The sequence below is a fragment of the Uloborus diversus genome, chromosome 2 (assembly GCF_026930045.1).
Source record: "Uloborus diversus isolate 005 chromosome 2, Udiv.v.3.1, whole genome shotgun sequence".
Lineage (NCBI taxonomy): Eukaryota > Metazoa > Arthropoda > Arachnida > Araneae > Uloboridae > Uloborus > Uloborus diversus.
Genome location: NC_072732.1, coordinates 111,033,204 through 111,155,099, shown reverse-complemented (window position 1 = coordinate 111,155,099; position 121,896 = coordinate 111,033,204). Strand labels below are relative to the sequence as shown.

Sequence of the window (121,896 nt, the reverse complement as noted above, 5' to 3'; positions counted from 1 at the left end):
CTATCACAAAAATTTCAATCCGCTAACCTTAATTCTTGGATTGACATTTGAAACTCTTAGTAATTTTCACACTAATGCATTCTTGAGCCCTTGAACAAAGTGTAAAACTTTGTGACAGAACTTTCCATAACAGTTTTTACACTGTATGCCGATGTAGAAGAGGTGGCAAAACCAAATGAAGTTTTAGTCAAAATATTAAATCACTATTTTGAATAAAATGATCAATTCAGTTTCTCAAGAAATTGAGACAGGAACTTGATGAGATATATTTATCATTGGTCTGTTCAATATTATGTAGATCGGCTATAGAAAGCGAAAAAGAAAATATTACACTTATAAGAAAAATTTATAGCATGAGGGAAGAGGAATTGTTTTGTGAATTGCGAATATACTTTTTAATGTCGCTAAATAAATACTAGCCCAATTTAAAAAGTTTTCTTGGTTACTTTAAAGAGCGGAATTTGAAGGAAATGTGTTTTTTAATATAACTTTCTTGCTTCCATTGTTTTTTGGCTATTTCAATCAGATCAGTCATTTTATAGTAGATAACTTTTGTGTCTCAATTTCTATATTGCTTTATTGTTCTTAACATTAAAACCATTTTATTATCACTTCCTGTTAACCAATATACCGTACTGTGGAAATTCATGTTCAAAATACTCGACCCCCCCCAAACGAAATGCTGAAATGCCGCCCCTGTTCTACGGTATGTACTAATGTTATATACAGTGGACGCCGGTTAATCGAACCAACCGATTTAATGAATCAAAGTGTTATATACAGAATAAAATCCAGCTTCATTGAATTAGCCGCTTTATTGAATCAGCCACTTTATGGAAGAAAAACTGTTTGGAACAAATGTGATTCATATAAGCGGCAGCCACTGTAGTCATTAAATGTTTTTAAAACTTATTATTGTGTTGTTTGTTTTTAATTTTTCCCCATATATTTTAATGTGTACTTACAGTGTATTTACAGTAATAACTGTGCCACCCTATTCTGAAGATAATCAGAAGTTTCTTGTTTTTCTAAATACAAAATACCAAATTGTATATTTAGAGCATCCTTAGTTAGTTAAACTAACATCTAGTTGCTTAAAAAAATAAGAATTTATTAACAAAATGTACAATTTAAGTGCCAATCATTATTACATTTCACCACACTGAGATATAATAACTGGTATTTTAGGCTTGTTATTGGGACCAGTAGGAACATTTTCAATTTTCCTCATTACAAGTAGACCGTCCAAAATTCGACCTAGAAATGACACAATGAATTTATAAAGAATGTGTTAAAGTTAAATTCAAAAATAAATATTACAAAGGTTAAAAAAGAAAAGAAAAATCGTTTTCCTTTTTCTTTATCTGTGTAGTAGTATAAAAAAAAGTTTTATTCAATTTATGATTCAAAACGTTCGTTACTTTCATAGCCAAAGCACATGGGAATGTGAGAAAATGAGCCCCAACTAGATGCTTGATGAAGTTATCATTGTCATTTAATTTGATGCTTCATCATATAAAGAAATAATTTTCAAGTGTGCTACAATCGTTTGAATCCTTCAGATTGTGGGTTTAGTGGGGATATAAAAAGTTTACTTTTTTTGCAAATGGAGGTTAACAAATTTTAATTTTGAAAGACAATCAGGTCTGTGAAATCAATAGTTTTAAATTTGATAGTAATAAAACATCTTTGAGCAATGTTACATTCATATCATATTCCGTTTCTCATCAACGTATGTAATCAAAACTGACATAACAACGTTTGAGTACATGTTTTTGAACCCTAGTTAATGCCTTTATTTATATTAAAATGAAACTAAACCAGACAAAATACAGAATAACAATGACATTATCTTAATATCTAAGGGAAAGAATTACTCACCAAAGACAACATGTTTACCATCAAGAAAATCACATTTTGCACAGGTAATGAAAAATTGGCAGCCATTTGTGTCTTTCCCACTGTTTGCCTAGAAAAAGAATAAAAACTACTGCACTCGCTCAATATTCTAAAAAGCACTTCCCTCAAAAAAAGTTACACCCATTTCTTTGGGTAGAAATGTAAAGAAAAAGCAACTGAACTGCAAACTAGTATTCTCCTTAATAAAGAATAAGTGACTTAGATTCTGTGATTCTGACTTGAGTAAATACAGCACATTTTACAAACCATAAGACAGAAAGCAAAAACACTTCTGACGGGAGAAAAAAAAAAAAAACTAAAACAGCATTAACAAAGTGAGTTAATGACACTGCAAATGTCCTTGCCCTGCTTGTAGAAATATGCTGTTTTGCTATTAATAACCCCATTTTTTGAATCAGGATGTGCTGTGCATTGCAAAACAACACCTTTTGCACAAGTTCAACCAATTTGGCACAAAAAAGTACATTTAGAAATCTAAACTTCATGGAACAAAGAGTATTCTAAGATATTTCTACAATGTAGTCCGGATTACAGCAAAGAACTTACTTATGGGTGAATCATATAGTAGGTGGCTTCAGACTGACTCTCAGAGACAGGCCAAAGTTCTCAACCACTGATTTCTCTGGTTTAGATCCTGGGAGCCGCTCAGTTTACTTTAGAGTAGGAAAGAGATTAAAAAGTCCATTGGCTTACTAACTGGACATTGCTCTCTAAATAGGCATCATAATCTGATGGGTGTTCCTGACAATCCATCATGCAGAGGATGCCATATGGCAGGAGAAAGCTCAATTCATGTACTGTGTGAATGTGACTATTATTCTGCAAAAAAATTTGAAAATCTAGGACATCGGTTCCCAACTGGTGGTTTGCTAACCCCTGGGGTTCAGAAGAGTTATAAAGGGGGTTCGCAAAATAATATTGTTATGGTGGAATTTTAACATGTTCACTGTTTGAGATTAAGTCTTAAGTTCAAGAGTTTTTATTTATTATTTATTCCTTACTTCATTCAGCCTTTGATGAAAGGTCAAAGATCACCAGAAGTGAAAAAGTTGTAATAGCTCATATTGTTCGTACCAGATTTACTGGTAGACATTTGTTTTCAACATCTCCTGTGTCTGTCTTAGTCATCTTTCTTTGCTTGTTCTTATTATTTACTTTACAAAGGGTTCGCTAACTTCTTTCGGATTTTCGGAGAATTTCGCAAGGGAAAAAAGGTTGGGAACTGTTGATCTAGGATACCACTATGTGAATCCTTGGGAACTGCCTAACATATTGGTTAAACAACGGCTGAAATTCGTTTCTGTTATTGGGCTATACTAGTGGTCCTAGTGCGGATAGTACAATAGACCAGTGGTCTCAGTGCTCGCGCTCATTTCAAGCGCCCCCTTTTTCGCTTCATACTGCATACTTCATTCTAAGACGTTTTATAAAAAGACACTACTGACATGAACATCTGATGGTAAACTGGGTATGTGATCCTTAATGGTGGTATGTGAAAAACTAGATGCCATGTCTAGGGATTACACTAGGTCTGCAAAAAGAGAGCCTCTAACCCAGTCCCATTAGGAAGAAACATGAGAACAAGTGAAACAACATAATTACCATTGATAACAAACCAGGTCCATCATGCTTGAGTTTAAAATTTTCATCCACAAATGTTGTAGCACCATAGATGCTCATGACCCCAGTACCATCACCCTAAAAATAAACAATGTCATTTTAAATGACAAAACAATATTAATAACATGATTAGAGCTGCAATAGAATAGCACAGTTTGCAAATGGCAATGAATATACACAAAAAATTGTTAAAAAAATTAATATGCTATGCCAATCAATTAATACTAATAAATATTTATCAAAATAATATTTATGAGAAAAAGTATTCAGTATTCAGCAGTGAATTTACACGAAATTTATTAGTTACAAAAAAACCACACAATTGAAGGTTGACATGTATCTAATGGATAATTTGAACACTTAATTGATTAAAATATATTATTATGGAAACTTATACTATTATTTTTTCATTATAAAATGATTTAAAAAATAAGAAGAGCAATATTTACAACTCTCATGATCTCCGTGATTCCATAGTAACTTCAGAAAAGTTTCATTTCTGTTATCCAGAAGTTCTTAATTTTCCATTGGTTGCAAATGAATTGTGCAAGACATTTTGGAAATAAAACCTTAGTAAAAAATTGTCACACATTGGAACCAGAGATTCTGTCTTTTACAGATTTCTGCTTTATGTATAGATCAATGCTGATGAATTAAATAATATTTAAGACATATTACTATATTTTTCATCATAATTATTGAAAAACATAATTTAAAAAACTCAACATTTGTTTTCATTCCAAAAAAAAAAAAAAGTATTTAATCCAAAGTAATTTCATTACAAGTTTTGTCAGCTGTATTTGATTTACGAAGGCTATTATCATTCTTTATTCTAGTAAATGTATTTTTCGGTTAAAGCTGTGAACTAAGGAGAGAAACTGAAAAAATGTTTTAAAACTGAACTGAATAAAGATTTAAATTAAGAGCATAGAAATTTTTTAAACTGCACAACTGAGTGTTTTGAAGAATTGCATTTTACTGAATGGATATTTACTCTTTTAAACTAAGAGTATGATTGTAAATAATTATTTTTGTAGACATTATTATTCACAATAATTCAAGTAGGGGAATGTGAGGCAAAGTGAAACACTCAAGGATGACTGAGCTTTTTCAAAATGGACACAATGGAAATTTGTTTTCTAAAATACCTAAAGTACTTAAAGAAAGAACCTTGAATTTTTTAATAATATTTGCATTGAAACAGTATTTTTTTTTTCTGGCAGTAAATTTGCACCTTCAAAAGAAAAAACAAAGTGGAAAATTTTCACTTTTTTCTCCATGGGGCATAGTGAAAAATAGAATATTTTCCCTATGAAATATTTTCTATTAAAATAAGCAAATGAATAAACAAGTAAATTACTTTTTAAAGAATACAAAAATTAATTAATAAATGAATGCATAAGTGATTTAGAAAACGATGGAAGGAGTAAACAAAACAAACTATTTCACTTTGCCCCATCCACTTTGCCCTGCATGCAGTGGCGGATCCAGCCGATTGTTTTGGGAGGGGCCATCCGAAATTTTTGAACAAAATCCCCAAGGTCGAATTTAGCTCCATGCCACCCCTAGGCAAATTTGAAATCTGCCGCCCCCTTCCCCCTAAAAGAAGCAAAGTATCCTTGACTCAAATAAAACGTAAAAAAGTGTTTCCCAGATTCAAACTGTCAAACTTATGAAGAAATGATGGCGTTTCACATTCTGAGGCGCCCCGTTGAAATGATAACAGTGATCTCCAACAAAAAAATTTTTATTCGGCAAATTTTTCTGACGATTCTGCAAATACCGTGATTGAAAAACATTTGACTTTCATAAGATGTGGGAAAGTAATCGTTATTAAATTACAAGAAAAAATTGTCTCTGTGGAAAATGAAAGAATGCTAATATTTTACTTTCAAGAATAACAATTCAAATGTGTATTATAATAGCAAATTTACCGCCCCTGAAAAGTTTGCCGCCCTAGGCAACTGCCTACTCTGCCTATTGGGAAATTGGGCCATGATAACTCCCCAGAAATTTTATAAAAATGAAGTCTTGAAAACTCAATTTTCGGGGTATCGAGACATTAGGTGAGAGGGTGGATTTAGGAATCTCCCTCGAAAATGTTTCAAAATTTAAATTTTCGAGTAATTTTTGAAAATTAGGAAACTAAAAACGCATTTTGTCTATTTTTGATGATGTACGGAGAAAGGTCAGGTTTCGGGCGCTGGCCCCAAAATACTTTTTGAAAATAAAGCTTAGAAACCAAAATATTCTGTCATTATACATTGAGAAGTTAGAAAAGGAGGGGTGCTCTTCTAGCTCTTCAGCTGTCCAGCCTGAAAATGCACCTTAGGTAATGTGTGCTTACATTAAAGGAAATGTAAAGGTGCTTAAAATCCTTCCTTACTGGAAATATTTTGCCTTTAAGGCTCTAAAAATTCGATTTTTAACTATATTTATACATATTTTAGAAAGGGATGGAAGATTTGTGAGCTCCTCCAAAAATCCTCCTTTTAAAGCTACCATCACGATATAAACTAGGGAGGGAGAGGGTCCTATCAAAACTCTTTTGTAATTGAAGTCCCAAAAAAATTCAGTTAAGTTGCTTTTAAGCAAGTTAAGTGATAACGGCTGGATAAGCTAGTTTCCTTTGACATTTTTTCCAAATAAAAGACTTAAAATGCAAGTTTTTGCTACCTATCAAGGCATTTGTGAAAGGGCATGGGAAAAGGGGGTTCTCCTCCTAGTTTCGAAATTAAAGCCATAAGAACGAACATTTAGGCTCTCTTTGGTATTGTGAACAATAGATATACTCTGAGAACCGCAGCATTTAGAGATTGTTCAAGTGTCTGTAGTTGGAATCAAGAAATGACGTAAAAAGTGGAGAAAAATTTTGGAAAAAAAAGTTTTGTTTTGAGGATAGGGATATAATTTATCTCCCAATTAAGGTCTATACTTCTTTTTCAGTAAAATACATGTATTAAATTTTGTTATCTTCTCATAATATATATATATATATATATATATATATATATATATATATATATATATATATATATATATATATATTCTATTCTTTTTTTCCTTAAAAAAAAATCCTACAACCACAAGGCTTTGGGAGGGGCCATGGCCCCCATGGCCCCCCTCTAGATCCGCCCCTGCCTGCATGTACTTGACTAATTGTACAATATTTAAAATAGAAATAAGCTTAATATTAACTAAATAAATTCTTCATCGAATGTTAGAAGGTATCAATTAATATCTAAAATGTTAATAACAAAAAGTTTATCATTTTATTATAACAAAAGTTATATGCTTTAATCCTTGGTGGTATTTTTTCCATGACCGGAATAGACATGTGCTGCAATATAGTTAAAATATTACTAGATAGGTGGGTAAATATTTCACCATTTCACTTTGCCTTGCTATTTCACTTTGCTCCACATTCCCCTACCTGCTAAATTCGTATTATTTCAACAAAAACTTAATCAAAATTCTCATTTTAATATCTACATTTATACAGGAAAAAAACTTTCATTTGTTAATAAATGCTGAATAATTTTTAACAAAAGTGTTGGATGGTTTGATAAATGTAGATTGTTTAAATTTGATTTAAGAAGGAAAAATATTTTGCAAGATTCTAATGTATTATATACTACAATTTAAATAAAGGAAGACAATTCTTACATTTACAAAGTCTCCACCTTGAATCATAAAATCTTTTATGACCCTGAAATGAAACAGATTTAAGTATTTAAGAATAGCTATGAGTTTTAACTTCTGAGACTCAACATAAGAAAATATATATAATATAACAGAGAAATATAAGGATAAAATAGTATATATGTAAAGCTGCATTTGGAATAGTCAAAAAATATTTAACATGTACAAGAGAAAAATTTATCTTAAATTTAATTCAAAACTTTATATGTGAGAACAGCTGATCCCCAACAAACAGTGGAAGTTTAAAAAATGCTCCTCTCCCAATAAAAATATTCCAAAAAATTGTCTTTTTAAAAACTTTTCCCATTGAATGACATAGAATCAATGGCAAATGTTTTGGGAGAAGGGAATACTACATGTTACACCTTTTTTTTTCTCACTATTTATGCTTTTTTAGCATTTATAATATCTATTTTCTATGAATAAAAATCACAAAACGGGGGACAGGAGAACAGTGTGACATTTTCGCGTCCAGGCGAGATCAGGGTTGGCTTTCTGCTGGCAGAAACTGGTTATAACCAGTAAAAACCGGCAGAAACTGGCAAAAACTTAAAAATGTCTTTAATGCCTCATGTAATTAGTAAATGATATTTGTTTCAGTAAACTAAAAAATTAAACATCATTTCATCATTTAAAAAAACAAAATCCCATGCTAGTGTCTTTCATTTAGTTCAGGAAGGGAACTTTCCAATTGCAGAGGCTCGTAGTATTTGGATTAATTTAACAAATGATAAAAAAAATCATACAAGGATGCTTAGGAAAGAGAAATGACATGCAGAATTAAACAGGCATTACTAATTGTAAATTGCTCACTTATATGCTTCCTCTAAATTTTTTGTGATTGTTGATTGAAATTATCATGTCATGTAATTCGAGAAGAAAGTGCCAGAATTTTACTTGCCTAAATTTTGTACCTTTGCAAAACAAATTGGCCCTATTCCTCAAAACTTATTTTTCCAGTCAAATTTTTACCACAACCCCAGTTACTACATGGTGGACCAGTTATACAATAGATGAAAAGTTTCACGAACATTGCTTGCTCCTTGATGCATTGTCTGCTAGCTCTTCTGTTTTAAGAATATTCTAAAACTTCTCATTTGTGGGTAGTAAATTGAGAACCTGTTTAGATTTTTGAAATCACCTTTTCTAAGAGGCAATTGCAGGGTCCAAACAATGTAACATTTGAATTGTAATAATTTTGTAATAAGATTAGAGCACTTTGGTTAACAATTATTTTTTCCATGCATTTTCTGTTGTATATCAAGAATTAATTTTTCATTTTGTGAGTTTTTGCCAGTTTCTGCCGCAAAGTGGCAGAAAGTGGTTTTTGCCATGCCGGTTTTAACCGGTTTCTACCAGTGGTTTTAACCGCTTTGGCAGAAACTTGCCAACCTTGGGCGAGATTGAAAAAGGCACCTCTAACTATTTTAGAAAAATAAAACCATGCGTTAATTAATCTTACAAAATGAATAATGCTAAAAATAAAACCAGGCTTGTTAAGTTCTAGAAGAAATTCTTTTTACCTATGAAATATGCAGCCTTTGTAACCAATAGGTACACCATCTTTTTTGTATTCGCCAGTACAGAATTGTCTACAAGAAATAAAACTAGAAGCATTAGTTTTACATTAAAGTTTAATTAATAGTTACTTTCAAACTTTTAGCATTCAAAGATCTTATTACCTAAAATTTTCAGCAGTCTCTGGCACAACATCAGCAAATAATTCCATTTTCATCCTGCCAACTTCCTGAAAAAGGTAAGCGATATAAATTTATTAAAACACAACAAAAATGATAATATGTTATCAAAATTAGCCAAACTTCAAAAATTTTTTCAAGAAAATATTTTTTTTTAAAGTAAAACTAATAATAGTAATAAATATATTAGTACTATACATATACACTAATATGGGATAACATAAAAGAAATAAACACTACAAAGCATCAATTTGGAAGAGAAAGCTAAAAAAACGTGATATTCAGAGTAAAGAAAAAAAAAAGGAAAAAATCCTACATTTTAGAACTATTTGTTGATACGATCTTTAGACACTTTCCTACATTTATAAATGCATGGTAATTAATAAGTGTAGAGAAAAACTTTCAAATTTAAACATCCTTTCTTTGTTTCATGAGTTTCCAGAATGAATGTGTTGACTGTAAAGGTAATGCCAGTTTTTGCTGTTTCTGACTGTACAATGAACAAAAAATTTCTGTTAAAAAAAAAAAAGTTGCACTTCTCAAACTTGTTGATCTGTCTTTTTTTTTTCTGGAAATGTTTAACATTTTTAGTTTAATACTGTATTATCTAGTTTTGCTAATCTTAAAAGCATTTTTTTTAGCTTTATATTTTTGAAATAATGGTCTACTAAACTTTTTATGGATTTACAATTAGACCCACAAATGTTTTTATGGCGTTTTATGGTTTTTTAAATAAAATATGAAAAATTCTCTTAAAACCATTGTTTTCTTACTTAAAACTTTTTAAAAACATTCCTATTTTGGTTTTATTCCTAATTCATACAAAACTTTGAGAACTATAATTGTAAGCACAGGAAACAGAGAATTCTTTTAAAACATAAAATGGTGGTACTTGTGTAGCGATTAAAAGAGTTTTGATATTTTTGAGCAAACACATTGCTTATTGTTCTCACTTGACTGTTTTGATGTCCTATTATTTTATTTCCCCCCCCCCCCCCCGCCTTCCTCTGCACCACCACCGTCGACCGGCCCCTCCCGATGCTGCTCCTCTAGCGAAAACCGTCTCCAGGTTGCGTCCATATCCTACACACATGCATACATACATACATGCATGCCTACACACACACACACGCCTACATACAAACACACACACACGCGTGATTGCGAAAAACATAATTTGAATTCGAGATGCCAAAATTCAAATTATTATTTTTTTCCCTTGAGCTTTTGATTTAGTGTTGCTCACGATTTTTTTTTAACAGAAAATAATATTTATGAATGATAGTCTGTCCCAGATTTAATTTTTAACACGTTGTAGGAGATTTGAAAAAACGTTATTTAAAGTAGTGTTTTTCCAGCAACTATTTTTGAATCATCAAGTTTTTTGTAAAGAAATGAACATCAATGAATATGACTTGTTACGTTAAGAAAGACAAACACGAACCGTAGATCCGATAGTAATATCGAAGAAAACTACTGGATTATTTAGATGACGCAACTGTTGTTGTATCTGATTCCATGTAGCCATAACTATATAGGAGAGCCAAAATTTATCTTAAAAGAAAATCACGAATAGTATAAACGAAAATTTATTGTTGTTTACGCCGGTTTCCACGCTGACGATGGTCCCAGTTTACTCCTGTTTCAGTTAAATTTTGCGGCTGCGACCAACAAAACTCTCACAGCAAACGCCACTGAGGCTGCGTTCGGAAACGATCCACCGGTTACACCGCATGGTTAGTCCGGTGTGGTTATGACGTATTTGGAATTTCTCCAGGAATTCCGGTAGAACAGCTGTGTTTCCGAACGCTCGTGGTTAAACCGCGGTAATTCTAGTTCAGCAGCAAACGACACTCCAATCAACGCGTAACTTTCATAATAGGCAAGTCACGTGCATTACGATCAGAACATGAAACACGATCGGATTGGCCAACACAGACTTTGTGACGTTTGTGATCTAGCTAACCGCTTCCAGACAGCGGTGCCACAGGTTGCTGCCAAGTCGACCGCCAGAAAACAACCGCAGTGTTTCCGAACGCGGTTAAGTGACGTCACCGGTTCCACCGCAAGCGTTTCCGAACGCTTGCGGTTGCACCGAGGCGACCGATCCGCGTTTCCGAATGCACCCTGAGCACATAGAATATTTCAGGACAAAATATCAGACAATTTTTAATTTAAATTTTTTTCAAAACTTTTATTTTTTTATACCAAAAATGCAGGAGCATTAGCTGACGTCATTATCTGTCACGTGACAATTAACCGGTAAGTACCGGCTGAGCTTGTCGAACGTAACCCTTACATATAAAATGAAACTCGGAAACTTCGGCTACTGTTTTGGCAACACAACATTTTATTACATGTTGTCTGCTATGTCAATATGCAGTTATTGAACTGAATTATATAATTAAAGCCTATTATTTAATGGTTGTACACAATGTCAGATAAATCTAAAGACTCTATTTATGATGGTTTACTGAAGAAAATTTCTGAAACTGAAAATTTAATAAAGCAGTGTAAAAGTTTACCTGACATATCTGGAAAAGCCAAGCTGCAGAGAAAAATAGAGGCTGAACTTCGCTTCTTACAACGAGTAATGACAACTTATTCAAAATAATAATTCAAATGCCTATTTTATCAAAATTTATATTAGTTTATTTAAGCAACATTTTATATTTAGATTGTTGAATTTTTGTTTGTGTTCAGAACATATCATGAAATGTTCCTGAACTCTGAATTGTCTTTAATTTCATGTAACAAAGTTTATCTAAGTTACTTCATTATCAATGAATGTGGAAACCATTTTTCAGTTTATTTAAACTGACAGCTCAACATTTGAATATTTTTTTCCGCATATTTTAATTTAAATAATAAGTTTAGGAAGCTGCATTAATGCTCAGGATACAGACAGTAGCGTATACAAAGAAACTAAAACACGGGACTGAGTGCACTTAGTCATCTGTTTCATGGTAAATCACTTTTTTGCAAACGCTCCCCTGCGTTCCCAAATTGAAAAATAATATTTTACTCAGTGATGGTCAATAATAGTTATTCCACTCCAAAACCATCGATTTTACTATTTAGATAAGGGAAGTTCATTAGATTAAAATTCCTTTTTGTAATTTTGGATGTAGTCCCCCCTCCCCCCATATGTCTTTTCTTAAGAGTTACATCTTCTGTTTAGATTTCTGTATTGAATATTATTAATTATTTTTTTTCCTATTCTGTAGCTTTCTAAAAATCCAGATAAATTAAAAGAAGAACATATACGAAGCTCAAACATCTATCATTTGTCTGCAATTATTAGATGTTGCAGTGAAATGCAAGGTGTAGTAAAGGTACTGGAAACATTTTCATATGAATTTTATGGTGACGAGGAGAGTGATGAAGGTGAAGAAAGATCTCTTGTTGTAGATATTGTTGCAGATTTTGGCAGAACATGGATTAAAGTTGCTACCAGAAATCCTGTTCATTTGTATCAAGCTTCAATTGGTAAGTTGCATTAATAGGGGTAAAAAGTCTTTAAAAAATAATACATAGAGTTGATTGCTTTCCTCTAAGGTAGAAAAAGTTATGAAAAATTTTGACTGAAAGAAATGGAGAAAAACTTTTAACCTTCCTGGCGGGGAGCTCAAATACATTCAAAATTATTTTTATATTAAAAGCGGCAGACTATGAATAATGTTCGAAAGCTTTTTCGTACTGAAAATGGCAAGCTACAAATATATTCGTGGCGATTCTTTTGCTTTCCCTGCAGCCACTCCAGCGTGTTAATCGGAGGTGTGGCGGAGTTCCTATTAACTTGAATGGGAGGCGTGTAGCTGTTTGACATTGACGATAGCCAACGTAGTTTGTAGAACCTTGGAATTTTAAAGACAAAACAGAGAGCCAAAAAATGAACTTGAAATTGTTTCCAATAAAGTAAAGTTTTTCCCATCAAGATGGCAAAGAGGAGTTTATTATGTGTTTCAAATTCAATCTTTCTTTTTCAGCTTTCTTTTATTCTAAGAATTTGGCAAAAAGATCACCAATGAATAATAAAATATTATGCCACAATGCACGAAATTAGTAGTATCAAGAAATACATTATTTATGCAGTAAGAAATACACGAATTTAATTATAAATAAAGGTGCTACACGGAAATCCCAATTTTACGTTTCTTAAGGGACTAGATAAAAAAATTTAAAATACAGGAAAGTGTAAAATACGAGAAATGCATGAAAAGCAAAAATCAAATAGAGAAAAGTAGAAGTAGTGAAGATGACTCTTTAAAAAAGATATATCTATATTTTACGAAAATTATTGTACACACCATTTCAGATCAATTTAACACACTTAGTTGCGAATCCGGGTATTTAGGGCGAAAATAGTCCATAATAGTGGATAGTAAAGATCTTATCATAATAGTGGATGTTTTCACAGATTTACTTTTCACAGGGTAGATTAGCTTTACAAAAGCAGAAAAGGAAACATTTTGCTTATTTTAGAACATTTTTTTTTCTTTTTTCTCTCCTTCCATAGAACACATACAATGCAGGAAATTCATGAATAAAAAAACTTTCTTTCGGGGTTAAATTAACATTATTAAAGTACGGAAAAAAACGTGAAATGCGGGGGAAACATAGACTCTGGAGACGTAAGTTCAAGGTTTACTGTGTAAAAAATTGTAACTTAAAATGAAAAAAAAAAAAAAATTCAGGAACATTTTTTAAAAAGATGAAACGAAAGTTTAAAAAATAAAGTAACTAAAGGAGTTCAATTTAATATCATTGGCAGCAGCGTACAGAGACTTCAATGCGCCTCCCCAGCAAAACTAATAAGTGTGCCCCCCTCCCACAAGAACAATTGTTTTTTAATTTGAACATAGTGTTCTTTCAGAGAGTGGGCCCTCATAACTCTTGCAACCCTCCCCCCCCCCCTCTTCAGTACAAAGGTCCCGAGAGTGCTCTGTACACCATTGGTTATTGGTGTTCAAAGTAAAATCGATTCTATGGTTTAACACCGAAGAATTAGTGAAGAAATTGTTTAAAAAATCCAGAAAGAAGGATCGTTTTTGATGATTGTTTAAATATTTTAGAGAGCGAAACCCCAATAAGTCTCCCTAATTGCTACAGGTGCTCATGTCTTTTAACTTTTCACCTCCTAGCTCCTCAGAAAATGTTAACAGTTAAGAAATGCTACATTCCATTCAGAATAAAAGTAATGACTTTCCATTCTTTGCAAATATATTTAAGAACTTTTAAGTGCACTACTGGCTACAGATACTATTTAAGTGCACTGATGGCTATAGAACAGTATGTGAGTACTGCTTTCGTTTCAGATCATTCTGTTTCTCCAAAATCTGATTTAACTTTTCTTTTCAACTTAATTAACTGTAATATTCACTCAAATCATTCAGCGGAAAATGTGTTAGAAGAAAACAACATGATACAAACAGCAAGAATTTTTAACATCTGGTAGAAAATATATAACGTCATTAAATCTGATCAAAAATGAATGACATTACATCATATTTGCTCTGTTATTCTTCTACTTTATTATATATACAATATGTTAGCTTTATCACCATTGTGACACGACAGCTGTCTTTTCAACCATAATTTAATTTTTAAATTCGCTTAATTAAAAAAAAGGCTCCTTAAAATGCCGAAACATGTGCTACAACTAGTGATGTAAAATACCCGGGTATTTATTTTTAGGGGTAAATACCCAAAATGGGTAAATACCCGGGTATTTATTTCAAAAATTTATATTCAACTAAAATACTTTTCTGTATATATTCCATTATGTATATATACAACCAACCATATACAAAACAATAAATTTTTGCCCAAAAATTGTATTTTGATCACATATTTAAAGAATTATTGTGTGAAACAGCTTAGCAATCTAATATGATATTCACATTAAATGTGTTGGATACACCTAATCAATGTTGATAGCCAAATTTCAGATATAAAAAGCCATTCTACAAAAAGAAAAAAGCTTAACTGGTTACAAAAAACGCAAACATCAATTTTTTAAGGTCCTAGTCTTTTATAACCCAGTAATATGTCCCTGCATGACACCAAAATGTAACGAAATGTCGCTCAATTCATTATTACTATTTATTTACCTATATCTTATGCAGAAATTTCCTCCAAACTTAGTTCAATTGTTCAGGTGTATTCTGTATCACACACATATATATGTATATATATACACACACATAATATACATAAACATTTAAAATTCATTTAAATTTTTAATCTTTTATTTTAGGGTTTATGTTTAAAAAAGAAAATAGTCACCTTTTAATACTATCTAAAAAAATTTTGAAAAATGAGCAATTACTAGGGGATTTACCCTGCCTTCGGATAAATACCCAAAAAAATATTTACCTTCCCACCCTACAGGGGAGCAAATGCAAATGAGCAAGGCAACAGAAATAAAATTTTTGCTTTTTTTTTTGCTTATTAATGTGAAAATTGTTTCTATATTTTCCATGTTATCACTTAAATATCAATAAAATAAATAACACCACAGTGTCTTAATAACTTCTCAGTTTATTCTTCCAAACATCCCTCATGCTTCCTTTTTTTTCTTTTTGGATATGACTAACCTAGATTGTGATTTTGCATTTTTTATAAAATACCCAGTTTTTGGGTATTTACCCAGGCCTTGGGTAAATACCCGGGTAAATACCCAAAAAATATTTACCTACCCGCTGGGTATTTACCTGATCCACATCACTAGCTACAACTCTTATTGCTATTTTTGCATTTTTAATGTTATTATTGTGTTTCCCATTTATCGCACAAGTGTAAGCATTTTATTTAGAATTCAATGATTTTTGTTTTTCCTTATTCAGTTTCATTAGGAGTAAAAGCTTAAGTGAATATTTTCCAAAAACTTCTAGTTACCCAAAAAACATGAATTCTCGCCATAACGTTTAAATTAAGGTTTATTTTGAATCAATAACTCCTATGCATTTTTCTTTTTATTATATTTTTAAATATATTTTTTTAGTGTTTTGGGGTCAAAATTGAATTTATTGGCGTACTTACTGTATTGGCAGAGTATTGATTAATAGTATTAATAATTCCATGTAACCTAATTTTGTCACATTTAAGTATCTATATAATTTTAAAAAATGAAATTAAAAAAGGTATGGCATAAATAGGGTTTTGAAGGCCTGGAAACTAAAATGCGCATCAAAGCATTCTTGATGATTGCAGATTTTTTAGATATTATGTGAATGGTTACTCACACAACAATTTAGACAGTTTTTCTGATTATTTTGCAGATACTAGCAAAGTTTAAGGAGTAAAATTATAAGAAAACCAATATCAGAGGACAAGTATGATGTTTATATAAAGAAATTTCTGGAATTTTCAAGGAGGGGGGACTATGAGGAGAAAAATCACTGGAAGTCAAACACTAGGAAGGTTTCCGAGTGCAACAAAAAACCTTTTATTTGGTTTTTCAAACATAACTCTTGCAGATTGGCTTTTTGTCAACTGTTAAAGGTTTCTCAGAGAAGTTAGTCTTTTTTTTTTTAATTTTAATAATTTAAGCCATACTTTAAGTCTTATTAAACATATTAAAGAAAAAACGCCACAGTTATATCGTAAAAACAAGATCTAATAGACAAAATTAAAGTAATAGTTGCTCTCAAAACATAAGTATACAGATCATTAAAATATTGCACCAAAATATTTGTTTCCTTGTCTTATTATTTAGGAGTTCGGCATTCTAATTTAGAAGGAAAGCAAAACATCCTTATGCTTTCAAATCCGGTTAGTACTTCCTCTATTTTGAAATCTAGTTGAAATAGCACGTGGTAAGTTGCAACTAGGTTGAAAATTGCATTCCAAAGACATTCTTTTGTACTCGCGTTGATGCCCAGGTGCACTGTCGTTCAATGTCAGGGGTCACTAATGAAGCAGAAGGAACTCCACGCCCTCTGCCGATTAGAAGGGGGTAAAATCCGTTTGAGAAAAGACTGACTCTTTATGGGGTATACGTGGTATTTCAATGATGACTTCTAGCAGAAATTCTAGAAAAACATGGCCGCCGCCTAGGAGGTTAAAAAGTAGTTCAATGAGCATGTGATTAATCTATCTGAAATATATTTAAAGAACTAGCTGTACCCGACGCGCGTTGCTACGCCAACAAAAAAATACATCATTATGCGGATTTTCATGACAATCGGTTGAACGGGGCAGAAGTTGCTACTCTGCAGTGCCACCTGGTGGCAAGTGGCTTCAATGAGCATATTATGCATCTTCTCCGTGGAAAAATACATATATATATAGCAATTTTCATAGTAATCGGTCCAGGTATCAAGTGAAGCCGTGACTATACTCAAATTTTGTACTCACGCAGTTTGCAAGATCAATCAATCGCTAAAAATATCAAATAGAAAAAGTTTTAAATCCCCCCATTGCATGAAAAGCCATCAAACAATAAAGAAAGAATTTATTTGTTCAAACTCAAGAAAAATGGCAACAGCTAACTTCTTATCAATGAGATCTTTCCCGCAAATAAATTTCTGCAGCCGATAATTTTATTCGTATTTATCCAATGGATTGTGACTTAAATTGGAATAAAAAAGGAACTATCGATCGGATTTTTTTCAAACTGGTCTATAAACATTCCCAGTACCAAAAATAACAAACGATGAAAGTTTCAGCCAAATCTGCCGGGTAGTTTTTGAGTTCATGGATGACATACAGACAAACATTCATTTTTATATATATAGAAGATTTTGACAGTCAAACTAACATTATTCAGCAAATTTTTAAAAGTTGTCGATAGTTAGAAATATATTATAAGATATAGTTAGTTACAATGGCATAATGACAGGAGAGCCCATTCCTCCCAAGAACTTGGTCGCCCCCTAAATACCACAAAGACCTCTTTCCCCCAAAAAAAGAAAAACACTCCCTAAAACTTTCAATGCTGCAGTCTGCACCATGATCCGCCCTCGCCAGGTATTGTTGCTTCATGGAGGGGGGGGGGGGCATGACCATCCCCTTGGCTACTTCTTTAGCCTGAAGGGGTTATAACCAATTAAGAAAAAATCCAATTTTCAAGTCTAGGGTCCACCTAGAAATGGGGGGAGAATGAAATTTTTGGAAAAAAAAGTTATTTTACTGTTTATTTCCACTTGGGAAAATTTGAAAACTTTTATGTTTCAGGCTCAAAAAAATGCGTTGAAAAATTTATAATATTTAATTCCAATGCTTTTTCTTTTGCTTAAAATGTTTTTTATGCTCAGTATCCTGCCTGAAAACAGTAACTTTGATAATGCAAGCTGTGTGAGATAATTTAATTTTTCTGTTCCTCAAAGTATTATTTTCTACTTTTCACTCTAAAACAGTTGCACATAGGGACATAACTAGTACGTCAGTGGCCTACATACCCCCCCCCCTGCGGAAAAAGGGGCGTAAGGCGCAAAAAGTGAGGGTGCATGCTCTTAAAAATAATACTGTGTTAAAATTAGGGGAGGCTGGGGCTGGAGGGGACGAATTCAGGTTTTCTTTTATTTTCTATAAAACTTTCACAATTGAAATTCTTGTTTCTAAAACAGTTTATAAAGCATTTCATTGTCTATTATAAGAATATAGTAACAAAGATGTATTGCCAATAATTTGTTCAGTACAATGAATTACGGTAGGGTAATCCGCTGTCCCTTTCTGCCCCATCATCGGGGTTAAAAGGGACATATGATGGGGATGAAAGGGACACAACAAATAACAGTACTTAATGTTGCAGCACAATTTTATTTGTGTGAAAATACTTTCCCAAACAACAGCATATTCAATGTCATATAAAAGAACAAATATGAAAATTATTTAATGAACAAATTTCTAATTTCTAATGAACAAATATGAAAATTATTTAACACTAAATGAACTAATATCGATTGGAAATTGAAATTGTGCATTCATCCTTGCTGTGCCACCCAATTTCAAAGGCGGCGGCAACTTTGAAACAACATCATTCATATCTACAATGCTAGTGTCTTCATTGTCAGGAAAACCGAATTTCCAACATATATGACTTTTCCTAAGGAAAGTTACTTTCAGTTGGTCTGTGTCGGGATTATCAACAACCTTTCCTACATAATGATGCACACAGGATTTTCCTAAAAATTTCACTAATACAAAGTCATTTGTCTGGATATTTGTTTTGTTCACAATAAATTCATCATAATCACTTGTTGAATCCAATGCTTGAAAGCTGTCGTCATCATCACTGTCACTAGATGAGATTGTGAGAAGCTTCCGTTTTATTCGTTTCGGACGGTCTTTCTGAATATTGTAAGAAGCACATTTACTTTTGACTTTATTAGCAACTTTTGCTAAACGTTCTTGTTCCACTCTTTTTTTTTCAGGTGTGTCTGTCAAAATTCGGGACGAACCCTTTTTTCGACCTCTACATGCCTTTCTTGGTGCAGCCTTATGATAAGGTCGGATCACTTCTATAGAGAGATGCTTTGTATCATTAGAAGACGGGACTGGCACTGCTAAATCCAATAATGGTTTCTCGACTTCTTTTGATGTACCAGGTTGCGATACATCATTTTGGCTGGGAGAAGTTTCTGGGGCTATTATTGGGTTTGGTCTGTCTGTAGCGTAGGCACTCAAAAAATCCTCCTCAGTAAAAATTTCTTTATTAAAAGGATAAATGCCACTTTTATGAAAACCGGACTGAATGTTCGATCTTGTGAAGGCCAAAGAAAACGCAATGCCTGCAAGTTCGGCCACATTATAAATGGTTATGGTTTTGCCAGGGTTTGTTATCATCCAGTTATTGGCAGCAGCATTGTATCTACCCTTAAATGGGTCAAAGACAGAAACATGGAGTGGCTGCATTCTGTGGCTATAATGAGGAGTAAATGTCAAAATTACTATGCCATTTTCCTTGGAAAACTTTATGATTTTGACACTTATATTATTAGCAAAGTGATATATTCACAGTGGAAACAATAATATGCGCCGTTAGCGAACACACAACATTTATTACGACATAGTAACACACAAAAGTGAAGTAGAACTACAGGAAGAGAAAAAGGTAAACAACCGAAGTCACATGAGTTGAGTAGTTCGTATACTGAGTCATACTAGAATGATATTTTAACACCCCCACTTCATTCTAGCCCCATTTTGATTGAACATGAATGAAGTTGGCCAGCAGACACACTTTTGGTCAACATATCAGCTGCATTGTTTTTAGAGTCAATAAAGTTTATTGTAGTCAGTCCTTCCTCAATTTTCTCACGCAAGAAGTGATGTCAAATGTCTATATGCTTTACTCAGGGGGATAACACTCGATTCGAACTGAGATTTATTGATCCACGGTTGTCACAATATAATGGTACTGGGCGACATTGTTTCTTGAGTAGCTCCTGTTGCAGTTGCACCAACCACAACAGTTTTTGAGTAGCTGAACTTAAGGCCATATATTCAGCTTCTGTCGTCGATAGGGCGACTGTTTGCTTTTTAGAGCAACAACTTATGGCTCCTCCTGCATGACTAAAGATGTAACCAGACGTGGTGCGACGGTCATCTTTACGCCTACCCAATCTAAATCGGAGAATCCCTCTAGCTCGGGGGAGGGAGAACTTTCGAAGAAATGTAGCTTTTTGTTTATAGTACCTTTGAGGTATCAAAATATTCTTTTCACACCGGACCAATGAGCTTGCCCTGTGTCGTTTGAAAAACGGCTTAGGACGCCAACAGCATGACAAATGTCAGGTCTTGTCCCCTGAGACGCATATAGCAGACTACCAATTGCTTCTCGGTAGGGAACCTTTTCCATTGACTTCCTCTCTTCATCCGTCTGTGGCGACATCTCTTTCGTTATGATCTGGTTTGGAGCAATGGGAGTGCTTGCTTCCTTACAGTCTTCCATTCCAAATCTTTTGAGCATGTTTTTGATGTAGCTTGACTGATCCAGGGTGATTGTTCCATTCGTTTGGTCTTTACTAATTCTCAATCCAAGAATGTAGTGTGCTTCTCCAAGATCTTTCATATTGAACTCTTTCTTAAGTTCATTTTGAACATGTTTTTTCTCTTTCTGGTTATTGGAAAGTATCAACAGGTCATCAACATATACGGCAATCATGAGCATTGCAACCTGAATCAAGATACCAATCACTAGGTTCAGGTGGGGTCGAAAAAGTGCCTGTGAAAAAGTTAGTTGGCTTACCTGCAGTTTCATTTTTGGACTTTCGTGCACGTCTAGGCTTCCTACATTGAGAGCTAAAATGGCCTATTCCATTGCAATTGTAGCAACTTGGTTTGCGATTTTCATTTTGTTTTGGTGGAAATCTGTTTTGATTTAATTTTCCATGAAATGCACTGTCATTTGATTTTGATGATCAAAAACAAATGTCTCTAACGTTATCTTGTAAGAGTAAATTTTTAACGAAGTCTTCAGAAGTACTTTGATTGGAACCCTGTATTCCTAGTATCAGAGGGCGAAATTTTTCAGGTAGTCCCTCTAGGATAATTCCTCCGACAGTTTCATCATCTAAGGGTTTTCCTATGCTGTCTAGCTGCTCGGCGATCGATGTAATATGATCGATGTAGGTGGACATGGAATTAAAATCATTATACTTTGTTCTAAACAGTGAAGAATAAAGTCCGATGCGGCGAACAACACCTTTGTCTTCATAAGTTTTACGTAAAGATTCCCAAGCTTTAGCGGTAGTCGCTTTCTTCGTTTCTGCTGATGCACAAGGTTTAATGGATAAATTGATTTTTGCCAAAGCTCTTTGATCAGTTTCGGAATAGGTTTCATCTGACAAATCAATGCACTGCCACAAACCTGCATCAATTAAGAAATTTTTCATGAGGAATTTCCATTCCGAATAATTATTGCCATCAATGTGTTTAGAATCTGGCAAACCCCCACTGGATGTGCTGACGGTTGTTTTCTTCGTGTTTAACTGAATTTGGATTCTTTTCAATTCTTCTTGTAATTCGGCGATTGTGGCTGCTTCCGTCATTGTGTCATGAAATTTATCGCAAAATGTTCAAAATACAACCTCTAATGCGTAAAAATCGACTTATATACACTTGTTCTATGAGATCGGAGAACATATATGGATGGCAGAAAAAAGAGTTTCTTTTTAGAACAGTCACCTTTTTGATAGTACAGATTGATGAAAACGTTATACTTTGAAAACGAAAAGTTCAGTTACGTACCTTTTTCTTAGATTTGACGGCAAATAGTTTTTAACGGCATCAAGAAAAATTCCGGTTTCTGATGAAGAACGTGTTCGATAGTTTCGAAAACAAAAATCTTAACTTTGCTGTTGTTCGATATTAATCGGTTGTTATGAACTTAAAATAACAAATATCATGGCCCATAACCTATTAGCAAAGTGATATATTCACAGTGGAAACAATAATATGCACCATTAGCGAACACACAACATTTATTACGACATAGTAACACACAAAAGTGAAGTAGAACTACAGGGAGAGAAAAAGGTAAACAACCAAAGTCACATGAGTTGAGTAGTTCGTATACTGAGTCATACTAGAATGATATTTTAACATATATGTGTTTCACTATTGTCTATTAGTAACAATATTGGATTATCTAGGGTACAGAAAGAATATTTGGCAAGGTGTTTAAGAGCTGCAAGAAAGTTATCACATGTCATCCATCCAGTCTTATATGCAAATCGAAGGATCTGTGGAGGTGCACCATGAAGCATAAATTCCTTGTAATCGGTTCTTGGAAAAATAAATACAGGTGGCAAAGTATTTCCTATGGCATTTACAGTACATAACATAGTAACGAGTTGACCCCTTTCGCCTGATGTTATTTGTGAAACCAGCTTTTGACCACATTTTGCAATAATTTTGGGTGGTTTATGTACAGTTGTAATCCCGGTTTCGTCAGCATTATAAATCCTGTCTGCTGTAAATTTGTAGCGATTCATTACTTCTTCAAGTTTCTCATAGAATTTTCTGACATTTGAAGCATTGAAACTTGTTGCTCGGGACAGACTAGTTGGCTCAGGAGTACGGAGAGAGAGATCCCCACTTCGTTTCATAAATCCCTTCCGCCAGTTATAGCCAGCTTGCTTTGTGCTTTTCCAAACATCCGGAATCAGTGGCGATTCTATAAGCAAAGCATATTCATAAGCAAGTGTCCTGGTTTGCACAGCAGTTAATCCATGACTAATTTTTGCAGCTTTAACTAAATAAGAAGCTAATTCAGTTTCTTGTTCAGAAGTAAACACTCTTCTATTGCCAATGTTTGGCTTGTGACTAAATTTTTTAACTTCTCCCATCTCTTTATACATTTTGATTTTTCGTGCTAAATATGATTTAGCAATCCCATATTGTTTAGAAACTGATCTAACTGATTGTCCATGAACTAGAACTTCATTTACAGCTGCTTCCATCTCAGATCCAGTCTTTCTGACTCTGTCTTCCTTTTGTAGTTACGTACCATATTTGCAACTGAAAAAAAAAGTTGTAAAATTTGTATGTCTTAATTTGATTTTATTAAATTAATAAAATATACCTGCAGTTTAAAGTTATTTAAATTATACATTAACAAAGCATTTTTTCATAATTTATTATTAAAATTTTAATGCAATATATTAATTATTGAAATAATTTAAAAAGAAAGAAAATTTTAAACATAAGCATAATTTTTCTGGGGCTGAAAGGGACCCCGATGATAGTGTCCCTTTCAGCCCCAGATTCATACATTACATACACCACATGGCTGCTAAGCCTAACTTTCTGTCCTGTGAAAATCGCTTATCACAGACTTTTAGGTATTTAATGTACTTTTAATTAACACACAAAGATTATTTCTATAACTAAATACACTTTAGTTCTGAAACAAAATATGAATAGAAGTATAACTTACTTTTTGATGATGAAAATTAACTTCAGAATTTTCAGATAAAAATAATTGTTACGTTGACAAATTGACATCTGGCTCCCTCTGTTGGCAGTCAATGAAAACATCAGGTTTTAAGAAATATATAATGTCCCTTTCAGCCCAACTTTCCACTATATTTAAAAATTTCCTATGTGGGGAGGGCACACCTATAAATCTTGCGAGGGTAAGCACCAAAGTCTACGTACGCTACTGTTCAATATTGTTAAGTAGTGGAATTGTTTAAGTGAAAGTTTTAATATTTTTTCCATTTAACACACACATATGCATGTAACTCTAAAATAAAAATCTGCTTTCTGCTTAAAATTTCAATTTATAAACGAAGAAAAAAAGACAATTTCTGTGAAAAATATTCATTGGACTTTTCTCAAAAATCACATCTTGCATTTTTTTTGAATAAGTTTAAAATGTTGCATATTTCTGTAAAAAAGAAAACACTATACAGATTGCATATGTATTTCAAAATAGTTAAGAAGCTTTATGTTTTCTGAGAAAATGTAACTTGTGTATTACATTTTAATTTGTAAAAAAAATAATTTTTTTTACATTTTTCCAATTTTTTCAGAAATCAACTTTTTTTTTTACTTCCTCAAAATTTCCGGAAATTTTGTATCTCTAACTTCACTATTTCACACTCGGATTGAGAAGACAAATCCATCAAAGTTGTATCATACCACTAGTGATGTGGATCGGGTAAATACCCAGGGGGTAGGTAAATATTTTTTGGGTATTTACCCAAGGCCTGGGTAAATACCCAAAAACTGGGTATTTTACAAAAAAATGCAAAAAGTGAATGAGAATTTTTTTTAAAATCTAAATATGAAATAATTGGTAAAACTGATACATACATATGTATAACACAGTTTATAATCATTTTTATTGAAAGACTTGATGAAATTATGAAAGAAACTTATCGTGTGAACCAAAGAATCTTTCTTTTCAATGTCATAATTGGAGAAGTATAAGCAATTCAGCAATGAACTTCAGGATTTCAAAATCACAATCTAGGTTACTCATATCCAAAATGGGGGGCGGGGGGGGGGAGGAAGCATGAGGGATGTTTGGAAGAATAAACGGAGAAGTTATTAAGACTATGATGTTATTTATTTATTTTATTGCTGTTTAAGTGATAACCAGGCAAATATAGAAACAGTTTTCACATTAATAAGTAAAAAAAAAAAAAAAAAAAAATCAAAATATTGTTTTCTGTTGCTTTGCTCATTTGCATTTTCTCCTCGGTACTTCATGATGAAAATTTATTCAAACTATTTTTAATACACCCTAATAGTAATGTAGGGTGGGAAGGTTAATATTTTTTAAAGTATTTATCCAAAGACAGGGTGAATTCCCTAGTAACTGGACATTTTGCAAAAAAAAATTAGGTGATATCAAAAGGTGATGATTTTCATTTTAAAAAACATAAACTGTAAAACATCTTTAAACACATTTTACTGAAAAAGGAACAATCAAGTATTTTTATGCTAACATTTATGTTGTACTGCATTTAATTTTTAAATTATTTTGCTCTTTAAATTACAGCATATTAGCTGTAACGTCTCTATTTTTTCTCACTCAATACATATGCTTGAAATACAATATGAAGTGAAATTCAAAATATCAAAATGAATTAAGCGAACTAAGGAGTGATACATTATCTGCAGAATACACCTAAACACTTGAACTAGGTTTAGAGGAAATTTCTGCTTATAGGATATAGGTAAATAAAGAAAAATAAAAAGTTGAGCAGCATCTCGTTACATTTTGATGTCATGCAGGGACATATTACTGGGTTATAAAAGACTAGGACCTTAAAAAATTGATGTTTGCTTTTTTGTAACCAGTTAAGCTTTTTACTTTTTGTAGAATGGCTTTTTATATCTGAAATTTGGCTATCAACATTGATTAGGCATATCCAACACATTTAATGCGAATATCATATTAGATTGCTAAGTTGTTTCACATTCTTTGAATATGTGATCAAAAAACAATTTTTGGGCAAAAATTTATTGTTTTGTATATGGTTGGTCATATATAGAATACATACAGAAAAGTATTTTCCTTTAATATAAATTTTTGAAATAAATACCCGGGTATATACCCAATTTGGGTATTTACCCGGGTATATACCCTGGGTGTTTACCCCTAAAAATAAATACCCAGGTATTTTACATCACTACATACCACACAGTGATGTTCCTATCAATTTTTCTGAGGATATACTCCCAGTAATCAGCTATGCACAATATGTGTATGCGATCATATACATACAGGTAATATGTCACTATGTGAAAATTTTTGAAGCTTGATGGTATACGCTAAAAAAAATGATGGAAAAAGGCTTGAGAGTATATGCCGTATATGGAGTATACCCAGTGGGAACACCACTGATACCACATGCAGATCTTCACTGACAAATTATTTCTAGCACATACAAGTGTGTGCACACTTCAATAGGAATTGTAGTATGTAAACAATAAAAAAAATATTTAAAAAAAGACTAGTAAAAAAGTTAAATTATATTTCAGTGGAACTTTCTTTCCTGCAAAAATTTGGGGTAAAAAATGAACATTTTGGGGTATTTAGGATTAAGTTCAAAAAATTAAAATATTTAGGAAAATGAGGACAACTCCGACTCCTGCCACAGGCCTCCCCAAACTTGTAAATCCACCACTATTTCATCTACTTTTTGTTAAAAATTAAGCATGAGTTTACTTTTTACTGAAGCTATATTAAGTTAACTACATTTCTGAAAAAACTAATTTTTTCCCCCTCTTACTGTTTCATTTGTCCAGTGTGAAAACAAATGGTGCCAATGAACTTTTTTGTTTCCTATTATGCTTACTATTTAAAAGATATTTTTATCAATGCATTAATTTTCTCAATATTCATTTCTGTTTTTACTTGTAACTTAGGTCTTGGAAAATATGGAAGGAAGTCAATAGTGGAACAAGTAGAAGACATGGTTGAATGTGCTAATCAGAACTTACACATGTTTTCCCCTCCTAAAATCATTGTACGTTTAGCAGCTGGTGTCACCAAAGAGTTAAAAGAACTTCTAGAAAATTTAAAGGTACAAGTCATTGGCGATGTCGTGAATTCTGATGACGAAGAATTGCCCAGTAGAAGTAGTTCTCCAACAGAGAACCTAGAAAGAAATGTTGATAACTTATTGACTCCATTAGAATCTTTACATCTTAACTTTGCTCACTCTTTGCAAAGTCCTAGAGATACTGTTCAAGTTGAACATTGTGAAAGTGACTATTTTAGCTTAAATACAGTTCCAACTGACGCAATACTGAATCTGGATGTTTCCACATTTCTTGCATATGTATCAAACATGACTAACGGACACTGTAATGCAAAATATAATGAAAAATTACTCATGGATTTAGCTGAGATGGAAAGAGCACACCCAGTGAAAACTATTTTAGACCAATTGTTTGAAAGTATGTGAAAAAATTTACAATTTCTCCCACACTATTTTGCTTTCTCTAAGTTTCTTAAAGTGCAGAGATTTTTTTTAAATTAAACTACTAACAATTATGGAATCTCTTCGGGAGAATAATTTTTTGTTAAAGAAAAGTAAGGCAGTTTTTAATACAAGTGCATTGCAATTTTTAGTATATGTAAAATTAAAAACTAAAAGAAATATAAAAAGCAAACATTACTGACAAGTTAAAGTTGAAAGATAATGTAATTAATGCAAGTTTTAAACCTCTCTCTTTTGCTGTGATTTTTTATGCATTGCACTATTCTATACATAAGTTACTATTTATTATTGCCCCTAACCCTTAAATGTTCTTACTGAAAATTGTTGACTACCGCTTGGCAAATTTTGTAGAATCTTCCAGGGGTAGAAGTGACCGACTTGTCACATATAGGACATTTTCCACAAAAAATATAGGACAAATATAGGACACATTATATGAATAGTTTTGCTATGAAAAAAAGAAATAATACATATCATATATTATTTATTTATTCTTATCAATGATTTTGTTTTTAAAAAAACCTCAAATAAAATTATTCCTTACATCTGAAATGACTTTCCTGTAGTTGAAAGAATAATTTTTGAAAAAAAAAAAAAAAACAGTACTTTATAGACGAAACAATTAAATAAAATTCGAACAAAGAAAATTTTTATTTTTTCTTCCTCACTCATGACCCAAGTACTAATTCTACTGTTCTTTGATTTTATATCTAAACTGAACCCTTTAACACTGGTATTAAGAACAAACAGAGGTTGAGAAGGATCCTCTTGACGTTTTTCAGAGTCTTCTTTATGCTTGAATGTTTTAGCATGCTTCCTCAATTGCGAAAATCCACTATTGCTTATGGGCACTGAACAGTTGCAAAAATGGCAAAAAGCGGTAAAATCATCTTTTCCTTTAGAGCACCATGCACTAAAATTTGTAGAATTAATGTCCTCCTGGTTCAACAACAACAAAAAAACGGGAATATAGGAAATATAAGACATTTTTCAAAAATATAGGAAATATAGGACGATTTTGATGCTTTTCTTAAAAATATAGGATATATAGGACGATTTTGATGCTTTTCTTGGAAATATAGGATATATAGGACGATTTTGATGCTTTTCTTGAAAATATAGGAAATATAGGATATATAGGACTACTTCGACCCCTGATCTTCTGTCTTTTACACTATTTTTAAATGGCAATATTTGTCTTTTCAAATAATTTTACTTGCTAGACAATGTACATTAAAATATGATGATTCAATACATTTTAGTGAATTTAACTCTTGCTTTAACACTTTCTTTTTCTCTCTTTTGTATCTAATTAAATGTAAAAGAAATTTACTCAAGTTTTTGAAGTTCAATATTAACAAAACATTTTTGTTCCATTAGACAAAAAGTTAATTTGTTGCCAGACTGCTCACAAGGATTTTATGGAAATTTTATCTACTGTTGGTGGAGACGAAGAAAAAAAAAGAGCTTCAGAATTCTTAAAGAGAGTTACTGTAATCTCAGACAATGTATCACCAAATGCCCTTTGTTTAGAGAAAACTAGTAAAATTAAAGATCGTTCAAAGGTAAGGAATTTTAGTTTTGAGTATAATTTTACTTCTTCTAAAAACCTTCGATTATTGCAATCATAGTTGTCGAAAAAAACAAACAGAATACCTTCCCAAACATAATAGGTTTGAAATTATCAATGTTTTACTATCAAATATTTGGAAATGCACATACTTTAAGAAAAGTACTAAAGGGAAAAAGTTTCTAGATTCTAAATATAGTAACTGAGAAATTAACCTTTTTATAACTTATCATGTATGAACTTTAAAAGGAAAAAAATACATTGTATAAAGTCGAGCCCATTCAAGGCTTGTTCAATCTGTTACATAATGTACAGAACATTGAAAGGTTATCATAAGATTTTATTATCCCTTTTTTACACATATTGTAAAGATTGATCAAGGATAGATGGCGGATGACCGTGAAGTGTAAACATCATTTGTAATAAGTATAGAATCAGCCAGAAATCACCGAGAAGTAAGAGCAGTAGCGTAACTAGGGATTGGCAGGAGTGGCTCTCGCCAGGGGTGCAGCAGCCAGGGGGAGGGGGGCAGCGTTTTGACTGATTAAAAAAAAGGGGGGGGGGGGGTATTATTATTTTCATCATAAAATTTGAAAGATGCTTAAATTTTTTTTACAAAATTACAAGAAAAAGAGCTAAAGAGAATAATATATATTTTAAAGGTGAAAAAATCTGTAGTTAATGTATAAGGCATTGGTTTTTGAACACTGATATAATCTTATACAAAAACTTTTGTTTTGGACACAAAAGTTTTTTTTCCTCACAAAAGGAACCGACAGAAGAATGAAAAATTGATAAAACTTCCCTAGACAGCATGAACTGCGTCCCACTCTACACTCAGTAGCGTATCAAAGGGTTGGCAAGAGTGGCTCTCGCCTGGGGTGCAGCAGCCAGGCAGCGGTATTTCAACTGATAAAAAAAAAAGAATTTGGGTTTTTTTTAATTTATTTTTTACTTTTTAAAAAATTGATCATATAAGTAGAAAAATGCTTTTATAAATAAAGTTTAAAAAAAATAATAAAATTTGCGAGAAAAAAAAAAAAAATTGTGGGGAAGGGATTTTACCTTTGGCGTGAAATTCTAGTCCGATTCAATGAGTTTGCTTAAGTTTTTAACTAAGCACACAATTTGGTTTAAAAGTACATAATTTGTGTACCAGGGAGCAGTAGTGGAGGGCATTCTATGCCGGATGAATTCATTTTTTTGCCGGAAAGGGGGCAACATTTTGTCGTGTTATAGCTTGAAGTGTATAGTTTTTCCTAAGTTAAGTATTTTTACTCTCATTATAATAAATAATCTAAGCATAAAAAGCCTTACTTGAACGAAATATTGGAAGGCCTTAATTAGCAAATATATAGTGCTTTTTTTGTCTGTATGTAAATCGTCATGTTTTTTAGTAAATTTCAGATTAGCAATGCTTCTTGTATTTGCGTTGCTTTCATAATTATAATAGAATTTTTTAAATGCTTTGATTTTTATTTGGAAAAAATAATAATTTTTCTTTCTTTCTTTTAGTAAATGTGTTAATTATGTTTATATTATACATTCTCCTATTGGTTTGAAACAAGTTCTATTAAAAGTTAAAGCTGTTTTGAAAAAAATAAATAAATAAAATAAATACACTAGAGATACTATAAACAGAACTGAAAAATGTTGATTCTCATTTAATTCAAGAACGTACATTATTTATATTTATTAACGAATTGCAAATACTGTTGGTTTTATTGAATTTATGTGAAACGGTGGGAGGAGAACTAAAATTTTTGGGAAGGGGAAAATTCTCAACTTGCCGAATGAAATCTCAATTTTACCGAATGATAAAATTCAAGCATGCATACATATACGTACATTACATCTGCTGTGAAGGAACATTGGGCATCATTGAAAACTATTCAAAAATATATATAATATTTAAGTTGCAATACTGTCTCCTAATTTGGCGAATCAATTAGTCAATGTCTACCCCCTTCAAAAAAACAATTTTTCAGCAGGTCATGGTGACCTCCGGTGACTTCCCATTAAGGCGAACCTGCGGGGCGGGGGGGGGGGGGAGCAATTTTTTAAGTTCGCAATTAGCACCAGACCGTAAGAGGGGCATTTTGCATTCTCGCAAAGCCTATTTTTTTTACAAAATAATAATAAACAAGCTATTACAAATGATGTTTCCGCTTCAAGGTCATCCGCTATCTTTCGGTGGTCAAACTTAAGTTTAAGGCCATGACAAATACAGCATAAAATGTGGCAGCTCTATTAGGTGCGTTGTTCGTTTTTCTTCCTTTGCTCTTACCCATGTTAAAACTAATATCTTTCCATGGCATTAATATATATATGCCAAATCATTATATCTTTAAAAATGGTTTGCTTTCATCTTTCATGGCTGAAGATTCAAATGAGCTACACTGCAAGCATAACTTCTTTTAAAACCCAGAAACATTATCTAGGTTGTGAAGTATAATTATCAAAAAATAGTACAAATTGGCAAAATATTTCAGATACATGTTTTGTGGTTTCAAGGAGCTCCTTTATTTATGCAAAAAGTTATGAAGACATCCATAAACTCGCATCGTTTTGCATGAAAGGAAAGAGGTTCCTTGCAATCCTGAAGCATGTGTCTGTAATTCTTTTTTAAATAGTTTATTTTACTAAAATTTTATTTTTTATCCCAAGGGTAAATATTTATGTCTTATTACAAGTGTTGATGTTATTGAGAGAATGTTTTTTTTTTTTTTTAAACTTTTCAGAGAAAACTGGAATCAAATGAATTCAATTTGTTTTTTCTTCTGAATTATACTTTGAAGATTTCTTTTGCTCCTGCAACATTTTTTTTTTGCAAAGTATTTCCAGCAGTGTGTAATAATAAAGCTGTATATAGTTTTACAAACATAATTTTTATTCCAAAGAATATACATTTTCTAAACTTTGGCCTTGAGTGTATCATAAAATATTTGGTAGAAAAAAATAAAAATATTTTAAGGAGTAAACATTAAATTTGAATCTTAGTTGAAAAAATGTTTGATGCATTACAAAAATAATATATTTCAGATTGTTTTCGGTACTGGTGATTCAATGAAAGCTATTACTGTAAGTGCAAATTTAGGATTTTTACGAGCAGCGCGTTCTCAGGTAATGCAATCATTTGTTTAAAATACAACTATATTTTGACAAACATGTATAAATACTTGCTTTTAATAGTACTTTTTTTTACAGGGAATTAAATTTGTTGCCTTCGTTCATGAATCAAGAGCTTTGACAGAGTGTAAAGAACTGAAAGATGAATAATAATGATACTCAATAGAAAATGAAAATATTTAAATAAATCATTAAAATTTCCAAAGTGTCCTTCACTATCATTTCATAATTGTTGAATGTTTAAAAGATGGATTTCAAGCTATACGAAAATTCATAGAAGAACAAACCATAGCTGGTGAACAAAAATGGGCTTATCTGCATACATTTTGGATAGTATTTACTTAGTATTTGTAAGAATTTAATAGGAAGTTATACTTTAGTAATTATATTACATTGACTGTCGTGCACGGGAAAGAATATTTATGTGCAGTCTTTCACTATTTAATGAGTGCTCTCAACTGTTATAAGTGTTTGAGTGGAGATTTAAAAAAAATTAGGACAATCTTAATAAAATTTTAGGACAATAAATATTTCTCTCTCCCCCCCCCCCCCCACGAAAAAGAAAAGTTGCCTAAAGAAAATCAAACTATTCTCAAGTTTTTTTAATCGCAAAATGTTATATTGCAAAGCTTCCATATTTCCTCTTTTCACAAGATCATTAGAAATGTGTCACTCATGACGATAATAATCTTGCTTTGTCAAACTGAAAACTAGGGTATAAATCACCACTAGCTTAGAACCCTAGCTTCTGCACTCCCCCACCCCCTAAATTCAAATTTAATGGAATACTTCATCATAGGGGTAAAAGATAAAAACTTGAAATTGAACAATTGTTCCTGTTTTTAGCCACCAAACTGTAGGTCTCTTGTAAAAAAAATAAATCAAAATCAATAAAACAAGTTATTTTAACAAAAATTCTAAAACTAAGAAATTTTTCAGCAGGTGGTTATGAAATGGGGAAATGTGCTTGGTAACCCCCCCCCCCCCCCCCCAAAAAAAAAAACTTTTAAGGCAGTACTTTGAATAGAACAAAACATTTTTGTTATTCATATATATTCACTGCTTATTTATATAACTACAGTATACACTTCCAAAAACTTTTCCCTTTATGTGCACACGTTTTAACTTCTTTTTAAAAGAATTGATGTTTGAAATAACATTAATTTTTAAATAGAAAATTTCTATTTTATAGTATGCATACAAGTTTACAGGGTGGCCACAGGAAGAACAATATCATTTTCCTTGATATTTCACTTTCAACTAAAATGTTCCCTAATTTCTTCCCCTCAATTTTTCATCCTCTTTAGTCTATATTTTTACTTTTCTTTGACACTTGGATGCACATAGCGTTTTACACTATTTGAGACATTCATTATCTATGTACCAAAATGAGCAACGTGACATGAACTGCTATGAGACTGCCACTTTGTAAGGAAAAGATACATAGGTTGCGTTCGACGAGCACGACCAAGAGCGACCGGTTAATCACGTGACAACTAATGATCACGTGCTCCAATCAACAGCTTAAAATGGTAACCGATAGATGATAGAACGCTGCGATTTGTAAACGGTTACTTACCGGTCGACCGGTGAGGTATGCAACCTTAATGGTTTAATTTATTTAATAACACTGAAAAAATAACATTAACAAAAACAATGTTTTTACCATTTTCTCCTGCAGCTCCCAAGAGAGCCTAAAAATATGTAGAAACTTTTGAGAAATATTCCCGATTGCTAATAAATAGCTATAACTTAATGAAGTTTTATGATCAAAAATTTATTTGGAAAAAAATGAATTTAAACAATTGGTTTCATTTATTTAATGAAACAGAAAAAAAAAAGTCATTAACAATAGGAACTAAAAAATAGCTTAGAATTTGGCTTTTAAGACTTCAATTCTGTAAAAATTAGAGAAAATAGAGCCCTTGAATCTCCTCTAATCCCTCAGTCACCCAAAGATAACCCAAAATTGTGTTTTTACTACTTCAACTTTGAAAAATTCTTGGGAGCTAGCCCTGCCCCACTTTTCCAAGGTTCAGCAAAGTTGGCCTTAAAATATCTTTTTAATACTTAAGCTTCAAACAAATTCTGGGGAAAAATCCCTGAATGCCTTGCTTTAGCTTCACCAAAGATTGAAGGTTGAGTGAATGAACTAAAACAAAGTAAAAATACCAATGCTAACTGAAAATTCTTAAATTTATTATACATTATGATACATTTTGTTTCTGACAAGAACAAATATATATGTATGTATGTATGTATGAAAATCAAGTCATAAGCTTATTAATTAAAATTAGTAAAGCATAAAATATAATTAAGCTTAATTCCATTACACTTAATTTATTTTCCTTACTATAATTATAGCTTTTATTCACACAATCTATTTTTTTTCATGTGTATGAATCATTTTGATTAAAAAAAAATAAATTAAGAGTTTCCATAATTTTTATGTACAGGTTCAAAACACAAAACTTGCAATCAATATTGTGACTAAAGAGCTTACTTAAATGTACAAAAATGCACAAGGATATTTCATGATCATTATATACTTCTCATTCATTAATTTGATTCACCAGGAACAACATGTTTGTAAATAAAAGTTGCAACTTTCATTTCCAAACTTTAATAACACCATCTTTAGATGCAGATAAAATCAAAGGTTGTGATGTTTGCATAGTGCTAATAGAACTTATGATATCGTGATGACCCACAGGAGGCATTTCAGGATACCGTTTTGGCTGATCTTCAGTCGAGGAAGATTTTTCATCTTTAAAACGTAATAAGTTTTCACATATTACTTCAGTCCCATCAATTAATCTGCACCTAAAATATATGAAAAATAGGCTAAATACATGTAAGAAAAAAAAAGCCATTAAATTTTGAGTGTCGAGTGAAAATAAAATCTATTGATAATTATTAAAATGTTGAGAACATTTAATGTATGTTTTAGTCAAAGTAATACATCAAATAGGTATCAATTTTTGAAAAAACTCAGTTTTTTTTGGGAGGGGTATGTTTTTTTATTAAACTTTAGAAATAGCAAAATTGTAGCTGGTTCAGCAATTTCTATGGCAGGGGAAATTAAGTTCCGATCTCCATAACTTAACTTTTTGCAGTGGATATTTTAAAATTTCTTTCGTATTTTTATGCTTATTTAGTATTGAAAATGTTTTCTAGTTACAGAAGAGATCAAAACAGTAAGATGGAATTAAAAAATTAAACTACTTTTAAAGCTTAAACGTTTGAAAAACTTTCTTGATTGTTTTCGAATGCTTTTACACATATTTTTAAAGCTTTTAAAATTAAGTTTTTTCCAAATTAAAAACTTCAGTAGACTCCGAGTTGAATTAAATGAATTAAAGTTTGCACACATTGTAAAACAAACCCATTTTAAAGGGCACCAAATAAGGGAACGAATATTGAATTGAAAAAAAAAAAAATGCTAATAATACCTGATATTACTTACGTGTAACTGATATTTGAATTTGGTGGAAGAGGATCATTAGCTGCATTTACCACTATATGTGAATTAGAAGGGTTTCTCAAATCCCAATGTCGAATTCGCCGATCTGAACCAGCAGTCAATAGCGCAGACGAGTGCTCCATTTGTGACCAGCACATGGAATATACTGAATCATCTGAAGCCTAAGTAAATTAAAATTGATGTTTTTTTTTTAAATGCAAGGAAAAAGTTTAAGATATCAATATGAAGCAATAATTTTGATCAGAACTTTGAAACACACATTTCAGTATTTATTACTCTACTAGCTAGGTCGCCCATCTTTGCACTGTCCACTTCTTTACTAATAATAAAGCTGAAAGTCTCTCTCTGTCCAGAAGATGTGACTACATAGATACATAGGTACATACGCTCAGTTTTTAATTGTATAAGATGCTCAATCAATGTAAAATGTTCAAGGCAAGAAGTGATGATTTAACTTTCAAAGCATGTATTTAATTTTGGCTTACCTCAGTTTGTGATAAAGGGGGAGCATTATTAATTGTCCATAATGTCAACAGGCGTCCTTGGGATTCCAAATCCCATAAAGAAACTTCATTATTCCCTTGTACAGAAGCAAATATAGCAGATTTTTTCCGAGGATGAACCAATAAATTGCGAATACATGCGCCTGTAAAGTTAGGAAGAGTATTTCAAAATAGTGCAAGATATATAAATTCATACTCACATACACCAGCAATGTTAAACTTAAAATAAAATAATCAGTTATTAAATAAATAAACTAAAAAAACTGCATGTTTATTATTCATACAACTGAAAAGTTATTTCAATAGAAAAGCTAAGTTAAGTCAGTGTTGTTGTTGTTGTGTGCCAGTTAGACTGGTAATTTGGGGTGCGCTGCTTCACTTTTCCAACTGTACTGTAATTTGGTGCGAAGTCCGACTTCTACAGTACACACATGCCATAGGGACCCATTTATAGGGTAGGCAACCATTTACAGCGCAACAACTCATTCACACAAAGAAAGGACAAGGACAGGAGAGAGAAAGTATGTCCATGCCGAGCCGGGATTCAAGCTTGGGACCTTCCTGTCGCAGTCAGACTTCTCTGACAGGGCAGGCGTCTAAGTTTAATCAATAAACAAATGAATAAACTTACCAGCTGGATGAGTAACTGTTGTGATAGGTAGTTGAAATCTTAAATCCCAGCACACCATGTTACCACTAGCAGTTCCAACAACTAACCAACAGTGATGGGGATCAGTACAAAATGATGTAACCAAACCTATAAATATGGAATTAAAAAAATTATGAGTAAAAATAAATGCCAAAAACTGAAAACATCACATGATGACAGAATAGTAAATTCCTGATTATCCGCTAGTCAATTAACAATCAGGAACATGTATTTTCCCAGCAAAAGCAAAAACCAAAGGCAGTGTTTTTTACAAAAAATTGTGAAGTTAAAAACTTATAGTTGTTTCAGTTTTATCAATTAATTTATTATTTATGCTTTTTTATCATACATGCAATTGTCTTTTATTAATGCTAAGTTCTGTTGTGAGAAAAAATACTATTTTTACCTTACTGCATATATTTCACTGTGCCACCATATTCTGCGGAAAATCGTGAAGTTTACTGTACTAATATTTAGACGGCATTAAAAATAATTTTAAAAAGAAACTTTAAGCTCAGTGGCCCAACAGCACATAGGGGACCAAGGCCTACTGTGCCCATCTCAGCTTATGAGACTGCAGGTTCTGGGGTACAAGGAAGATGTTCCGGTTGAACGGTCAACCAAAAGTGGAACTCTCAGGGTTTAGTTCCCAAGCTTGCTTAGTAAGGAGAAATTGCTGTCACAAAATCAGTATTATGCTTTTATATTTGAATTCAAAAAGATTATAAATGGTGTTTTAATGCAGCATTGCTTTTGAAATATAGACTATTTAAATTAAGAACAACTTTGTTTCTCAAAGAATTTGGCTTATCTATGCAAGTTAGAAGTAAAAATAAAGTTATGCAACTTTAGATAAGTAGTTTTAAAATAAAACCTACACGATTGAGGATGATAGACTCCTTTATCAATATGCTAAAACCTTTTGTAAGGGGAGATATAAGAAGGTATACCTCTCTTTTTTAAGAGAAGCATATTTTATGCAGGTATTCGACTATTTCATTTCTCCACTTTACCCCAAATGGTACACAGACACTTTTTATGTCCAAGCTTTTACGAGACGCTACATATAACTTTTGCATTGTAAACCAATTAATTAACTGTGACAGGATTTTTTTAGTTAACTACTTCATTTATAATTTTTAGAAAATTATTACCTTGACATGGACTATTTTCCAATTTCCATGCTGTTCCAGGTGATCGTAAATCCCAACCAACAATAGATCCAGTAACAGTTGCATAAGCAAGCACAGATTGACTTCCTTTGTAAACATAAAGAATATTTTCAGAAAGCTGACAATAATGATGTATTTTTATATAATTATAAAAAGACTTCAACCATGTAATACAATTTTTAAAAGTTGTGTTCCTCAAACATGGGTGATGCCAAAATTTAATGAAGTTCAAAATAATACACTGTTTAATGCCAAATACCAATCGCTCTCTTTTTTACAAAAAAAAAAAAAATAATAATAATAATAAGTTAGCAAGTTGGAGTGTAGTCTTAGTTGAGGACATTGGGGAATTTTCAAAAATTCCAGATGTGGGGCAAAAATCTGAAATAGTCGCCCATACCTGTCTTCCTTCAAGTTTTATGTCCAGCTTCAACAAAACCCAACACAGAAATAGGGTCAATTTGCTGCCATTGGGCAAGGGCCCCAGCTTGCTAGACACTAATTGAGGATGTATGAAAGTCATGATTATTTTCTCACTTAACAAAATACAGTGTTTGTGTACCTCCCACTTGTCTCCGCATAGTTAATGCATTTATTGCTTTTGCCGTATTCGACTTTTGCAGACTGAGGTTTCATCACAGATCAAGTCTCATTCTGTGTTTTTCAGAAAGATAATGGCAGTAATGGAGGTTTCCATGATAGCTTTTTTGAAAAGGATAATTTTTGTTTAATTGTACTATTAAATTCAAACAAGTTTCTTAAGATATTTCATGTATCAGTTGGACAGAAATGGAGTACATTTTTTAAAAATTAAAATACCTCTCCATCCTGCCGAAAAAAATAGTACTCACAGTAAAAAAGGGTGTGGGTGGTATTCAAACTTATGAAGCCAATTCATCTTTGTATCACATACTGTTTTACATTTGACAAAAAAACATATTAATGTACAATAATAACAGTTCAGGTTGTTAACATTTTTTCTATTACAAGTGTTCTACATGATTTAAGGGTAAAGCTGCTGGCTTTAATCACTGGCATGGGTTATGGGAAGAACCTAACACTCCTCCCCTGCTCTGTTAACAATCCTGAGGCTATAAGCTAAGAGAATCATTGGAGAAAAGTATATCCAAATAACCAGTAAAATTAATTATATTTTTTTCTTATATACAAGTGCACTTTAAGTTTTAAAAATCTTTCATTCTGAAGCATTTATATTTCTTCTTGTAAGATGCTTTTTTTCGCTAATTCTTCAATGCATTTATACTTAATATTAAAAAATACATAAACAAAATAATAAAAACAATAATTTATTTCAATTTTTAAAGTGGTTGAAAGTTTATAAGTAAATTATTATTAGGGAATAGAAGGCAGGCCGGGATCGTGTACCCGCAGCACGTGGGGACTCCACAGCCCAAGAAATTGAAGAAAAAATTGAAAAAAAAACTAAGACTTATTAACGTTACAAATATACACTGCTGGCCTCTGGAGAGGGGCCTACAGATTTTCTTTCTTTTTTTTTTTTGTATTGAGAATTTCAGCAAATATAATAAATTATTGTGCTTGAACAAGACTCAAACTATGAATTTCATTGCAATAGATTTACAACCAGTTTTTCATACAATAAAGAAAACTACCAAAAGGTACAGCTTATAAATTACATCACTTTATTAATATAAATAATTCATGAAAGAAACATAAATGAGATTTGCGTGCACTTCAAATTTGAAAGTGATACCATTAGTTTAACTCAGGAAAAAAGTTTCTGATTTTTGAAGATGCAAAGTAATTAAATCCTACTTACAGTAGAGCACTGGATATCTGAACTCCAATTGTTGTTCAATTATTCAAAAAAAAAAAAAAAAAACCAGCCCACTCGCCATTTTTATAAACCAGCATGAAAAGTTGAAAACATTCATCTTTTAATATATAAAAGAAGCAGGATTTGATAGAATGGGGAAAATCAGAGTCAAGAATACAATTCTAACAGCAAATCCCGCCCTGGATAAAAAAAAAAAAAAAAAAATGCAGACACAACATTTTTTAAATTTAGCTATTTGCTAATTAATTTGTTTGAAACATTTAGAAGCGTGCATAAGTTGCTAGAAGTTGTAAACTTCTGCCCATCCAATCTAGGGCATTTCCCTACAAGTTTGAATAATCTGTGCTCTACTGTATTGTTCAATCACTGTATGCATAATTACTATATGAGCTGTAAATCAATATGGAAATTCATAAATTATTCCGTTATTCTTTGCTTGAAAATGTATACTAAAAAGAATTTTTTATATCGTTGTCTGAAAATATTATGAAACCTAACAATAAAAACAAACCTGTGTCAAAGTAATCAATATCCACAGCACATCCTTCTTCAATAGGATCAAGACTTCTTGTATACAGCAGAGTGGATTTTGTGTTTTCATACCTACAATAAATGTTAGCTGTATTTTTAAAGCAGAACAAATCGAGTATGGTAAGGCATTCATTTGCACACAATGAAAATTACACATATGTGTTTCAAACTTACAGAGAACCAGGATGCAGATGAAAAGATAAGTGGGATTATTATTATTACTTTCTTATTGCTGCAAAACAAAAATATCCTTTATAGTTCAACTCGCATGACTGTTGGCACTTGGCAAACTACAAAACATAATTATTTTATAAATAGGGCGGCTGCCATGTTCACAAAATAATTTGTTCCATGTTAAATTGTAAACAAATAACGATGCTTCATGAAGAAAACTTGTTGAGACAATCCTTGAATTTAGCAACTCTGGTTTCTCGTTTTAAATTGGGTTTGAGATTAATTTGTCCGATGTTGGATGATAACAATCATGAGATGGACTGTACCACATTCAGTTTGTTTACTTTCTAGACAAACAAAATTTTGAAATTTACAATTAAATGCAAAACAGACAGGCAGAGGGGTTTTTTTCCCCCAAAGAGCACAAGTAGAAGAATATTAAGTTATAACAGAAAATAAAATTTAAAAAAACTACACTTTGTTTTTAAAAGTTGTGATGGAATTATTGACATTAAAATAAAACAGTGGAAAAAATTACTGGCCTAAAGTTTGAGATTGTAGATTTTTTTTCCTCCGTCATTTGGACATGAGAGGTTAAAACATTCATCTCCACTTGGATATTTTTGTATTGCACTTTAGTACCTTTTTACATAACCCATTGAGCTATTATTAAGAACAGTTCAGATTTCAGATGCAAACAAAAATAATACATTTCTTTGAGTGCGAAAGAGATACCCTCCATATTTACTATGCTTCATAGGTGAAAGAAACTCAAAGAATTTATTAAATATATATATAGAGTATAACTTCATTTAAAACTATTCCATTAAGAGCGGAAACTATTTTAGATGGGTCAAAAAATCCTTTTTTTTCCTGATGTCATAAAATGTTAGTAGAACTATTTAAGAATATGTTGCCAAATTTTCAATTCAAAATTCCTATTAGTTCTGATGCTACAAGAACTTAAAAAACTGGAAATTTGAAAATGTTCACGGCAGTTTTTTTCAATTGCATTTTTCTCAAAACGACTTTTTCTCAACTGGTGTGATTTCTAGCCAGTGGCGTAGCTACAGTTTATGCCGCCCAGGACGGGGCCTCTATTTGCCGCCCCTTCATTAAAGACACATCTAATGCATTAAACCATTGAAAATATTAAAATTTAAAATTGGAAACTCTGTTAAGGAAGAAAAGACACTAATTTAATCCGTATTCTTTTTACCAAAAAAAAAGGAGGAGAGGTGGGGTGTCAGGCGCCTATCCCAGAGAAATATTCTAAATTGACATTAAAAATCAGTTAGAAGAAACGTTTGGGGGAGAGGGCTTGGGGTTCTCTCACTAGTCCGAAGGCGAAAATATGTCTATTGATTTTCTTAAAGAAGTGCATGCCAAATTAATAAACAAAGAAAAACTACTTAAAGAATTGGATCAAGAAATTGTGAAATTATGGGAAGCAGACGACCTCGAAAAAGAATTGGAATATCGAGATTTAATAATTACATGCAAGGTACAAAATTCTACAGAGAAAAGAACTTGTGACGAGAAATTCGACGAATGAAGCTGTCAGAAATGATCAACAATGTAGCATAAAAATTCCTCAGTGGCAGACTTTTTAATTTGATAGGAATATTTTAAAATTTAATGATTTCTTTTCCAAATTCGAAACCAGGATTCACAATAATGGAAATTTGAGTGATGTAGAAAAATTTAATTACACAAAATCTTATTTAACTCACAAAGCCGAAATAGCTATAAGAGGTTTAACTTTGAACTCTGACAATTATAAAATAGCCAGCATTTGATACATTTTGACAATCCATATTTGGCAAATTGTCTGGTTTTAATGAAAGATTCTAAAATATTAAGGAATTGGTTAAGTTGCAGTTCAGATGACCCTGGATTTCCTATTTTAAGTGAAGAAATTTTTGATTATGTCAAAGGAATATTTATCAATGCTAAAAGCAAAGAAGACAACAACAAACAAAAGAAGGGAAAAAATAGCCTAAAGCTTTTGAGTGTTTTGAAAGAAAATTTAATACAGAGTGGCGAAACAAGTAATATTGAGGAGTTTATACTAGTAAAATAACCGTGTGATAGAGGTGCAAAATTAATACTAGATTTAAAACTGCGAAAAACCAAGCTTGACTTCAAACCTCTGTGAAATTAAGTATTACAATATTAAAATTTAAGAAACTAGGTTTATTTCTAGTGGTTTTAAGCGTTCTCCTTATTTTGATGTAGCACTTTTATTCATACATAAGAAGAAAGAGAATATGTGATTCATAAAATTTGAAATTTTATGCCGTCTTGATTATCCAAAAATTTTTGTTTGTCCGAAGTCTGGTAACCCAAATTACTCTGAATAATCAGGGTTCTTCTGTACTTTATTATTGCCTTAAAAGTATTTACGATTTAGTTTTCTTCAGATCCTTAAAATTTTCATTCTGAGCACACTAGTACAACATTTATTTTTTTGGTGATTTTTCAATTATTAGATAAATTTCAAAACGTAATATTGTTAAATTTAATATCTTTCACAAAGCTGTGAATCATTTATAAAAGATTTAACAAATACCTGAACACATGGATGTTTCCATTTTCTGAAGCTGCAGCAACAGATTGCATATTTTGACACATAGTCATGCATGACACAGGGCCATCTAAAACATAGATAAAGCACTCTTAATGTTATGTTTTGAAACCAACAACAATGTTTCAATGTTTTATAAAAATGAAATTAAACATTTTTATCAAACATTTTTTCAGTTTGAAAAGAGTAGCTAAGTTTGCAGAGCAAAACTTTTGAATAAATTATTTGTTTGTATCCTAAATAATGCATACACATTCAAATTGAACTTTTTCAACACAAAAGAGGAGGAAATTAAAATTAATTTCTCCATGCAGCAATGGAAACCAAGAAATTCTAAAATCTTGGCTTCTTTTTTTCTATACTGAAAAACCTGAAGAATAGTTAATATCAAAATATAAAACAGTTGACACTCGTTATAGCAACCCCCCTTGTCTAAACAAAATTCATTGATGTAACAAGAAGTCGTTACAATGTACATACACAAGATATTGCATGTTATCGAGTCATTTTTAAAAAAGTTCAAAATAATTACAATTTTAAAAAACTTCATGTTGTAATACTATCCATAAATTATACATAACTTTCCCCGAGTAAAATGCCACAAGTTTTCTTGTGACGTCTGCATGTGTGCATGTATATATCTCGCATAACTAAAAAACAGTGTGTCGTAGAAACTTGAAATTTGGTATGTAGATTCCAAGTGGGGTCTAGTAATGCTTTTGGTTGTATTCGGATGTTCCAAAAGGGTTCTTTTTCATTCTTATGGGAAAAAATCAGTGTCAATATCAATGCAAACTCAAGTGATGTTATAATTTGGTGAACACTTGGTGATACATCAACAAGTTGGCAAAAAAAGTAACTTTTTTCATATTTGGCATTATTTGATCATAGTAAAATTGTCGATAATGGGAAAATTAATCTCTGTAAAGCACTATATTTTGCATTGGTTTGTGACGAACTAGGAGTGAAAATGTATAAAATTTTATTACTTTGCTTACTCCAAGGTACTATTATCACTAAATTGGTGTAAAAGGAAGTTATGTGATGCACACATTAGCTCGTTAAATTAGGGATCATAGTTTGCTTTGTGTTGTCTGCAATTTTTTTTCAAAACACACTTTCTCCTTTCATACCCTCTAAGTATTTGACAACATTGGTTGATAAAGGAGTTTGGTAATTCTAAACTTCAAATTAAGTGCCTGTAATGTTGTTGAGGGTGCATTTAAAACATTGATTTTTTCCCACTCATTTACACCTTAATATGCAGTAAAGATTTTTACAGAAGTCAGTTTTTTTACTTAATATTAGTAATATTCGGGCTGAAATCAGTAGTAGTTTGCTTTTTCAAAGTAACAATCATTGTCTGCTAATGTTACTGTTTTACTTTAAAGGAATAAAAGTAGGAGAAAAAAGAAGTATAGTTATAATGCTTAGAAATTTTTACTTCAGCATCCTGAAATTGATCATTGAATAAACATTTATAAACATTCATAAATAACGAAGCAAAAAGATTGAAACTCTTGCAGACAATAAATATTTCTTATAAAGAAACATGAAAATACAAAATCTGAACCTGTCAAAATAGCAAAAAACACTCAAATGATAAAAAAAATAAGTATTTTTATACTAACCTAACCTATTGTAGGTTAATTTTGACCGATTGGCAACATTTTTCCCTTCCATTTTTTCACAATCCCATATTTTTACAGTTCCATCATTCGAGCAAGAGGCAAAAAGAGGGGTATTTGGTATAATCTGCAGTCTAAAATGTAAATTCAAAAACAACACTAAGCTGTAAAAAAATATTTTAAAGACAGAAGAAATTTTATAGTTTTATAACATAGAAAGAGATAAAGAGAGTAAAAAAAACATCTGCACTTTTTACAAACTGATGTGTCAAAATACGTGAACAGAATAAGATCAAGTATTTTATTTAAGCAAAGGAAAAACATTTTTATAAACTAACCTTCAATAGCTAAGTGTAAAACAAAGAATATAATTTCAACTAAACAGCTAATGAATTAAATATGTTGCATTCATTAAAAAATACATATAAAAATCAATATGTAACAAAATCCTCATTCTTCTTTGTCCCCTTAAATTGAAATAATAAAAACAATTGAAAATATCTTTTTGCAGTCATCATCACCCCCCCCCCCTTTTAGGAAACTGAATAACTTCCAGAGTTCCAGAGGAAAACTTATGTACTGCTAAATAAACATTTGGTAATACAAATAAATATACCAATTTTAATCTAATGTAAAATAAGTATTTACGATACACATAAGCTTCAAAATGTACAACAAAATAATAATCTGATATACACTGGTAGGAACTGTGGGTTATAAGTGCTGGGGTAAAATACTTTTGGAAGCTGAAGATTCATTCAAGGGAGGCTATTTTTGGGTGACTTAAGGTAAATGCTTTGGAATGTAGTTTTAGTACAGTTTTGTGAACATTTAGGAAACATGGAGGAGGTTCATGATCCCTTCCCTTAAATCCTTCAAAATGTTTGACTTGACTTGATTCTGTTAACACCTAATGGCGCATGAGGCCGCTAGCATAACATTTTATCCCGACTGGTGTAACGCCACCTCCCTGATTTTTTTTTACCTGGTTACTAAATTTATACCAACTTAGCAAATTTAGGTCACTAGGTCACAGGTTTTGGGGGCTCTCTCCTGAAAACTTTACTCAGTTGAAGTATTTCTGGCTGCCTTTGAGTGATTTAAGGAGGGAGGAAGGGGTTTGGAGGTTTTCCTCCATGACTTTTTTGAACTGATGATGTCTTAAAAACTCAATTTTAGACTTTCTTTCGTGACTTTGGAGGAAAATTCGTGAGACTACTCCCTCAGTTTTTTTTTCTAACTTCAAGTCTAAAATACACAACTTAATGATATCTTTACTAATGTAAAGAAGTTTCCCTTCCTTGAAAAAATAAAAAACTGGAGTCTTAATAACGTTAATTTAGGCCATCTTGAAAGTTGCCAGAATTTTCTTCAAAATTTAAGCCTTGAAATTGCAATTTTAAGGTATTTATAAGGTGATATTAAGGTTTGGGTGATTGTCCTGGATATTTTTTTAATTCGAGTTTTAAAAACATTTAGGCGGTTTCAAATCACAAAAAAAGCAACCTTTCCCCTCCTTCCCAGTCACTGCCACTGCTTATAAAAAAAAAATTTGGTAGGACTTATTTAAAAAAAAAAAAAAAAAACCCTGCTTAGCACTTGGAATTAGATGTTTACATCATGCAATAATGTATATTTGTCAAAATCTTATAATGCAAAAATGTGGACAATTAATTGCATATGTAGTTTTAGAATTGTTATTGCTATGTTAACAAACTGTTTCTATCTCCTCTAAATAATAATGAATAACATTAAGACACTTGAAGGAAAATCTTACTTTGGTAATAAACAAATGCTGCAATCAATCCTTATAAAAAGTAGAAACCGAACAAATCACAGCAACAAGTAAAAAAAAAAAAAAACTAACTTGTTAACAGCTTTTCGATGTTCATGCAGATGAGCAATTAAATATCCAGATGGAGTTTTTGCATTCTTCTTATTTACAGTAGGTTTTTCTTCCCTCAAGTCAAGTTCGCTAGCTTTTCTAATAATGTCATCACTAATCCATTCTTCCTGCTTTTTATGAATTAAAGCAAACAGCTCTTCTTGGCAAGGAGCACAATGGTCTGTTAAAGATAAAAAAGAACAGAAGTAAGAAAGAATCAAGTTTTCATTAAAAATAATATTTCAAAGACAAAGATATGTAAAAATTCATTTTTGTATAATATGCATTTTAAACTGTCAATCTGATTTTGAAGACAGTTAAACATTCTCATATATAATGTGAAGAAAGCTTTCATTACCATTACAAACCATAATGCTGAAAGAAAAAAAAACTTTATCAAATAAATCATTTCTTTCAATACTAAGTACCTCCAACAGAGAAAAAAGCAGACAGTGTTTTAAAATATCTTTTGAATTTGATATATTTTGCACTTACTGTACATACTTGTGTATGAGTCGAGAAATTTATTGCAAAAAATGAGGTTTAAAGTTACAGAGTCAACTTAGAGGTGGGGCCAGTGGCGGATCCAGAGGCCTGTTTTGGGCGGGGGGGGGGGCGATTTTATCCATGGGCGATTGGTCCACAAAAAATTTGGGGGGGGGGGGGGTTCAGAGAAGTCACGGGAGGGGGGATGTGGGCAGCGCCCTTATTTATTTATTTATTATTTTATTTTAAATTTTATAAAATTGGGCTATGGTATTTTTGTTGTTGGTTAAATGATCGTCTCAAAAAAAAAAAAAAACCTAGGGACATGACCTGAAATCTCGAGACAAATATAAACAGTAGACTTCCTTCTTTCGATTCAAAGCTCCAATTTAATCTGCATCAAAAAACGTGACAAACATTTAACTTACCTTATAACCCTTATTAAGTCCATTCTTCTTTCTTTAAACACGTGAATCGATCAGCACCAGCATTTTCCAGTCGATCTATAACTTTGAAGTTAGAAAAACGGAGGGGCAGTGCCCCTTTGTTTTTGAAAAGGAGGGGCAGTTGCCCCCCCCCCCCCCCCCCCCCCCCCCCCCCCCCCCCGAGCTGCCTATGATTCCATCCCATCCGTTCTCACATGCGCTCAAAAGTATCGGACGCACAAAAGCTATTTCGTTGCGAAGATCATTCATGAGCTTTTAAATTGAGTCTTACAAATAAAGGAAATACATTCCCTTATATCGCAATTTTTTATATATTTTCTCTCATCCTATTATGGAATGAAAAAAAATACCATTCTAATGTAACGTGGGATTTTCAGAGATCGATATGACATGGATTTATGAGGCATTTCTATGAATCTCCTCGGTAATACATTTTTGAAAAAAAATAATGTCTAATGATTGCAGAAAAAATGAAAACAAGCAACTACCAAAGTTCACTAATAGAATGTGTTTTATTCAATATTTATTCAGAAATTTTTATGTTTTAAAGATTGAAAAAAATATTTACTTTAATTTCAAATATCAAATTCTGCAAAGAGAGTTTTCTGTTGAAAAGGAAATATTTTAATGAAAATTCAATTTATGACTGAATATAGAAAATAATTTAAATGTTAGAAAATGCAAATTTCTTAATCTATACAATATGAGTTGATTCTGAGATTTCACGTACTTATAAACACAGACTTGAAAAGTAAAAATAATATGTATATATTTAAAAAATTAAAACAGTTTTGAAAAAAAAATTAAAATAGTAATACAGCATTTAACTTCTATCATTTGAGCCTAGAATTTCGTTCAAAATATTTCAATTCATGATTTAAACAAAAATAAAAATAATGTTTGCTTTTGTTTACCTTTTATAACATACGAAATAGAAAGCTGAGAAAAGTTCGATTGCATAGCGCATTCGAAGATATTTCAGTTTTGAAAATAAAAACATTAAAATAAAAAACACAGTAAATGAATAAATAAAAAATTTACAATTAATATACAAAAGATACATACTTCATTTACACTTTGCAGCAGTAATGGATTTATTTTTTAAGGTGAAACTAAAACGCTCACAACTAATTTTTAGTTTTCCCTTAGTCTAATATTTCATTTACTTATTTATGCAGAAGTAAGATATTAGCTGAAATGTTATGTATATAAACTACAAAATTTAAAACAATTGATACAAAAATAAAATTAAGTCAGCATTTCAGCATTTAATGACATTTGACACTCTCAAAAGGCACGCAGCTTCGTTTTAAAATGTTTAAATTAGTTTTAATAATAAAAAAAATGTGTCTCTTTATAAAATGCAGTAAACAAAACAGAAAAATCCTATTCCCATATCGGATGCAAAGAAATTGCCTTTTTTAGAATGAGAGGCATTAAATGTTTAAAAACGGCAAATGAAAGAAATTTTAAATACAATATCAGAATTACTTTTTAAAACTGGTTTATAAAATAAATACCCTTAATAGCTAAAGACATAATTTCCAACAATTTGGAGAAATATGAAAATTGTGTGGAAGGCAGGGATTGGATGCTGCTCTTGAGGTGGGAAAATAAACTGTGTCTCTATTCTCCTATTTGCAGTCTACGATTCTTCGTTTTCATAAATCTTTCCACGACATTTACAGCCTTCAGCTCAATGTCCTGGTGAACATGGAGAAGTGCCAAGCCCACTAATCTTTCTTGAGACATAGAATTTCTTAGCCAAGTCTTAAGGCGTTTCAGGGCCGAAAAACTACGCTCAGCACTTGCAACACTTATTGGTAGTGTCAACAGAAGTTGATACAGGAATTTAATCATCGGAAAAACACTGTTGTTGCACTCATCAAAAGCTTCAGCTACTGTTGGTGTTCTGCTTTCATTTCTGGCCATCCTTCGCAACTTAGCTTGCCAGAGAGTGACTTCGGCAGCCAGAACTCTTCTCATCTCGTGCTCACTGCTGGCTTTAGCCAACTTCCAGTATCGACTACTCAGATTATTAATGGTACTTGATTTAACATCCTTCTTTATTAGGTGCTTTGGGAGAAGATATTTCAGCTCCAAGGCTTCCAAATTTGCGGCACTGAAGCGAGACTGTATGTCTTGACAAATACAGTCAAGTAAAGGCAGGAATACGTTTCGCCGATAACGTTTCTCTGCGTTCTCAGCCGGAACATTCCCTCGCTGCGTTTGCTTGACTGTAATGCGCGGTATTTTTATTTCTAGACCTATGGTCTCACAAATTTCTATTACCTTTTGAATAATACTGCTAAACTCTTAATCAGCATTTTCCTGGAGCTTGGTCAACACCTCCATAACATCCTCCACGGCTCCAGTAGCAGTTGCTATGTCTAAATCTTCTTGCTGGAGGTACCGGCTTAGCGCAACGGTTAAGCTTAATACTTTTGATAAGCTGAGCAAAGAAACAATGAATTCTGTGTTGCACAGCAACAGGGTTAGCGTTTTCGCTTTTGTGGAAGTACTTAAGTCCAGCCAATTTGATATTTCTTCCAACGCATCTACAATTCCAGCAAAGTCCTCGCGAAACTTCATGACACTGTCGCGCCGCTCAGCCCATCTTGTTTCTACGAGTGACATAAGCTGGCTCCCTAATTTCCGCCGAATGACTTCGGTCCGCTTCGCTGAGCTGTTAAAAAATGACGCAACTTGTTTAATTACACCAATCGCATTCCTAATTGAAGCAACGGAACTTGATTTAGAAAGAGAAAGGTTTAGTTTGTGATTGTAACATGGGCTGTGAACGGCGGTTGATGCTGTCTTCTGAATTTGTTTTACTGCACCGCGTTGTTCGGATACCATAACGCTACAGGTGTCTGTTGATATACCAATGCAGTTTTCTAGTGGAAGGCCATTCTCCTTCAGCAGTTTCACCACCTGCTTTCCCAATTCCTCTCTGGTCAGTCGAAGTTCGCTCTGTTCATCACTTTTTTCCATTGACTCATATAAATTCACAAAGGAAAAAAAGTCCTCCCGCACCTCCACGTTGTCAGTTTCTTTGAATGTGTACCGGAGCACAAGGGACAACTGGGATGAATGACTAACATCCGTTGTTTCGTCAAAAATGATACTGTAGTATATTGATTTCTTCACTCGTTCAAGAATTGTCCTCTAAATTTCTTTGCCACAACATTCGATCAGTTCATTTTGGGTAGTTTTACTGATGTAGGAATTGCGGGAAGAAGATGTGTGCAAGTGTCGCTCCAAATTTTCATCGCCTGTCGAAACTCGGAACCGGAGTAACGCCCTAAAATTTCCTTCATTTTCTGTCACACGCTCTTGCACTAGCACCTCGTCGTCACGATGACCACGAAAAGCGATATTCTGGCGGCCGCACAAAAGAACTGTTTCCGCTATTGATACCAAAGCTTTCTTGTTCTGGTCCATTTGCTCCTGTCTGTGCGTCAGCAGTTGATTCACTATCTCAGATGCAGGGTTCTCATATGTCTGTAAAAAATTAGCAGCGACCTCCAACGCTTCCTTATGGTAGATATTGCAGGCATGGACTGTGAGGTCTCCATCCTTTCCTGTCAATTTTGCGAAACTCTTCAGAGGTTTCTTCTCGAGTTTAGATAACGGAACAGTTTTCTTAAATCCTCCACAAACAGCAAAGAGGGCACAGGCCTTACAAAAATAGCCCTTTTGTGAAGGAGAAAATACCAGCCAGTCGTATTGTTCGAGATACTTTGCACTTGCATACCTCTTCTCTACTCGACCATTCTTTTTGTGCTCTGAATATGGAAACTGAAATTTGATAGGAGGTTTCCAATGGTTAGTCAACAGTTCATGTTTTTGAAAATCGTTGAGTGTACTTTCGTTGATTAAGTTAATATCTGTACAGTTACCGTCAATACCAGCATTGTTACATAAAGATGTAGTTTCTTGTACCCCAGTTCCAGTAGTTGACGAAAAACTGCAACCATCAGCTGTTGTCTGTTGCCGGCTGGTAGCAACATTTGATGTCATAGCATCTGAGCATGTAACAGATTCCTTTTCCTTAGCATTGTTTCGTGGCTTTTTTGCAAAGTACGAAATCAGAGTTCCACTATGTCGTTTCTGAGCACCAGCACGGTCACCGCCATCGCAGCCATCATCTCCAGAATCCATATTTAATAATAACAAAAGCGCTAAAGTTGAAAATATCCTCGAATCTAAGCCAGGAAAACTGGAGAGTTCGAATGACAACTCTTTACTAGCAAACGTTTCAATAAAGCACTACGTGTAGGATATGTGTTAGTGTTCCTCCCGCAAAAAATGATAGTTAGTCCAAACCACTGATAAGAACAAGACGACAATTGACACGAAAACCGGTAAAGAGCTCCTTTCCTCGAAATTGTCTTTGTCTTGATTTTTGGGGGAAAAGCGGCTTTCGAAACGAATGGTATAAAGCAGTACCCGCGTTGTTCCCTTGGGGTATACACATGGGTCGAAAAAAATATATGGTTCCGATTACTTAAAGGTATTGAGTAGGAAGGATTCTTCTCGGACGATTGCCGTGCTTTCTCAGACTCCGGTGTAATTCTTTTTTTCGAAGAAAAAAGAATGAAAATGAAGTAGGAGAAAATAGGAAATTAAAAAAAAAAACTAATAATAAGGAAAAAATAATAGCAATAGAAATAAGTCAAACATAAGGTGAATTTATTACCACTTGGGTAAAAATACATATTATTACACAATATTCTTGAAGGTTGAGAAAAAAAAAGATATTCGATTAAGAAAAAGTACAGTTTATTTATTCATCTCTATTCAAAGGAAAATCATGTTTACTCTCTATCTTATAAAAGCATTGAATAAAATAGAAAAAAATCACAAAAGCAAACGATTAAAAACTGCTGAGTTGGACTTATTTACTATTTACATAAAGTTATCTGAAATATAAAACATCTATGACGCGGAGATGACTGAAAGTTCTGACTATTGTTTATTGTAAAGTAACGTTTATTGTATTGTAAAAGTTTGTATTGTAAAGTATTAACTGAAGTTTCACAAATAAGTCAAAATAATAACAGTAATAACAACGATAATAATTTTATTATATTAGCAATAGTAACAATAATTTGTAAAGCGAAGAAATTAAAACTGATAGCGAGATATATAAAAACAATTAAACAAGATTAAGTTTAAAGAAGAAAAAACTACAAATAGCGGCAGTAAAAAACGCGAAACAAAAGTTTAAATAAAGATATATCGAAATAAATCTTGTAACAAAAATTGCTTTTATGATAGAACCAGAAGCAAATAAAGCGGTTAATTTTCGTTATACAAAACATAATTTTCCACTATTTAACCAGTATTAAAATCAATTTAGGATCAAAATAAAACATTTTAAGTGTAGTTTACTTTTGTTTGGATAAGATTTTACTAGGAAATGCGAAATACAAGAGACAGAAAAGTTCTTTTAACAATTAAAAAAAATTGATCTGTTAAAAAACCATATTCTGTTACAGCATTGTTAAATTACACTTAATCAGTGGCGTAGCAAACTTGGATGTCAACCGGGGTGGTAATCTGGGCTATCACCCCTCACCCCTCCCCATCAACCGAAGGCGAAAAAAAACCTTATTCAATGTTCGATGAAAGAAACGAAGTGCATACAATATTCATAAACAAAACGAAATTGTGTCCCCCCCCCCCCCGCGAGAGGGATATCATCCGAAATAAACGTTTCCCTAGTATCGATACCAATGCATTTGAGAGATTATAAAACATATGCGAATTTCTGTTGGTATTTACATTTTTCCGGAACTCTTACATGCGTTTTGGGTGTCTCCGCCCCCCCCCCCCCGCCCCACTCCATATGAGTACCAGCCGCCTCAAATGCCCTTCTAGTGAGACCAATATGTTTGATAGAAAAAAAAAAATTTTTTTTTCATGTTGCAAATAAAATTTAGAATTGAAACATCGAAATTTCTCATATTCATTTTAGTGTCACACTCTAGGGGGTGTCACCCGGCTTAGCCCCGCCCTGCAAAATAATTTTTAATATAAATTGAAATGTTGGGGAATTTTTTTTAGAACTGAAGCATTTAAATTTTTTCAAAAAAAGTTGAAGATCAATTTCGGGTGCCACCTGGGGCAAACCCATCCGCGCCACCGTAGCAATGCTACTGACTTCATCAACTCACATTTATTTATAAAATAATTAAATTTATCAAATAGATAAAGGAGAAAAAAAAACCCGTATTTTCATATCAATCAACTAAAAAACCACAAATTAAGGGAATATGTAATACCCCCCCCCCCCCCTGGAGCAAAAATAAAACGTATGTATGGCACCAGTTATAAATATGCAGGAATGATTACACCTTCGAACGATATAAAACAAACGCTGAGAAGGAAATACGCTTTCAATTTTTAACATTTATCATTTAAATTTTGAGCATAAATGAAAAAAATTTAATGTATAAATTTTGAATTTGAAAAAAAATTATTCTTCAGAAAGTGTTCAAACAAAAACGATTTATTTTGGTATGCAACCTAATAGTAAAAAAAAAACACACACAAAGTCTGTTGGGGGGGGGGGGGCGATCGCCCCAATCGCCCCCCCCCCCTGTGGATCCGCCACTGGGTGGGGCAGAATTTCCAAAAATTTCCCACCAAACAGTTCTTGGGAAAAACATTTGAAAAAGTGAACATTTTCCCAATTTTAATCCATTCTTTTTAAGCAGATGCTAAAGAAGACTGAAATGAAGATTGACTGGGAACTAGATTAAATAATTACAATAAACGGCTAACAATGTGGAAAGTGTGGGGATTTCCGTTTTCGCAAATTTTCCTGATAGTCACTAGTTAATGCTCATTTTTTAAAAATAATGTAATATGGTTACAGCCTAAATTTTCATTGGTATAAAATAAAAATAAAAGCAACAAGTAAAAAAAATCGTAACAGCAAAATCAAACAGTTTACAAAAATTGCAATTGCAAAAGTGAACCCTTTTGGTGCAAAGGAATAAAAATCGGACATTTTTTAACATAAAAATGTTTATTATATTTCATTTTCCTCCATTTATAAAGCTTTAATTTAAAATTAGTGGCAAAACACTCAGATATTTTCAGAAAGTAGAGACTTGGTTTATGCACAGCTTTTTTTATTTCTTCCTGATTTTCCGAATCCAAGATTTTATAAGTGGGGGGTTGATAGGAGTATTTATGGTATATTATAATTTGGTAACCCTTAAGGTTACTTTTACTTATTTTCTGCTTATGTGTGCCATTTATTTGTTAATTACAATTTTAGCATTATTCGGATAGGAATATTGGAGGCTTTAATCAAATATATCTTACTTGGTTTGAGACGCTCTTCTAAACCTCCAAGATGTACAGGTGAATCCTTACCATCAGAAGGTACAACAAACTCACTTCCTTCTTCTACAAGTTTACCACTTGAAGATGTTTTAGGAAATGAGCCTAAAGATGAATCAGAGTCCTGATGTTGGAATTGGAATTTAGGTGATGGTGGACTTCTCAAGTCACTGGTTCCAAACATGTGTTGCCATTCCTCATTCTAAGAAAGAATTTCAAATTAATATTTAAACTTTTTTAAACTTCCATAACTGCAATACATACTTTATTTGCAAATGACTAAATTAAGAGTATTTTTCTTAGATGATAAGGAACAAAAAGAGACAATAACTTATTAGTTTCCTTAAAAAATAGTAGCAATTTCCACACATTTAAAGACAGGAACATCGTACTTAACGTGGCTTTGCTCAGTGCTGATTCAGCAATAACATGACTAGTAGTAATTTGAGTAATAAATTTCAATCAGTACATATTGATAAACTATTGAGCAGTTTGAAAAGATTTTGCACAAAAATATTGTTGCTAAAATAATGCTGCAAAATAAAAAGCATTGATTGCTCAAGTGCAATGATAGAATATGCAACATACAAATTTGTGATGACAAATCTCTGTTCAACACAGCACAAGTATAAATTTATGAAGAAAAAAATTAAAGGGAGGAAAAAGAAATAATATTGCATTGAATCATTTTGTACAGTTATAAGAAAATTTGAAAATGATATTTGATTAAAGTTAAACTGAATTCAACCTTTAATTATGATCAAAACAGGACTTTGACACATCTTGATCTTAAGGACTAAATTAATTTTTACTGAATAAAAGTTGAGCATTAGTTAGCATTTCAAATTTAACTAAATGACACTTATATGTCTCACACACACAAAATAAAACAATAAGTTTAAAGATTAATATTTAAAAATATATTGTACCTTTACATTAAATTCTGATAACATACCATGTTAACTGTAGGAGATTCAACATTTGATTTCTTTTTTGAAGTTTTTTTCCTAATAAAAAGTTGAACATAAGCAAAACAGAGAAAACTTTAGTGAGTTTTAAAGTTATTTATTTTCATTAACAAAAATATTTGAACTTACCTAGCTAGAGAAAGTGAGTAAGTTTGTGGTGGGTCGGGCAACAATGCCAAATCTATTTCTCCTGGATCTTTTTCAGATAACGAAGAGTGTCCATCGCTAATGCTGGAGGGAAAAACAGCATTTACACATAAAAATGTTAATTATAAAGACTGAAAAAATTGTTCACTTTGTGAAGGGGGGGGGGCGGCTTTGGTTTTTTGTGCCATTTTACAACATTTTGGACAAATGTAGAGTCCATAACATGACACTTTTTTTGTCATAACTATTTAATTTACTGTTTGATTAGCACATTATTTAATTTGAGTTTGTGTGTTGGTAGGACAAACTCAAAATGGAATCATGTGCTAATCAACCAGTAAATTAAATAGTTATGGCAAAAAAAGACATACAAATACAAAAGTGACAACCAGCAACAGGCTCTGGGCCCAGCTAGGCTGGTCCTAGTCAATTTACAATCCCCAGTGAAGCTCAATGGCTCTCTTAAAACTATCTACTCCCTTGCTCATTACCACCTCTTCCGGTAAGCTGTTCCAAGGTTCCACTACCCTGCTAAAATAATAATTTTTCCTAATATCCATGTTAGCCTGAGATTTAAATAGCTTAAAACAATGACCCCTCGTCCTGCTTTCCGTGCAAAAATTTAATCCATTAACATCTTTCATTTTAATAAATTTAAACAACTGAATCATGTCCCCATGGTCTCTTCTTGGCTCAAGACTACATTTTTAGCATTCTAAGCCTGGAATCGTAGTCTGAATGAGAAAGTCCATTTGTTAGCTTTGTAGCCTGCCTTTGAACCCTTTCCAATACATTAATATTTTTCTTAAGATAAGGAGACCAAAACTGAACAGCATACTCCAAATGAGGTCTTAGCAAACTTCTATATAAGGGCAGAAGAACTTCTTTAGATTTGTTTGAAATAGATCAATTGATAAATCCAAGCATCTTATTGGCTTTGTTACTAGCTATGCTGCACTGTTGACTAAACTTCAAATCCTGACTTATTAAGATGCCCAGATCAGTAACTTTTTCTGCCAGACTAATGACTGAACCTTGCAAATAATAACTAGTACACTTATTTCCATGCCCAAATTTTGCACTTGACATTTCCCAACATTAACAGCCATACCCCACTTATCAGCCCACTTCGTAATGATTGTCCAAAATACTACGAAATGACCCTCAAACAACACTTTTGAGATTTACTCATTCAAAACCTGAGAAGAAGTTTGATATATTTGTTGGTAAGTTGGTTCAGATGAATCCAATACACTTTTTGATTTTGGAAAACATATTATTTATAAAGAGTGTTAAAACATTAATACTTTTTGGTGTAGGTTAGAGAAATTCAATAAACTTTTAAATTTTGGGAATTATATTACTCACAAAGGGTGTAAATAAACTAGAATATTGAAGTTGACATCCCTTTCAGGCATTTAAAATCTAGTCATTATTAGCAGAACTATTACACAACACATAGTTGATCAAATCAGTAATTTTCAGAAATACTGATTTTGTGGCACTTAGGCAGAGTTTGAAAGCAGTTTTTTCTTCTGGATTGGACAATAGCGATGTGAATCTTCAGTGGGCAGAGTTTAAGGAAAAGCTAGCGAAAACGGTTGGGGCAGGGTTTAAGCTGAGTTCAAAAGTTCTTTAGCATAAAAGCTAAAATTAAGGGAAAAGTTTTAGCAAAATGCTAAAATATGTTTACATTCTCATATCTTTCTAAATGCCTCTGTGTTTCATCTCCAGTTGAAAATAATTGAAAATTTCTTCTATGATATCTTTAAAGCAATAAGTACAGCAGCGTTTTTTTAAACATAAAATAAAAGTCTTGGATTATGCTTATCATTAAGAAAACATATGTTTGGTTTTTAGAAAATTGCACTCTCCTCTTCCTAATAATGCAGTTTTTGAGGGGACATAATGCCGGATAAGACAAAGTATTCAACTTGATTGTAATTTAAGCATCTTTGCTGAGATTTAAAGATTAAGTTGACTATCGCCATGCGTGCTTCCTGTCTTGGATTATAAGTTTCCTTTTTTTTTAAAATTAACTTATTTTTTAGTTGAGCAAAAAAGCGAAAGTGCTTTGCTTTACTTTCGCAATTGAGATAGTGTTTTCGCATTTTGCGAAAAATGCGATCGTAGCAAAAACCCTGGGTTAGGGATCATGTTCCTTTCAGGAGAAAGGGTGTCAACACTAAAATTTGGCCAATGTGGTTCTCCAGGGAAACTAAAGACGCTCTAAATTACAAGCAAGCTGCTTTTCATAGGTTTAGAGAAACTGGTCACAGTGCAGATAGGCTCCATTATTGTAAGGCAAGGCGTGAATTTAAGTATTTGGTACGGATTCAGAAAAGAGAGTTGGAGCAAAGACTGGCAGATAACATAAACAGGAATCCCAAGAGGTTTTTTGCATACGCTAATTCGGGGAAAGTTCGAAATAGTCATATTGGGCCACTGGTTGATGAGCACGGAATTTTAATTCAGGACGATAGTGATATTGCTAATGTTCTTAATAACTTTTTTTCGAGTGTTTTTAACGATAACTGTATCTCAACAGTTGACACCAACAAGACACAAGCTATAGTACAGCTTGAGGACTTTGTATTTTCCAGGGATGAGGTTTTACTTCATTTGAAAAAAATTAAAGAGACTAAGGCTCCGGGATCTGATAATATTTATCCAAAAATTTTAGTTGAATGTGCGGAGGAATTAGCAGATGTAATCGCAAACATTTTCAATGCTTCTTATAACTCGGGGACAGTGCCAGAGGACTGGAAGCTGGCTAACATTACACCGCTCTTCAAGAAAGGGTCTAAAGGGAGTGTGGGAAATTATAGACCTGTGAGTCTAACTTCGGTGGTTTGCAAAATTTTTGAAACATTGATAAAAATTAAGATAGTAATTTTTCTAGAGACTAATAATCTATTGACTAGTTTTCAGTACGGTTTCAGGAAAGGCAAATCTTGTGCAACTAATTTATTACATTTCTATGACAAAGTTACCATGGCTTTGGACAATAAGAAACCTGTAGATGTTGTTTACATTGATTTTCAAAAAGCTTTTGATAAGGTACCGCATGTTGCTCTACTTAGCAAATTAGCTGATGTAGGAATAGGAGGGAAAACTTTCATTTGGGTAAAAAACTGGCTGACCGGAAGGAAACAAAGAATAGTTGTAAGGGGAAATTATTCTAATTGGAGTGAGGTCTTAAGCGGGGTTCCTCAAGGATCAGTGTTAGGGCCTCTTTTGTTCATTGTCTTTATGAACGATATTCACAAAAATATTTCTGGGAACATGAATTGTTTTGCTGATGATGTCAAAGTTATGGGGACTGTAGAAAATGAAGAACAAGCAAGTCAGCTGCAAGAGGATCTAGATCATATTACGGAGTGGGCTGATAAATGGGGTATGGCTGTTAATGTTGGGAAATGTCAAGTGCTACATTTAGGGCATGGAAATAAGTGTACAAGTTATTATTTGCAAGGTTCAGTCATTAGTCAGGCAGTCAAAGTTACTGATCTAGGGGTCTTAATAAGTCAGGATTTAAAGTTTAGCCAACAGTGCAGCATTGCTAGTAACAAGGCCAATAAGATGCTTGGGTTTATCAATAGATCTATTTCAAACAAATCTAAAGAAGTTCTTCTGCCCTTATATAGAAGTTTGGTAAGACCTCATTTGGAGTATGCTGTTCAGTTTTGGTCTCCTTGTCTTAAGAAAGACATTAATGTATTGGAAAGGGTTCAAAGGCGAGTTACAAGGCTAATAAACGGACTTTCTCACTTAGACTATGATTCCAGGCTTAGAAGGTTAAAAATGTACAGTCTTCAGCAAAGAAGAGACCGAGGGGACATGATTCAGTTGTTTAAATTTATTAAAATTAAAGATGTTACGGGGCTGAAGTTAAGCACTGAAAACAGGAGAAGGGGTCATTGTTTTAAGCTATTTAAATCTCAGGCTAACATAGATATTAGGAAAAATTATTATTATAGCAGGGTAGTGGAACCTTGGAACAGTTTACCAGAAGAGGTGGTAATGAGCAAGGGAGTAGATAGTTTTAAGAGGGCCATTGATCTTCACTGGGGATTGTAAATTGACTAGGACCAGTCTAGCTGGGCCCAGAGCCTGTTGCTGGTCGTCGCTTTTGTATTTGTATTTGTATAAATTTAATTTATTTTCTCTAAATAACAGAAAGTAAGAAATTTTTGCATATTAACATATGATTTTCAAAAGCATTTTTATATTTATTAGATAAAGTAAAAGAGTGTACTCTTGAAATTTACAAACTTGGCAATGACATTTGAATTTTTCTTAACATTAAGCAACTAGAAGCAAAGAAGTGATAGTCTCAAGAAAAATGAATTGGAGATAAGTAATAGAAATGGTAGGCGAAACTCTCATCTGTTTTGTGGCAAGATATGGTAATAGTAGCTACAAAGAATGAGTTTGAAAAACTTTTCAATGAAAGCCTAATATATGGGTTGAACTCTGAAGGCATTTTAATCCCTACAAAGTGCTGCCATTGTTTCAGCCATAATTTAACAATGACCTTCATTTATTTAATTTTTTCTTTTTGTTTATTGAATATTTTGACTCTGTGAATATCAAATCAGGATTTAATAATCATATTTTTAATAAATGGAAGTTTTTTGAAATATATAAGGATTTGAAAGCTAATACTGAATACAGTTGATTTTTTTAAAACATAATTTTACAATAAAAATATTTACTTCTTTTTTAGAAACTATTACATGAAATAAAACTTTGCAAAATGAATAATTTTCAATATTGTATAAGTATTTTTTGAAAAAAAAAAAAAGTGATTTACAGACTATATAGGGTAGCAGCTTCCATATGTGTAAGGTTGTATGGTCCACGATGGCACTGAGTCAAAAAGGCGCAAGAGCACCTTTTAAAAAACTCGATGCGAAAATAATAGACACTTCCCTTCAAAAGATAAGTTTGAACTTTTCATTACATCCATGATGATTGTGAAATAGTAATGTTCATTAAAATATGCAGGGCATCTGATTACCTGGCCGACCAGAAAAATTTATGCCTTGGTAGAATGTATCATTTAAATATCTTTTGATAAATATATAACAAAAATAGAAGAAAAAGTAGTTTAATTTAGAATTTCATTAATACTATTTTCAGTACATTGGAGTTTTTAAATTTATGAAAACTAATAAAATAAGAAAAAAAAATCCCATTCCCATTTGTTGGAAACAAACATTAAATGGCATTCATGAAAATCATAGAAAAACAACATGTTGTTACAAGTTCTGTAAATAATAATTTTTTTATGATTAATTTGTTGTACTTTAGCTAAATTTGGCGTTTATTCCATTATCTTTCATCTAAAATTATCTTAGTAACGTAACCTGTAAATAGTTTCTTGTAATGTACTTACAACCCTCTAACATTTGACTCAAGTATACGGTCCCCCCCATTTCTGAACAATAAGATTTGTGAATGGAATAAAAAGAAAATACGAGAAATTTGTAGAACTTTGTACGATATTCTAAATATTTCTTCGCTCTATATAAAACGCCGGGCGTTTTGTGAATGAGAGTAGAGTTAGTTTTGCTTTTTAAACTGTCAGATTCGTCTGAGCTGTTGCTCTGTTTATTGTGAGGCATTTGAGCTGTGTTTTTGTGTATTTGGATGTAAATACGCGTGCCATCGTTGAGTTTACGGTGTTAATTAGGACTCGACTGATGAATCAGCCTGGCCGATGCATCGGCGCCGATGGTTCAACAATTTAGCCATCGGCATCGGCATCGGCGGCCGATGCTAACTCGGCAGGAAACATCGGCCCATCGGCCTTAAAATACATTGAAAAGCCGATGGAATTGGCCGATGTTTTTGAAAAAAAAAGGACCTTTGCTGTTCTACTTTTCAATACAAAGTAAAGAGAGTTATTTTTTTCATATAAAATTGTTAACTTAAATTTCAGTATGAATTTCTATTTTAGTCACCCCTGAAAGAGTTTTTAATACTGCATTCAGATACCAAACAAGTTAATTATTGCGTTGTTTCTTGCAGCTGGATGTATGTATATATCTCTCATAAGTCCTAACTCTAAGATGGTAAGCTGTAGAAGGTTAAGTTTTCGCATGTGGGGTGTGCGTACGTGCCAGTTGTGCACTTCCTTTTTTGTTTTCGATCGGGTGTTCTGAAAAGCCGGTTTACTCACTTTTGTAGCTATTAATTACTTATTTCAATGCAAAACTAATCTAGCGTCTCAGACTGACAATCATTTGGTGATATATTGCCGAATTGGAGATTATGGAAACAAATATGAGATGGTGAAACCGGTTTTTGTGTCATTTTGGGAGATTCCTGTTGAACCGACGGTAATTTTTAATTTTTCAATACTTGTAATATGAATCACAGTAATGCAGTCCTTTCTGTATCGCTTCGGAAGAGTTACAAGTTTAGGGCCCGTCGAAATACATTTTGGGGCCCTATTTCTCTATCGCAGAAGTTGTGAAACATTTATCATAAGCATTTTTGTAACTCCTATGGTGCCCCGATGGTTATGGGGCCTCTCGTGCAATTGCAACATTTGCTATATTTTAAATCCGCCACTGCACGTCAAAACAAACTCGGGTGCAAGTTTTAAAATTTTTTTCTGCTCCATGTTTATGATTATTTTGAACTCTATTTTTTACGACTATTTTTTGAATTTCCGAGAACACTTGCGTGCCTCTCCTCTCACTCCCTCAATTTCTGAAATTAAATTCTAGTTATACTTCTGAGCTCTTTAAATTAACACCATTCATAAAATTAGAGATTTTTTTTCAAACTTAATTTATTGTTTAGAAATAATTTACAGCATTAATGTAAGAAATTAATTAAAGACGTTTTGAATGGTGACATAATTCGAAAATCAAAGGGACTTTTGAATTTTTTCTTAAGAAGTGCTGAAGTAGATTCAGAAACTCTTCCGAGGCGTTGGTGGTAGCGGTTCTGTATTAAAAAAATGAGGCCGAGGTTGGGACCGAAGTGTGAGTTACTCAAAAATCAGAGGGTGACCCCTCCCCCCTTAACCCTCCCTCGTCGTTTGGAGCATTTCTTAAATATTTACAGCGATTATTTATTTTGGTCAAGAAATGCCATTTTGCGTACTTGCCATTCTTGTTTCACCTACTATATTTCGTAATGCGCCATCTTTTTTGCGTCATTAATAGTGATCGATGTTTTTTCTGTTGTAAGTAAATATTTTTATATATTTATATGAAATCAATGAATAAGTTATTTTCGTTTTTATAGAAACGTTTCAAGGATTTTCTATTATGCAATTTTTTAAATTTCAGAAAATTATTCTTAAATTTAAAAATTTAATTTGAACGAGTTTGTAGAGCTTCATAAAAGATTAAACAATCACATTTTTCAATATTATGTGTGCAAACATCAGATCAAGTAGTATATTTATTCAGTTATTAACTTGGTGTAAATATTGAGTTTGTTTATTGTAGCTGCGTTTTAAAGAACCTCGCTCTTTTTATGACTATTTCTTTTTTCAGCAAAATGTATGTCACTGTTATAGCTTTTATGAAAAATGCAAACTTTTCTTTTCATAAATTTTAAATAAGTGCAAAAATATTCCTATTATGATTTAATATTGTAATTTACCTGTTACCTTTTTTGTTTAATTTGATGACTAAAAAATGTCTACGTGCAATCTTTTCACTTTAATTGCGTAATTTGTTGACGGTTTCATAGTTTTATTCTTTTTTTTGAATGATTAAACAACATAATTTAATGTTTTTCAACTATTTTAGCGTACCTAAATCCATATATTATTACAATATTACTGAAATCTTAGTTACATGTTCAATTTAAAAAAAAAAAAAAAAAATCAATTGGTTATTAAACAGTCTCTTTGTTTTTCTTCCTTTTTTTTTCGGCTGTTGTTCTTGCTCTTTCATCATACAGCAGCCAAAAAAAGAGAAGCATAACTACACCCTATACATATTGTACGTAGTACGATCCAAAAGTTCGGGGACAAGCTGTATAGAACTTTACCCAGAATAGTTCACATTACCGAAGCACATCCACCTTTAAAAGGTCACCTTGAGGGACTATGTACTTCTGCTAGTGTTCATAAAACTTTTGGAATCACTCCTGGAAGCCATTTTTCGCTATCTTCTGTGATGCAGCTTTATCTTCACCTGACGGAAGAAAGCGGCGTCCATGCAAATGTTTTTTTGCTGGGAACAGGTAAAAGTCACACGGAGCTAACTTCAACGAAACGTTATTTTACTTGTTCATATCACAGTATTGACCAATCCAACCGTGCATCCTCAACATGAAAGTCGCCTTCTTCCCCACGATGAAGTTAAAAGCTGCAGCGCAAGAGGCCTTACAGTAGGTTGCGTAAAATGTCTTCCAGGAGTGCTTCGAAAAGCTATATGAACGTTGGTTGGCAGAAGTGCATAGTAGTCCAAGGTGACTATTTTGTAGATAGATGTGCTTCGGTAATGTGAACTATGCAGGGTAAGGTTGAACACAATTTGTCCTGAACCTTTAGATCATACTACGTACGTATGTGTTTTCAACTTACTATTTCATAACGTTTTTGAGTGATGCAAGCTTACGCGCATGAAGACATCACAAGAGAATTTACGATAATTAACTGAGGAGGCATTCAAAATGGATATTTCGGTCATCTATATGTTCTTAAATACATATGCATGTACAAATGTGCCGGAAAAACTTGTGAACTTTAAACAGTAAACTCGAAGTTTAGTTCGAAAACTGTTTTTTTTTTGTGATTATACAATTCCTTATTCGTAGAAAGAAAGTAAAATGAAATGAATCAGCGATCCTTTAAATCCCTGATAATCTTATCAATTTATTTCTGTTTGATTTTTTTTTTTTTTTTTTGCCATCCGCCGATGGCATCGGTCATCGGCCATCGACAATTGGCCATTTGGAGGAAAACAATCGGCCATCGGCCGTCTTTGAACAATCGGCATCGGCCAAAAAATGCCATCGGTCGAGTCCTAGTGTTAATTAATATTTGCTTAATTGCTGATGATTGATTTAGCAGTTGTAACTATATTTCCTGTACATAGCTGTAAATAAATATCCTGTACTTTGCTCAAGAACTGTGTCATCATTTAAAAAAAGTTTGAAGTTGGCACTGAACGTGTAACAATATCATATTAAGAATACCAAAATTCAATACCTTGCTTTTTTTACATGCACTTTAAACAAATGGTCTTTCATTGCCTGTAAAATAAATTCAAAATGTATATAAAAGATGCAAACTAATCATTTAAAATATTTTACATTCCACATCCATTTCATATTATCAAAATAATAGTTAGGGAAGACCGGGGCAAGATGACGAGCCAGGCAAGATGACGAGCCAAGCAAGATGACGAATATCTTAATTTTTCTGTTTTCCACTAGGAAGCAGGACCAACTGAATACTATTGGCTCTTCTATCGGCTGGCCGTTCAAAAGTAGTATAAAGACGCTGAAATAGCCAATTTTTTTTTGTTAGTTCTGAAGCTCTGGTTGTTAACTGCTGCCATATTATAACTTTTATAAATGTGTAAATAAGCTCTGCTACAGATACAGGCATGATAGATCGTTTCACTTTAGTATTTATAAATAACTTAGTTAATATACTGCCTACTACCATGAATAAAAATCAATTAATCGCCTTCCTTTATGTCAAGGAAGGCGAATCCTTTCAAACAGGCAGTCTGGGGCAAGATGGCGGGCCGAAAAAACATGGGGCAAAATGACAAGACTTCTCTTAACCAGTTTTGCTTGTAAAGAGGAATATTGTGACTCTCCAACAGAAAAATGGATCTAATGCTACAATGCCAAAGAGTGGTGGCATGAGGAATGTTCCAATTATGAAAATGGCATTTTTATTTGTAACTATTGTTAGCTGCACAACTAAACACTTCAACATTATGCTACAATGCACTGCACATAATTTGATACTTTGTAAGATGTAAAATCACAGATATTATTTGGTAAACTATGTAATATATTCAAAAGATAAAATATGTTCAACCTTTTTAAGTGTTGTCATCTTGCCCCAAGGTCAAACCCGAGTAGCATTAACTCATCAGCCGATCATCGGAATCCGATCAAACTTTGATCGGCCGATGATCGGATTCCAATGAGTTTTCATCGGAAATTGCTCCAATATGTCTCATCAGCAATAGTAGAATCCGATCATCGAAATCCGATGAATTTTGCTCCCTATACCAATGAGATTTGAAGCAATATACAAGCAGTGCTGTTCGGAGGATATGAATTTTGGATGAAAATACGATGAGATTTGGAACAATATACGAGCAGTGCTGTTCCTGGGCAATGAATTTTGGATGAAAATACGATGAGATTTGAAGCAATATACGAGCAGTGCTGTTCTGAGGCGATTAATTTAGGATGAAAATACGATGAGAAGTAGTAACAACTGCGATATAGGGACAAGCAGGAGGAAAAAAAATTAACAGTGGGAAGGGGGGTTCGCCATCTTGGATGATCACGTGACCCTTCCGCCATCTTGAAAACTTTCAGGAGGGGTATTTTCGGTTGACGTCATTTGGAACAATTATTTAATATATTTTAATTTTTTTAATAACTTGTTTATTTAATTTCTAATTTCTTACTTTTGATGAACGTGATTCATGAGTTCAATCTTAGTCGATTTAGCCGGGAATCGAACCCTGGACCTCTGGAATACGAGATTCATATGCTAACCACTAGACAAGTAATGCTCTTTCCAAGGAGGAAAGTAATGTGTTAAATGGAAAATCATTTGTGGTCCCATGTATCGGGGGGGGGGAGGGGGGCAAGGCCATGAGATTTCTGAACGGAAAGTGAGAATTTTATTCAGTGAATATACTTGTGGCGGCAGCTACTAAAGAGTCGGAGTCGATCATTTTGCCCGCAAACCGAGTCGGAGCCTGTAATTTTGGGAGTCAAATTGAACGAAGTGGAATTGCTTTGGAGAGAAATCATTCAAGAGTGGGAGTCTCATTTTGTTCGCAATTCCAGTGAGGTAATCAGGGTTGGAATCGTGGAGTTAAAGTTGAATTGATTTAGCAGCAAATCCAAGTAAACCCTTCCAAAATCAAGGAGTCGGATTTGGAGTCAAAGTCAGTCATTTTTCCTCCGATTCTCAACCCTGAATGTTGATTCGTATAGCCTTACGTTTGATCAATAGCTGGATTATTCGAATAATAAAACTTATCCTATTTTAACAGTTGGGAGATTTCCAAAAATTTTAGATTGGGAAAATTTTTATCGGAAAATTTAAACGACCTACTTTTTTTCTGATGAAATACAGCTCGGCAAATTTTCATCGGAAAATTTGATCGTTACGATCTCTTTTTCCGATGAAATACAGCTCGGCAAATTTTCATCAGAAAATTTGATCGTTACGATCTCTTTTTCCGATAAAATGTAGCTCAGCAAATTTGATCGTTACGATCTCTTTTTCAATGAAATGCAGCTCGGAAAATTTGATCGTAAGGATATAATTTTCCGATAAAAAACAGCTCATCGAAAACCGTTCTCAGATTCTGATCGCAACGATATCAGTGTGCAGTACGCGATGAGTTTAGCAGGAGTCGATGATCGGCCGAGCAAAATACGATGAGTTGATGCTACTTGGGAAGTCATCTTGCCCCAGTACTAGGGCAAGATGAGGATTTGTTAAGGCTATGAAAAAATAAAAATATCCTTCATTTATTTTATTCGAAAAATTAAATGGTAATATATTTAACACTACAAAGGACTACTCTAACAGCTCATGTGAAATTAGTTTTATTTTCCTTAAAAATAAATTAATAAACAACAAAAATTGTTAGCATAGTCATTTTGCCCCAGTCTCCCCTACTAAAAACACAATATGATTAAGATCATAGTAAAACTTTACTTACCAATATTTGATCTTCAACAAATTCAGTCATCCCATCAGATTGCATACGATTATATATCTAAAATATTAGAAAATGATAAGAAGTAATTTAGCATGATAATTTTTAAAAATGGAAAGCACCATTCAAAAACTAAGCATATCAATTTGATTAAAATAATTTCATACTGAAAAATGACTCCACAGCATAATTTCATCAAATGAATCATTTTCACATGGAGAATGGTCTTCTTTAATGTTAATGTGCACATGAAACTAAATTATTCCAAAATTAATGTAATGCACTAAGCAGAGCAATCAAAACTAATGAAGCTGTGGCTCCTCATTTAACTAATTTTGTTAAATTTCTAAAGCCTTTTTATAATCCTCTCGCATCCATTGAAACCTGCTTCCTGCATTTATTCCAGCAAAGAGTTCAATCTCATACATTTGTAGTTTTCATTCAACAGATATTAAAAATTGAAAATAAAACTTTATGAAATATTGATTACAAGTACATTTATCTAATAGAACCATGCACTAAAAATAAGTTTAAGAAAATTATATGTGCAGTCTCAAAAGGGAATAACTCATACGGGTAGTGCTGTGATGCATCAAATGCATTAAATTATAAGAAAAAAACATATTATACATTACATAATGTATGATTGTATTAGTTGCTACAAAATTTTAAATATGTTTAATTGTAATCTTCGTTGTAACTTTGAAATGTTCATAAAAGTGAATTCCAGCATAAAAAAATGTTTAGATATTAAAGAAAGAAGAAGGTAAGCTTTCCATGATGTTTATTAAATAGAAAATGCAAATTTTGACTTAATAATTTCCATGAGTAAAGCAGTCCTTTTAACTTAAAATAAAAAGTTAAGAGAAAGCAATAAGCTTATGTTCTTTGAAGAACAAATGTAGGGTAGCTTGAAAGTTTCTCAATTTTATATTGGTGTTTAAAAACTACAAACAATAAAATAAAGCCCTTCACCATAAAATAATAATAACAATACCGTCGTAAGATGTGGATCCACTTCTCGATAAGGAGCCTGGTAACCAGGTCTTGTCACAGATCTGGAAATTTTTCTTTGATATAAGCTTTCAAGGAAATTTCTTAATGTTGGCAATTTAATTAAATAGTCAAGCAGACATCGAGGCAAGGGATCTTGAACAGCATTCAACAAAACCAACTGCAAAGAAATTCCAAAAGATTTAACAAAAAAGATAAGATTAACAAACATTTTTAGCAGAAATATTTAAAAGAATGATAAAATACATGTAATAAAAACAAGAACTCTGCATTATAATAAAATTATGGCATTATAATCCATCTAAATTAAAATCATAAATTGAAGCAATAAAAATTTCAGTAATTTTAGTATGATATCGCTTAAGGATGTTTAATTATTTACCTCTTGATCAACTTGTATAACTTGATGCTTTAGAAATGGTTGAAGTAGTGGAACCAGTTTGCATTGCACATCAGCCAGATTCAAAGATTTAGCAACAACACAAATAAAACCTATAGCAGCTTGCTTAATCCATAAGTTCTGAAATTTTTAAAATTAAATACAGTTCAAAATTTGAAGGTACAGTGAAACCTCCGAATAGCGGACAGTCAAGGGACTAGAAGTTTTGTCCGTTATTGGGAGGTGTCCGCTATTAGGAGGAACTACTTAATTTACCTATTTCAAAATGGGCTGTTATTCCCTTTGTAGAACACAATCAAAACAATTGCGAAAGGTTTACTATATTTTACGTCAAGAGTAATTAATCTGTTTTTTCTTAATAAAGGTATACTGACAGCACACACTTGTCTTAAATAGCATTTAATCAATTAAAGTAATCAGTTAAAACAGTTTGACATCTCTTTTTTGCATTACAAGCCTGTTTCTCAATATAAATATTTAAATCATTTACCTTAGCAAGTCCTTCAGTGTCCCCTTTGCTCAGGAAAAAGTTTTTCAATTCTTTACTGTATTTCAGTGCTTCCAAAAATTCTCTACTTATGCAATTTTTTTATGGTTAATTTATTTATTTCATCTCGAGTATCACTATTGCATGATTGACAGTTGGCAATATGACCTTGAATATGGGCAAACCTTCTTCATATCAAAAAATTTAACAGCCCAACGAAACCACGGCGCCTTAAAGCCGACTCCTTCCGGCGCCGGTCTGCTCAATTGCATCTCCCGAGAGTCCCAGTTAGAAAAAGCACCCAGTTTTCTCTTTTTTATCTTAACTTTTGAATAGTTATTGTGTACAAAATTCATTAAAATCTTAAGAAAAACGTACGTTTATTGTTAGACTGACATCAGTTTTCACTTATCTGCTTCAACACTCTCAAAACTAGACGTAACAAAATTATGACTTTTTTTTTCTTTTCTTATTTTTCGCTGCTCACAAAAAGTACCATGTCTTTTAGTTTTTTTTTGTGCCCCCAACTTTTAAGCCCCAATCGCTGCCTCTGCCCATTACCACCCAATTCTAAGAAACAGTGATAAGGAAATGACGGGGGGGGGGGGGGGAGAATATCAGTTGTGGAGGATGAAAAGCTTTGTAAGGCAAGCAGTTACTAAGATATTCTGTGAAAAGAAAAAAAAAATGGAAGTGCTACGATCGCAGGGGAAATTTTTTGTGAAATAACTGTCCGTTATTCGGAGTGTCCGTTATTCAAGTGAATTACATGGAATGGCCTATATTGAGGGACTGGGACTTGCAAAAATGTCCGTTAATTAGAGGTGTCCGTTATTCGGGAGTGTCCGTTAAGGGAGGTTTCACTGTATTTTTTTTCTGCTTTTACAACACAACAATTAAGATAAATACTAAGCAAATAACAGTTGAAATGATATAGAAGAAAAAAATAAACAACTAAAATAAAATATTACTCAAACTGTTAAATTTCAACTTTCTTTTTGGATATGATCATCAAAAATCACACACAGCTTTCATCAGTTTAACAATTGCTTACTAAGATGCTGATTAAATTTTAGATCTAAAAGTGTATTTTTTTATATTTAGATGAAAATCATTACATATTCAACAGGGGTGTACCTAGCACGGTGTCAACCCCCCCCCTCCCCTCCAAAAAAAAAACCTTTATTTAAATGTTGCATGTAAAAGTTCTTCTAATTTTTAATAGCACATTTTCATTTACGGAAACAAAAGTTGAAGTTAGCTAATATACATTAAAAGACAGAAGATAAATATATACTATTAAAGCATTTCATTTTTTGTCTGAATGGCTGAAAAATCAAAAAGAAAAAAAATCAAGAAGCATACATTTTGAGCCAATGTGTAAATATAAATTTTAGACATTTAAATTTAAAAAAATTTAAAATCAGATTTGAAGTATTTGTACTTTTAATAAACTCTAAAATCTATTTTGGGTGTCATAGGGGGGGGAGCAGGATTTACATCCCCTCTGCTCCCCGGTAGTGATGCCACTGCATTCAAAAAGTACAACTAGGCTAAGGGTGGCAAGATCTTGGACACTACATTAAAAAAAAAACATGGTTTCAACCATCCTGTCCAAAACCCTTGCTTCCAAAAGTATATTTTTGGCGAAATTGTATTTTATGATCTAATATTAAAAAACAGAATATGATCTATTAAAGTAATATTTCTGTACCTCAGAGTCATAATTTTCACAAAAAAACGTTATATAAAAGATCATCATGCAGAAACCCTTAAAAAGTTTTAGCGTTTCTCCCCTTTTAAATATTGCACACTTAATAGCATTTCTTTGAATTATAAAAGCAGATAAAAAGGAACTAATTAAATACAATTTTAAACTGATTTAGACGGCACTTTACAAAAAACTCTTTACTGCTCGTTGGCAAAAGACTTTATCAGCGTTGAAAAGTTTAAATTCTATCCTAGAGAATTTATGCAAAAACGAAAAAGAACAAAGTACTAATAAAATCAACATTGATGTGTTGAGGGCAAATCTATCCATATGTTTTAATATAGCTGTCAATGTGTCTCTACTTGCAGAAACGTTCAAAAGATTGAGTTATTATTACAAATCAATTTAAATATCCATGAACTGTGCTCTTTTCTGATACAATGAAAAACATATTTTAATAGAGAAAAAGTAAGTTTAACAAAACGCAAACATTTACTTACAGGATGAATTAATAAAGGTATTGCTTCATTTACAAGATCATACAACATCTGTTTCTGAACAAGTCCCAGCTTTGTTAATTCAGATAATGCACACAATGCTTTGCTTATCACAAACTCTTCAGAATCTGCCAGACCCTTTAAAATTAATGTTGATTACTATACAAATATATTTTTTAAAGGTTTTCACACATTAAGAACAATATAATTCAAAATTCAGATAATCATTCAAAAGTAACTTTTGAAACTTGAAACTTGATTTATAATGGATTTACATTTTTACCAATAATTTTCGGTGTTTCAAAAAATACTGTTATAACAAAGTTGAAGTAAAAACTTAATTTATTTAATAAAAGTTACTTCATTTAACACATACAATTACTGAAAATAGAGAAATTAAAATTGTAGAATGTTCTCAATGTTTTGTGTTATTGTTTAATTACTAATGGTGTTTATTTACTAATGTTTATGCAAATTAACTGTGTTCTATTTTTCTAATGCCTTTACTTTTGGTGTGGCAACAGTGTTGTCCAATGTATAAAACTGTTGATGTTGAGGCGGTCAGGAACTTTTGCTTCATTTTTCTTCACACGAGAGAGTAAACTTTAACCATGTTTTTAATTTGTTTTTAATAAATAGTTTTGTTGAAGTCTAGGGCTGTCTCTTGACCTTAAATTCAGTAAAATTATGATGAAGTAAGAATTTAGGACATTTAATTAATGTCCCGTACCTGCAACAAGTTAAATATGTTTAGATTTAACATACAGACAGCAGCTCTGTTCTAAGCATAACAAAAATGATTAACATGGTCTCAATGATGCTTTTAATATGAGAAAATAAAATACATTGCCAAAATAAAGCTTAACTCAATATTTCTTATTTAGTCGGTGGAGTTTGTGCAAAAACATTTCACTTCCGGATACCAGTATGAAATTTTGTACAGCACTTATGTTCATATAAGAGAGCAAAAAAACGCCAGGAGGCAATTGATTGCAGGTCAAGACCCCCTGTGGTGACGTCATCAAAATGGACGTCATGTATCGGTTAGTACGTTGGTTTAACTGTTTAGAACTACATAATAGGTCATATTTTTTTAAAATTCAAATACATTAACTGAAAGTCGTTTAAAAAAGCTCTTCAACAGTGCTTAGTTTTATTTTCTACTAGAGGTACCCGCACGGCTTTGCTCATAGTAGAAAAAATAAAAGGTCATTTGATTCGCTTGTATATTTACAAACAATGGATGATGAATTTTTCCCCAATTTGCTATGTTATTTTGCACTGCCATTTTACCGTTCCTTCCTTCCTTCCTCAGGTGCACGACAGCCCTGGGTGGGCTCTGGTCTTCTCGACAATTTTTTTATGTTACGATTCCACGGTATGATAATTTTGTAATTTACTCGTCCACGTTATGATAATTTGCTAGGTAAAATGCTCTTAAAATTGAAATAGAAAAGGGACAAAATTGAATTTTCTCGCTTCGAGGTGCACACCTCCATGCTACAAATTAATTCTGTGCCAAGTTTCGTGAAAAGAGGTCGAACGGTTTAGGTGCTATGCTCGTCACAGAGAGACATCCGGAAAGATATTCCGACAAACTTTGAGCTTTATTATTAGTAAAGAAGACAAATAGTTTAATAATTATTACAATATCAACATGAAAATTTATAGGAAAACAATGACTTTCGTGTATTCTGCAATATTGGAGTAAAATTTTTACTGTTATACCTGCATTATAAAAGAACCTTTCCAGTTTCATTAAAATAAATTTGTACTTCATGTTTTAACACTTTTTGTCAGTATTTTACTTTTATATTGAATGAAAGAAAGGTTAAAATGCAGAAAAATAATCAAAGTCACCACTCTAAATGGATCTAGAACTTAATTATTAATGCTATCGTATAATAAAGCAATTGTTAAAACAGGGTTCATACACTTTTGGTTAAAAAAAGTTCCCTGACTTTTCCAGGTTTTCCAGGTGTTTTTTTAGAAAATTCCAGGTTACTCGCTTCATTCAAAATTTAAGTTTAAATAGTAATATTTTCAAAATAATTAAAATTGTTTAAAGTAGCAATGCAGAAGAACTGAAACTTCTCCCCTTAGATTTAAAAAAAAAAAATTGGATCTTTTTTCCTTTGTTTTCTCTGTCAAAATTTTAAGTTTTTTTTTAAACTTTTGTTCAAAATTGTTTTAATTTGTTTACTATTTGTTGAAAACAGAGTATTTTCAACTTTTTTTAGCGTTTCTTTGATGTCATGCGTAATATTATAGCGTTTTGCTGTAGTCCTGCAGCAACCTTTTAGCATCCGCTTTTGGTTTACAATACTTCTTTTTATTTTCTTATTAGTAGGTTACACAAAACATATTGAGCAAAATGCAAAGCTAAATTTCAGTATAAATATGATTAACTTGTTGCATCAATCGGCATACCACGTAATGCATAGTAACAAAAATCAACATCCGCCGATCATAGGCCAATGTCAATAATCTTTTTTTTTTTCCACATTAAAGGACGCTTACATTAAAATTTCAAATTTTCTTTTCCAGAAAGTAATAGTTAATTTCAAAAATTCATAACTTTTTTCACATTTAATGTTATTTTCAATAGTACACATTGATATAAACATCCAATTCTGTTTCTGGAAGTTTAAGTCTACTTTCATTGTGCAAACGATCAAATATGGCGACAAAGTGAAAAATTTAAAACAATAAGTAGATTTTTGGATTTGTAGCATAAAAGTAGAAATAAATAATTAATAATCCTTAAAAAACTACAATAAAAGGAAAATAGTCAGTATTTAGAACATAAGAGTCTAAATCAATTAAAACAAAAAAATGTTATGAAGATTAAATTTTGCATTTTTCCAGAAAATAATTACAAATTATCCGGGAAAAAGGCACAATTTGTGTTGTTTTCAATAGTTTGCATTGCAATTAACATCCAATGCCGTTTTCGGGAACTTAGGCCCTTAAAAAGTCTTGTGTACTTCCATCTTGGGAATGACCAAATATGGCGGCTATGCCCAAAAATAAGAAATTACTTTTTTAATTTGTCGCATGAAGACAATTAAAAAATAATAAATCTTCATGAAACTACAATTCAATGAAAAGTTTTTATCTTATTTGCGTCCGAGGCAGTGAGGATAAGATTAAGTTTTATGAACAAAATTTTTCATTTCTCAAGAAAATTATTTTAAATAATAATAATAATAATAGAAAAACGATTTGCAGACCATTTTTTGTTATTTTCATCAGTTTTCAATTGAAGAAAACATCCAATTCTGCTTTGTTTTTAGAAACTTAGGAATTTAAGGATCGTATCTACTTCCATCTTGTGAATGACCAAAGATGGCGACTACGTTTCACACGTAGCTGAAATGATTTTCCGATCAAAAAAAAAGAAAAAAAAAACGATTTTCCCCGATCGACGCTCCCATCTACAGGTTGTGCTTCCGAAGCAGTAAATTGTCTTCTCTCCTGTTGAGTTTGTGCATAATTCCTGTTCACCTGATTTTTTTTTTTCCTTGGGAACTACTGAGAGCTAAAAATGGCGGCTGCTGAAGATTTTTTGGGTCGCCACTTTTTCATTGCTTTAAAATTCTTACAATTTTTTTAAATACATCGATAAAAATGAAGATTAGATCTTATGGTACTTAATTCCTTGGGGAAAAAAATGGAAAAAAAAATTTTGGAGGACAAAATTTGAAAACTCCCTGACTTTTCCCTGACATTTTTGACAGTGTCATTTTCCCTGACAATTCCCGGTTTTCCCGGAATTCCCGGAGCGTACGAACCCTGTAAAATGCTTACATTTTAAACATATAAGAGAAATAGACGAAAATTTCATGTTTTAATACAAAGAAAAAGTACCTGTTATAACAAAAACTGTAATAAGTTTTTTAAAGAACGTTTTACTTATTGCACTGACCCTCACAACTACAAAGAAAGTGTACAATTCAGACCTGATCTGACGCATCGACAGCGTGTAGACATCTCCTTGCACTTGCATGTTATAAGTTCCTGTAAATTCTCCATTGTTATTTCGGGGTGTGCATACCAAAGAGGTTCAAACTCTTCACCGATTTTTACCCATCCCCACTGATATGGATCCAAGAGCTGAAAATTTTGCTGAAGACATTTTGTTCCTAGTAAACACTGCAATATTGCTCTCTTAAGGTGATGCAGAAGAACGTTGCTAGATGGCGGAATACAATCAACTGGTCTGTTTTGCTGGGTGAAGAAAATTCTCCTAGCCTCATTTACGGTTTCCACTGAGCTTGATGAATAATAAGTCAGGACTACGAAGCGCTGAATAAGTAGGAAATGCTCATCGTCTTCATTGATGCTCTCGGGTACTTTAGTATAGTACAAAAAACTTTGTCAACATCTCTAATTACCAGCCACATTTTCCATGCAGTACCTAGTTTTACCAATGCTGGCAAAACTAGACACCGTGTGCTCATGCAAAGGCATGGGAAAAAGGCAGAAGATCTGGAACACCTTGTGGAACTTTATGGTGCAAAACGTAGATGGAAAGATACCGCAGATATTTTCCACTTCCATACTCCACCCACAGCTCTTGCAGTTTCGGAACTCAGAACATAGCAATCACTACATCATCACTGTCAACAATTTTCACGCTGATCTTTGCATGACTCGAGTATTCCATTGCATGCTGCACATAAAGGAATAGCCTCGGATCGGCTTCTTCGTGGGATACAAGAGACATGGTTTCAAAATTGTTCTTGATTGAAGCGATTACAGTGTCTTTGTAGGAGTATACAACCTGCTTCCCATCTGGTAGATCCATCTTCACGAGATTTTTTGCCAAAAATTCGAAAAGCTCCTCTTTATTTTCATCTTTTGCAAGAAATTTAGCAAATGACTTTGGTATTAAAACATTGGATTTAATACTTATTCTTGGTTCAGATCCTCTCAATTGTCTCGTGTCGCTTTCCAAACTTTTTTTTGAATACAGGTCAAAAACTAAATCTACCCTATGAATGCTTTTTAGTCTCATTAATATGTACGGCTTCACAATCTGATCGCAGTTTTGTTGGACAGTTCAAGTAGACTGAGGAACAAGCATGTGAATCAGTGCAACCCCATCAATGAACAATTTGGTTCCGGAATAGCTGTCAAAACCAGTCCAGTTGATTGGACGATACAAAAAACTACATCAGACTTTTTTCTTGGTTTCCTAAATTTGCCAAGGTTGGATATAGAAGGTGGACACGAGCTGTTTTCATGAGAAAAAATTCTTTTACATCCATTTGAATTTCTTGGCAGGCAACATATAGCTCAGTAAAAAGAGTGCTGCCCCTCCTCAAATCAACAATGTTTTGCTTGTCTTTGGACTGAACAGAAATATTTTTCTACTCATCAAGAGGAGATTGTTTCTTTTAATAACATCATGTATGGATAACTTTCTTAACGCTAAGCAATCTTCTACAAATGTATTGAATTGGCTTGCGCTGACATCACAGAAATGTCACTTTTTTCCGAGAGAATAATTTTGTTGCTGTTTATTATAATTAAATCGTCATCTTTGAAAGGATTTCTGGATTCCTGTGTTCTTCAAATGTTTCAACTAGGCTGAAAACATGAGTTTCATACCGAATACAAAAGCTTCTAGTATCTTGTATCTAGCTTTTCAGTAGTGACGTCAGACTTCAGGCTCTGATTTTCTTCAAAGTCCCCAATCATGCGCACAACTTCCGGTCCAGCAACCATCTATTGTATCAATGATGCTTCATGACTTAAAACGTGATCGATTAGTTGATGATTTTTAAATTAATTTGTTGTTTTGCTCATGCAAATGATCGTGTACCATCCTGGAAAATATCCTCTCAGTTTTGGAGCCAGATATATTTCCCCTATGAAACTCCTGAAAAGTAGCTGGATGCATTTCTGGTAACTGCTTCAAATTGAACAGAAATACTGAAGGCCATCGGGCATAATTTGTATGATCAAGAGCATACGTCCATGGACACATGTTCTCAAGAGTGACAGTAAAATCTGAGAAATTTCCTTGACGAATAGTGCGCACCAGAAGTAAAGTATAAATTCTTTATCCATGGTGATCTTCCAGTACTTAAACTGAGGCAATTCTTCTGATCTTCGCTTGATCCAGTCTGTAAATGTTTCGTCTATATCTTTTCGATTATGATACGCTTTCTCTAACAGAACTCGGAGAGTAGTTACTGCAAAATCGTGAGCCTATCGACTTCTCTTCACATGGGAAACTTTTAGTGTTCTTTCTGCTCTTCCCGATGTGGTTGCATGAGCTTCTACAAGGAGTTCAGTTCATCCACTTCCTTCAAGTCATGTACCTACTGCAGATGAAACAGCGATTTGTGGAGACCACCTGACATGACCAACATTTTATCTTCCCCATACTCATTCAGCACAGCCCACTGAATAGATTTTAGCAGGGCGTAGATGGGACCCAGATTACAAACACTCAATTCATTAAATATTTTACTTTTTCAAAAGCACATGAAAGAAATGATTGCAACCTATGTTAGTATTTTGAGGTCACATGGACCAAATGAAGGAGAAAAATTTATTCTATAAAATCTTGCAAGTTTTAAATACGGTCTGTTTACTGAAAAGGACGTAAAGGAATGAATACAACCCATATGATAATTTTAATGCTAGATGGAACCAACAATCGAAGTTATCGATTTCAAACCGTAATAGAATTATATGACTGATCTTTATTTGATATTATTTGCTACAGCATTAACCAGTCAAATATTCAATTATTGAAAATTATATCGGAATAATAAACATATCACTATGGAATTAATTATTGCTGAGAACAGCAGAACTGGAAAGAAACGAGCTAGGCGAACTGTAATCCAAAGTTATAGCTTGTTGGCGGGAAAAAATCGAGTAGTCGTTCTGGTTCTTGCCGCTAGACGGCAGACGTTTGCACTTGCAGGAGAAGTGAATTATTATGTGATAATACATATGTGTATTTAATCCAGTAAGGAATTTTTAATTAAAAGTTCAGTGCAGGTTAGATGCGGCGGAACAGTTGGAACAGTTCAATGAGAATGCCCCTCCCCTCCCGCCCCATGTAGTTACGTTATTGCAGTGAAATTTTTTAAACTATTTACTAAGGGGGAGGGGGGAGAACAAATGCATATTTTTATAGTTTATTTTAGAGCTTTTATTTATTGTAGCTGTTTTTTACGGAAGAATGATTTCTAATGGCGTTTTCAGCAGTTAAATGAAACTTTTCACCTTTTTACGATGGCCATTTTAACACTAGAACGACTGACATTTTCTGTATACCTAGAAAGACTGAAGGAGCCAGTGTGGCCCCTACCCATTTTTGGAGTGAATTCTTTTAAAAATTCTTCCTGAGGGAGTCCACATGTCTGATACACCTTCTTTCATGACTAAATAAAAACTTAGTACTTAATTATTTTTAGTTTTTCTCTCTATACTGGGCAAAAGGTTGAATTAGTTTTCCTTTCTAAGAGCAATGGCCACCGTTAGGATGATAAGCAGTTGGTACTGTTTATAGCATTTGGATATCCAATCGGCTGCATAAAGAGGAAGTTACAGGTTAAACTAGAGTGAATGGCATTTTTTTATGCTACAACAATTAGGAGAAAAGAAAAAATAAATTTTTTAATTGTCAAAATGCTTAGGAGCCACTGTGGCCCCTCCCGTCTTTCTAGGTATAAGGATCAATATTAACAGTACTATGAGGCGAATGATTAAATGATTAAACAAGCATTCAAATAGTGTCATATAATGAAAAGTCAGAAAATTCTATTAAGTTCTGTTAGATATTATCCGAGTTATTAAACAACAAACTATGCGAGGGGCCACACAGGCCCCTCCGTCTTTCTAGTGTTAATGACGGAAATTTTAATAACTCTAAAACTACTTGTCTTAGGAGGAAAAATCAATCTCTCTTAAATAGCTCTTCTAAAGCTCTTTCAGATGATACGCATTCATATCACAATATAAAGATCTGTAATGTAGTTCTAAGCAGTTAAACGTACGTACTTACCTTTCCAGGCGGCCATTTTGATGACGTTAATTGTAATAACTCTTAAACAATTTGTGATAGGGAAAAGGTCAATCTCTATTAAATAGCTCTTTTAAAGTGCTTTTAAATGATATACTTTAATATCGCAATATTAAGATATCCATAATAGAGTTCTAAGCAGTTAAACGAAAGTACTTTTCTTAATAAGGCGGCCATTTTGATGACGTCATCACAGGCGGTTCATGACTTCTGATCAAATGCCTCCCAGCGGAATTTTGTTTTTAGATCTGTACATAAGCACTGTGCAAAATTTCAGACTGGTATCCGGAAGTGAAATGTTTTGGGTATTTTTGTCACAAACTCCACGGACTAATTTGAAATTTTTCAGATAAGAAGATTCACCCCCACCCCCTTACAAACTTGAAATTACTTTGAAAATTTTGTTTTCTTTTTAATGAGTTTCTTTAGGCTTGTGCATTATCCTGTTTACTTAATGCTGTTAAAAATGCACTTGAATTTAAAAGTCAGAAAATAGGTCATAAGGTCAAAATGCAACTGAACTCATAAATATAGCGCACCTCCTTTCTTCCTGACCTATTTTTTAAAAATGGGCTTGTTTTCCCAGATGACTGACAGGTGCCTCAAGTTCTTGGTTGGATAATACATTTTTTCTATTACAACAAGAAGCATTTTGTTAAGTTTTCAATTCTTCATTCATTTTTTTACTTTTTCTTAAGTTTCCAAAAGTTTAGTCTTCTTAAATGCACATACACAATTTATGTGTCAACAATCCATAACACAATTATCATCACATGTTATTACTATACATTGCACCCTTTAAAAACATGAAGAGAAAAAAAAAAGATTTGCTGTCTTAATAGACCCTTTCTCCTCTGCCCAATCACTACCTTTTAGCTCTAAGTCTCAGGCTGCCCCTCCCCCTCCTCATTTTGAATTTGAAGGCCCCTCAACATCTGGGATTGGCAAAATTTTTCTGGGGAGACCTACCGAATGTTAAGTCTTATAAGCCCTCCCCTAGCTTTCTGAATCTGACCGTCTTTGGGTTGTGATATTTATCACTGGGCTGTGGTTACCAGGACTCAGAAAAGGACTTTACTGGAACACTATTTCTCTAATTTAACATGACTAAGAAGTCCTTTCAATAAATGAATTATTAAGTTAGCTTATTAATACCTGTTGTAGAAGGGGCTTCAGTATAGGACAGCACTGCCAACCAACATAAGCAGCCACACCAACAATAGAATCAAAAAATGAGCCTCGTAAATGTCTGTCTTCCTGAAAATTTAGTCAATTTCAGCAATTGCCACGTGATTCAGTATTTCATTCAATGACAGAGATATAGAAAAATCAAACAGATGTTTTTTTTTTACCTTGTCATTCAAATATGTTATCATATGAGAGAGCAGAACATCATTACCTGAAATAAAATCAAAGAACAATTAAAAGCATTTTCCTTTTTACGAATGTTGTTGAGCTTGAATTTTTTCTTCAAACAGAGAGTTGAATTTCTTTTACGCTGAACTTTTTTAAGTGAGAAAAAATATTTCCTCTACATCGAAATTGTAAAAGGTTGAAAATGGTTTGTACGTATTTTAACAAATGTACAAAAGTATTAGATATTATCAAGCTAAACTTAACTATGTAATAAAAATTAAGGTAGGGGAGACCGGGGTTAATTGGCATAGGGTTTAATCGGCATTGTGATTTTAAAAAAACTCCACGGTTGATTCAGAGCGCCACTGAGCCTGTCACGTGATTATCATTGATATGTCTATCTTGTATGAGAACGTCAGCTGGATCCAGCCATTGCTTTGAGGGGAAGGATTGAAAATGTGATTTTCATATCAGTAAGTAAAGTTTTGATTATTCAGTATTTGTTGTTTTGTATAGTAGCGTATTCACACAGATTTAACATTCACAAGTTTTTAGAATTTTTGGGCATTTAGCTAAGAGGTTATAAGTCCATTTCTGCTGTAGTTGATGAATATTTGTTTTGGCCCCCATGTTTATTTTACATATATCATTTTTACCGTAAATACTACAGAAAAAAAAAGAAAAATCAAAAAGTGCAAACTGTGCCAACTAGCCCTGGGCTCCCCTACTTAAACAAGTATTGTTGTAGAGATTACATATAATATCAACAAAATTAAATTTAATAGTTCAGTTTCGCATGAATAATCAGACTGTTTTATTTTTATGTTTGTTTTAAATTTTAATGCTCACAAATAGAAAATAGTAAAGCTTACTACCTCGAGCAAAACCAAACACTTTCCCTACAAGAATCAAAAATTAAAAACTAAATCTTTTAAAATACTATTACTACAGTGCAGCACCGTTTATACGTTTTCAAAGAGACTGTAAGAAGAAAGCATATAAATGAAAAAAATGTATAAGAGGAATACGTTAACAAGTATTAGACTCTGCAGGGACCAATTTAAAAAACACATAATTGATTAAAATGTATAAAAGAGAAACATAAAAACAGTGACTGTAATAGTAACTTTCAGTCATCTTTTCAGAAAATGACTTGAAAAATGAAAACATGTTTTTTTTTTATTGATTAACTTTTTTGTGGACAAAACAAACCTAAAAGATCTTTTTTTCTTTTAAGATAGAAAAATAAACCTTTTTGTCTTCCAAAGAACACACAAAGTCTTCTAATTCCTCTCTCAAGCAGGGTCTGTTTCACAGCATTAGCAGGGTCGCTTAAAAGTGTCGTGACACTTTGTTGGACAAGTTCTTGAAGAGCTTGCAGTTCATGATCATAGGACACCTAAAAAAATAACCACACACATCGGACTAACTTACATGTTTAAAAAATCACAACTACATGGTTATTTTAAAAGTAAAACTATTCTTTAAAATATTGCTTTTAAATTCCACCAGATGCTGAAGAGGAAGGCATAACTACTGTAAAGGAAGCTATAATATTGAGGGAACATATGAACACACACAGACATACCGTAAAAACCCGAAAGTAACCCCCCTATAGATTACAGCCCTCCCTTTTTGTGGAAAGTGAAATCATTTTAAAATCCGGAATATACCCCCCCCCCCTTTCACCTAAAAAAATTTCCAATCATCTTCATTTGCCACTCCCACCAAAAAAAAAAGGATAACATTTTCTGCTTTACTTGGAAATCATTTATAAAGGCTTACCCCCCCCCCTCCCCATGTGCAGGTTTTCTTTTCTTTAAAAAAAATAAAGAAAAGAAAACAATGTTTTGAACAAAAAAAGAAAAAAAAAAATGGTCTCCACAGTTTATTCCTTCCAAAATGTCTAGAATCCTTTTGATGCAAGGGCGCCTGTTTTGTTATTATTATTTTTTTGTTCATAGTATTATAGCAGAAATTTATATGATTGTACTGCTTTTTATTCATTTCGGAAGGAGCATTTTTTGTTCTGACTTGTGAAAATGAACAATCTTCAACACAACGCCATTTTGAAAATGAAAACGTGGCGCCATTTCGGAAATGCATTGCTTAAAAAGTAGAGCCAAACTTAAAAATAACCTCTTTTAAAGGAGAAATAAAGTAATTGAACGAGTTAACGATCATCAAAAATGTATATTTCGCAAAATCAAATAAGAGATTTTTCTCTGTTTACGTTCGCGAACTTTGCAAAGCCCAATCTTCGAAATTACGATCTTCGCAACGAATTTGTGGCCGTGATTGCGATTTTTGCTTTTATTCTGAAACAAGAACATTAAGATTTTGCTTCTTTTACAGTAACCTTAAAACATTCAGTACATGATGAATTTTCAAGCGATAAATTATAGGAATTTTGCCAACTTAAGGTACAAAATCCTTTCTTTTGAAAAAATGGCGCCCACATGCAATTTATTACTTCTAGAAAATTATGACAGGTTTTTATGAATTAATTTCTCTCTTCATTAATATTAACTCTTATTTACTTATTTCTTTTCTGTACGCTAAAATTAATACAACTAGAAACAATTATTTCGGCTCATTTTTCAAAAAATCTCGATTATAACCCCCCTTCTTCTGAAATTAGCAAGTTTTGTTTTGAAAATAGGGGGGGGGGTATTTTTGAGATTTAACGGTAATAAAATCAATGTCTTTTAAATTCCTAGATGAAAAAGAATGGCTGAAAATGATCAATTATGCAAAGAAAAAAAAAAGACTTTCACCTACATTTTAAAAGGTAGTAATGTCTTATCAATGATATAATTCTTTTTTGCACATAAATGTTGCACAGAAAATATATTTAGCTGAAATTCCAATAACTCACCTTGTTATGATGAGTGCGTTCATCATCATTAAGGAATGTACTATCTGGATCTGGCTCCATGTCAGATTGAGTCATTTCTAAAAATCTTAAAAATACAACATTAACAATTCTACAAAAATTTCAAAGAACGAAAAATACAATAGCAAATTGTTAAACCTATATAAATAAAGCAGAGAGTAGTATACAGTGTGCCCACTAAAGTACCTTGTCACTCTCTTAATTTAGGAAAGGATGCTTCTACCTTTATAAAGCTGATGTCTAGGTATAATAAATCTTGTCTGCACTACTGAATGAGAACTCTCACGTCACCTGATGGAAAATGCGGAGTTAGCTTTTGTATCTTGAAAACGCAATGATATAGGGGGAAAAGTGAATTACAAAGTGGTAGAGCGTTATTCAATTAGTAACAAAAGACACTTCATTGACATGGATGTCAAATATAGAACGGTTAAAACGTGTGTTTGTTTTTCTTGATTTCATGTTAACGTCATGGATTTACATTTCTGTGATGTCATAAAATTTAGACGGAAGGAGAAATAATAATCTCCCAGGTAAAACACGACACCGAAATGTCAAATAAAGTAATATTGATGCAGCTTGCTATTATTTTTCTATTTCAGATCGGATTATTTTTCTCCATCACAGTGTAGGAAATCACAGAAACACAATTGCTTGTCTTAGTGTTCTATTCCTTGCATTGATATTCAAGAGATCACAAAACAGTGAGAACTTATTCAACTACCCAATGTATTATATATTGATATACATGCATGAAATACACTGCCAGCTCAGTCATTCAAGTCGAGGACTGCCACTGCTTCGATCACTCGTCTGGTCAGTGATAATTCTATATTAGCTACCAGTTTGTTTAGCACTCTTGGCTTCCTTAAGAGGTTTTCCATCTCCAGCTCAGTCACCTCCTATGCCGGGCTGATGCGTGCTAAAAAGCACAAAACTGCAGTCCTCAGCTGGAATGACTGAGCTGGCAGTGTATTTCATGTATTTCTGCCTTAGCCCTGGTTATAGGGCGGTAACTTACTGAATATACTATGCCTTGCCTGCAATCTTCTGAGTTGAACTGAACCATCGCTTTGGTCACTCGCCTGGTCAGTGCTAATTCTATATTAACTACAAGTTTTTTTGGCACTCTTGGCGTCCTTAAAGAGGTTAATCCATCTAAGAGGTTATCCATCTCCAGCTCAGTCACTTCCTATGCCGTGCTGATGAGTGCTAATAAGCACGAAAATGCAGTCCTCGGCTAGAATGACTGAGCTGGCGGTGTATTTCGTGCATTTCTGCCTTAGCCCTGGCTATAAGGCGGTAACTTATTGAATATTGATGTATATGGTTTGATTTCTTATTAAAAAAAAACATAAACATATACTCAGTTATAGTAATTAAACACAAAATTAAAAAATATTTAAAAAAAAAAAAAGATTTAAAACACAAACTTTACTTGAGGGCTGTTTCAGCCAGAGAAGCAATATTTTCAGCATATGCCATCCGTACAATAACTGCTTCATCATGAGCGATATGAGCCTAGAAAAAATTCAATGGATAAGATGGTCAAGCAGAGCAAAAGAAATGTTGATGGCAGGTTACAATTATTTAAATTCACTAGGTTTACATAGCAATGTTACAAAATCTTAGAAACAAACTTCTTGCGCATGTTACTGGTTCTATATTTTATCAACATATCTTCCGTTTGGCAATTCTTCAATGAATGGTCATCAATTTTTTCATCATAAAAAATTACTTTGACTTTCGGTTCCATGCTTCATTGATTAGGTTATGAAGTAAAATGGAACCTGAAAGCTCATTATTAGAGTAAAGCAGCAATTCCTAACCTTTTTCTTACTGCCGCATGAAAAATCACAACAAAAACAATGATTATTTCCCCCACTCTAGTGTTGATAAATGATTCATGTTTTTAATGCTACTCTTAAACAATACTATCAATCAGTGGCGCCGACTCCATGGGGCCTGAAGGGGCCCGAGCCCCCTCAAAAATATTTTTGAGGGGGCAGAGCCCCCCCAATAAATCAAAAAAAATATTAATTACATTATGCCTTTTAAACTCATAAATTTATCTTTTATTTTCCTTATTTGAAGATAGTTTACCTTGTAAAATACATTCAGTAATGAGTTAAAACAAATAATTATTACGGTTGTGTAAGCAGGTTAACTGAAAACGAGTGGTGTGAATAATGATAGTATAACAGTGCTGGGAGTATTGTAAAAATTTGTCATAGTGCGCGAATTACGGGTCAAGTCTATTGCCGGTGTTCAGCGCTGCGGCGCGCTCACCTAAGTGTTGCTGACCCGGAAAAAATATATGAGAGCATGATTTGTATATAAAATGGGAGGCGTGATAATTTTGAATACTTTTAGGAATTGTGTTTAAAAGAAAACCTTCACAAAATGATGATCCTTCCCTTCCTCGGAATCGACGTATACCAAAGAAGTGAAAACAACGAAGGCAGCTCACCGCACACTTTCAAAATCCAAAAGGAATACAGTTGACTCCAGCTACTTTTGCGAAATGGCTATAACTAACGCGGTTTTTTCTCCAGTATTCAGACCTAACGCGAATTCCGCACCCGCAACACGAAAATTCTCGGGAAGGACTCGTGGTGTGTTCGTATCGGCTTTGGCTACTATTTTTTTTTTTTTTTTTCATGAATGGATCTTTTTCCTTTTAGCATCGCTGAGAGTGGAAGTTCCTTTTTCATTTTAAATGCGAAAGTTAATGAAATATAATGACACCTAAGAGCGCTGTTTCATTTAAAGTTTGTGAAGATAAAAGGAGAAAGTTTCTGACAATTAAAGAAAAGCTAGAGCTTCTTGAAAAGCTGAAGCTCAACTAAAAAATGCGTTGAAGGTAGCACGAGAATTAGATATGAGTGAATCTTCCATACATACAATTACAAGTCAAGAAAAGGAAATCCGTAAAAATTCACCGAGTAGTGTCTTAGTAAAATGCAAATATTTATGAAAATGGAAACTGCTCATGTATTGTGTACAAATATCATAAATGGATCGACTGTTCAGTACAACTAAAGATGCATTTGCTTTTCTTACTATATATTGTGCTTACCGTATACCGGTTTATTTTTTCTTTCTTTCCCATTGATCATTGATTTTGTACATCGTAGCAGTATTTTATGTTGAATAAAACGGTATTTTTAAAAAACAAGTAACATTCAGTTCTTTATGTAAGAAACAGGAATGTAAAGTTAGAGTAGAGTTAAGAGATGGTTTTTAACAGTTTGACGGGGTGTTTACAAGTGTCTAAAATAAATGGGTACGTTTATAAAAAATTTTACACATACCTTTTTCCACAACGCAAAATTTCGACTTACGCGAGGGGTCTTGGAATGCATCCCTCGCGTAGGTCGGGACTCGAGTGTACTACAAGGCAATATACATTGAGGTTTGTAAAATGGTGCAATTTTGCATTGTTGGGCGATTTACATCAACTGGACGCACACAGGTCATTGCAGTTGAACAAGATTGCTTACTTTTATTAAACAAAGGTGAAACATTTTGAAAAATCAACTGAGTTTTTCAAAAGTGACCTAGACATTGAGAGACTGCGTTTACGCTTGAATATGTTAGCCGATATCACTAATGAAAAAACAACTGGTCTTAAAAAGCATGCTTAAATTAAATTACCTTTTTACAAAAATACTGTGTGTGTTCGTATTTATTTTTTCCTTTTTTCAAAGCCAAAAAATATGTGTCGGGCTTGTCGACTTTTCGGGGTTCTATTGTTGATTATATGACTTTAAAATGCTTTAAAAAAAACTTTAAAACTCACTATTTTTCATCTCAGATTTAGAAAATTTCCTGCGGCATGCCCCCTCTCCCCAATATTTTTTAAGTCGGAGTTTCTGGGAGTGCCCTTCAAATGCAAGTCAAGCGCCGTACCTTTTCCATGCCTAGCTACGGCACTGCATGACTCCCCATAAAATAGAACAAAAAAAATGTCTCTTACTAAGACAAGTGGCATGATCTAGTTGAACCAGAAAAATTTGTATACTAATTTTTTGGATTGTTTTACTTTGAAAACGCCATGTCACATACTGTTTGTTTGTTTGTTTAAATTATACACACCAGAAAGTATGTAAATTGGCATTTTCAAGGCACAAAAAACGACCTTTCTTTGGGGGGGGGGGGGGGTAACCTCCGCGGGGTTACATAACCCCATAAACCCCCGGTGATGTCTGGCCCAGCCCCCTCAATAATTTTTCCAAGTCGGCGCCCCTGCTATCAATCACAATATAAGACTAACATGACAATTTCAATTAGTTTATAATATAAAAAGAAAACCTCAAAACAGTCAGAATTCTTGGAGTGCTCCCAAAAATTCTAAATGCCCTTGCCCCCTTCCCAGTAGGTGAGCACTCTATGTAGGGATACATTCTTGTTAAGTTCATACCAATAATCTATAGCAACAAGGATAACGAACATATTTCAAAATTATATTAGTTTCTAAAATAAAAAATAAATAAAATATACATATTAAGGGGGGAAACCAGTTCAAAAAGCCTAAATTTTAGTGTTTTTCGTAAATTTTTTTCAACAGGAAAAAAAATCAGAATTTCTTTAAACTTTCAAGATATTTTATTCATCTTACTGTGCTTACATCAAGGTGTACTTAAAAAAGTACACCTTGTAATTTTTTGAAGCCATTTCCACCAGAATTAGTGGAGTTAGAAGCTGCTATCCGTGGGTGGTCGCCATTAAAGCTTGTTGCTGGCGGGCATTACTGAAGCCACAATTCTTGTCTGTAATCATTATAATTTTTCTTCCTGTAAACAACATATTTCCCAAGAATATGAACTTAATTGTGATCAAAAAAAGTTGAAAATTGCATGTTTTTGAGGTGTTTGATTACAATGTTATGTTTTTCTATCATTTTTTTCACATTTCTTGAATTAAAAAAAATATTTTTATGAACTATATTATCAAAGAGTTAGGTTCACATAGAGTATAATTGAATAAAGAATATTCAAACAAATTTTCAGAATGATTCGTCAATAACTCTTTGAGCAGAATGCCCACCAGTTGAAAAAAAGTTGTTTCGAGAAAAAGGCATTTGGAAAAAAATGCTGCAAATGTTTTCGAATCCACAGAGTCATTTTATGTGCTCATAGCATCGGAACGAAATTGGAATTTGGCAACATATTCATGAATAGTTTTACTATCATTTTATGGCATTGAAAAAAAAAAATGGATTTTTTGACCTGCCTAAACTGATATTTCCCCTTAAGAAAAAAGTATCTAAAAAAAAAATCTAAAACATACAATGCTGTTCAATTTATAAAACTGAGAGAATGAAGAACAATAAATGATATAAAAAAGGGATCAGAAGTGGTGTTTTCTTTCTAAGAGCAAAACATGACTTTTAAAATGTGAAACTGTAACTTTGTCTGAATAACAAACATAATTAACTTGAGTGTTACTGCTGTAGTATTTTAACTAAGGTCAGGAATATTATTAGAAACAAGTTTCCTTGGATAGATGTTTTAATGCTTCAATCCAAATCTGGCTGACATGATTTTCTCTAGCCATAGCGCAATAACTTTGTAAGTGACATAAACTGATTAACCTATTCAAAAATTAAACTTTTTTGACACTGAACTACTTGTCTCAGTTTAGTAAGTTGCTTAGACAAAATTATCTCTTTGACCTGTGACAAATTTTTTTCGCATCTTTTGTCAAATGTGTCAGATTAAGAACTTCTTACAAAAGCAAAATAATTTTAAAATGAGAAATTTAGAACTATTTTAAATAAAGTAGAGTTTGGGGTTTTATTCTAGTTTACTACATTTGTATTTAGTTCACTGGCATGTATGTAGTCCTGAACACTATGAGCATTGTACTCCCTCTCCTTGTTTGTTTTTCTTATTATTATTTTGATTTTCTTTCAACTGCAAAAAGTGATTAAATACACCAGAAGTTTATGTGAGTTACTGGCAAAAATAAAACAATAACTTTCATCGAAAGCTTTGTCTGTGTTTTAAAATTATTTTGTAGTATAAAAACATTTAATTATGCAAAGACTAAAAACTACACAGTAAGAGCACTTTAACAATTGCTTTCTGTGCTAAAAGAGTATGCACTCTTTTTTATGATTTACTCAACTGCTCTATCTCTTAACTCTCATTAAACTGTGGGTTGTAATTTACACATAAAATTCTGTTATTAATCAAAAAACTTATTTTTTTGCATAAGATGAGAATTCTTTAGAACTTCTAAGTGAGTATTAGAGAGTAGTTATAAACTTTTTTTAGCACAAATTTAAAAGTTTTGTCAAATTCTAAATCTTCATGGTCATTGGTGGAGATTTCTTTATCACAGGCAATCAGAAAAATATCAATGATTTTTATTTTTATCTGTTGTCCTTGTATGTATTTGTTAACAAATAAAATTCTTGCACTTGTTTTTAATGTACAATGAGGCTTTTCTGGCAACAAAAGATTTCCAATATTCTCTGCTGATTCTTTTTCCACAACTAAATATTAATTTTCTGCAAGCAGACACAGGATCGATAAAGACACTATTTTATTTTAAATTTTAATCAAGACTTTTAATGTTATTTTTGTTCTGATCGGGATAAGAAATTCAGTCAAAACAGTAAATTGGTGCCAACCTAATAGCACAACATGTAATTTAAAATGTTGTGACGATGCCAAATCGTAAGAATGGGGTCGTTGCCAAAAATTTAAAAGTATTTTTTTTCTGAAAGAGCATGCTTAAAAATATAGGACCATTTTTTAAATAATTTGTTTAAGTTTAATATTTTTAAAAATATACTTAAATTGGTATGCTTTCATTGTTTATACTTCTGCCGATGACAATATGATGATATGTCATTCAGTGTTGCCATTCACAGAACATAATATTTAATTTGCATTTTTACTGACGTGTATTGGCAACGATATGGTTGATAGCAAGCGTAGAGCACAATTTTAATTCGCTTCTTGATTATCATAACGTGGAAATGTGGTACAAAGATGCGCTAAAGTGCATCATTTGTGATGTCATCAAGACCACACCTTCTTTGAAAAATCAGACTGGTTAAAAAATTAATTAAAAAATATCTGTTGGGAAAATGAAAGTCTTTTCTGGGTCTGTTTTAGTTTTTTGCTTATTCTATTGATTTCAGTGAAAAAAAGTACTACAAAAGACTGAAGGAAACACCCCATTCAGAATATATGAAAAATCCAAGCATTAGAAAGTATTGTATTGATGGCACATTAGGGTGGTCACAAGGTACATGTGGAAAAACTTTTTTCAACTAATCTTTCGTGGCACCCCCCCCCCTAAAATGTGCCAATAGACTAGAAAATATGATTTGCAAGGTTTCAAGTCATTTCGATGATATTAACACTTGCCGCAAAGTGGCTTAAGTTACGAAAAATAGCAATTTTTACCAAAAAATTGTAGTTTTTCACACGTAAAACCAAAATTATTCTTTCTAGAAACTTCATTCTGGTCTCTTTTATAGGGAATTTTATTTTCTTTAAGTCTAATTTCATCTAAATTCTTGTAAAAATTTATTAAACGTTATTCAGGATTTTTCAAGACAGGTCGTAGCTAATATCCTCAAAATCGCATAAAAAGAACGAATCATTATAATATAAATTGTATTGCTTCTTTCAGTTTATGGTTGTAACCCCCTTACAATGCTAAGCTATCAGAGCAGAAACAGCAATATTATTAGAAATATTTGCAGTGAAATCCCGTTACAACGAATACCGATACAACAAAATATTTGTTTCAACGAAAGGAATTTTCAGATCCGATTCGATTTCCATTACATTGCTTGAATTTCATTAATACTCAAACCTCGTTACAACGAAGAAAATTTCTGGTAATTTGAAGTTTGTTGTAACAGGATTTCACTGTACTATAGTTATGTCTTTAAAACTCAAAGCCAAAACAAACAACTGCATATAAAACTTATGAAAGTAGCTGTAGAGGCTGTAAGTATGGAACGTTGTTTTTCCTCCTTGGTGTTCAGTGCTAAACACTAGCTTAAAAATCCCAGTCTTGTAAGGGTTTTCAACCCCCCAGAGAAAGGAAAAACTACGATTCCCAGGATAGTGACCTGTGTTCTTAGGCGAGGACTTGTTAGGGCTTTCGTTAAAATGACAGTCATTTTATGGCTCCTTTCTGCAATACAAACCTGCGTTTTATAAGTACAGTTTGTTACAGAAAAAGTTTTTGTATTTAGCTTGTTGCTACCACATCTTAGAAGTTGGTTTGAAAGGAGTCTTGATTTGCAAAGTAGGTACGTTCACTAGTCATCAACCAGATATTTTTCAAGAATTTCAGGATGAATAATATAAATAAGAAGAAATTCAAAGCAAGTTTTGAAGATTAAAAACAAAATAAGCAATCAAGGTGAAATTCCAAGCTTTCTTTTTGAGAAATAAAAACAGTAGCAGCTTAGGGATGCCTATAAGAAGTTCATTCCACTTTGCTTAACTTATTTAGGGAGTCTTTTTCCAAATAATGTTACTTTTCGAGTACCTGGCGCTATTTTTCACACAAGATGGATGGCAAAGCCCATATGACGTAGTGAAAAGCAAAGGAATGTAAGTGGACTTTTTAAAGTTCCTTATAAAATGTATTTAAAGTGCAGATTCTAGGTAGACTTTTATTGAACTGTTTTTCTAAATCATGCTATATAACAGCCCCTACCAGAGCTACTAGTACCATCTCTTGTCCCGAAGCAGAGGAGATGTTCCCCTTATTTGTAATGATTATCGCGAAAATTTTAATTTTGGCAACCACATTCCTTTGCTTCTCACTGCCTCATATACTCTTTAAAAATATATCTTCTCAGGGATGAGCTTTCCTTAATCGATTTAAAGATAAAAGGTATTGAAGATATTTCATTGTTTATCAACAATATTTACGGAAAAGTACGATTTATTGTCTGCAATCCAGCTTTGGCCTCCAACCAAGATCTACAGTTAGTAAAATCTTTGGTTCAATACAATAGTATTTATGAAGATGATGTAGGCACAGAACTACCTAAAATAATTAACCATTTGTGGTCTCTGAACTCAGACAAGGTTGCATTTCACTTTTTTGATGATACTCTAGGGACAAAAAAAAAAGATCAAAACAAAGAAGGCTGCAAAATTAAAATTCGAAGTAGGAGATAATGAAGATGATTGTGATGATAGGGATACAAAAGTGCAGCTCAATCTGAAAGAAGCTTAGTTTATTGGACAAAGAAGTAGATTTTTTTATTTCTCCTCAAACTTTTTAAGATGTACAATTTTTTAAAGAGATTCGAAATCGATACAAAATTTTTAAATACTGATCTTGATGAATAGTGTGGAAACCAATATGATATTAAAGCTAAAAAGATAGTAAACAGTTTAAGAGTTGTCGATGGCACAGCTGAAACAGGTGTAAAACTAATTTCTAACTAACGACAGTTTCTATTACAAGTTATGTCCGAATGCAGGCACATTTTTCCATTCATCAAAATCTATCATAATCGAAGCTATTGCCACTTTAACTTCTCAATGAAAAGTAATAACGTAATGACGTATAATTTAACAGTGTAATCAATAAAATGCATTCGATTTTTTCTTTCCTTTTTTGTAATATTAACACTGCTTTATCTTCTGAACTACTTAGTTCCTTTATTTTAAATCAGCAATTTGTTGCATTTAATTTTTAAAGTACTTCCAAATGAAGCCTTTTTAATGGATAAATTACAATTAACAAAGAGCAAATAAATGTAATTGAATATTGTAATGCTTTTAGGTACTTGAATGAAAATTCCTTATTGATGATATCTTCCAAGACCTGACCTGAAAAATGCTAAATACCATTCTATAAATTTTGTTTAAAAAATGGATATGATAACTCATCACGAGAATAAAATTTCCTATAATATGAGAACAGAACGAAATTTCTAGGATGAAAAGTTTTGGTTTTAAAGAAGAAAAACTACGATTTTTTGCTAAAAATCACTGTTTTTTGTAACTTTAGCCTCTTTGCGGCACGTGTTAATATTATCGGATTGAGCTGAAACTTTGCAAATCATGTTTTCTAGTCCATTGGCACATTTTAGGGGGGTGCCGCCGAAGAAATTCGAAAATCGATTTTTTGTGACCACCCTAATGGCACATACTATAGTTGGGGCAAACCAAACCTGGCAGCATTATGAAGGATACACAGATCCTAATCACAGCATTAAAATGTTGCCAGGTTAGATTTGCACCAACTGTAGTTTCTAGTGACTTTGTCTAAGTTCTCCCCTACAATTTAAACCCCCTATAGTTTTCAATTAATGGTTTGGTTAATCAATTATTAATGATAGATAGGTGGATTATTTAGCATGGAAATGAATAAAGAAAACAATAAATTTCATAATTACCAAATTTGGCAAAATGTATTCGGGAAATATGTTGCTGTCACTAAAAATAAATAACAATAGTTTAAACAACAAACACAAATCCAAATCTTTAAGTCATTTTTTTTTTTAAATTATGGTTATGATTTAAAATAATGAAACACATAAATTATTTCTAAATATTACCTTCTTGGAATACTCTTTATAAGACTTAAACATTCAGTTAAAGTTTGAACAACAGCTACACGAACTTTTGCATATTTATCCTTGGCGAGAAACACCTAAAAATCAAAATCATTTACTGCATAATAATTTGAAAATGGTATTGCAAGTACTGAAATTTATAAATAAGGTGAAAATTATGACAGGTAAAATCTAACTAATTGAACATTGGAAGCAATGATTCAGTTTAACTAGGAATCAGTGGTGAAGTCAAGATTTGATTCTGGAACATTCCAAAGCTTTACGTAAAAATTTGTATTGAATCTAGCAATTTTATGAGACAAATCTAGACATTTCCTTAATTCTAAGCGTTCATGCTTTGAGTAACTTAGATATATCTATGAGTTTTTTAAAAATGATTATTGAAAAGTAATTTGGTAACTTAAAATCCTACAGAACTAAAGCCTCTTTTTTTCTTTTATGCATCAAGCAAAAGTGCAAGTACTTTCTTTTTTACAGAAAGCAAAAATACTTAGTACATTCTGAAATTCATTAAAAATTTGAAAATAATTTTGCTTTAGATTGCCCCTAGTTTTCCAAGCTTCAGAAACAAAATTTAAACTCATAATTACGATACATTTTCTCATAAGTATAGAAATGCAATTATTTACATTTTTGCAAATGGTTTTGCTTTAGTCATATGAGTTTTGTAAACAACAATTCACAATAACAATAATAGTACCAAGTAGTAATGCATCACGGAAGTGGGGGAGGAGGGGGGATAAAACTATATTTTGATTACTGTTGAATAATAAACCATTCCATATCAGTCAAAAACTTAATTTAAAAAATATTCGCAATAGAGTGGGGAAAATGAACTGGGTTAAACTTGCTTTGGTATGATAATATTTTGTAACTACAGTAAACTCTGTATTATCTACGGCCTTTTACACTTTCAAATTTTTTCTTCCTTTTTAGTGATGATTATTTTAATTTTGATAAATGCACACATTTTAACTGCAAGTGCCAAAATCTATTTTGAGCAATCACGATTGCTTATTGTTCTCATTTGACTGTTTTTGGCGTGCTATGATTTTATTCCCCCCCCCCCTCCCTCTGCCAGCACCACCCATCGACACGCCTCACGATGCTGCTCCTATAGCGAAATCCGTCTCCAGGTGGTGTCCATATCTTACATGAATACATACACACACGCATGCCTACACACTCACACACATATACCCACACGAATACATACACACACGCATGCCTACACACTCACACACATATACCCACACACACACACATACACACATACTCATGCCTGCACACAGACACAAACACACGCCTACACACAAACACACACATACCCACACACACATGCCTGTACACACGCAAAAAAACACGTGATTGCGAAAAACATAATTTGAATTCAAGATGTCAAAATTCAAATTTTTTTTAAAATACATTTCTATTTCTTTCTTCCCCCTGCCTTCCAATGATATCAAACGTCCGAAAGTGACTGTAATCTGACTAGTTAAAACCTGAACCTGATTTTCAGGTCAGCACAAACGACTGCTTTAGATATACACTTTGTATGACTTTTAGATCAACCCACTTACCAAGTTTTACATCTACACTATTTATGAGCGTAAACCAGTGTCTGGACCATTCTTGAAAAAATTCACCACCATTTCCCTTTGTGTTTTTGGTGTGATCTAGTTTCACGTGTTGCAGGTAATCTGGTTGCACGATTTGCTCACGTATGTGTGTAATTCGTTTGCAACAATGAGCGATCCATTTTTAGTTGCTACATGCAACTTTTACATACACTGTTATTTCTAGTTACAGTTTAAATGTTTATGAGTTTTATTTATAGTGTTAAGCTATTGTGCATACACTAGCATCGTTTTTACCTAGTATGTGGATTATCTGCAAATAAGTCTATCCGTGATTGCCATGTCACTTTATTCCACGGATAATCAAGAGTTTACTGTACACTACAAATGATAATTTTGAAAAACAGTTATTTTTCTACATTAAAAAAAACAAGCAAACAAACACACACACACACACACACACACACAAAAAAAAAAACAAGTATATAATTTTTTTCCCCTTACCCTGTAAGTAAAGGACCTTTTAGAACAAAAAAAGTGAAATGTTAAATGTTGAATTTTGTCCAAACATACACATTTTTAGTTATTTTTAAATTTTATTGTTTTGTTTAACAATAAAATTTAGATTTCAGAATTCAGAAAGAATAAACTTTACTTAAGTTAAAGAAACACTTTAATACATCAAGTTTTATTTTTAAGGGGAGTAATATATATTTTACTCAAGATATAAAATTTTGCACAAAAATTTATGAAATCAAGAACAAAATGAGAGAAATACCAAATAAGGAAGTAATCGGTCCAGAATGATCTCAGGGCTGAGATAATTAGCCATTGTCCTAAGAACTTCTAGAGCATTGAGCTTTGCAGAACAATGCTTTAATGCACGTAATGAGGATGTTAACAAAGGCACTATCAGAACTAAACCTTCACTGACAACATTTTCTTTATTGTTAGAAGATCCATTTACACTAGTTTGTTTCTCGTATGCAGTTATAACTTCAATAATCTTGTTTATATCCTTTTTTAACCTGTAAACAATTCAAATAATTTTTAATAAATAGCACATGTTAATTGCAAGATTAACAATTTTAAGTACATACAATAATAAACTATAACTCAGGGATTCTTAAATTTTAATTTAGTTATTCTACATCAATATTACTTTCGAACTAATTCGTAACATGGATATTTTCCTTTTTTGAAACCATAATTCCTTTTTTTTAATGTAAACATTTTTACATCTGATAACTGATAATTATTTAAAAAAAAGAGAGAGAACAACTTTAGAATTATGATGAAATATTCTTCCAATATATAAGAAGGAAAGTGACATAAGAAATCTAAATTAAGACCAAAACATAATATTCGTTATTTTATATAGGCATGAGTTTACCTATTTCTCCATGTAAGCTATGAAACCATACAAGATACCAACAACTTCACACAAGTGCTGCAGCTTGAAACCGAGGAAGTGTAATCATTCATTTATTAAATGATGGCCTGAAATTAATCAAAATTTAACATTCTATATTGCAAGCAAACACAAGGCTGCCTGCTTTGTCTAGTGGTCAGAAGTCTGGCTGCTACAGGAAGGACCGGGTTCAAATCCCGGTTTGGGCATGCACGTACTTTCTCTCTCTTGTCCTTCTTTGTGTGAATGTGTTGCTGTGCTATGAATGGTTGCTTACCTAATAAACAGGTCCTTATGGCATATGTGTACCATAGAAGTCGGACTTCACACCAAATTACAGTACACTTGGAAAAGTGAAACAGCTCACCCCAAATGTCAGCCTAGCTGGCACAGGACAGCAACAACAAGCAAACACCTAACAGCTCTGTTACTGCAACATCCAGTCTAGAGACTTTAGTTCTATCCTGATTTTGGAATCATCAGTCTAACTGTCAGAAGCTGCAGCAAATAACTTCACATAGAAGATGATTATACATATATTTTCACATTAGTAGCTAAAAATATTCCAGCATTACAGACGTCGGGAAACCTAGAACAGTTCCACCTCAAAAAAGGAGGGATAAAAACTTCAGAACTCCAAATAGGCCAAAAATAAATATGATGAAAACCCTTTGCCATCTTGTGGTCACTTGTCAGAAAAGCTAACATTGCTAAAGCAGATATATGACTGGATGTAGGCAAAGTAGAACATAATTGTCACTGAAATTGTTTCTTAGTTTGAAAAACTTTAATGGAGAAAAGGAACTTTTTCTGGTGTGCGTGTTATTATTCCGAGCACTATGAAGGCAAGGTAACTTCAGAGATGAATGAATGAAAAATATCTATGCAAACCAATTAAGGATATACAGTGAAATTCTGCTACAAAGAAGGCAAATACAACAAAATATCCATTTTTGTGAATTAGTTTATCAGTTTTGATTTAATCGCAATTACATTCCCAGAATTCCATTACAATGAAATTCCTGTTATAAAAAACAAACTTCATGGTCCCTTAAAGATCGTTACAACACGATTTCACTTGGTTATAGTGATACTGTATGCAGTGAAAACTTTTGTAACATCAAAAAAAGTCTGTCCCTTCATTTACCCATAAGCAGAAATGAGGATTGACAAATAAAATTTAAGATTATATCATGATTTGAGTCATAATGGTGCAAATCTATTCACTACTTCTTTTTAGATTTTTTTTCTCTCGCTTAAATGTGGTTTTGTTTACTGCCAAGCTGCAAATTTGCAACTGATGGGTAAATCAAATTCTACAGCATTAAGAGGAAATACCATAAAATATGATGAAATTTCTTTGTTTGAAAAAGATAGTTAACTAATAAATATACCTATATATTTTCTCATCAGTTGATTTGGGATTAGAAGCAAACTTATTCATATAATCACTCAGAAAAACATAAAAGTACTCCGGAAATGCTCTATCCCGCTGCAATTCCAAGTATTCTGAGGCATTCAAACGAGCAGCCGGATCTTTTTGCATCATGCTCTGCACTAGTTTCTATTTAGAAGAGAAATAAACTAAATCAATGAATTGAGAAGCTTATTATAATCCCTAAAGAGATCAATAATTTTCAAACATTTTCATTCCATTGTGCTACACAAATTATTTTGTCTATTTTCACAAGTTAACCCATTTCAAATCAAGCATAGAAATTTCAGAAAATGTGGTGTTATATTCGTAAAGGCATGCTTTTTTATGACATTTGTTTAATTTTTATTTGTTTACAGAATTTGTAACATTTATCCATTAGAAAAATCTGATTTATCTCAAATGGATTACAGTAGTATCAAAAATCTGAGGTAATTGTGGTCCCTCGGATTACTGAAAACTTGGATTATCCGGAAAATCCTTACATGCTGAATTTTGGATGCCAGAAGGAGGAGAATCTTTTACTCCCTTGTACAAAAAAGGGAGTATTGCCTTCATGAAAAATTTATCACTGAAAGTTAAACATGTATTTCACTTTTAATTGCTTCTAAACATATTTTGACATTTTTCTTCCATGATGGCTGTACGAACTTATGTGAACAAATTTGTAGGCAACCAAACATGCATTTTGACATGCCCGAATTCATTTCCATGAGTTTTCTCATACCCTTTCTATATATGTGCTTGCGAGCGTACGTATGTATCTCGCATAACACAAAAATGATTAGTTGTAGAAGGTTTAAATTTCGGTAAATACAAGTAGTGCAGCATCAAGTCGTGAACCTTCTTTTTAGACTGCAATTGGAATTCCAATAGGAAAGTTTACATGTTTCTTTTGGCAATCACGTTAATTTTATGCATAAAGTTATTATCTCCCAGGCAGGGGCGGCAAATAGGGGGTGCGAGAGGGGGCGGTTGCACCCCCAAATTTTTCACTAAGAATAATATAAAATGGTAAAATTCAATTCAGATAACTTAGAAAATCATTTGCCTGAATTTTCAGAACAGAAAAAACTGATGGAGGATAAGTGTTTGCCTTAACTAAAGAAGTAATCTCTTCATATGGGTTAAATATTTCAAAATTGAGTAATCTATGTTATGATGAAGCATCTTGTATGAGATACCCGTACAGTGTAGAGTCTGTGCAATTTTTACACGTAAATTCCATGTCATTTTACATAATTTTTTTATGCTCATATTGTAACTTAATGTTCAGCTAGTAAGTGTTCATTGACGCCATGTACTAGAAACACATTTTAGCAACTCGGTGTATCATATGCTTTCATGGGAACTTTTTGTAAAGATATGCTATTTTTGAAAAACATCTCACATCAAAAAATACTTTCACATCAACAAATGTATCTTGAGGCATTTTACTTGACAATCTCTGAGTGACACAACATGGTCTTTAAGAGTTATAAAAGCCCCCTGGAAGAATTACTGGAAAGCGACCTTTTCATTGATAAAAAATTTGATGTCATTTTAATATGTATGCATTTGTCAGAATTTTTTGTTTACTTTATTTATACTGCGGAGCGTTTTTTTGATAAATGCTACACTCTATCATAAAACTTTTAATTCGCTACTCTTAATTCTTGGATTGACAATTGAAACTCTTAGTAATTTTCGCATTAATGCATACTTGAACCAGGTGTGGAACTTTGTGACAGAACTTTTCGTAACAGTTTTTAATGTATGCCAATGTGGAAGAGGTGACAAAACCCAGATGAAGTTTTAGTCAAAATATTAAATCAATATTTTGAATAAACTGATCAATTCCGTTTCTCAAGAAATTGAGACAGGATTTAATGAGATATATTTATTATTGGTCTTAACTTCAATATTATGTACGTCGGTTATAGAAAGCGAAAAAGAAAAGATTACACTTATAAGTAATAGCATGAGGGAAGAAGAATTGTTTTGTGAATTGTGATTATACTTTTTAATGACACAAAATAAATACTAGCCTATTTAAAAAGCTTTCTTGGTTATTTTAAAGAGAGGAATCTAAAGGAAATGTGCTTTTTTGACATAACTTTCTTGCTTCCATTGTTTTTTGACTGTTTCAATCAGGTCAGTCATTTGAAAGATGACTTCCATGATTAAATTGAAAAACCGATGTAAATAAAGCACAAATTTACACGAAAATACAGCATATAGCTATTTCAAGGCTACAATAATGGAGCCTCTTCATTGGTGTAAAAAACTACGCACACAACCAGAAAGTTGTAGGAGAACTGAACGTCAACCAATTTTGATTTTCGTGTCTCAGGAAGTTAGAGAATTGCCTTCGAAGCGCAATGAGGCAAAGCAAGACCTTCCTCTTTAGCTATACTGGCAATAAATTAAGTCATTGGATATTGATTAACTATAGTTACAAAATTTTCTGTTCTTCCTGACCCCAAAAATAGCAGTTAAAACTTTACTAAAAAATAAAAACTAGTACCGAGATATTTTTGTGAGATAATTTATAACAAAATAAATTTAAAGCTTCGGTCGAAAAAATTTTAATTGTTCTTTACAAACCTAATTATTCTTAACATTAAAACCATTTAATTATCAGTTCTTGTTAAACAATATGTATTTTATACCGTTCTGAGGAAATTCATGTTCAAGAAACTCGACCCCCCAAACGAAATGCTGAAATGCCGCCCCTGCTCCCAGGCATCTCTTGATGCATATTTTGAGTCGATGAATATTTTGTGCCACAGGGAGCGTTGTTGACAGCAACCTCTCAATGTATTTTTTTTAATGATTTGCTGTATGTAGTTAAATAAGTTTAACAGTAACCAAAGATTTCTCTTTCCAGATTTTAATGAAAACAAATTTTTAACAACTAAAAAATGTAACTGAAAATGTAAAGTAGGCACCTTAAATTAAGCAGAACCTTGAACTTTCAAAACTCTACTGTAACTGTAAATTTCAAAAAAGTAGAATTTGGCAATAACTGTTTCAAGTTAAATAACAGAATTAAAAAAAAAAATACAAAGCACTTTTCATAATACACTCAAGAGGCTAAAATAACCTTTCTGGGTCAGAAAGGACAATTTAAGCATTCCTGTAGTTTTTGAAAATTCCAAAAAAATGACACCACAAACGAAGAAAAGTGCGGCTTAAGTTAAGAAGAGGATTTATCATTATCTAGCTTTCAATCATAACTTTGAGTGTTCAAACATGCATATTTTTCTTATTGGGAAAGTTTGGTTTGAAATGACTAGACAGGGTTCATACTCTATTTGGATGGAAAAATTCCATGACTTTTCCAAGACTTTTTCATGACTTCAATGAAAATTTTCATGACCTCGTTGAAAAGAATAGCACTATTTAATCTCAAACTTGATAATTTTTGGAAATGAGCATTAGCAAAACGTCTACATGAATGCCACAGCCTCATTGAAGCACTTACTCGTAATGGAAAAAATATAAGTGTATGCTTAAAAAACTAAACTATTCTTATTTGTCTTCATCATATAAATTTAAGTAAAGTAAAAATGCAGTGAAACGAATATGATGATGCTTAAATGACTGATATTTTATTTATAAATAGGCAGAATGAGTCATCACTAAGTTTCAATAAATTTGCTTCAAAAGTTGCCTTTTAGTGTCAACAGTGCATTTAATCATCCACGTTACTTGGCAGTATTTTGGTTCTTTAAAGTAAAGCCACATAGTTTAGTTTTTTATGTTTCTAAATCAGATCTTTTCTGAAAAAACAATTTAGTAATGAATCAATCTTCTGATTCAAAAGTATACTTGTTTTGTTTACGTATTTGCACTTTTTCAAATGCATATAAACTAATTAGGTGCAGAAATTTCAGAACATGTTTGATTCCTGACTTGAACGTAGCAGTGGGTCGCATGTATTAGATTTGCAGGCCGTATGTTGGGCACTACTGTTTTATATTATTAAAATTTCTCTTTTTCTGTATTCTATTGCCTGACTAAAGATCTTTATTTTCTAAAACCTTCAATAAATGAAGATAAACTCTGATAAAATTAATAATAAAGTTCTTACGAGTGATGGAATCGAACTCGGATGCAATTGAATTGCTTTTTTTTTGAGTGGGCGTGTCAAAACTAAGAACATGAAATTTCGCTACTACAGAATATGAAACATAAGTGTCGAAAATAACATTTAATTCAAGATAAGTGATGTCCAAGCAGTAAAATCACATCGCAAAAAAAGGCAAGCAGCTGCGACAGAAGTGGATCAAATGAGATTTCAAGATTCAGATTTGATATTGGGATTGTTCAATTTTCCACTTTTACCAGCTTTTATGTGCTATACTGCTAAATCACTCAAGATTTCTAATGCTCCTTTAGTTACTGTTACTTTCTTTTTATCCAGGACATTTTTCCATGACTTGAAATAAATCTCCATGACTTTCAATGAAAATTTCAATTTTCCATGACTTTTCCAGGTCTGAAATTCGCTTATTTTTTTTCCATGACTTTCCAGGATTTCCATGACCCGTACGAACCCTGCTAGAACCGCATTTTTCTTCGTTTGTGGTGTCTTTTTTTGGAATTTTCGAAAACTACAGAAATTTTCAAATTGTCCTTTCTGACCCAGAAAAGTTATTTTGTCCTTTTGAGTGCATTATGAAAAGTGCTTGGTATTTTTAAAAAAAATATGTTATTTTATTGTTTTTTGTGTAAACATATTTCAGAAATAGAATAATTTTACCCTCACGAAACTTCACCTTTATTTTTTCATATAAATGCTCGGCACTGCAAGGGAAAAAACCTATATTCGTGTCTAAAACTTTAAGCAGTTGGCACTAAAATTCAATCCTTGTTCCTCTCTAGGATTTATGATTGCTAATTTCATGCTTGCTTCAGAGAAGCCTTGATTTAAAATTTTCATTATGATTGCTTTTAAGATTACATTTGCAAGACAACAAAATTTGTAACAATGGGTTTTGTATTTAAACATTTAATGAGGAAATTACATGAAATTTGCTATTTCCCATCCAACTGAAATAATAATTTTATTTCAGAATTTTAATTTTTCAGCATTAAGTTGTACCTTAAGATTAAGCAAATCATTTAGTAAAATCTCGAAGTCTCTAAGTGATCTAGTTGCTGAAATATAAGCAAAACCAAGCCTCAGATTACTCCGTGACAAACAGGCCAAGTATAATTAAAGTGCTTAAAAACTGGCACAGTTTGAAAATTTCTCTACAGAAAGAGTTTTCTTCAATTGAATTACTATTAGTTTATAGATGTTTTCAAAACTCTTAAAAGTAGCATGAAAATAAAATTAGTGAAAAATATATATCACAGTGTTAATTAAAAAACATTTAATCATTTTTTCAATAAATCAACATGTTTTTCCACTAAAATGGATAGCTGCTAACTGCTTAGAGAAATTTCAAAAAGGAAAACAGCTGCTTCTTACAAAACTAAAACACTGAACATAGATGTATGTATTTATGCTTCACTACATGTACAGCATATTTGTTTTACAAACTGGTAACTACACATGAACAAGGAAACAAGTTAGATACAGGGTAACCTCATTAATACACAATTCATGGGACCATGATAATCATTTTATGTTAACCAGATTTCATCTCATCTGATAAATTATTAAGTGATTGTTAACTAATGGGACCAAACAACTATTTCATGTAAAGCGATATTGCCCTTAATGAAGTTGTATTAACCCTAGAGAAGTCGCGCTTCGGTCGATTCCCTGCCCATTGTCAGATATTTCGCTCTGTCACACCACCCCTTATTCCAATAATGGGGCCCATCTGTAGCTGAAGGTCAGACTCTCCCCAGCCCCCACACTTAGTTCTGAGAATTTTCTTCGGTATTTCAAGGTTGCATAGCTTTTGGAAATGTATGTTGGTCATTTAGACCAATAGCGCGCCATCCTAGTCAGGTGTCATTTTCTCCCTGGCACTTCCTCTCTTCTGCTTTCGTCTCACAGATCGCTATGGCGGGGAAAAGACTGAAGCGCGAGAACTAGCGTAACAAAAGGAAACGCGACTTCTCTAAGGTTAATCAGGTTCCACTGTACAGCAATATTGTTGACGTTAACATTATAAATAAATCAGTAAAAATAACCTTGATATTTGAATCCTCAATTTTTTCTAAAACTTTTTCAGGATCGTATTCATTACTCCTGTATTGTAGCAACTGTGAGAAATCAAACGGAGAACTGCCTTCAGTGAACAATTCAGTTAAAGCACACCTAAAATTAAATATATATATTAAACTCCCATGCTGCACAGGAACTTGAAACTAATAAATTATACTTAAAAATAGCAAGTTGAAAACACTAATTACCCAAGAGAAAATATATCCATTGCAGCAGTTAAATCACCAGTTTTTATTTCATCTGCATGAATGATTAAGGAGGGTGATGCTGGAGCAATAGAGCTACCGCTAGATGATGTTGTTGAAATAGCTGTAGGGTATGTAGTGGATGAACTCATAGTTTTGATAAATCTTTCTGGAGCAATATAGCATGTTCTCCTCCTAGATGTATCAAAAAAGTAAGAAAAGTCTGCTGGATTGTCCTACCAAAAAAAAAAATATATATATATATATATATAAATAAAACACATCATATTTATAAATATCATCATGCATGCAAGTAGTGCCCATACATGGCTAAACTGAGACTAAAGAGAGAAGAGAACTAGAAATTAAGAGAGTTATGGTTCTTGAATGATAGATACCTGAGGGAAATACATGAATTTTTTTCTCATGCTCAGTATAATAACAATAGATGTGACTTTGATTGAAATTTTCCTCTTAAAACTCATTTAAATACCAATTTCCAAGCTTAGAAGCCTTTTTAGTCATAAAAAGATAAAATAATACAAAATGAAAAGAGATCAGTTGCTTGAGAAATAAATTTGTCATTTGAACTGTTTTTACTAGATTAGAAGCTGTCCAAAAATGAGACAGTGAGAAGCAAAGGGATGCAAGTGGACATTTTAAAGTTTTGAGTAAAATTCTTTTAAAGTTCTGGTCCTAGGTAGGCTTTCATTGAAAAGTATTTCTAAATCATGCTGCATGGCAGCATTTACCAGGGCTACTAGTACTATCTCTTGCCCCAAGACAGAGGAGAGGTTAATCTACCATTTGTACTGGTTATCTCCAAATTTTTTATTTTGGCACTTTCATCCCTTTGCTTTTCAATGTTTTAAAATGTCACACTGTTTTCAAGATATTTACACCCCCCCCCCCCTTTATCACAACGTATCACACTTCACCTTATCCCTCCCAGTGTAAAGATATATTACACAAATATACTGTTACATAAAATGCTTTTTCTTGAACCAAAATGTGTGAAGTTGCACTTTTTGTAACGGTCTCTCTTCCTCTTATCGAACAGTTACCATTTTACAAACCCCCTCTCCTTCAAAGTGTAACAATCTTCTAATAAAAATAAATAAGGTAAACAAACCAATAGTTGCCAGTGCTTAATAGTGCTTTAGTAGTGGCCATTTCAAGGTTTATATTTGAAATAATAGGACTCCAGGTTTCCCAATGGATTTAAACGTTACCTCCAGCACGTTTGACGCACTTTCGAATCCATTGGAAACCTATTTTTTCAAACATAAACCTTGAAGCGGCCACTACTAGTGTGTTTACCTTAAACCATGGAAAATTCTTAATGATGTTAGGAGAAAATCCCATTGGAAAAATGACAGGGATGACCAGGAAGTCTCATGGTTATCTTTATAACCAATCCATGGTGACTGTATGGATCAACACATCTCTTACACTCACTTTTTTTATTTTAGCAAAAGGTACGTGTAACATGTGAAAAACAAAAAAATAAAATTTCAAGGATGATTAGCAGCTAAACTATGAGGTTTTCATAAAATTTCAATCACGAACAATAAAAATTCCACGGCAAAATAATAAAAAGCAAAAAGGTAAGGCAGTTACAACTTTATTCATTCTTTTTTTCTCCAAGTAGGTAAAAGGTTTAGCATCTGAAAACAGTAGCTAACTGATATAAAAATAAGCATTAATTTTTTAACTGACAAAGACAGATACACACCTCAGCCAAATTAGTGGGTTTAAAACTTGCAAAATCAGTAAGAAGAACCCAATTCCAACTCGTAATCATAATATTTTCTAATTTAATATCACCATGATATACCTAAAACAAAAAAAAAAAACACTTGATTTAAAATTCATTGAAAGTTTTTCAAATTTCTATTATTTAATGATAGATAATTTTAATGAAAGTTGTACAAAATTATATTTAAAATTAAGAATTCATGTAAACAAATAAGAGTTAAAAACTAAAGAATATTTTTTTTTGTTCAAAAAGTTTAAGATATAAGTCACTTAACAAATAGAAAAATAAATATATATTTATATATTTGTAAAACGTACACAAAATGAAGCACAATACCATCAAAGACAAACCAATTCCAAGAACATTACTAATATTTTTTAATTTCCGCAAATGCAAAACAGAATTAAAAAGTCAAACTATATGTTAAACTAAAACTCATAAAGAACAGTAAATTCAAAGAACAATTTTTTGAAACATTTATTTTTAATTTCGCTTTCACATTAACTGCTTTCTTCAGTGCTTAAAGACAAAATTATGAAAAAGAAAAAAAAAACAGTTGTCTTCCTTCATGGTACCTTATTTTATACTATTATTTTGGTAACATCGCACATCCTTGCCTCAGAGCAACAGTAAGGCATCTAATCACAGGAATAACAGTAAGTTTTCCTACTGTTCTTGTTCTGAGGCGACAACATGCTGCCTACCACTTCTAGTTCTTCCGTTGTGCACTGTTACAAATCAGAAGAATAAACTTCCTCAGATGTTTGAAATAACTTCTAAATTTATTTCTTGAATAAAATTTCTCCAGCAAGCTCACAAGTAGAACAATATTTTTCTTGACATAAATGTTCAGGTAAAAGTTCATACAGATATAAATTTTCAGGTTTCAAATTCATATAAAAATGTAAATGAAATTAATCAATTTTTATCCTTAACATTTATTCTCAGTTTGTTAAAAAAGCTTGAAAGGTATAAATAGTACAGTAATACATGAAAAGAAAATATATTGGTAAGTGAAAAAGCAATAAATAATTAATAAATAATAGAAATGACAGAAACATAAATGGACTGTGTGAAAATCTGCCAGACTCAAAGTTAAGGAATCAAAATTAAAAAGAAAAAAATAAGGATAAGGTATAAACGGTTTGCAAAATAAGAATGTTACAAATATTTAATAAATGATAGGAAACATTTTTACATTACCCCAAGTTTATGGCAACGGTTTAAGCATTGCAGGAGTTGAAATACAATCCACCGCTTTTCAATACTGTTCAAAAATGGCCTTGTGCTTATCCTATCATATAAATTATCTTTAACATACTGACGAACTAATATACCTGCTTTATCAGTGAGCTGAAAAGGACATAAAAATCAACTTCAGTAAACAGGAAAAGTACCTTTAAAAAGTGCTGGATATCATTCTGGATACATTAATAGAAATGTTATACGTATACTGAAAAACTAAAATGATTGAAATAACAATAAAATTCAGGATGCAATTTATCATTTAACTTTTTGAAATTTGAAATTATTAAAGAATACAGAACTCTGCTTAAAACTGTTTAATTTTATGATTTCAATAAAAATAAAAATAATTTTTTTCCTTTGCATCTTAAGAAAGCATAGTAAACATTAAAAATGTGAAAAATTCACTTCCTATAATGGATCTAAAGAGATTGCAATTTTCAAAATGTATAAAATGGCATAAGAATTAATTGTAGTAAAGTTATCTTAAAATTAAATTTTAAAGGTCTATGGTAAACAAATTATTAATACAGTCAAACCTCCGTATATCAAACTTCCACATATCAAAATTTTCTATATATCGAAATCCCAACAAATTAATATGTTCATTACATACAAAAATTGTTTCTGTATATCGAAAAAAATCTCTCTATATGGAATTCTTTTCGAGACACTTGTAGATTTTTTTTCCACTTTAGACTATTTGTCTCAAGAAAAATGAAGGTTAGGGGAGAAAATTATGTTCACTAAAGGTTGCTACGAAACTCATAAGGAATTTGGGATTGAGGGGTGTGTAGATAGGCTATTGTTTTGTTCTGGAGTTCTTAAATTCCTACAAGTTTATTTCAACTTTTAGTTGTAACCAGTAACATTGTAAAATCAGTTTCAAGTTATCCCTTTTGTCTGTTGATTATCATTCCTAGTCTGTTTAGCTGCAATAAAAAACATCCAAGTAAATTGATTTTTTATTTTTCTCTTGATTACATTGTCAAAACGAAAATCCCCTTATGCTGTGGATCAAGTTGAATTGCTGAAAATGTAGATGTATCAGCGAATGTAATTTCTGTTATTTTTTTAATTATCAACAGCCGTTTAATCGGATGCTTGTACAAATTAGAAATTGGGTTCATACACGAAAATTAGCTTTAATTTTAATGTTTTAGGAGATTTTTAGGATAAAATAAGATTGTTTGGTACAGATGTGATATACCCCCCCCCCCCCCCCCCATTTGGCGACATTCGATTTTTTTGCACAAAATTAAAATATTTTTCTCGCCAATGAGGCGATAATTTTTTATGCATGACATCCCTGGCCAAACTAACCTGTGTTTAGCTACCCGAAGGCAATCTTACAGATCTGTTCAAACTTGTTTACTTGGGTTGTTTGGGTTTCACGCAGGAGAGATACGTGGTGTTGTTTCGTGCAATATACCTTACAGGAATGCTTATTTTGTGTTAGTTTAAATTCAGTAGTTGTGTTTTGAAGTAAAAACATTAGAAAATGCCAAATTCTTCAAATTTGAAGGTTAATTAAAAGTTAACTCCAACGTGGTGTGTATCTGTAACGTGCCATTGTCATATGATGTATTGTTTTAGACTGAGTGTGAATATTTATACCATATAAAAAGGTAAGTTCTTTATTTTAGAATTCAAAAAAAACCTCTCACTTCCAAAATTCTTTGTTTTTACAAATCCTTGAGGGGTTCTTGTAGTTTTTAACTTTATTTTTACTGTATGTAAATTAATTTTACAGAAATAGTACGGTTATTTTGTTCTAAAAGTTAATTCTTATCGATGCCACGAATTATTTAGACATTAACGTGCCTCCTTTCGGTACTGAATTTTATGTTAAAAATTGAAAGTTCTTTCGGTTGTACTCTTAAAAATGCTGAATTTTATTAATAAATCTGCACAATAATGGTGCATATTTCACACTTAAAACTGTGTCATTATTGTACACTGAACGGAAGGAGCCACCCTTGGGTGTACATACACATGAATATGCATAATATACATAAATATACATAATTGTGACCATACTCCGACTGTAATGTATATTAACAGTCGGAGGGATAACGGACCGAGCGGAGCGAGGTCCTGGCGAGCCAGAGGTCTCATAGTACTTTCGTAATGAGACCGAGGCAGTGCCGGCGAGCCGAGATCTCATTACGAAAGTACTATGAGACCGAGGGCTCGTATCCCGGAGAAATGATGAAAAAAAAATTAATGCATTAATTTTGACTTGTAATTAATACAATAATTTATTTCATTGTATTTTAATATGTTTACAAAAAACCCCGGCCCTGTACATTTTTGAAGCATATATTCGTGATATTTTTTGTTGTGTTTTTATGTTGTTTTTATATATATTGTGTTCTGAAGTGCTTTGATCATGTTTTTTTATCTGATTTTTTCCTGTTGGCGCTAAAAAAGCATCGCTAAGAACGATGTATGACATATGTCGTCATACATCGTTTTCTTGGCGCCAACAGGAAAAAGTCGCCAAGGGTGGGGTATATCACATCAGTTCCGATTGTTTCTATACATCGAAATTTCTATATATGAAATTTTTTTCCGGTAATTTGCTACTTTAATATATGGAGGTCCGATTGTATTTGTTGGCACAATTGAAGAAAAAATATAAATAAGTTAGAGATTCAGCATTTAATTTTTTGACATTTTGACACTCATAACAAAACACAGAACTTCATTTCATTACAGTGAATTTTGGGTTTAAATAATAAAATACATTTTTGCCAATTGACAAAGCGAGTAAAATTCCGTTTTCATATTGGATGCAAATAAAAGAATTCATTTAAGCAAAGTAATTGTTGAATTGAATTTTAACAGGGCTACATGGTGAATATTATTAATATATTTGCTGAAAATTTGGAGAGAGGAAGAAAAAGAGGTGGCAGCATAATTCACAATACAGTATTAACACATGAAAAAATACTGACATTCCAGTATAATACCGGAGCAAACACCATTGCTTTATGTTGTATTAATTAGTGTATGTACTGTGCATAGAATATTAAAAAAAAAAATCTTAACTAAAAAAAATATCAACTAATTAAAACTATTCACCATAGAATGACATTTGTATTTAAATTTAAGCGGCAGGTAACAGGCTAAATTTATATTGTTTTTGACTCTAACAATTTCACATACGTCACAATCATACCCAGTCTAAAAGTTCATTGTTTGTCTTGATAGGAAAAATTTTCCTCATTGCCACTGAAGTTTGATATATGGATAATTAGTTACTTTCTAACTATTTTAAACACAAGCAAAAACAAAGAAGTAAAACAACAATAAACAAGCAACTATTAACATACTTACTATTGATTTTTGGAAGGGCACAGTATTAGGAACATTTTTCAACAAATTCTTTATTTCTACAATGAGCAAAAAATTAGGTGAACAAATGGTTGAGTTTATAAACATTGACAATAATTGATAAACAAGTATCGAAAAACTATTTTACCATCCAATCGATCCCGGTGTGCCTTCAAAGGCAAAGAAGGATCCCGAATAGCAAACACTTTTACTACAGTAAGACCTTCTCTAGAAAATTGAAAGAGAAAATATTAAGGACAGACATCTAGCATTTCATACAATTTCTAGAAAACAAAAAAAAAAAAAAAAAAAATGTCAAACATTTATACTATGTTCTTAATTTAAAAACAGCATCTTTAAAAACATAATTGCTTAAAAAAATTTCATGAGCAGCAAAATACTAATTAATATCATTATTATTTTTAAAAAATCTTCATTAAAATATTTGAATTTTAAACTTTTTTTTTAATGCAGTCAAACTTGCTTATAACCAGTGTAAAGGGACCATGATATTTGCTTGTTATAACTGAGTGCTCATAAAAAGCGAGTTTGTCATAAAATATATCATAGTTGTTTTTTTCTGGTCTTTTCAATCACTGTTAAGTCCCAAAGAAGCTGGTTACTTTGCTTTGAACTATCTTAATATCTCTTTCTTATGCCATTGTTTTTGAGGAATATACATGTAATTTAAATATGTTTATTTACTCCAGAAATTAAAAAAAGTACTGCCATCGCTTGTTCTCAGGATTTATGATTCATCACAAACTTTGGTTGACTTTGGAATGTTAAAGAAAATTTACGAAAAAAGGATAAGCTGAGCTGGTATTGAATAGAAATTTTACGAATCACAAAAATATTGCTCGCTTTAAGCGGCAAAGCATGTTATGGTCCCATAGACTAAATATTGTACCAAGCAAGCATTTCTGATTTCCTTGCTAAATCTGGGTTCTCGTTAGATCAAGACTCGTTATAAGAGAGTTCGACTGTACATAACATAGACAGTTTTTTGTAACGTTCGGGGAAAGAGCGGGTTGGGGTTTGCCCTTGATTTTTTACAAAATGAAAGTTTCTTTTAGCATTTTATTTGTTGACACTAGGGGGTCAAAGCACTATGCGAAAATTTTCTGAAGTCAAAGTTTTAAAATGGAGCGAATTGGGCAGGAAATACCGCAGGACACCATCCGGGAGCTGTATCGGTCTATGCCACGCCGTGCTTTAGCTTGTATCCAGGCTAGAAGCGGGTAAACTGTAACTCTGACATAAATTATTTAATTGTTTGGAGATTTAAATCATTTACTATTCTGTACATTGTCTTCCTAAACACCAATTTTTGTCTTAATTGGACAACTCCTTCTTGGTGCATCGATTTTTTTTTGTTATAGAGTGTATTTAGCTTGACATGTCTGGAGTCAATATTATAAAGCAGTTAAATACAGTTTAGGGCAAAAATCAGGAATAAAACAAAAATGCACTTTTTTAAAACTATTTTTCTTGAAAGAGACTTCTTTTACTAAAAACTGCTGACAAGAAGGATATTCGAACATCAGATACAAGCAGAACACACAGTAATGAATGTGATAGAAAAAAAACCTACTATACATAAAAGTATCAAAAATGAATTGAGTTTTTTAAATTTTGTGCAAAATGTAAACAGCTGCAAAAATTTGGTAACTTAATTTTGTATTACTTACTTATGTTTTGCTCGTGCAACTTTGAAAAACCTGGTACTTCCCAAACTATACAGAGAAAAGTACAGTAAGTTTTCATTCATACTTTTACATATATGGATATGCTATAACTTGAAAGCGAAAGAATATAAATTAAATCGTTTTTGCATAAACTGAAAGTTTTTAGGGATGTTGATACATTTTTTGGAACTAGTTGATTTCATTTCTATTTATTATAGAAACCAAATGTTCCATTAATATTCCATTAGCATTCATATGCTTAAATTTCTGATTTCATTGCTAAAGCAAATCAATATAGCAAATAGCTAGATTAGTTTATGTTTATTTGTAATCTTGCATTAGCTGATAATTAATTTGTATCCTTATAAACGATTGGATTATTATTATTATGGTAGCAGGTTATGTCAAAAATCAAGAATCTTGCATTTAACAAATACAAACCCAAGTTGCTCAAAATATCATTATGAATCAAAATGTATTTAAGTTATTTTCGGCTATCTTAGCTCTGCAGTAACTGGTAAACATTTTCATGAAAACTGAAATTGAGGAATCAGAATAAACACTGCCAGATCATTTTTATTTTTGTCTTTAAATGAAAAAGGTTAGGTACTTATTTTGCAAGAGTGAATTAGCAGTTGATTGACTTCATACATTTATGAACACTAATTATTATAGTTTTTTCCTGGTTAACAGTTTCATATTTTAAAATGAGTTAGTCAGTAGTGAGGTTAATGGGCATGTTATAACACTTAAGAGAAATTAAAAAGCAGCAAAACTTAAATTTAACACCTGAGCATTTTCTCTCACATTAAAATTACTTTGAATATGATATTAGTAACTAACAGTTTGAATTGATTTTGTACCATGCAGGGTTCATACTCAACTTAGAAAATTAAAAGTAAGGAGTTTTTAAGGAGTTTGGCAGGAGTTCCTTTTATTTTTTAAGAACTAGTTTTTTGTTTAAAGATGCATGTTTTAAAACAAATTTCAGAAAAATTATGTAGAACTCTTTTATTATATTTATTTTGCTTTCATACAATACATTGAATGCTTAAACATACTAAATTTATAGCAAAATATGCATTTACTGCTTCTTAGACTTGAGCCGATTCGGAATCAAATTCAAATGAGGGGGTGGGGGGTGGGGGAGAGATAACCATTAAAACATATTGTCTTTAGGAATTGAATAAAAACAATTAAAATTGATTGAAAATTGGTATTTTCTCAAAAACAAAACATGTACTAACAATTTCCTAACCAAAAACAGACTTTAAAACATAAAACAATTGTTAAAATAAGAGCTATAATAAACCAACTGAAAGTAGTAGAGGCTAAAATAACTTCCAACTATCAAAACAATTTAAATATTTACAGGATACAAAAGGACTAACTTCAAACACAACAAACAATTTTTGGCGAAGCTTGTGTTTGATTTTGGCATATTTATAAAACATAAGTTTACTCATATAAGAAGATTCTTTCCCATTTTTGTCACTTGGTACTTAAAAATAGGTCTCAATCACATGTTTTTCCCCGAGCTTGTTTATGGTTTAATTTTGTTCCTCTGGTATCCCCTAACTCGCTAAGGCTACTATAGAAATATTTTTACGATTAACTACAGAAAAACATAATTTTTAGAAAAATTATAATATATCTAGGCTAATATATAAAAGACTAATGAACTAGATAAAAAATATAAAGTCAATCTTACTCTCATAATTGGTATCAATAGCCCAAACATTAATGTATGATGAAAAATTAAAGCTTTTTAGTTCAAATCCAAAAACAAAAATATACTTACTTCTGATCATATGAAAAGTCTTGAAGATCTGCCAAATAATATTCCACAGGAAATATTTGAGACGGTGCAATACCAGTTAATTGATTTCCCATTCTCACTGTAGTTTCGAAAATCTACCTAACACAAAGAAAAAAGGAAATGAAAGCATTATGCATGCAAAATTGTACTGATGAATGTAAAGCAAAATTGTTAAAACCTGAAAATATAAACAATATTTATTAGATAAATTATTGAGTATTTCTTAATGTATAGCACCTTTGTACTCTAATAATACAAGCATAGCAGAACAACAACAACAACAAAAAAACATCTTTATATTTTAAGAGACATTACTCTTGTGTATAGCTATAATTACATGTTAATAATCAGATTCTTTCATAAACCAATGGAACGGAATCAATACAGAAAAAGCCGATTATTTTTTTAGTTGATGTAAACAAAAACAAGCGACCGCCCAGAATAGATTTGTCTAATTTAAGATGTGTCATGACTATACTATTTGGGACTGATTAACAAAAAAAGAAAGGTGGTTCAAAGCTGACTTTCATTATGTATGCATTATTTTTACAATAAAAAAACAAATACTTTGAGGGATGGCATCCCCCTCTCCCCCAAAAACAGCACTAGATGGCACAAAAGGTGCTATGCTAAATTGATAATAGTGTTTTCACTTGATTGCGTAACATATTATGCAAATTTAATTTGTAACCAACTGGTACAATGGAACTAAATATTACCATGAAGAACATTACAAGTACTGCTAATTATTCCTATTCAAAAGCTGCTCCCAGACCAGTCATTTTAAATTTTTCCAGGGGGGAGCGGGCATCTTCATCCCCAGATGAAGGGTATATGCTCAATGCAAATTTTATCAGAAAACAACAAAAACTATGTGAACTTTTTTGTAAAGTTTTTAGTTTTTTAAACCGCTGTTGGCTAATGGATATAATAAAACATTGAACTTAGGTGCAGAACAACCATGGGAACAAAGCTGTTTTTGTGACCAAAAGCTCTGGGGGTCTTAAGTTCTCAAGCATGCTCGTGGCACTCATTTTGTCGACCAACAGAAGGCACGGAAGGCTGAGTGAAAAGTGAGAAAAAGTGCAACCCAGGAATCGAACTCAGGTCTGGTACGTGAAAGCGCAAAACAATTGCCACAAAGCAACTGGTCTTCAAGAGATATAATACAAGAACAAAAACTGAGTGACAGTAACGAATAATATCTTCCTGGTTTGCTTATTTCAAGCAACTGAAAGGAGTGTTCTGCAAAGTGTTTTTTTTTTTTTTTAGACTCCTTTTGAAAATAAGATTTCTTTCATGCAAGGGCAGATCAAGGGCCATGGTGGCCTGATCGGGAGGGCGTCGGATTGTAATTAAAGGTTCCGAGTTCAATCCCAGCCAATCAAAGATCCTCCATGTTCATTAATGGTGACTGGGCATGGGCGCCCATATGCAAAAGTGTAGGGGGGGGGGCTCAGATATTTTAACAATGGTATAGCATGATATTTTCCCCATGAAAACCAATTTCAGGACAGATTAAAGTCATTAAAATTGGACATTTTTAATAACTTATTCATTAATGGCTGGCGAAGAAATATTTTTACATTTTTGCAAAGAAAAAAGTACTTAAAGCAAGGAAGTTCTAATTTCTAAGGGGGTGGGGGCTCGAGCCCCCCTTGCCAAGTGAAACAATACCTATGGGGGTTCTGGACTAAGGATTGCTATGGTGATGGCCTGGATCAAAAAATCAGAGCTGCCTTTAAGGTCCCATCCAACCAGTTAAAACACAAATAGTGGTAGGTAAGGAGGATCCTGGAGTATAAAGTGTGAAGTGCCAGATATAGGATGAGTCCTTGCCCCAATGGCTGTTTATTAAACGTGGCAAAGCCACCCCATTTCAGTTTTTTTTTTCCATTGAAAGTCAAATAAAAACTTGAACAAATGTGGGTAAGAGACAGTTTTACTTTTGCCTCAATTTAGAAAAGATGGAAGATCAGTCATTGGTTTTATTTGCGTAGTAAAATTATGTAAAAAATTTCTCTATTATAGCTAGGACCATTAACTGGGAATGACATAAAAATGTAAAGGTCAAGAAATGTTTTTGTAAACACTTCTGACAGCTAAACATTGCTTAAAAACTAATCATTGCTCATCATTCATTAAAACTAATAGTAGACAGAAAAGAGCGACTATTATTTCAATACAGAACATACAGGAAAAAAAATCAAGATGACACTGTATACACATTTCAAATGGTGTATAGTGAGCTACAGAAAATATAACAGGGAAAACCTTAGTGGAATAATTAAACACAAATATCACTTTCTCTCCTTCTCAACAAAATAATTTAAGGAAACAGAAAACTGATTCAGCGGCATTCACTCGGCAACCAAAAGTACAGAAGGGTGAATCAGAACATAATTTAGCTTTTATTTGTTAAGATTTAGCTTCCAATAGAGTTAATAAAAACAAGTAATGATCTGGGGGGAGGGAAAAAGGAACACAACAGGTAGTTACTATTAAAAAAAATTTTAAGTTTCAATACAAATGAATAAATGAATGACTTGTCAAAATTTCAAATACAATTTTGCACTCATCAATAAAGATTAAAATTCATCATAAGAAAAATATATTTGAATTGAGAACTCTACAGAATCAAAACGAATTTAATTCCTCGTGTCATTCATTAAATGTATTGTGTCATCGAAATGAGGAGGGTCTTAGTTTAGGTGTGCGTTAACTTTTTTTTTAACTTCTAAGTTAACCGGTGCTGATGGTATCGTTTAGCTGTTCTATCAAGAGCACGACAACCTCCGTGATACCCGAAAACTCAATCCCAATGTGTGAGACGTTTGGAGAAATTTCTTTACATGGTTGGGAAGTTTCATTCCGAATCACCCCATCACTCGATTCCTCGTATCTATAAACTTTTTAATAAAAATATTATAAAAAATCTTTTAGTTCATACAAGAAACAACCAGGCTCCAGAGTTTAAAGTTTTTATATTACCTAGAGAAATCAGTTTATGTGTGTTTGAAATTCATTGTAAAAGGAACAAAAGTAACAATATATTTCTTTCTAGAATTTACATTGAAAATCAAACACCTACAAATCAACGTAAGATTATTTACCACTCAAAATTAACTTCATTACAGCTCATCCCTACAGCTTCCAACTAATGTTTACCAACTTTTCCCGAATGTTTGATCTCTCGCGGTTACAGTACAAGTTAAAGTGCAAGTGAGGCATGGAGTGACACAAATCATTTAACAAGTTCACAGTCAATCACGTGATATCAAGTAAAAAAATTTAAAAAAAAGCTTCTACCGGATGTTTTTTCAACCAAAAGCTCCCTATTTGCATTAAAAATGACGTTCCCTGCAACCTCGAAACACGTGTATGCAGTGAACTGCCAATTTTGTGTGTCTAGTTAGCTATACCATGCATTATTTTTTTTTAATAGACTTATAATAAAACAAACCATCAAATAAGACTAAAAGTTGCATTAAAATAAAAAGTAGTTCGCCAAAAGATAGAATTAAAAAGAAAATTGTCCGCCAAACAAAAAAAAAGCTACATGAAAACCGTAAATGATTCTTTTGAAATAAATCGCCAAGTAAATTTAAAAAATCTTAAAGCAGTTTCTTCAGTGTCGGAAACTTTCGTTTCTTAGACTTATAGACGTAGCAACAGCAACTACTTTTTAAAATACTACAACAGGTTTCGTTACCTAAAACTTTCTTTTATATACTATAGAATGAAATTAGTTCAAAGACTGTTGGCTAAGGAAAATAATCAAAATTATACTCATTGAGTGATAACATTGTCAATTGACAAGTTTTTACTCTTTTGTATGAACATTTCAAAAATACTTACCCAAGTGGGTAAGGTAGCAACTTTTGAATACCTAATGCTGTAACTATACAAAACTACATTTCTTACATCTGTTATAAGGGTAAACTAGCCCTATCTTTCGGTATTTTTTTTTTTTTTTAATCTAATGATGCTAGCAATTCAAAGATAATTATCTATCGATAGTCAGTTTTTCTTGAGCCGAAATCTCACTTGAAACTTTAATTTACTATAATGTAACAGGTAACACAGAATCACATTTTTTTGTCATCATTATGTACTTGTACTTATAGGTAAAACATCAATAAGATGATACAGATTACTTATGTGTATAATCATTCACAATGCTGCAAAGCTGAAATAGAGCCATAAAGACACATTTACAGTCTGCTGCAACCACAACGGATTCAAAGTTGACTTATGTTATTATGTTCAAGCTAATTAGCAATTTTTTCCCAAATCTAGCATCCAATGGTTCACTTCGTATAGGTTCAGGGCAAAAATAACGTTTTTTTGCTATCCTTTGGAAACTAAAAAGTAATTTACTTTACGAAGTTGGACAACACATTTATGAACCAAAAAAAAATTTCGTTAGACTAAAAAGAAATTTTAAAGGTAAACTAGCCGAGCTGAGCTTACGTATGAAATGTACTGTTGCCATGGGCGTCGCTGGCTCTTCGTTATTGGGGGGAGGGGGGAGGGGACCATTGATGGAATGCAGAGCAATCACCGAGAGGTTATACTTACTCCCCCCCCCCCCCCCGTTTTTTTGAAAACGGGAACTTGAATTCAGAGATGTAAAAAGAAACGGGAAGCCTTCCATCTCAAAAAAAGAATGAAGCAATGAATATAAGTAAGAATTAAATAAACACATGCGTGCTAAAAAGTAAAAAAACAAAAAAAAAAGTTCATAAAGGCTCAAATTTGCAGGAAACAGCAAGCACGTGTTTCGGGGTTACGAGATGAGGAACCCTTTCCCAAGTAGCATTGAATCTTGGCGCAATATTGTACTTGGTTGGCTGAATGTTGGCGTACGATTTACACCCAATATTGGCTGAAGCTCGTAGGGGATACATTTTAACAATATCGGCCAATATTGCTATTGCAATCTTGAGCCATTATTGCATGCCGATCTAATGCCAATATTGGCCTTACGTTGGCTAAATAGTGGCTCACAATATTGGCTGAAGCACGGAGGGGATACATTTTGACAATATTGGCCAATATTGCAATTACGCTCTTGAGCCATTATTGCATGCCGATTTTAAACCAATATTGGTTAAATAGTGGCTTCCATTATTGTTATTGTTATTATACACTGCTGTCTACATAAAATGCGACATCAAGAAGGTGCAGTCAGAATGATACAAACTTTTACACTTGATGGCAACATTGATTACAAAATGAAAATAAAATGAACATTTATTACTGGAAAAATCCCAAATGAATGGAGGTTTAAGTACCCTGTTGAATCAACTCTAGCTTGAATGTACAACACGATACAGTCGAACATTGAGGTATACTAGTCTCATATGATGTATTAGGTCAATTCCTATCAGTTAATGTAAAGCACTACTAATTCAATCAAACTCATAGATTGTTCAATTTACCGTCAAGTCATTCCAGATATGCTCAATTTGTGACAAATCATGACATCACGCAGGTCAGAAAAGGTGATGATGTGGGAGAGGACCCCCTGCTGTGTGTGACGGTGCATTGCCCTACTGAACACGAGTCTCAACACATGACAAAAATATACCATTAGGTTGTGATAGTGCAGCGAATCAATGTTAGAGGTAATCCTGTCCCACACACAATATAGCACCCCATAGCATCACTACAGCTGTCGATGTGGTGTGCTCCTAAAAAGCAGGCTTTATTAGGGTCGCATACACTTGGAGTAGGTTCGAGTTCAAATCGATTTGTTAGCAACCGAATGGTTCCTGATTGCTCTCATAGCGATGAATCCAGATCGAATTTAGCAAAAATAACATTTTTGTAAGGTTATGGAGAACACGTTGTGAACTACCAAATAATGCTTTTGCTTTTCAGCGGCATACCCCACTCACAGCTGGGATGCCTTTATGGGTTGCAATCATGTACAAAACATAGTCACTTCTAATATTGATCCACAGCACTATGACAGGTCACCCTGCGGTCCCCATGACACCAAACTGCATTAATATCATTATTCAGTCACATGTGTTGGCACTCATGGCGGGGCTCCCAGGAAGACACTGCTTGATCACACACAGCAAGGGTCAAGATTCCAAGGGTGTGAGGGGATTTCCACTTTCTATGTCCAGTGTGTCACCCTGCTTTGTCACAAATTGAGCATATCTGGGATCACTTGAGATGGTAAATTGCGTAGGCTATGAGCTTGATGGAATTAGGTGCACATTTCTAGTACCTGTGTAGTAGGATATCCTACAAGACTGATATGCTTCAATGTTTGACTGTATTACCTCGTACATTCACGCAATAGGTAGCTCGACAGGAGACTTAAACCTCCATTCATTTGGGATTTTTCCAGTAATAAATGATCAATTTGTTGTCATTTTGTAATCACTTTCTGATAGTAAGGTTGCCATCACGTGTATAAAATTTCATTTCACTCTGACTACTATCCTTCTTGGTGTTGCATTTCGTGTGG

The 121,896-nt window shown here is 32.6% G+C and overlaps 3 protein-coding genes across 4 annotated transcripts; 1 reads left to right on the top strand and 2 right to left on the bottom strand.

Moving 5' to 3' along the window:
- Positions 1–1,102: 1,102 nt before the first annotated feature.
- On the bottom strand, positions 1,103–10,591 carry LOC129217241 (peptidyl-prolyl cis-trans isomerase H-like). Its single transcript, XM_054851515.1, has 7 exons — positions 10,384–10,591; positions 8,925–8,989; positions 8,766–8,834; positions 7,207–7,249; positions 3,523–3,618; positions 1,882–1,969; positions 1,103–1,257 (listed from the first exon to the last, which is right to left on the bottom strand). The coding sequence occupies exons 1-7, from the start codon at positions 10,465–10,467 to the stop codon at positions 1,148–1,150; spliced, it is 555 nt and encodes a 184-aa protein (XP_054707490.1). The 5' UTR covers positions 10,468–10,591; the 3' UTR covers positions 1,103–1,147.
- Positions 10,592–11,294: 703 nt separating this feature from the next.
- On the top strand, positions 11,295–32,249 carry LOC129217240 (UPF0415 protein C7orf25 homolog). Its single transcript, XM_054851513.1, has 6 exons — positions 11,295–11,529; positions 12,167–12,428; positions 26,772–27,305; positions 28,730–28,914; positions 31,962–32,042; positions 32,127–32,249. The coding sequence occupies exons 1-6, from the start codon at positions 11,374–11,376 to the stop codon at positions 32,196–32,198; spliced, it is 1,290 nt and encodes a 429-aa protein (XP_054707488.1). The 5' UTR covers positions 11,295–11,373; the 3' UTR covers positions 32,199–32,249.
- A 1,980-nt stretch (positions 32,250–34,229) lies between these two features.
- On the bottom strand, positions 34,230–118,583 carry LOC129217239 (phosphoinositide 3-kinase regulatory subunit 4-like). Of its 2 annotated transcripts, none has more exons than XM_054851512.1 (35): positions 118,401–118,583; positions 115,392–115,508; positions 113,594–113,638; positions 112,051–112,130; positions 111,906–111,961; positions 108,522–108,671; positions 107,295–107,396; positions 105,563–105,795; positions 105,341–105,467; positions 99,165–99,334; positions 97,138–97,387; positions 94,765–94,859; positions 94,603–94,642; positions 85,645–85,727; positions 84,189–84,273; positions 82,562–82,709; positions 81,307–81,353; positions 81,110–81,211; positions 71,908–72,042; positions 69,192–69,329; positions 68,793–68,969; positions 67,799–67,855; positions 65,074–65,117; positions 55,869–55,970; positions 55,727–55,778; positions 54,754–54,973; positions 46,463–46,661; positions 44,599–44,729; positions 42,953–43,037; positions 40,187–40,278; positions 37,839–37,943; positions 36,667–36,792; positions 36,018–36,178; positions 35,515–35,693; positions 34,230–34,871 (listed from the first exon to the last, which is right to left on the bottom strand). In XM_054851512.1, the coding sequence occupies exons 2-35, from the start codon at positions 115,481–115,483 to the stop codon at positions 34,658–34,660; spliced, it is 4,122 nt and encodes a 1,373-aa protein (XP_054707487.1). In that variant the 5' UTR covers positions 115,484–115,508; positions 118,401–118,583; the 3' UTR covers positions 34,230–34,657. The 2 variants fall into 2 exon arrangements, with proteins under 2 accessions (XP_054707487.1, XP_054707486.1); XM_054851511.1 differs by having other exon boundaries at positions 34,274–34,871; positions 118,523–118,555.
- Positions 118,584–121,896: the final 3,313 nt, after the last annotated feature.

Bases quoted from the DNA above. Each gene is read 5' to 3' on its own strand.
- LOC129217241 (XM_054851515.1), bottom strand. From the start codon at position 10,467: ATGGCTACATGGAATCAGATACAACAACAGTTGCGTCATCTAAATAAT. The intron at 3,619-7,206 runs GTAAGAATTGTC...GTTTATTTTTAG, and splicing joins AAGGTGGAGACTTTGTAAAT to GGTGATGGTACTGGGGTCAT. The intron at 1,258-1,881 runs GTGAGTAATTCT...TGTCATTTCTAG, and splicing joins TGGTAAACATGTTGTCTTTG to GTCGAATTTTGGACGGTCTA.
- LOC129217240 (XM_054851513.1), top strand. From the start codon at position 11,374: ATGTCAGATAAATCTAAAGACTCTATTTATGATGGTTTACTGAAGAAA. The intron at 12,429-26,771 runs GTAAGTTGCATT...CTTGTAACTTAG, and splicing joins TTTGTATCAAGCTTCAATTG to GTCTTGGAAAATATGGAAGG. The intron at 27,306-28,729 runs GTATGTGAAAAA...TTGTTCCATTAG, and splicing joins TTTAGACCAATTGTTTGAAA to ACAAAAAGTTAATTTGTTGC.
- LOC129217239 (XM_054851512.1), bottom strand. From the start codon at position 115,483: ATGGGAAATCAATTAACTGGTATTGCACCGTCTCAAATATTTCCTGTG. The intron at 85,728-94,602 runs GTAATTATGAAA...AATTTTTTCTAG, and splicing joins AATACATTTTGCCAAATTTG to GCTCATATCGCTCATGATGA. The intron at 37,944-40,186 runs GTTTGTTTTTAT...ATGTTTACAAAG, and splicing joins TATTGATTACTTTGACACAG to GAAGTCAATCTGTGCTTGCT.